General features: G+C 40.2%; 2 protein-coding genes across 2 annotated transcripts in view; both read right to left on the reverse strand.

Annotated features, from left to right (window-relative positions):
• Positions 1–9,605: 9,605 nt before the first annotated feature.
• Positions 9,606–70,164, reverse strand: SLC6A5 (solute carrier family 6 member 5). The gene is made up of 15 exons (XM_032794580.2): positions 69,658–70,164; positions 67,731–67,869; positions 64,919–65,050; positions 64,260–64,433; positions 59,293–59,434; positions 58,728–58,860; positions 48,803–48,937; positions 43,942–44,045; positions 41,007–41,131; positions 30,446–30,558; positions 30,017–30,148; positions 28,756–28,855; positions 16,554–16,654; positions 12,209–12,376; positions 9,606–9,761 (listed from the first exon to the last, which is right to left on the reverse strand). The coding sequence occupies exons 1-15, from the start codon at positions 70,162–70,164 to the stop codon at positions 9,606–9,608; spliced, it is 2,361 nt and encodes a 786-aa protein (XP_032650471.1).
• A 34,303-nt stretch (positions 70,165–104,467) lies between these two features.
• PRMT3 (protein arginine methyltransferase 3) overlaps positions 104,468–144,179 on the reverse strand; it is a 108,732-nt gene continuing 69,020 nt past the window's right edge. Inside the window, exons 13-16 of the mRNA XM_032794571.2 lie at positions 141,645–141,731; positions 121,212–121,262; positions 120,927–121,014; positions 104,468–105,134 (exon numbers count right to left, since the gene is read on the reverse strand). Coding sequence (XP_032650462.1) covers positions 105,025–105,134; positions 120,927–121,014; positions 121,212–121,262; positions 141,645–141,731 — 336 coding nt within the window. The 3' untranslated portion in view covers positions 104,468–105,024. The remainder of the gene's footprint in view (positions 105,135–120,926; positions 121,015–121,211; positions 121,263–141,644; positions 141,732–144,179) is intronic.

Here is a 144,179-nt window from a genome sequence, read left to right on the forward strand (position 1 = left end):
ATTTTTAAATTCCATTCAGCTGTTTTTAAGCTACAAAGACATCAAGAAAAATATACGTGCTGCCTTGTTTAAGGGAATATTTGCATTCATGTACCTTTATTTTGGTGATCAATGGGGTAAGTGAAAAGTCTAACAGGGTTGATTTATTTGTGCAATAAGATCACTGAATATACTTTCAAAAAACAGGTATCCCTGACTCTAGGCAAGGGCTGTAAACTATGGAATCTATGGTGGTTTATCTAAAAGTTTCTCTGTAATTAACCCGTAGTGTACACTAGTGACCTATACACAATTTGGTTTAGAGAAATATTGACTTTTTTCAAGGTTCTGTTTTGCTGGCAACAATCTCATCCCATGTAACTACCAACAACAGCAAGAGAAGTTAATCGTACAGCAGGCAGAAACCCAACCTTCGCTGTGTTCCAGTAAACTCATAAATTTTGAACAGTTTTTACCCTTTGTATTATGGGGCAGTTTCATTCTCTAGTGCATTACCTGAGCCATATTATGACTTGTGCTTTGATCTTGGTAGATCTCAGAAACTAACATCTGGTTTATCTACGCACAAAATTGCACTGGGTTTAACTGAATGTGTGTATTTAAGATGCTTTAGTCTTTATATTATCATATAGTTAAACCAGTGTAAATCCCTGAATTTCTTAAACCACTTTAAACCTGACCTGTCAACAGGTCTTTGGAGAAGAGCCCAGAGCTGGGTGTGGACCAGTAGATTTTTGCCTGGAGCAATTCAAAAATTTGATTGCTCCAAATCCCTGCATATCAATGTCTTAAATTGATTCCTTGCCAGTTTAAGTTAAGGCTTAAAGAGATAAACACAAATGTAAGAGGATGCACATAAAAGTTTCCAGTGGCTTATCTAAATCAGTTTAGAAGCATACTTTATTTATAATTGCACCAGGTTGTTTGCAGAAAAGTTGTAAGCAATGTTGGACTATGTCATTATTGGGATGGGAAACCTCCAAGGAATACCTAGGTACTACAAGAAATGATGCAGATGATTCTGTAGGTGGGATTCGAACCAGGGTGAGTTCTAGGGACATGGGTAACTGTGCAATTACATATATGGAAGCTCTTTAGTAGATAACACACTGGGGCATGAAATAGCAGCATGGAAGCATAATTTGTTAATTTGTATAGGAATGAGATAGAAGAGGTGGAGATAGGGATTAGAGAAAATGGCACCTCCTAGAGATCATTCTCACACTTCCTCTACCATTATATGATTGGCACCAAGTCTTCTCTCTTGAGTAGGTCAGAACTTCATAGTAATCTGGGTGGAAAAACTCAGCTCCGAATCAGGCAGAGCAGGGAATTGAACCTACATCTTCCTCATCCCAGACTACTACTATGACACTCTCTCATATATATAAAAAATAAAAGCCCAGGTTTCAATGCTAGAAGAGACTGACTGAATTCCATTTTTGCAAAAACATTTTAAAGTAACCCCCCCCCCCCCAACAGAGAACAAAAAAAAATTTCAAAACCTCAAAAGTTACTGCAAAACGGGACTGCCATCCTCCAGTCAGCTCTACTTTTCCCTAAGTCAGTTCTAAATTAACACCCCAGAATGGTTACAAGGAGCGATGTAAGTTGCTGAAGGGTGTGGGTGCAGATGAAATTTAGAAATTTAAATCCTAGACAGTTGTAGCAATGAACAATCTGATGACATTTTTTGCAAGTGTAAGATGTTAACTCTGGCAGGCTAGCTAGTTTTCAGTTCACATTAATATTCTATTTACCAATAATTCCCCTGGTACTTCCAACTGGATGCTGTATGCATCTTCACTAAATTGTTATGCGATGGAGCTAACTGTAACTGCTAGTCCTTTCTACCACAGAGTTTGTGGCATTTCAGAAGATGTGTTTCCTTTATACTACCTCAGAGGGCTTAAGGCAATTTGAGTTCCTTGGATGAAAGATGCTTAAACTGCAAAGAATTATCAGTGTAAAAAAAAAAAAAAAAAAAAAGTTCTTTATAATCACTTATCTGAAAAATGTGCCGGTGGCATTGCCAGCTAAACTACATGCATGTAGCATCAAAGATAGAACACAGGCCTTTATCACTTGAGATCATGGCAAATCTGTTAGTTGCAGCAGTATGAGGGTATATATGCTTTGCAAGCTACAGCCACAAAAGTAAATCACCACCACAATATTATGAGCAAATATGACATGGCATCCAGTAGAGGGTACTGGTAAACAAAACACTTTGCTATAATTCATTGGAGGGCAAATATAGCTCATAACATATAGGTCCTGTGGCCTAACAGACATGATGGAGCACAACAGCTTCATTATCACTTCAACAGGTTAAGAGACTCCATACTAAGATTTACATAATAGACTAGGGGTCGGCAACCTTTCAGAAGTGCTGGGCCGAGTCTTCATTTATTCACTCTAATTTAAGGTTTCGCATGCCAGTAATACATTTTAACATTTTTAGAAGGTCTCTTTCTATAGGTCTATAGCATATAACTAAACTATTGTTATATGCAAAGTAAATAATGTTTTTAAAATGTTTAAGAAGCTTCATTTAAAATTAAATTAAGACGCAGAGTCCCCCTGGACCAGGGGGCAGGACCCTGGGAAGTGAGAGTGCTGCTGAAAATCAGCTTGCGTGCCGCCTTTGGCACCCGTGCCATAAGTTGCCTACCTGTGTAATAGATTATAATAGACCAGAAAAAGTCCTTACAATCTAAATTACCAAGTGAACAGTTTACTAAAATACTGTCATATACCAAAATGTTTTCAAAATGCCTAAATACATAGATTATGTTCAAGATACTTGTAGGGCCTAAAATTAGACCTTACAACTTTGTTTTTGTCCATGGGCATATACATGTAGGTGGCACGTGTGTCCCTGTGCATGTGACATTGGCCTAGCCAGTCGTCATCTTCCTCAGGAGCCAGCAAGGCAGAAAGCAGAGGAATTTCACAGACGTGAAAGAGACACCTGTACTCAGCACTCTGAATTTATTGTTGGTGATTCACCTTGCCATTATGTTATACTTTAAACCTTGTTTTCAGGAGCAGATAGATTCCTAGGATCAGAAGGGCTGGTTTTGGCCTAAATTCTGGCCATGGGAACTTTAACAGGGCCCCTGCTTACCACATTGGACTGATTCCCATTTAAATATATGCATCCAATTTCAATACAGGACATTTTATGAAAGTTTCTGTAATATACATAACTTCAAAGATCACTTACATAAGTTCACCTAAAAATCCATATAAACAAAAATCTAAAGTAGGGAACATTATGTCCGCTAAACTCAGAAAAGTTAATGCTGGAAGGGAATGGTTCCTAATGGTGAGGGCAGAAAACTAGCAGTCATCTACTTCCAAAACACCGGTGTTCTATTATTGGGTCTAACATTGACTCAGTGTGTGACCTTGGGGAAAATCACAACTGTGCCTCAGTTTCCCCATCTGTAAAATGGAGATGATACGTGCCAGTCTCTCAGGAGGGTTGCAGTGCTTCATGATAATGCAGAGCTCGGAGATGAAATGCGTGTTATAGAGTATCATTATACTATTTCATCATCCATTCCAATTTTGTCTCTCTCACAACAGTGTAGTTTACAGACAGAACAAAGCCTATAGTTTCTATCTTTTGGGAGCTGGTCCTGGGAATTGCTGAAAAACTCCCAAGCACTCAGTAATTCTCAGGATTGGGCCCTTGACAGGTATCGCATTCACAACCTTAACATAATGCAAATGTATGTTTTGGTTTTATTTCATTAGCATATGTGTCTGTCTCATGCCACAGTATAGTGATTAGATGTCTAATTGCAACTTTATATTTAAGGATGGCTTGTCAAAAGCATCTTTTTCCCCTACTGTTAGTGAAAATGGTTGGATGGGTTTCATTTTAATAGCATAGTGCTGGTAAATGGGAGTCCATTACAGTGTGTTTATTACTATATGTTTCTACCTTTACATTGCAATTACCGGACTGGAAAAGCTCAGGGTTACATTTTAGAAGAAAAGACACAAATGGTGTAAAAAGCCAGCATGGAGCTTCCAATTCTATAACTAAACTCTACTCCCTCTCCTCCTCTCCATCTCTCAGTATCAATCTCTTTCCACCCTCTGTTTTTTGTGGTTCAAAAATCTTTGGCATGATTAATTTGATACAAATAAAAGGATATAAACAAATCCAGTTCATCCTTAGATGAGTAATTATTCAACAAGCTACAGAGTCTTTTAATAGTTAAGAATCTAACCATTTAATTGATATGTTTCTGCAGCTGTGCAATATTTCTCTTTCCCAAGAGAGCTGTTTTCAGTTGCCGCTCAAGGTTTCTAACATTCAAACGGATCAATTCTGCAGATATCTTATGGCAGTGTGTTAAGTAAGAATGATGTCGGTGGTAGAGGGGGTTGTTTTCAGTAGACATAACACTAACAATTTTTTCTTTTAAACACTGGACATTTATTTAGTGTTTTTAGAACCCATACATTATAGGATAAATTCTAATTTATAACATCAGAATATAATAGGCAAATATATAATACAATAAATTGCATTTGTACACATAAATACAAAATCTGAGGTAGGGCCTCAAGAATGACTTCTTAAATGAATAATGTACAGCATATAATATGCGCTATATAAGATATATGATGCACTCTTTGTAACATAATATATTTTCTCCATGTATAGCTAATGAAAAAATACAACAACCTGATTAGGGTACATATCTTTATCCATAGGCAGCAGTACCCCCATAGAATGCCTGTAAGTATATGACATTACGCAAGTAATTAAGAATTAACCTATTCAGTGATAGGTCCACAATAAAGTGCCAAAAAGACACAGGCACAGATCCTCAGCTGGTGTAAACTGTCACAACTCTATTGACTGCAATGGAGCTGTGACAACTTGTACCAGCTAAGGATCTGCCCCACAAAGTACACTACACACTATTGGTTACAGACATAACATATTCTAGTCAACAATAATTATATTTCTAACAATGAAATACACCTATAAGGCAAATGGTTACCTGAAGATGTATTTAAAACATGACGAGCAAATCATAATAATGCAAGCCATGAGGTCCAGCCCAGCTCTCACATTTTAAATTAAACCCATCAAGAAAGCGGTCTCTCTTTAGTTATAGGCTGCCTGATGGTGACAAAGGCAGAAATCGTAAATACCATAAATGGTTTTCTCCCTCTGAGTCTGTGGCAGGAGTCCCCTGGAATACTAAGCTCCAGCCATTTCACAAATACAGTACATTATTTACAGGAAGTTTAAGTACAAGCTCAGAAACAAGCATCTTATAAACCCACTAGACCTACTGGCAGCTTTTAGGAAACCTAGCTAAAACACTTCCTAACCATGAGCATTGCATGCCAAAGCCATGCAGCCTTCAACTGCAAATATCAACAGTCTCTCTTAAATTGAGATTGCAAAATAGAGAAAGATGTAAAATAAAATAAACATCAATGTCTGCATGAAAAAGCAACCATTAAAACACAGCTAGCAAGAGATCATTATAAGCCACATGACTGTGTGTATTCAAATAAAGGGTCAGTGATAAAACAAATGAATTGGAAATGGCAGGAGGAAACCACAATAAATGGGAGGTGATGATCTTCGGCACTGAGGCACATCTATACAATCAATGAAGCAGAACCTAACAAAAGGATAACTTGACCCAAATGAAACATTAGTATAAAGACATTCCAAGTCTTTTTCAATTAAAGGTCATTTTGTTAAACCCTTCTTTTGGAATCAATGTGCTGCTGTGTCTAACTGAAACACAGATTTTGTATATTGCTTGCATTTTAAAAACACTAGGAATACCCCAAAGAATTTGAAAATGGAAATGATTTGCATTAAGTATAATTTTAATGCATATAATAGTGCATCTCAGCTTGTCCAGAAATTCAATCTCATTTGTAAAAAATTGCAATAGAGGCAAACCTTATCAGTTTTTTGAATTTTTTTTCCTTATAAGACTGATAGACCAGCATGTAAATAGGTCACCTTTATGAAAATATGGCTTTTTCCCCTCTCTTTAAATATTTTCTGATATTTAATCAGTTACTGAAATACTTTCATGTTATAAAATGCCTATGTGCAAACTTTACTAGACAATGATAAAGTGCTTTCCCCAACTGTAACATTACTTTTCACTTAAAGGGACACTTCTAATTTAATCTCAGCTTTTAGTTTTGGTAAATAAATTTAAAGCTTTTTAAAAACATAACAGAAGTATTTCCACTTTTTTAGTTAAACTGAAAATAGGTTTTTTTCTTTTAGTTAAAATTTCCCCTGCAGTTTTTGCAAGCCAAACACTGGCACATGAAAACCAGAAAGTGAAACTGACTAGAAACAAAATGAAACTGACTAGTCTATTCAGTGTTTCAACTGAAGGCCTGATTCTGTGCCACTGACTTCAGTGGGAGCAGGACCAAAGCCTAAGTGAAGTGCAAGATAAATAAATAAAATAAATATAAACAGTAAAACACTACAATTACATAAATCTTGAAAAATTATATTTTTCTTATTCTCTCCCTTTTAGTAGCTTAACTAATGACACAGTTAGCAATGTTTTATTTGTATTATTTTATTGTTAACCTAACAGTGTCCCTGCAAATGATTTATCTTTACACTTTTAAAACAGGAAGTAAGCAAGTGATATCCTTACACAGTGGAAGTTACCAGCTGCACTTTACAGAGTTAGTTAATTCCAGTTCAAATAAATGTGTCTTCTGAAAAACAAGCCAGAAAGTGAAAAGGATTCACAACTATTAGGCTAACTCACCATTTCCTAACAAACATGGCAAAATCAATAGTATTTAAAAAAAAAAACAAAAAACAAAGGCAGTAATTAGTATAAATTGGGTTGGGCTCCAAAAAAAGTCAAGCTCAGGTTTTAGCCAGTAAGGATTAAAAAAAAAAGAGGCCAAGTATTGTTCATCCTGGTGAAAACACACCATTCCCAATAGCTGGCGCTGATTTAGGCTTCCTTCTTCACCCTACGTGTTGGGAAGACAGCTGGTAATTCATTAAATGTGAAACAATTTTCTTTTTTACTCCAGCCAGAGAGGCTTGGAGGAGCTAATTTTCATCTTGTATTTATGAAATTTCATTATGCCACAAAAGGGGTAGCTCCTCAAGTATTGCTCACACAGGGAAATAAAACCAAGAACAAGTTAGAATAGCAGCTCTCTGTTGAATCAGCTGGCAAAGCTGAATCAAGTTGGTGCAGCTTTAAGGCAGAGATGCTTGTGGAAGGGTCACGATCTTAATGTTCTGTGCAATACTGACACAAGTAAAGACAACAAACAGAAAAAAGCATAAGACAGATTTAGGGGCCAATGCTTCAAAATCTATTCCCACTTCATTTAACGACAAATATTTGATTGTGCTTCATGTATGCTGCCTGAGGATTGAATATCCCTAGCAGTGTCAATAACTGGCAACACTATTTGCCCCATAAAAAAGAAAGTTCAGCAAAATGATTTTTTAATATCTATATACAAAATAAATTATTTATTTTGTAAATGTTACATTAAGGTCTAGTTTTTGTTTGTTTTTGTTTTCTTAAACAGGATGAAAACATCACATCTACAGACACATTTTAACTGAAGATTTACCTGAGACCCTGTAATGTGAACACGAAAAAAAGAACATGATATAAACAGTCCCCAAAAGGAAATTACATTTAGATTGGCTACTACAATAGTGGGGAAAAAACTCAGGCTACACTACTCTAAACTCACCATATCTCTACACTGGTTGATAAGATATTTATAGGGACATAAAACATCACTAGTACACACTACATGAACACTGATCACTCTTAAAAATCTCATATATATGTATAGAATACACCAGCATAATAAAGGTTGCAGTTTTGCCAATTTAGTGAAGACATATTTTTCTCCCTCTTTATAGTGCACTTTACAATAATTTGGGGTAATTTATATTCAGTTAATTAAAGGTACTCCTAAAATCTCTATTTTTACTCTGCCCATTAGGTAGCAGAAATATTTAAAACTAACACTCAGATTGCCATACATTTACTGGATTTCTAAAATGCAGTGATAGAGGATGTACTACTGCAATGCAATGTTAAAACAACAATCTACTAAAGTATTCATTCTCTTCCTTATAATTTTGTCTATCCAGTCTTATTACTTTATTGTATTTAATTGTTTTTAATGAAAAGGTTGACAGTAAAAAAATTTAAGGAAAGAAACTATGCACAGCTCAGATTGTTATACAAGGATACTGTCTTGAAGAATTTATATATATCTGTATGTATATATATATACACACACACACTATAGAGAGAGACAGAAATAGGGGTTCAGGTATTTCCCCTTTGGCTGAAAGAGACAAATATAGCTACAGGTTACATAAAGAAGTTTATAAGAGAACAAATAGGGGAATCACTAAGTTAAACAGCACACCTACATTCTAATAACTGTTGTCATGTGGAAACTAGAATACATCTACAACTGTAAGAATATAAAATTAGGCACAAATTATATGATGGCTTCTTTACGGGAGATTTTAAACAAAAGTGAAGATAGCAAAGAAAACATGTTCAGAATACTCTGATGAAGTGAATAAAACTGGGTTTGTACTTATGTGTGCAGTTTGCCAATGAAATTTAGATACTCAGTGTAACAGGCATTTTTAATGAAAAAGACATATCAAATTATTAATGGGAATGCATGAAATTAATTAAAATAGTGATGCCCATCTGCCTCATTATGGCACTATTTCAAACCAACTTTCAGACTCAAATACAACATTAGTCCTGATCTCAAATACATTTTGCATGTGCTTCTATTTTTCTCCTCAAAAGTGTTGAATGGCTCGTTAAGCTCTTCCTGTTTTGATGTCATACATCCAATACTGGTGCTTGGTGTTTAAAGGTTAACTCCTTGACTGAGTCAGAAAGCCTTGAAATAAGCTTCGGTATAATCAGTACTTATTTAATAGAAGGATTGTTTGCAGACTCTGCAGGCCACATTCTGCTATCAGGGTAAATGTAGAGTGACTCCATCAGGACCAGTGGTGTCACTCTGGATTACCATCAATATTACAGAGGTCAGAATCTGGCCAAATGGGCCACAATATCCACTCAGTCCCTCACATGCCATCCCAATGGTCAAATTCTCCTTTCAGTTACACTAGTAAGGAATTCTCAGTCCCATGTCAAAGGGAGACTGGAGTCCCATGTCAGAGTAGAATTGGCCCTAAATGGACAGAAACCATTTCCCTATCTAAATGGTTAAACTCAACAATCATTCCTGTTGGGCTGTGCCTGACCCTTTTTTATTTATTTATTTTTTTTAAAAGAGGTTTGACCAGTTGCACGATGTCATGTTACTATTTCACAGTGGAAATAATAGGTCCTGGGCATCACTAAAAAAACAAAACAAAACAAAACAGTACTTAAAGTGGCCGTCTAGTTCTTCACTACAGCATGCAACAATAAGTCCTACTTTCTAAGCAACCACTTTTAGCATCTGTGAAAAACAACAAAGGAGACAAACTAATAAAAGAAAAATTAAAAAGGCTGTACACATTATTGCCACCAATATAGGAATTACTAGCATTGGGTTCCCAATTCTAAATCTTTCACTGGCAGTTTAAGTCCAAGGGAGGAAGTTCCCAGTGGATCAATCATATTCTTGTAACATTCACCACGGTGTTTAGCCAAAAATGGGCCCCAGTCAGGCTGTGGAGAGCAGACCAGCTTGAGTCTCTGTACAGTGTAGGAGAGAAAAAAAAATCCCTTAAAATTATAGAGCAGAATTACAATTCAATGGAGGAAACTAGGTTAGGCTGATCTGAAATTATTGATAATATCCTGCAAGGAGATATTAAAATGCTCTGCTGCTCAGTGTTTGTTTTGCACAAGTTTGCAAGATTAATAGACGATAAAATGCTCAGATTTTAATTATATATTCTCCCCTCATACCATATGAAGGGAACTCATAACCACTGCCACAGATTGCTAAACTCACTCACTAAAGGACGTGCTCAATTACTTAGGCCAATCGGCTAAGCAGTGGGTAGCTGCATCAAAATAATTGGATTTTTGTTTAGCATATTTCCCAAAAGTATACAAATGACCAAAAAGTAATACATTGCTATGAGTGAGCAAAGATTTTAATTAGCTGATGACAAAATATATCATTTCTATCTGTGGCCCAAAAAAAGTAGCAGATTAACCTGGCAAAATTACCAACAATGAATATCTTGTTAATCTTTCCACTGATCTCTTTATTGAAGATATAATGTGGTTGGAGCATTTATATATAAAAAGGAAAGAAAACATATTTCTGATGGTTTAAGAGGGAACAATTATATGTTTATTACCTATTAAAATGAATCAAGTCTCTATATCAGTTATTTTAATCTCTGCTTAATTAGCAGTTTGCAACCTTTACCTCCCAAATCAACCATAATAAATTTATGCAGCAGACTCAATGGTTCAGGAAATACTGCGCTAAAGCTGAAATAACTGCAGCTAAACCCTTCCCTCCTTTCAGTCAGGATATGACTTTTTGCATTTCCTTGAGTGCACTGGTTAAAGGACACTAGGGAGCACACCCTGCTCTCTGAGGCAATAAATAATCCCAGTGCCAAGTGGATAAATTAGGAAACCAGAAGCAGAGTACTATTTCTCAGTGAGGGAAACTGGGTCGTGGCCTTTTAAAAAGGAGCACCAGTTTGTGTATTGCTATTTTCCAACTTAGGCCCACAGCTCTGATACTAGATCAGAGTTGGACAAAGGCAAACAAGAGTAAATTTAACTTCTTGCTTCACTTGTTGTGTGCTATGTTCTTTTTATAGCCTGATGCACTCCAGTGCCCTCTGCAGTCTGACAAACCATAGATACATTCTGTTGCCCAACGGGTTTTCCAGCACTGAACATCAAGCACCTTGGTTCTATACAAAACAGAGGAAGACGTGGTCCTGGCCCTGTGGTGTGGACAGTCTGACACATGGAGGTACCCAGAGGATGTTTCTATTTTTTTCCCCTTTCTACAGCCTTGCTCTCTGTGGGTTTTGCAGAGGTGAGTTGCAAAGAGGGCTTTGGAAGGAAGAAAGAAAGTGGGGGTGCCTGTTGCTTTAGAATAAGAAGGGGGAATATGGGAATAGGGGATAGTATGAAAGAAAGCATGAAGAGGAGAGGGAAAGGCGACATGCAAAGAAGGGAGTAGCATGAAATGAATGCAGGTACATAGGCCAGGGCACAGTGAGTGTAAAGGGTGAGGATGAGAGCACTGAACTGATTCAAATGGTGGGAGAAAGTCAGTGAAGGGGTGATACGGTCCAAGTAGTTAGCATGGGGGATGGTTTTAGCCATATCATTGTGAAAGGATCAGAGGGGAGTAAAATGTGAAATTGGAATGCAAGTGAAGGGGAGGTTGTGGAAGCCAAGATGGGAGGCAGCCAGAGAATGGCCAAGCATATTAACCAGAGGTGCTGTAGGGAATTTTTAAGAGAGAGAGAGAATCAGCAGCACCCTGAATTGTAGGAAGGAGGAATAAAAAAAAACAACAAACAACCCAAAACACAGCAGTCATAAGTCTGTGTGACAGGGAGGGTTAGAGTGTTTTCAACGCAATGAAGAAGCAAAGAGGTTTAAGTGGAAAGATAAAGAGTTCATTTTCACCGTTTGTAGCTTGAGCTGCGAGCAGGACATTCAGGGGGATATGTCCAGATGATACCTAGTGTCTGATGTCTTCTAAGGACTGATGCTTTCTGTTGCATGATTCTCTATAGAGCGATCTAACCTGATACCTTCTAGTGTCTGAAACTTTCTAGGGCCTGAAACGCCTTACGGCTCTCTAGTACCTGCTGCTTTCTAATTCCATTCTGCTTCCACACGAGGCAGATCTGAGTCAAAAAGCAGAAAGACCAGCAAGTAAGTCATCTGCAACTGTCACTGTTTTAGGACCTAATCCTGTGAGGGTCTGAGCTCCTTCAATCTCACAGGATCAAGCCTATAGTGATTTAGGTGCATTTTATTGTGGAAGAGGGGAGCAGTAGGTGTGCATTTCAACCAGCTGCATTTTGTACTGCAATAAAAAAAGTTTTCTAATAAACAGTCAACAATTCCCAACACCTGAATCAGTGTAAATTATAGAAAATAATCCTCTGTGACTATATTTTTAAGAGGGTGTGATGTTCAAGAATTACCTCAATAAATTTGCCAGGGGCTAGGTGCATTTTTATCACAAACATAATAGGGATCCAAATAACAGAGCAGGCCAGCATCAGCCATCCAAGGACCATCGACCAGCCTGGATAATGGTAAGCTCCATAGGTCATTGGTTCCCACTGGTAAAAACTGAAGCAAAGAATAAACTGAAAACAAAGAAAATATATTTTAATAAGCAACACACAGAGTCTGATTTACATGCACACTTTCAGTAAACACAAGTATAATCAGAGATGTTTGCACACACACACACGAGAGAGAGAGAGAGAGAGAGAGAGAAACTATGTGATAATAACGCTTCTGGAAGTTTAGGGTCACATTCTGATCTCAGTTTCACCAGTGTAAAGCCAGCATAATTCCATTGAAATCAATAGATTTATTTTAGGTTTACACCATCGGAATTAAGATTAGAATCTTGTCCCTAGGGTAATAAGCTTTATTACACAGTCTATTGGCAGTGTTTCCTAATATAATTATGTGAAGTTACTCCATTTCACTTACTGTATAAATAGCAATGCATCTGCTTACATTTGTGCATAATTCAGTAACTTTTGTGAACTGCCTATGTGCCCAATAATTGCACACGAGATTTATAGCAATATAGCTATGTGAAGGCACATACAAAAATGGTCAGTTTTATTTCTGGAGACATGAAGTAATTTAAACTCTAATCTTAAGACATGAAAATACACCAAATATTAGTATTACAGAAGACCACAGTAGGAAGAGATACTGCTTTGTTTTCTGTGCTCTTTTCCTATTGCATAATGATTGTATCATGACTGATCAATATAAAATCATTTACTACTACAGATGTTGTATTTTCCAATTCTTGTAATTCAGCTGAAACATATGGGCTTGAGCTGGCCTTATGGTTTGCTTCCAGTGTGTGGTCACAGACCATAGGGGAGACCAAGATTCAATTCCTGGTCCTAGTCCTTGACTGCTATCAGTTCTTATGTCTTGTTTTAGCTCAGCGGTCAACCAGAAGTTTTAGAATCACAGACAGGTTCTCTCATTCCAGTACCAATGTTTATCAGATGTCAAGAAAATACAACATTGTGGCCAAATTCAAAATTCAGATCCCAGGCTACACAAGCCCATGGATCCCCTATTTTGACTCTAGCAAATGGAAAACATTGCTTTACTGATTTTAAAATTCAGAGCCCTTGTGTAATTTTTTAATCAGATGCAGATCTAAAATTATAGCAAAGAATAAAAGGGAATTAGAGATAATATCATCCACATTTTTGGTATGGAGTTATAAAACTACAAAATATATTTTTAATAGGACTATATGAGAAAATTAACACCATACAAGATAATCTTGACAACAGCAGAAAAATTATATGGCTTTTGCCCCCAAAAATATCAACTTAAGTTTCATTAGAGATATCACAACCAAACTACTAGCATACAGTGCCACTTACTGGCACTGTGAAGCATTGCTTTTAATAACTGAGTAGCTAACCTTCTTTTGCTCCAGTGTTAGAAAGAAAAAGAAAAAGTCTATTCTTAGTTTATGGTGCCCTGTATGATGTTTGTGCAATTCAGAAACTGTTCAATAGAACTGAATTTGTTTGGCACAATGACATAGTTTCAGGCAGAACAGAGCATTTGTTATTGGTCCTGCTAAGTGCCAAGTGAAACCAATCCTAACACTAGGTAAGAAATAGTTATGCCCCCACTTTCACTCCTGGAGAAAGGATGTGTGTATTCCCACTACCACCACAGTAGAACTGGATCACACACTGAGGCCTCAATTAAATAATTCACTTAACTAAGTGCTTAATTTTAAGCACATGCTTAAGTCCATCCCTATTCAGCATCGCATTGGGTGGGTGCCTATGGCGGTATTTTAAAAATTGAAATAAAACAAAACACTTAAGCATGTGCTTAACTTTTACACATTTAATATCTATTTATATATAATCACAGAACTGGAAGGGACCTCGAGAGATCATCTAGTCCAGTCCCCTGCACTCAAGGCAGGACTAAGTATTATCTAGAGTCTGACCATCCCTGACAACAGGTGTTTGCCCAACCCACTCTTAAAAATCCCCAATGATAGAGATTCCACAACCTCCCTAGGCAATTTATTCCAGTGCTTAACCACTCTGGCAGTTAAGAAGTTTTTCCTAATGTCCAACCTAAACCACCCTTGCTGCAATTTAAGCCCATTGCTTCTTGTCCTATCCTCAGAGATTAAGAAGAATTTTTCTCCCTCCTCCTTATAACAACCTTTTATGTACTTGAAAACTGTTATATCCCCTCTCAGTCTTCTCTTCTCCAAACTAAACAAACCCAATTTTTTCAATCTTCACTCATAGGTCATGTTTTCTAGACCTTTAATCATTTTTGTTGCTCCTCTCTGGACTTTCTCCAATTTGTCCACATCTTTCCTGAAATGTGGCACCCAGAACTGGACTCAATACTCCAGTTGAGGCTTAATCAGCATGAGTGGAACAGAAGAATTACTTCTCGTGTCTTGCTTACAATACTCCTGCTCATACATCCCAGAATGAGGTTTGCTTTTTTTACAACAGGGTTATACTGTTGACTTGTATTTAGCTTGTGATCCACTATGACCCCAGATCCTTTTCCATCCTAGGCAGTCATTTCCCATTTTGTATGTGTGCAACTGACTGTTCCTTCCTAAGTGGAGTACGTTGCATTTGTCCTCATTGAATTTCATCCTATTTACTTCAAATCATTTCTCCAGTTTGTCTAAATCATTTTAAATTTTAATCCTATCCTCCAAAGCACTTGCAACTTCTTCCAGCTTGATATCATCTGCAAACTTTATAAGTGTACTCTCTACGCCAGTATCTAAATCATAGATGAAGATACTGAACAGAACTAGACCCAGAACCGATCCCTGCGGGACCCCGCTCATTATGCCCTTCCAGCATGACTGTGAACCACTGATAACTACTCTCTGGGAATGATTTTCCAACCAGTTATGCACCCACCTTATAGTAGCTAAATCTAGGTTGTACTTCCCTAGTTTGTTCATGAGAAGGTCATGCAAGACAGTATCAAAAGCCTTACTAAAGTTTATTTCCATGGGTATTACACACGTGCTTAGGTGCTTTGCGGAATCTGGACTTACAGGATCAGCTCAAGTCCTAACACACCCAAAATTCCTCTAGAAGTCAATGGGTGAGAACACTGTAGAATTATATATATATACACACACACACACACACGCATATAGGTATATGTGCGCACATATGTATATATACACACACACACTCACACATATGTATGTGTGTGTACATGTGCACACAATTGATATATATATTGTGACAAAGTTCCTCCTCTACCTTGGTGGGTCCTGCGCTTATTGGCGGATTTGTTCACCTCACTGATCTTCCCTTCTTGTGGAACCCACAGTCTGGGTCAGCTCCTCCTGTGTCTGATCAGGAGATGGGAGGTTTGGGGGGAACCCGGGCCCGCCCTCTACTCTGGGTTCCAGCCCAGGGCCCTGTGGATTGCAGCTGTCTATAGTGCCTCCTGTAACAGCTTCATGACAGCTACAACTCCCTGGGCTACTTCCCTGCCGCCTTCCTCCAACACCTTTCTTTTTATCCTCCCCCCCCACTTCCTCCCCCCCCCCCCCCCCCCCCCCCCCCCCCCCCCCCCCCCCCCACCCCCCCCCCCCCCCCCCCCCCCCACACCCCCCCCCACCCCCCCCCCCCCCCCCCCCCCCCCCCCACCCCCCCCCCCCCCCCTCTTCTCTCCTTCTCTCCTCTCCTCTCTCCTCTCTCTCACTCTCTCTCTCTCTCAGCTTCTCTTGCCTTCTTGCTCCCCAACCTCACACACGCCCTTCCCTCCTGCTCATCCCCTGCCTGACTGGAGTGAGCTTCCTTTTTAAACCCAGGGTGCCCTCTGATTAGCCTGCCTTGATTGGGCTGCAAGGTGTCTAATAAGTACTACTCTACTGGCCTTCCTAGAAAGATCTTAATTTGGCTCCAGTGCCTTGAATTAACCGGAGCAATGCCAGAAGCTGGGGCAGCAACAGATGGCAACACACACAACGCAGCCCGAGTGATAACAACAAGGGAGAGAGCAGAGCACCACACCTGGTAAAAAACAATCTGACAACCACACTCTTGAACAAAACACAGGGTAACTATAGGGATTTGTTTAGCCTGGGGCTAATATACCTGTTTCTCAGTACATTACTGTAGCCATCTGGCCTTGCCCCATCACAATATATATATTTTTGAGCGATAATTGTGTTTGGGAAAGAGCAGGTTTCATAAACAAACAAACAAAATCTGATTGAACAGGAGACATTCAGAAAATTATTTGCCTTACAGTTAGAATAGTTGGGGTCACAAATGCCCAACAGATTCTCCAGAATTTACTTGGCTGGAATCCAATCATCATCTCTATATCTTCACAAAATCTTTGCAAGCCTGTAAATAACAAATGCAAATACAGTTAGGGGTGAGAGACTGGCTGCAGTCTGCAAAACAACTATTGTGATCTCCCTTGTGTCTAATTACGGTAACAAACTCTCTGACTTGTCAATTCAAAATTTCAATAGATGTTCTAACCATACAGTATGGTGGGAGAATACTGTGTAGAACACAATTCTAATAAGTTATTTACTCCCTAAAAATTACAGCAAATTGAAATTGTATATACAGATCAAGTATATAGTATGTTTCAAAAATAATTGTTAATGTAATGACACACAAAATCCCTTTTGTTGGCTAGTTGCAAATCTATAATGTTGTCTGAAATTTCTATATTTATTTGTCCTCCCCCCCGACACACACACCTTTGAGGATAACCTTTGTTAATTGATTCATCCACCACCTGACAACTGTAAAAAAATAAAACTTAATTTACACCATGATCTCAAACACTGCATACAGGGGGCCTGATTCAGATCTCATGTTGTGCTTGTGAGGCAGACAGGCCTGTATATAAAAAGTGAAAGTTAAAATTGTGACTTTTTTGGAGGCAAAGATTTTTGCCATGACCAAGTTCCAGTGTGACCTTTCATCCAAACATTGTGTGTTAAAAAGGCTGTTCAAAGTTGAGCCACTGAGTACCAAAATATAAGAGAACAACAAGGAGTCTGGTGGCACCTTAAAGACTAACAGAAAACAACTTCTTAAAAACAATACTTTAAATTTTAACAGTAGAAACAAATCTATTAATCTTTCAGATGCCACTGGACTCCTTGTTGTTTTTGTGGATATAGACTAACACAGCTACCCCCTGATACTTGACAAAATATAAGAGAGAAATTTATAAGTATCTGTCTGAAAACAGGAACTGTTCCTCTATGTGCATGACTGAGTGAATGCATGATTGATGCTTTCCTTTGATTTCAGTGTCAACTTTTCGCTATTTTTGCATTTAATTATATTTGAGTTGGGACTTTTGTAAGATGGTTGAGATGATGTCAATGGATTGCCCCTTTACCTCAAATGTCTTGAACTATCAACACAGACCCACTAATTATCTGATTAATATGATGATTTAGTATTAACCCACTACATTTTAATTTGATTTGTTTAGACTGGAAACCTGAGTGGTTCAGGTGTTTCTTCTGCAGCAGTCAGAGTTCAGAACTAAGAAGTGCCAGGACAGATAACAAAGACAATTCTGTGATGCCCTTAGCAGTCCACATAACTGGCCATATAGTCCTCTCATAACTGGCACTCAAACAAAGATTCTATTAATTTTTGGAGGCAAACTGGCTAAATATTGATCATTTCTTTCAATAAGCAACATGGGTTCCAGACCGTTTGAGGGATGGATACCAGCTGGTCAAGGGAAAGGTTGACCAAATCTCCTTAAATCTATACTCACACACACGTGTTAATATATTGTCTTCAATGTAATTACTATTGATTTACACTGTGGAAAGTGAGATCAAAATTAGACTGACTACATTAAAACTATAAGGCATATCCTCAGCTAGTGTAAATTGTCATCACTCTATTGATCTGAAGTAAATGACGATCTGCATCCTAAGGCAGCCGGTTCTCCTCATTTGTTACACCAGTTCTTTATATGCAGTAAAGTGCCTTCTGTCTAATTTGTATTGAGCAAGATCATCTACTGTGGTAACTCCCAATTCCTGGTTTCTGCTTAGGGGTGCTAAACTAATTTATACCATCTGAGGATCTGGCACTCATTGACTTGTCACTACAATTTGGCACACCTGTTTACCACCAAGGGTTCCCACATTGGCAGGTAGTAAATCAATCTATCAGGGATCAATTTATCGCATTTTGTCTAGATGCAATAAATCGATCCGTGAATCGATGCCCGTACTCCACCTCGGCAGGAGGAGTAAGCAGCATCGACAGGGGAGCCACGGCAGTCAACTCGCCACCATGAGGACAGCTAGGTAAGTCGAACTAAGATAATTCAACTTCAGCTATGCAAATAGCATAGCTGAAGTTGCATATCTTAGATTGATCCCCTCACCCCCCACCCCCATTGTAGATCAGCCCTACATAGATTGCCTGTGCTCAGTAACAGATATTTTCTAATGGAAACCCATATCTCATTAGAACATTGCCACATCTGTTAATTACTCATCCAAAGGGAGAAAAAAAAAAAACCCACCACAAAACAGAATTAAATGTGCCATTTTTTGTCCTCCTCAGAGTGACAGGAAGTGAGAAATTTTGAGCCCAAGGCAAAATTTTCTGCTATGATGTGTATTTATGTATGATGTATATGATATGCCTCTCTCATTTAAATTATATAAACTTAACATTCCTCCTTACTAGTACTTCTACACCAGTTAATACAATTTGCATGATGTGGAGAGGGGGATCGAGTCTAAAATGGTAGAGGAAAAAGAAAGGAGTAAGATTACAAGAAAAAGCAACATTGCTGGCTGTTCACTCCTGTTGCCCTTATATAACCAGCCATGTGAATGTGTTGAAAGCATGGATAGATGATGCCCATGCTTTAATGGCCTAATCCAATTTCCTTTGAAGTCAATGGAAGATGTTTCTATTGACATCAACTGGAGTTGATTCAAGGTGTCCTGCTCTTAGAAACTTGTGCAGAGGGATAGTCCAGGCCTTAACATTTCCACAGCACGAGAAGTAGTAGTTTGGTGTACAGTATCTTCTGATTCCCCCTGAAAAAAAGGTACCAGTCCAGATAGTGCTAAGAAGTTCCTCACAAAGCAGGGCAGGGGATCATAATCACTGCTTGGATCAGACAGAAGGAGTAGAAATATGAGCAGCATAAGGTGGCTTGCGGGGGTAATACCAGATGAGACCAGGGTTTATGTCATGCCATCATACTCCTGAATGCCTTTCCAATCCTTTTTTTGGGGAGGGGTGCGGGCGGGGGGAAGAGCCAGAATCAGGGGTGGCTCTAGGGTTTTTGCCGCCCCAAGCAGGCTTCCTTTGGCGGTTTGCCTGCAGAGAGTCTGCTGGTCCCGGAGCTACTGCCGAAGCCGCAGGACCAGCGGACCCTCTGCAGGCAAGCCGCCGAGGGCAGCCTGCCTGCCGCCCTCGCGGCGCTGGCAGAGCGCCCCCTGCAGCTTGCCACCCCAAGCACGCACTTGGCGTGCTGGGGCCTGGAGCCGCTCCTGGCCAGAACATCTGGTACTCTCTCTTGGCACTTCTTCTTTTAGGACTAGAGCATTAGATATGAAAAGAGATAAAACCCCCTTCATGGTAACGTATAAGGGGGAGGAATGAAGTAGAAGAGAAAAATGGTATTAAAGAAAAGTTATATTTAGAGAAAAACACAAATTTACGAAGGATGAAAGTATATAAAGTTTGTCTGATTTCCCTTGGACTATGAAAGCAAGAAAAATGAGCTCTCTCCTTTCCCTCACTCCTGATAGTTAATGCCCCCCTCCTCACACGACCAATTCTGTTCTTCGTTTTGTTTCTACGGTTATTAAGAGCAATTTTGGTTCACCATTTTAGTGTGACTTTTCCAGTGCTTCTCTTACAGAACTGCAGAACCACAAAGTAGCTATATAATCTTACTTTCATAGTAGCCACAGGGACTATTCACTTGCTTATATATCTTGCTGAACAGGAGCCTTAAGTGGGAGTTGTACTTATGTAACAGTGTATTTGGCCCTCATTGTTTTATATTGATATCTACTTGCACGTCTAGTAGAGCTGAATAAACAATTTGCAGCAAGCAATTCAGATATTCATTTTAGCCCCTTTCTCTTGTCAAAACTGCCTGTGACCCCAACCCCCACATGTTTGAAGTCCTTCGATAAAACTTACTTCAGCCTCTTGATCGCTCAGAAACATACTGCTGCAAATCTTGCTTCAAGCATTCGATACCAGCAATTCAGAAGTCAAGCACAGTACACTGGACACACAAGTCACATAGTATGTTTCTCTTCCTTGATCGGATGATCATATATATTAGTATCAAGTGTCCCATAAGAAAAGGAAGGATATTCTAAGGAACTGGACACTGGACTGGGACTCAGGAGACAAGGGTTCAATTCCCAGCTCAAACCACACACTTCTTGTGTGACATTGGGCAAGTCACAACCTCCCCTCGTCTCAGTTCCTCATCCCTAAAATGTGGCGATTTCCTTACACTCAGGAGTGTTGTAAGGAAAAAATCCATTGATGAGTATGAGATGCTCAGATACTAGGATGAGGAGGGCCATGTAAATATCTAGATCCAGATAGAAATGTTCAGAATTACAATTCAAAATTTATTTTCTACAAATATCCCGAGGCAGTTGTGTTGATGAACATTTCCGAGATTAAACATCTTTGCCATGCTCTTGCCAAGAAACAAAGACAAAAAGCATCAAAAGAATTCATTTAAAACTTCAAGTGCATAGTTTTCTACAGTATTTCACCCAGCTCTGGCATCTTTGTGTATTCCAAAATACACTGCTTGGGATTAACTATGATTCAATTAACGAGTGAAGCCCTAAACTGCTCCTTACCAATCATGCATCCATAATCTAAACGAGTGGAGAATAAATGTCTGTGCAGGGCATGTGGATTGCAAGGCTTTGATTGGATTATGTAGCACAGGTACTAATGAAAACCAAGTGACTGCAAGGAAATAACCAAGCATGGCTTTCTTTTTTTTAATTTAAAAAACTTGATGAGTTCAGCAAGCAGAACGTGTAACAAGAGCTGAAGACAGATTTATTTCATCAACAAAAGCTCCTGCCTGGTACGATGCCAGACTGCTTGCTATGAAGGGTACAAGTATGTGAAGAAAGGTGTCAAGCAATTGTCTGGAGTTCAAAAAATGCATCATACCAATTTAAAGCGCTCTTAGAATAAATACACAAATGAAGATGTAGTTCCCACCTCTGCCAGTGCAAATTGTGGACACTGCACCCTACTCCTGTGAGCAGTCCTTATAAAACCAGTCTCACTGAAGTCAAGGAGACTAGCTGAGGGAGTAGAAATATAGATATGAGTGAACTATGATTTTAAATTGAGTTGGGATATTAGCATGAGCAATAAGCCCAAAACATATGACCAAAAAGAGTAAAATCACGAGAAAGAAGAACTGTTGTGTTAAACTTGTAAAGACCCTTCAAAATACCAGTGTGACCTCATTTAAGCTTTGAGCTAAAGTAATAGAAATAGAACACAGTTAATTGGGTACCGGTTGCAGTAAACAATTGGCTAGATAAAAAACTCCTTCAATCTGGCCTTAGCTAAGGTCCAATAACTCGCAATGACATCACTTGGTTAAAAAGATATAAAAAAGAAAACTTTTTTAAAGGGCTCCTTGCTAATACCTGCCTGACCATGTTGGAAGTGACCAATCCGGGGCTAAGCGCACCTGGGGTTAACCCATATTTTGACCAAATGCTTATAAATGTTTTGTTACTGTTTAGTAGTAGTAAATTGCTTAATATTTGGGCTTTTTAAGACATGTTTAGCTCAATAGTATAAATATTATTTGGCCTTTGGATTTAATAAAGGAATGTATAGGTAAATTAGTGTCGTGGTAATACCCTACATAAATAACACCAAGAAAATGTAAGATATAAAAGGCCCTTTATTTTTAGTGCTAACGAAAACCAGGGTCTCTAAGCTTTGACACTTGACTAATTTCAGAAGCTAATATTTGCTATATTGTACGTCAGCGTCATTTATTATTATTATTATTATTAACAATAATAATAAATACAAACGTCAATATTGTACTAAGAGGAGGGTCAGGAGAAGTAGATTTGACCTAATAGATCTTTTCGATTTCTAATTATTCTAAACTAAGATGCTGCATAAAACCTAATTCTCCTTTGCATAAGTGCTTATCTATGCTATAAGTATGTTAGTAGAAATGATTCAAAATCATGAGCAAAATGACAATTCTAAATGCTTTTGAATTAGCAGTTTGGAGGCCAGGTGCCAGATTGAGCCAGTGCTCATTGTAGGGTGACCAGATGTCCTGATTTTATAGGGACAGTCCCGATTTTGGGGTCTTTTTCTTATACAGGCTTCTACTACCCCTGACCCCCTGTTCTGATTTTTCACACTTACTGTCTGGTCACCCTAGGTCATTTGTACATGTAACAGGGCGTGCCTCTCCACTTGTCTTCTTTCCTGCAGAAAGTGCACCAACTCCAGCAGGTGTGTACTCAGTGACTTTTTATTTCAACTTTCCTTCATCAGTACTACTGAAGTCCCCATGGAACAGTCTGTTTACAGTAGCTACAGTGCTTTTGGCCCCCTCCTCAGGATCTATAGGGAATAGGGGTTTCCCTTCCATGAGGCCGATGTGTGACTGGGCTCAACTATTTTGTGTTCTCCTACCCTCCCCCACCCCCAGCACTTCCTTTCTGTGTCTCGTTATCAGACTTGTGCTGAATATTTATCCCACTCAGCCCACCAGCCCAATTAGATAATCACACCAATCAGCTTCCTCTAGGGAACTAATTAGCATCTAAGTCATCACAGTGCAGGCTTACCTGTTCACTCCCTGAACTCTGTCACACACCTAGTCCCTCTTGCCTCTCAGCCAGGTTTTGTTTCTCCTGCACCCTCCTTTCTTTAAGGGAGGTGCTGGACTCCTTCTGCTCATGCTTGCCCCCAGGGTGGCTGTCCATCTTTCACACACAGAAGTCACACTTGATGTTGGGGGTCACCTCCATAACTGTTTCTGCACCACTGGCAGCCTGTTTCCTCACTCTCTTTTCCCTTTCTTTTTTTGGTTTGGGGCAGGACCTGTTGCTGTCCCTTCTTTTTCTCCTCCACTAGGGACTCTGATTCCACCAGCCCCAGGAACTGTTCCTGGGATTCCTCTTCCCGCTGTTCTGGCAATGAGGTTCCCTGGAACTATTTCATCTACAAGCTAAGGGTTGTATTTTCCACTATCCCTTGTTCGAGGCTCTCTTTTCCCTTCCTTCATTTCTCCAGGGAAGTCCTGCTTTCCTCCTGTCTTGTGTCCAGGGTTCTCTGATTTTTTTATGTCAAGTCCCTTTGCTCCATTCCTTGTTAGTTTTGTTTCCTCCTGTGAGAGCCTCTGGACACATTTTCCTCTTATAAGGGAAGAGGCTCCAATTTGTCCCTATAGTGACTGGATGAGGCAGCCCATCTTCCACCCTATCCACTTCAACCTCTCCTTAGCCTCTAGGGGGATTTCTGCCATTGGGCAGAGTCTCTTCTTGCTGTGGATATATTCTAGTTTCAGGATCCCACTTGGCAGAATCCAATCCCACCAAATCTCTCCAGATGAGAGAATCCTGAGACAGTGCCCACCAGCCACCCCCTCCCCGATACCTCCTCCCCACTTTTACAGGGATTGCAGGTGTTTTCTTTTTCTGTTCATCTCTAATAGTTTTAGACCATCCACAAAATCTTGAGCACCCACATTCCATAATCAGGTAGCCCCATTTCATATATCCCAGCCACCCACACTGGTAGAAAACCACCCCCCCAGCTACCCACAGGAGTTCCCCTCATCTCCTCCTTTTCCCTTTCATTCATCCTGGGCATGGCCCTCTTCTTTCCGAGTTCAGTTCCTGAAATGTGTGGAATTCTTTCCTGGAAAGTCTGTGTTCACAAGCTCTTCTACAAGCTTACCGCTTCCTCCAGGGTCATCAGCTGGTACTTCCGGACCCAAACACGTGCGCTGTCAGAAAGGTTCTGGAGAATTTGTTCCAATATCTTCATGCCTTATTTCCTCTGCACTTCAGCCCTCAGCTGATACGTTGCCCAGTCTGATAATTTTTGCATGAATGTCTTGGGTCACACACTTCCAGTTCATCTAGTGTCCCAAAATTTCAGAGGTATTTTTCAACCAAGAGGTCAACCCTCTCCACGTTGGCTGCTTTTATCCTATCATAAACTAAGGCCTGTTCCTCACTCAGGGCCATATAGCCTGCCTTCCCTGCACAAATAGGGTGCCACACAGAAGGCCCACAATCCCTTATCCCATCCAGCTCCAATTGCTACCCTCTCAAAAGTTAATAAAAACACATTGAGGTATTCTGCTGGGCCCATCTTACACAGGCTTACCCCACGTCCAACTGTTGTTCCCTGACACTAGCCTCACCAGACCCTATATCAGTTCTGCTGCCCCTGCACCTGTTACTTTATGAACTCTTGCAGACTATTCTGCTGCTCAACCTGCCATGCAAGGAGGGACTGTCATTCCACGTGTAGGGTTTCTGGAACAAATACATAACTTTCTGCATCTTTTTTTTTTTTTTGCTCCACCACCAACCATTGTAAGGTCTGCTCCATTACCAGAATGCTAACTCCTGGCACCAGCTTCACCCATCTGGTCCTCTGTCCCCACCAATGGGAACATCATGATCCCAGACAAGACCCCATGCATAACAGGAAATTCATCTCCTCCTGTCTTCTTCCCTGCAAGAACTCCACTAACTCCATTAGGTGTTTACTCAGTGACCTTTTATTGCAACTTCCCTCCTCTAGTACTACTACAAGCCCAGAGCAACTGACTATTTACAACATCTACAGTGATTTGGCCCTCTCAGGATCTGAGGTCTCTGAGTGAACTGAGCTCAATTAGCCTCGTTCCACTTTTTCTTCCCCCACTGGCACTTCCTTCCTTTTACTATCTCAGGCTTGGACTGATGGGCTAACTGAATCTTTAACCCACCCAGCCTGATTATTTATTCACCCCAATCAGCTTCCTCTGAAGGAATTAATTAGCATCTAAAGTGTTCAGAGTGCCGTCTCACCTGTTCACTCTTTGCACTCTGTCACAGTACCCCACATCTGTTGGCCCATCACTTTCTGCAGACATCCACACGGGCCTTGATCCTGCAACCAACTTCATGCGGGCAGATTTGCTTGTGAAGAGCCCACTTAGAGGTCCGTGAGAGCACACAGAGGCCCCATTGTGGAGCCAGATGACTGAAAGTGAAGAAAATGCTGAGCACCTAAAAACCATGCAAGCCCATCATTTTTTTAATTAGCCTAAAGAGTGCTGTGGATACTGCTCTCAGCAAAGTATTGAGATGTTTAAAACTTTAGGAGCTTAAAGTTGGGCATCCCAAAATTGTAACACCCTAAAATTAAAGGCCTCTATTGAAAATGTGGGCCTAAGTGACTTGCCCATAGTCACAGTGCAGCCTTAAAAAGACACAAGTCTTTTCCTCCCACACACTATTGCTAACACTGGCACAGCAACCACAATAGCACTAGTGTAGACAGTGTCAGCATCCCAAGGGTGCTTTTACCACAGTGCTGTCGCAAACCTGCTATGATCAAATGTACACAATATGGTGCTAAGAACACCAGCTGCCACCTGCAGCCCAAGCTGCACTACCGCTCCCTCTGTTGCTACAACTCTCAGAGCCAGCGCAAGGCATAAGCAGACTAAGCAATTGCTTGGGCCCCGAGCAGCTTCAGGGAGCCCCTTATTTGATTTTTTTAGTATGTATTGTGTGCAGGGGACCCCCAAAAATATTCCTGCTTAAGGCCCCCAGTGGCTAGCACCACCTGTGACAACTGCTGCAGCTATATTGACATTAGTAATGGTGAAAAACTGTACAGAAAAAACAGCCAGCAACAGCCAGGAAGTCTGTAGTAGAGCCAGCAATAAAACCCTGGTCCTGACCCTCAGTTCTGTGCTTTGCCCACACAACCCTCCGATAGCCCATGAGGCTGCTGCTGTACTAGAATTTGTTCTTTTTTCCTGTTAGATTCCTTTTATGTGTTTCCATAAAAATAAAATCCACCACAAAGTGGCAATACAAATCTTATAAACAGGCCTCACTGTTGAGCTTCTCAAGAGAAATCATGTGGGAACTCAATCCATCTTCAAATAAGTCAAACAGGGGAATGTAATGAAAGAGTCCTGTCATTTTAATGCTTTCTTTTGGCACAGAGCAATATGCAATCACTCCATTTCATAAACAACATCTGGCACTGTATTTTGTGCTGTTTTAGCACCTATTGCCAACAGCTCAGCCAAAAAAAAAAAAAAAGGCGGGGTTCAGCTGTTCCCCCACATTACACTGTTTTAACTAGCATGCTGTTGGAGAAGGGCAAAGGTAAAAGCTGCTCACCTCTTCTGCCTCAAATTGTAAACATCTCTTTATAATGCTCACCCTGTTTGACTCTGGGTTATTTAGCAGTCAACTCTTCCCTTGGACTTAGATGGATGCATCAGTAGTTTCCATTGACTTCAACAGGAGCTGACTTCAATGGGAACTATTCATGAGCAGCCAAGGGCAAAAACTTAGCTCTGAAAAATATTTGGCCCCTTTTAAAATTAGGAGTTAATTAAGAGTGGTGAAGAGAGAAGAACTGATGTGTTGTAACATGTCTGGAAAAAGAGTGCAGGGTGCTCTCTATCAATATAAAATGTGAAAATGTATAATAGTTTGCACATATAATGCATTGCTATTTTATCTGAGGATCTGCATGTGCTTTACAAATGTTAGTTGAGTCTCACTGCATCCCAAAGGGGCAGGGAAGTATTACCATTGCCTTCCCACATGTAAACTGAGGCAGCTCGTCTAGGAGCCAGGAGCAGAAGCCAGGCATCCTGCCACCACTGCCCTCACCCCCCTCCCTCCCCCATGACCTGTCCTTTAGATTTCACTTCAGGGAATTTTGCCAAGCTTCAGATCTGAGTACCTTTAGGATAGTTATTTGGATGCCAAACTGGTAACCATTACCAATATTATCTGGTATTTTTGTTCTACCTAAGTGTGTTGATTATTATAATTCTGAATCATCTCTAATTAAAATGCATAAATGTTGTGGGCATGGGAGCAAAGAGCATTTTGATCAAATAAAATCCAACAGCCGGAAGTTCTCCTTTAACATTTCACATTGTATAGCTGGGTAACATTTCCCATTCATTGCACTAACTTCTGCCCTAACTTACCCCTACACAAACCCACTCCACCTGGGTCCATGAACTCAGAGAATTCAGCTCTACACATTTTAATAAGGTAACAAGATTTATATAATCAGAGGCACAGACTGATGGCAAAGGCTAACTTTAATCCCTGCCATGCCCATCCCTCAATGACACTACCACCATTTTAACTAGCATGCTGTTGTAGAAGATAATAAGTAAAGCTGGCTCAATAGCCCCAGTTATACCACTTTTGCCCCAATCTCTCCTTCTTTTCATATCCTTCACATAACTTTCACCCCTCAGCAACAAGTGGGCATTCTACAGTTACTACAAGGTCAATGTGCTTTGAAATGAGCTCAGCTTTGAGCAATTCATTTACAGATGGACCCAAGTGCCTGTGCACATCACATTACAGGAGCAGGGTCTAAAAATGAAACAGTGTGTGTGCCCATGGTTTCTCTTCACTAGAGAATTAGAGGGTTACCTACTACCAACTGATATAACATTAGATAAAATTCATCCCTGTCTGCACTGACTGCAGAACTGTGCTTCTCATCATGACCCCTCAGTGTCATGTTCTCATTTTCTAATGAAGACACGTCACCAAGTGTCTCCAGGAGAATGTTAAGAGTGAAGGCAGGAGTTGTCTTTTGCAAAGGGATAACTTCGCATTTCCTTGTACCGTTGTTGGACAGTGCCTCTTTCCAAGAATGGGTCTCCTGAAAATGTCACTCCTAAACAGTTTCGAGGGCCAGGATCCTCAGCTGGTATAAACTGATGTAGCTTCATTAATATCAAGAGAACTACACTGACTTACACCAGCTGAGGATCTTACCCATTGTTTAATTTATTGCATATTTTAAACAACTTCTCAGTATTCATCCAATACAAGGATTGGATAAATGTATAACAACGATAATCATAATTAACCACTTGCTGAAATGACCAGCCCACTGTTGGTCCTATAGAAATAGTAATCACTTGAATATATAAGTTTAAAGAATTGCTCTGGTAAGGAAGCATCACTGAATCACTCTCATTTAAAATAACATTTCTAAATCTCTTTTTCTTGTTTGCTAATATTGCATTGCACTGCTGAAGAGATTCAAAGCTAAACTTTCATGTGCTGCCACTTCCTTTATTTCTTATTTCATCATGTACCGTAAACATCGCTTTCGCCATATCCACCTCTAAATGCTATCCAACAACAATACTGATTTCTTACCATATATATATGAAATCCCAACAAGCTCAAAGATGGCAATGATGACAAGAGAGTAAGAAGCTGCGTAAGTGTCCACAAGCTGTAACATGTACAGTCCACCCTAAAGTTAAAAAAAGGCAATTACCTATGGCACACACATGCTATATATTGTATCTGTCTTTACTATATACTATTCCCACTTTTTGCATAACAAAGTGTGGACCAATGGAATAAAGAGATTTTCACCTCTAATTTGCTGGTTTGAATCCATCCCAAGGTCAGTAGTGCCAGAAGGAGTTAGCAGCTTTTCAGCAGCTTATGTGAAATGTGTGGTTGGATGTGTTCTCAGTTCAGCTCCCAGTTGATAGGGACTCATATTGCGAAATATCACCACAACTGACACCCTCTTTCTTGGCAATCTCAACAGACAGGGCAAGGAATGTCACTCACTCACATACACACACACGAAGCCCAGCCAGGGCTGAGGTGGGTGGCAGGGCAAGGAAGCTTACAGAACTCTTGTCCATCCTGCATCTGTCCTGTGTCTATTGCTGCCTTACAGCACCTTATATCAGCAGCAAATTCATTTTTAATGTACAATTTTTATTTATATATATTTACACACACACACACACACACACACACCCTATGGCCTGAGGTACTGCAGCAACCCAGCATGTACTGGCTGTATGCTGTATACACTACAGGACTATTTAGATTTCTTTCCAAAATTTTGATTGGAACTATTTTTGTATCCCTCCACCTGTAAGGAAAGGTGCTTTAGGCTATGTCTACACTGCCAGTATAGCTATGTCATTCAGGGGTATAAAAATGTGTTAGGCCTGACTAACATAGCTATGCCAGCACAAGTCCCTAGAGTAGACTCAGCTATACCAGCAAAACCATGTTTTTTACCGGTAAAGCTTGATTCATTTGTGGGGGTGGATTTTACTATACCAGTACAAAACTGTGCTTTGTAGATGTAGCTGTGTCCACATTAGGAGCACTTTGCTGGCATAGTATACTAGTATTCCTATACTGGTAAAGTGCTCCCAGTGTAGACATGGCCTTAGTACCCATGAGTCCCAGTTTACAGGGCATAGAAGGAGACAATCTCTGAAAAGAATCTTAAAACAAAATTAACAGTTCTTAAAATCCAGTATTTCTGGCTATTCCAGAGTCAGAAGGCATGGGCCATTGGGAAACTCGGACATAACCATTATCCCATAGGAGAGAGGAATCGAAGGACAAGTCACAGTGGTGCTCAAAGACAATATTTTACCTGAGTGATCATAGGAAATCCCATGATGAAAAAGGAAATGCAGCAAGCAAGAGTGAACAGTGGTTTGTGGGTACGCAAGTACTTGGGAAACTCATCTGAAACGGAGGTCACAATCGTCTCAATAGTGGCAAACTGGGATCACAGAAAAACAAAACATTAATAATAATCTAGCCTTTATACAAACTATGATATGATCAAGAAAGAGACTACATGATAAATTCATTGTGTACGTGATCGTGTTCAGCACCTATTATTTTAAACATTAACTATGAAAATTCAAAGCTTCCCTATGAATTAAGTATTATTGTCCTCAGTTCATTTCTCTCTTCTCAAAGAGGTTTAGTAACAGGCCACATAGCAAGTAGTATGTAACATGATCCTAAAGACAGAAGTGGTGGAGCAAGAGAAAAGGTGAAAAAAGCAGTTTACCATAGTGTCCAATCCAAGAGTTAGAAGCATCAAAAAGAATATTATAGCCCAGAACGGAGAGAGAGGAAGCCTTGTTAAGGCTTCAGGATAAACCACAAAGGCAATGCCAGGACCTAGAAATGACAAAAAAGGGAAATGATTGTGGTATCTTGAGTGACAACTATTATTTTTAGAAAGGAAAATATCAGGGAGCTAGAAAGAGCTAAGTTTCAGGAAACAATACAATGCTACTTTGTTCTAGTTTACAATTAAGGCCCAGACTCTGCTTCCCTTAGTCCACGGTGTGAAGTCTTACCTATTGCAAAGTAGGTGTAGCCGAATTTGGCCCTGGGTGGCTACTATTCTATTGCTTTCGTGTCCTATTCTTGAATAATGGATTTCAGCATGTTATATATAATATACAGTACATAATTTTCAAGTTGCAGGATGTTTAACCTGGATATTACACACTTCAGACAAATTTAGTTTCAAATCAGACAAAATCAGACCAGGGAAGTTCAGTTGTAACTTTCTTTCATAATCTGGAATTAATTTCCCACCATCAACAATCTCCAGACAAGGGGAGAGTGCATATACCATGGGTCAGATTCTAAGAGAGATTGTCTTATGGTCTATACTACTCACATTTGCCTGGCCTTCTGCAGATGCAGCTGGAAACAAGAAGTGGAAACAGGAAGGAAAACCAACACCATGTGACTAGCCACTTCTTTGAGGGCCATATGAGCATTCTGCAGATAACAGTTTGGGAACCGCTGCACTAGAAGCCGTGCTGTTGGCAGGGAGATGGACTAGTGATCTAACTAATCTTTTCCATCTCTAACACCTATGATTCCATGTCCCTCATGCTGTCACTCCTTTCGCCAAGCTTGCTGCCATATTCCATACTTTCAGTCTGGCAAATGTTTCATCTGTTCCAGTGTAATTTAAACAGCGCATCTTGAAGTTATTTCTGGAGGCTGCAGTATCATTTGTTTGAATCAGGATAGTGCTTAAAATAAAAAGATTGATTAATGGAAGCATTAATCCTAAAAATACTGGCATTTCCAATTATATGTGAGGTTTTAGGAAGACAAAGTAAAATAAGAAAGGGAGGGAGCATGGAATCACCACATGAGAAAGGGTGAGACAGCATGTAAAAGAGAATGTGAGCACTCAGAAGACTGAACACAAGAGAATGAATACGTGAAAGATACAAGATGGAAATATACAACAACACCTCCCCCCCCCGGATTCTTTGGCTACCAATCTGAGAAAAGCCAGCTTGTTAAGTGTTCATGCTTCAGTTAACCAGTCATCTTTGTGCAATCCATTCCAGCATAACTCAGCTGAATCCCTTAAGAGGTAAATGTTCTGTTACTCAAATGCTCTCTCTTGACATAGATAAATGGTTAAGAGAAAAGGTGTCGGTAGATGGTGCTCAGGAATATTTAGCATAGTTTCTGGGTATTGTAGGACCATTAAAATTGTGTGTTGAAATTGGGCCTCCTCTAGCTGCTCATTTCATTCTATGAAACTTGAGTAATTCTGTCAAAATCCCTATTGGTGCCAATTCAGCAGTTTCTTGAAGTACAAAAGGATAATGTACAAATTATTTCAGCTCAAAAATGACAGCTGTAGAAAACATTTTGAGCAGCATGCAGTATTTCATTTTTTCAAGATACTTTGTGAACCAGGTCTTTTCTTTCCCTGACAACTGTAGGGAAGACAAAAACCAATATATTTTCCTTAGTGAGCTAAAATCTCATGCCATTGGTTTATATTGGGCCATCTTGCATTTTTGAGATACTTCAGTGCCACTAAGGATGTGTATGCTGGCTTTATTTGCTCTGTAGTAATGAACCATCTAAGCTGCTCAAAAACAGTATCAGCAACTGTTTAGATGCTCAACTCTATAGCCGAGAGGTACACAACTGGAAATTTAATTTTAACCATTTCATGGGTTACAAGAAAAGAATCTGCCCTAGTATGTTTGATGGGATAATTCTTCACCAAAGTGTTTTCTTTTTTCATAAAGCATGCATCTATGTTTCCTAGTAAAGCTGATGGAAATGATGTTGCCTGTTTTTGGATACTTGGGATGGAGCTACATTCCCATGCATGTGTTTTCAACAGTTCCTCTTAGAGATACTTGTCACCTTCAAACCCAACAAGTACAAAACGGGTTATTTTAATATGCTCTGTTGCTTGGTCGATTTGGAGTTCACTGCTTTTTCAGACTGAGAGGAGCACCTCCTCAGATTATCACTCATATGAGCATAGCCTGTGACAAATCCTATTTCCAATGTTTCTTTACCAGTGGAGAGGGGGAGAGTTGCTTTCAAGCTATCATCATATGATGGTCAGAAGCAGATATACAGTACAGCAGGCATGTAAGTTTATGTATGATAAAACTGCTATTACTGTCCTGTCACAGGAAGACAGGCAAAATGACTTATAGTTTAAACAAATTTCACACACCTTCCACTTGGTTGGCCAGGAGAAGACCATCATTAGCTCATCCAGTAGAGCATCTGTCTATGAAATACAAGGGTCCAAGTTTTTGGATCCCAGATTTGGTAATAATGCAGTCCAGTCATCAGATGGGACTGCACTAAAGGTTGTCTGGTTTAGTAACTGACAAACATAACAGAGGAGACATTGAAGGCTGAATTAATTGAAGTTGACTTCCCAAATAGCATGTCAGTTATTTCTTGCTAGGGAGAAGAGGTATAATTGACCTGCTAACGTGCTGTAAAATTCTCCTCTCACTCACTCGAGTTGTTGTTTCTGTAGTGTAGTAAGCAATTCATTCCATGATTGGTTATTCCAGGCTAGAACCTAAACAGATTCTACATGGTAGAACTATGTCACACAAGCTAGTTTTTCGAGATGCAAGCTAACAAACCCAGGAGCTACCATGTGTATGCAAGCCCAGCATCCTAAAAATAAAGAATTACCTATAGGTTTACTATACCCTAACTGCACCTTTTATGTCTCAGAAGAAACTTTAGAATCCAGCTGATTATGCTTCCAACACTACATTCTACCACTTCTAGTCTATGGAACAACAATTATACAGAATGAACCAATGAGAGCATCTCTTTCATCGCCTTGTTCCTTCCATTACAATTTTTTTTTTTTTTTAACTGTAGCAGCGTTGATAATATAAAACTATCACTGCTCTGGGAAAACATATGCTTCAGTGAAAGACTGGTGAATGGAACAAGAAATGCTTCTATCCATGTCACTGGCAATATTCCCCATAAATTGAATGTTACAGCTAATGCTACCTATGCTCCATTTGAATCCTGCAACTCTACCAAATGATCCAGGGCACTGAATGAAAATTCACACTCATTAACACTTACTCTGGAAAGAGCGCTTAGTAACTGGAAACATTACCAGACTTCTTGATTTCTGTGTTCCATTATCAACTCACTAATACAGCCTTTGAATCAAGATGCTCACCGGTTACCTTAGACTCTGTTCTGAGCTTTTAACTGCTGGATTTATCCACACAATAAAGCTCTTAGAAAAATAGCTTAATGTCTACACATTAATGCAGCCAGTGAAACATCTTCATGCCCAGGAGTCATGAGTATGTGACATTCACTTCTGGAACTCTTCAGTCCTCCTTATGTTAGGAGCCTCTTTGTATTCTGTGCTGTTCTCCCTCATTCTCTTATGAGTCACTGAGGCTCTTCTTCATTTTACTCCTGTTCTTAGAAAGGATTGTATGTGTGCTGAAGGTTAATCTGACAATATTATACACTTTTAGCATTCCCACGTGTACATAAAAAGATCAGTGATGGTTGCATAATTATTTTTAATCTGCGGCTTGTGTGCTCATACACACAAATTGTGGCAAACTCATCTTGTGTCTTTCCATTTGAAATGCTTCAAAGGACTTAATTTTGGCTTAGGAGTCACAGTGCTGTGCCCGATGTTATTTAAGAGCTCTCTTATGCTCTGGACAGCATCTCTTCCCTTTGTCATTTTCATCAAAACTTTACTTGTTGCCAGTAGTCATTAAGTAATACAGCAAATAAGTAAAAAATGCTTCAGTGCAATGTCATACTCAAACCACATCAGCCATATCCAGTCAAATGTAGTAAGCAAATAATAAAAATACCTATTTCAAATGTAACCCAAAGACCAGAGCCTCTGTTGGGAATATGGAAATTAATATTGAAATATGGAAATTAATGAATGTCACAAATAGAAAAGTAACGTTCCCTAACTGGACGTGGATGCAGAGAGGGAAAACAAATCTTTAGTACACCAGTCACAGAATACACAACAGTACCTTCCATTCAAATGAAACTGGAAAGAAACAAAAAAAGACTATTAAGCTTCACTGCATGAGAAGGATGTCACACATACTCCAGCATATATCCAGGAGAAGAACATACCAAAATCGTAGGCCCTTGATGTGAAAGAGAACAGCATTCAAGGCTCATGAGATTATAACCAAGGATGGTCACTAGCTACAATCCCCAGGGTTTCAGCTGCCTTCATTAAACATAATGGCAGCACACCATTACCCAGATGCTACTGTCTGTTATTATTTGTATTGTGGTAGTGCTTACAGGCTCTAATCAGCATCGGGGTCCCATTGTCCTAGGCAAACATATAATGGAAAGATGGACCAGGTAGAAAACCAACAAACTTCTACTCTGCTGATATATATGTTAGTATTTGAATAAAGCTGTAATCCTTGAATTCCAAAGCTAAATATCCCTCAGATTGTGGGACTTGCAACATCTTATCGCAAAAAGGCTTCAGTTCTCTCCTTTTGTAACTTCTGCAATATGCACTGGAGCTCCTCAGGTAAAGCACTTTTTGCTGTCTAGACATAGTACACTGCAAAATGTATCTCATCATGCTGTATGTGGTTACAAAATAGATTAGTGAATTGGGTTGCTTTAGGTAGGAATACTGAATGAGCCTAATGAATAGTTTTACTGAATGTTGCAACCACTGACTTATATACAGTGTTGTAGCCATGTCAGTCCCAGGATATTAAAGAGACAAGCTGGGTGAGGTAATATCTTCTATTGGACCAACTTCTGTTGGTGAGAGTTACACAGCTCTTCCTTGGTTCTGGGAAAGGTACTCAAAGTGGCACAGCTAAATACAAGAGGATCACTTTGAATAGTCCTTCAGATTATCGTAAATAGTTAGCACATATTCTATCTGTTCAACCTTATATTTAGGGCAAGGTAGGAACTGGGAGAGATGATCCCCAGAGGGTGGGGGGGAATAGGTGCAGTATATGATTCAAAAAGGGGAATGGTTTGTGACTCTTGACCAGCGGGTCAAATCAGCCATTTAGAAGAAGTGACCAACTGTCATATAACTGTGGAAGATGGCTCGTTCTTAGGGAATCTAGGGATCTTTCTCAGAAGTTCACTCAGTCTCTGAATTGATAGTGAACTGGGTGAGACCACTGAGCTGCCTGTGACTTGCTGTGTATTCTTCTTGTCACAGGCAAGGTTGCTCAAAGATTCTAAGGAAAGTAGAGGGACACATTCCTGTTATGTAGAATATCCAGTAAAGAATGTTGAGATTTTGGTATCTCCCCTAGTGGAGTCTCTAGAGCCTCTGCAATCCTTTTCATGAGATCCTGAAAGGTCTTGAAATCACCCATGTAGGATGATGGGAGGGAGAGGATAACAGCCTTGTCTAGTGAAGAGGATGATTTGTGAGAAAGTGGAGTCTCCTCCTCTGCACCTAGCTGTTGCTCTTCTGGGAGTCCTTCCAGTGGAAGTGGACCTGTTACTGGTGTTCTTACTTGCCCTCTGCACGAGGCCATGCTGTAGAACTGGTCACCATTTGGGGCCCAACAGTTCCAATGAGCCCACTGTGATGGGACACAAGGAAAAAGGGACAAGATCCCATGTTTGCTCTTGGCAGGGTTGATGGGTCATTTGTTTGCCGGCGGCGGGGAGGGTGGATCTTCCTCAGGAAGCACCTCAGGGAGGGAGGCTGGAAGGGCAAGGTGTTGGAATCCTGTGTTGGAGCAAGAGATGTCAGTACAGGAGGGTTTGTCAATACTGGAGGCCAGCGAGGGACCAGTAAACACATCAGTACCAGCGGTCAAGCCTTTGGAGAAGGATGTGCTAAGACAAGTGGATAAGTCAGTACTTGGAAATCCTTCATAGACTCATAGGTCAGAAGGGACCAATATGATCATCTAGTCTGACCTCCTGCACAAGGCAGGCCACAAAACCCTACCCATACACATTTATAACAACCCCTAACCCATGACTGAGTTATTGAAATCCTCAAAATTGTGATTTGAAGACCTCAAGCTGCAGAGAATCCACCAGCAAGCGACCCATGCCCCACGCTGCAGAGGAAGGCGAAAAACCTCCAGGGCCTCTGCCAATCCGCCCTGGAGGAAAATTCCTTCCCGACCCCAAATATGGCGATCAGCTAAACCCTGAGCATGTGGGCAAGACTCACCAGCCAGCACCCAAGAAAGAATTCTCTGCAGTAACTCAGTTCCCATCCCATCCAACATCCCCTCACAGACCATTGAGCAGACTTATCTGCCGATAATCCAAGATCAATTGCCCAAATTAAACTATCCCATCATAACATCCCCTCCATATACTTATCAAGCTTAGTCTTAAAGCCAGATAAGTCTTTTGCCCCCACTACTTCCCTCGGAAGGCTGTTCCAGAACTTCACTCCCCTAATGGTTAGAAACCTTCGTCTAATTTCAAGTCTAAACTTCCTAATATCCAGTTTGTACCCATTCGTCCTCGTGCCTACATTAGTACTAAACTTAAATAATTCCTCTCCCTCCCTAACGTTAATCCCCCTGATATATTTATATAGAGCAAGCATATCCCCCCGGAGCCTTCTTTTGGCCAGGCTAAACAAGCCAAGCTCTTTGAGTCTCCTTTCATAAGGCAGATTTTCCATTCCTCGGATCATCCTAGTAGCCCGTCTCTGAACCTGTTCCAGTTTGAATTCATCCTTCTTAAACATGGGACTCCAGAACTGCACACAATATTCCAAGTGGGGTCTCACCAGCGCCGTATATAACGGCACTAACACCTCCTTCTCCTTGCTGGAAATACCTCGCCTGATGCATCCTAAAACCGCATTTGCTTTTTTAACAGCCATATCACATTGGCGGCTCATAGTCATCCTGCTATCAACCAATACCCCAAGGTCCTTCTCCTCCTCCGTCGCTTCCAACTGATGCGTCCCCAACGTATATCTAAAATTCTTATTATTAATCCCTAAGTGCATGACCTTGCACTTTTCACTATTATATTTCATCCTATTACTATTACTCCAGTTTACAAGGTGGTCCAGATCTTCCTGAATAGTATCCCGGTCCTTCTCCGTGTTAGCAATACCCCCCAGCTTCGTGTCATCCGCAAACTTTATTAGCACATTCCCGCTCTTTGTGCCAAGGTCAGTAACAAAAAGGTTAAATAAGATCGGTCCCAAAACCGATCCTTGAGTGACTCCGCCAGTAACCTCCTTCCAGCCTGACAGTTCACCCTTCAGTACGACCTGCTGGAGTCTCCCCTTTAACCAGTTCCTTATCCACCTTACAACTTTCATATTCATCCCCATCTTTTCCAATTTAACTAACAGTTCCCCATGCGGAACCGTGTCAAACGCCTTACTGAAATCGAGGTAAATTAGATCTACCGCATTTCCTTTGTCTAAGTAATCTGTCACCTTCTCAAAGAAGGAGATCAGGTTGGTTTGGCACGATCTACCTTTAGTAAATCCATGTTGCAATTCGTCCCAATTACCATTGACCTCAATGTCCTTAACTACTTTCTCCTTTAAAATTTTTTCCAAGACCTTACATACTACAGACGTCAAGCTAACAGGCCTATAGTTACCCGGATCACTTTTTTTCCCTTTCTTAAAAATAGGAACTACGTTAGCAATTCTCCAGTCGTACGGTACAACCCCCGAGTTTACCGATTGCTTAAAAATTCTCGCTAACGGGCTCGCAATTTCACGCGCCAGTTCCTTTAATATCCTCGGATGGAGATTGTCCGGGCCCTCCGATTTTGTCCCATTAAGCTGTTCAAGTTTGGCCTCTACCTCAGATGCGGTAATATCCACCTCCATATCCACATTCCCGTTTATCATCCCTCCATCATCCCTAAACTCCTCACTAGTCTTATTAAAGACTGAGGCAAAGTACTTATTTAGATATTGGGCCATGCCTAGGTTATCCTTAACCTCCGTTCCATCCTCAGTGTATAGCGGCCCCACTTCTTCTCTCTTTGTTTTCTTCTTATTTATGTGTGTCAGATAGGGTTCAGTAGGCCCATGGGGGGGAGGACAGTGACCACATCATACCAGTGGTCAACCCTTCATAGAAGTATGTGGAAGGACTGGAGCCTGTCAGCTTCGAAAAGGGTAAGTCAATACTGGCAGACAATCCCTCTTGGTAGCCCTTAACAGAGGGGATTCTGGGTTTTCCAGGATGAAGAGGTCTTTGTGAGGAAAGATCTTGGACAGTGCTGGTGAATCTGGATGGTATTTCTCAGGAATCAGCACATCAGGCAGTATCATGGATGATTCTGTGCACATTCTACTGTGGCCTGAAGAAGACACCATTGTCAATGGCTTCAAGGCCTTGGTCTTGGAGGAGTCCTTAAGCTTAGAAGTTTCAGATTCTGATACTGATACCAATGCCACTTGAGACTGCTTACTGGAAGGTTTCTTGGTATGCAGCATGCTCCTGTTAGGTGAACCCAAGGTCTCAGTACCAGAGGAGGTAGAAGCCTCAAGGTACCCATACCAGGATGCAAGGTTTCCTTTTTCCCCAGGTTGAGAGGATGACTTCCCTCCTCTCTGTCTTCCTTTTTGGAGAATGGGGTCTCTTCCTTTTGGATAGTCTGGAAAACTCAAAGGGCTCCCAAGATTTGTGTTTAACATAGCTGGAGCAGGGGCAGTCACCGGAGCATTCTGAACAGCTCAGGCAAAAGTTTTGGGGATAAAGGGGTGGCCCTTGAACCATGCAGGCCACAGCTACCAAGGGCCAAGCTGAAACTGAGGCCCCACCCAGGCGAAAAAAGAACGGGGGGAAGAAGTCCCACCAAAAGCACAAAAGTTGTGCTAAATAAGAAAAAGGAAACGAGAACGCTGTATAGCTACCAAGCGGACATTGCAAAACTCCCTCTAAATCCACAGGCAATTGAGAAGAAACTGGAGCAGCGACACATCCCTCCCCTCCCTCCCTATATATCCTTGTTCTCAAGCAAGACAATCCATAAGGTACAAGTGAAGACTCACAGAAACTGCTGACAAAAAAATCTCTGATTAGGAATGTACAGGCACATGCACACCTGACATGGAGAACCCATGGGCACAGTAAGTCAAAGGAGAATAGCAGTTATCCCTCTTTGAGACTATTATAAGATCCTCTCAACTTCTTTTCTCTGTCCTGGCCAATAAAGCTCTTACCCTCCTACCTCCCATCCCATAAACAATCACACACAAAGCACCAATTCACCTGTCAGTTGTACTCACTCCATATTCATACATACATACACACCTCTGTCAATCCAATCCATACCACTCCACTCCATTAGCCAGCCCTGCTCACAAACCTCTCCTTGGTTCCACCTTTCAGAACCTTGTGTTCCCAGCTTCTGAACTGACCCCTAGCTTAAAGCCCCCCTCCCTCACATCTCACCGCCAAATCAGCAACCCCTTTTAACTGTTACTGGATCTGGGCAGTGCCTAACATGCACCACATCAACACAAGTCCCAGACCCTGGAAATAAAATCTCTAAAAAGCAAGCCAGGTGATTGAAGGATGCATATTTGTAATAGCACCTGGAGAAACCCCCCTCTGCTAGGCAGTTTTCTCTACTTTCCTGCCTCCTGGGTTGAAAGCAGCCAATTTGAGCTGCTGCAGGAAGCCAACAGAGCTCTCTTCCATCCCCTTATGACTCCTCTGCCCCCCCCCCCGCCCCACACCAATTGCACAGGAGAGGAGAGAGAAGTAGGGAGCGGAAAGATCCCAACAGCTCTGCTCCTTCCTTCCTCTTCCCTTTCTGTGATCAATGGGATGGCTACTTGGGTCTCCCTCCCTGCAATATTCATCCTGGGAAGGGGGAGAGGGGACCCTGTTGCAGTCCTCCCAAGCATCGAGGGTGAGAAACCCCAGCAACTACAGGAGAAGAAGAGGTGAAACTGCAGGAGAAGGGTGCAGAATTGATGCAGGGAAGAGGCAAATGTGCAAGTGATGCTAGACACCCTGCCCACTCCCCCTCACACATACTTTCTTCAATCTACACTGGGCCTGGGGGAGCAGGAGCAGAAGCAGTGGGGGACAGACTGTAGGCTAATCTGAATCAGTCTTGCCAGGGGCCTGAAACCCACAGTCTTGCTTTGTTCTGCTGCCTATTGCACTGCAAGAGGTCCTGGTATGGCAACTGGACTCCTCCAGCACACACTGCAGCCATACTCCCCTATTCCAACTGATGCACACTTGTAGTGCAATAACAATACAATTAAAGATAGATCATTGAATACACTCGTACACATTTTGGAAGCTAATCTAAGCGGGGGGGAAATACTGTACCTTGGTCTGCCACATCTTCAATATCTACTTTGAGTTCATTTGCCATGAAGCCAATAACTGAAAAGATGACAAAGCCTGCAAATATACTTGTGGCGCTGTTGGTGCATGTGACTATCAATGTGTCCCTGAGGAGAAAAAGACATGTGCCAGCTTGCTTTAATATGTAAAAGAGAGCTTTGTAGACAGTACATGTGCTTCAAGTAACAAATGGGCACAAGCAATAAAAATATTGATAAAGATACTTCCCACCCAACCACACATCAACCCCTTTTTCAAGGGAATGTAGTGCTGGTGAAAGATGTCAGGCTGACCTGGAGACAGAAGTCTTTGGATGAGCAGTTGCCACAAGAAACAGCAGTACAAGATTCCCTGCACTGACTCACCAATGTTCTGCAGAGAGCTTCTCAAGGGCTAAGCTGGACATTCAGCTCTCTTGCCCTTTCAGTCTTTGGCTCCTCTAATGAAACTGCCTAATAAAGCTATGATGAATTGTGATGGTGGGGATTTTATTGTTTGTGATGTGGATACCTGTCCAACAGATTTTGTGTAGGTCGCCAACAGCCATGACTTTCAGTCAGTTTGTCTTTGCAGAATTTAAACCAGACATCTCAATGTGAAGTTTTCCATATCCTGTATCATTTCCCCAGCCTCCCACATCTAATCCCTCTGTCAAGTACTTTCTGATACAGTGTTCATTATCTTTTCAGAGTTGTGAGGAGCAGCCTCAGAAGATGTGTGTGCCCGAGTAGTGGGCTTTATTCTTTAAATATATGTGACTTTATAAAGAAGGAATCCATAATGATCCCTCTCCAGAGTTCTCACATCCTGGCTAAGATGTCTATTCTGCCATTAATACACTTCAAACTCTATGAATACAGAAGCCCCTTGCCAAAAATTCAAACCCCGGAAAAAAAGTTTTTCCAAGTTGGCATTGAATTGCTCACAGTCTCACTGACTTATTAGACCCAAGAAGAAAAGCTATGTAGAAAGCCGTCAAGTTCCACACTGAGCTGACAGCATCCTGGAGTCCCTAATGGAGCATCTGTTAAATGAGATATTACAATATACGATCATTCTTCAGTTCTGTTGAAGGCAGATAACGTTCTGTTTGGAAGGAGATCACTGTGTGCTAATCTTGTTCCAAAGGAAGGGTTTTGGCTGGGACAAGCCTCAAAAGGAGTAAGAGAGAGAAAATAGGAAGCATTATCCATTGTTTCAGTTAAAGGGACATGATCAAAGAGTTTTTGTAACACATACCCTAAATTTTGGGCCTAAGAGGATTTAAGCAAGACAGGCACAGTTCTAAATGGTTTCATGAGTTTAAAAAAGAAAAAATATTTTCACTTACATTTTAAAAATAATTACATTTGCCTTTGTTGTACTAGAATGAACCAATTGGAAAACAAAACTGATTATATAAAGAGAAAAATTAACATGCCTTATTTTACCGTCCAAGCTGTGTGATATGTAAAATTAAACCAATAGGTGAAAAAGCACTAAGCTTCTTAAATTTCTTTCAGTTTTAATACTATGAGATTTATTAATAACCTAAGAATTTTTGAGGTTGTTTTTTTTTAAAAAAACTTGGTAGTGTACCTTTAATTCTGAAGTTCAGCAAACATTTTCCAAATACAGTAAGCCAGTAGCTAATTAATACACTAAGCCACCAGAACAGGAAGATGACATATTGTGTTTTCGCACCTGCATGTTTTCCTCATGCTTTGGAGCATTGTTTTTCCAAGGTTAGAGGAGTCCAGACAGCACTAATAAATCCAAGACATGGGCCCAAGATTTTTGAAAAACAGAACCTAAAATTAGAACTTGGAGAGTGCTGTTGAGCCCTCAGCTCTTTTGAAAAATCAGGCTACATATTTAGGTGCCTAATTAGGAATTTAGGAGGCTAATTTTCAGCTTTATTTTTTCAAAAATCTTGGTCCAGGGACTTAAAAAGATACTCAGAAACATACTTATCAGGTAAGTAGTGCCAAAAACGTGCTAGGTGCTTCACAGATGTTAAGGATAAGATCCTTGCCCTAACAAGCTTACAATCTAATGTCTTGATTCAGAAAAGGACTTGAAGATACGCTTAAGTCCATTCCTATTCAGGACAACACTTAAGTATGTGCTTAAATGCTGTTCTGAATAGGAATTCTTTCCTGAATCAACACCTAATCACTCCTCTGGAAATCAATGGGAGTTTTGCTTCAATGGAAGAAGGACTGCTTCTTAAAAAGGCAGTATCAGTGAAGCAAAGGAGGGGGGGAGGGCAGAGCAATGTAACAGCAAGTGAGTTAATCGTTATTATAGGCATTGCATGTATCTTAATAATTATGCTCTTTTAAATGACCATTTCTTCTATAGAATTTCTGAGGAAAAAATAATCTGAGTGAAGACAACTTTTTCAACCAATGAAATAGAACTTTTTCTTCAAAAATAAAAATAAAAAAAAAAAGTCTCCTAAGTTTGTGACCTGAAAGAAATTTTTTTTAAAAAAAACGTAACATTGGTGTAAATGAAACTACAAGAGTAATAAGCAGCCTTGTTAGAAACAGGAATCACGTAAGTAAAAACTGAGTGTTACTCACTCACGCGTCTCTCAGTACAGCTTGACCCTCACCTAATTGTAATCATGAGTTGCTCTTCAACAGACATTACCAATTGTGCAGGATTTCATGCCACAGCCCAGAGTCCTTGACAGCTTTCGGGATTGCTTTTCATCCTGGGACTGACTGCTTGTAATGAGAACAAATGTCCCACAGGGACTATGATGAGCTCAATGCACATTTTGGGAGTGGTGAATTTTGAAATAAAAACCTACAACAAAAGTAGACCCTTTCCAACCAGATTTCAGCAAATCAGAGGTAGATCACATTTTGGATTTAAACTACTTGATTGTGTGTCTTGAATAATATTGATTGATTTAATCTCTCCATACCTGTAGCAATTATTATGGAATTTGTTATATGAAGAAAGAGTAATTAGACCTCCCCACGCAGCAGATAACGAGAAGAAAATTTGAGTGGCAGCATCTTTCCATACCTAAGAAAGCACAGGAACAAAAACAAACAGTGTCAGCTTCAGTGAAGGGCTTTGGGCAGACTAATGAAATCAATGGTGCCATTAAACATTACAGGTAATGTGTTAACACAAATGGTTTAAATAAACTCAAACACAATTGATGTTAATAAGACAGCAATTTATGGTCAAATTCTGTCCTCAATGTGATAATTGCACATTAGCTTGAACAAGAATGATGCACCTACCTGAGGACAGACTAGAACCTTTGGCAAATATAGAAAACATATTCAGAGAATGAAATTCTGTATAAAACAGAATGGATTTACCTGTGTTCAACAAAGAAAATGCAGATCTAGAGAAAAAAATGTTCAGTCAATACTAATAGGTTATCTATCATATCCCCAAATCCAGTCAAAATGGCATTTTCTCCTCTTGATGCAAGGAAGTAACTCCACTTTGTGTTAGCTTAGTTACACACCATGAGCCAAGTTCAGCTCCAGTTTCAATGGGAGTTGTGGGAACTCACTGCAGAGGTCTGAATTTCATCATATCAGAGGAAAATACACCTGGGATCAAGGCTTTTAAAAATATCAGTGTCATAAACAGATGGTTAAGGGTTAATGTCTCTTTTACCTATAAAGGGTTAAGAAGCTCAGTGAACCTGGCTGACACCTGACCAGAGAACCAATGGGGGGACAAGATACTTTCAAATCTTGGTGGAGGGAAGTCTTGTGTGCGAGTTTTTTGGTTGTTGTTCACTCTTGGGGCTAAGAAGGACCAGACGTGCACCCCAGGTTTCTCCAATCTTTCTGAAACAGTCTCTCATGTTCAAATAGTAAGTACTAGCTAGAAAGGCAGATTAGTCTTATGTTTGTTTGCTTAATTTGCAAATGGTGTATTTTGCTGGAAGGATTTTTACCTCTGTTTGATGTAACTTGAAATATCAGTCTAGGGGGGGAGTCCCTCTAGGCTATATAAATCTGACTCCCTGTAAACATTTTCCATCCTAATTTTACAGAGATAATTTTTACTTTTTTCTTCTTTAAATTAAAAGCTTTTCTTTTTTAAGAATCTGATGATTTTTTCCCCTGTTTAAGACCCAAGAAGATTGGTCTGAACTCACCAGGGATTGGTGGGGGAAAGGTTAATTCCTCTCTGTTTTAAGATCCAAGGAGTTTGGATCAGTGTAGCCTCTCAGGGTAACCCAGGAAGGGAAGTCTGGGAGAGGTAAAGGAGAGGGGAATGGTTTATTTCTCCTTTTTTAAAACCCAAAGGGTTTGGGTCTTGGGTTCCCCAGGGAAGGTTTTGGGGAACAGAAAGTGTGCCAAAACACTATATTTTGGCTGGTGGCGGGACTATCAGATCTAAGCTAGGAATTAAGCTTGGAAGTGTCCATGCCGGTCCCCACTTTTGAACGCTAAAGTTCAAACTGGGGGAAAAAAATACCTTGAAATGGTGGCAAAGGTGGGATTTATAGAACCAAAAGCCAGTAGGATATTTTCTCTCCTTTCTAACTGCTTGGATGCAGCCTAAAAAGATGTAAGATTTAAGAATCAAGTCAGTGAGTTTTTTTTCCTCTCCTTTCTGGCTGCTCGGATAGCAGCCTGAGGGCAGAGCTGTTAAGTTTTAACAAGGGTCTTTGTTAAGAGATGGCTTCAAGATGGGAGCAAACAGACAGCAAAAAGGCATTTGCAAGCTGAATTGCTTTTTTTCCTTTCTACCTCTCTCTGGTAAACTAGTTAAAAAATCTCCGTTAACCAAGCAGCCCTGAGGAAGCAGCCTGAGCTGCAGCATTCCAGTCAGTAAGCTGCAGAGGGGGCAGCCAGCACAAGAAAGCAGGAACAATGAGTTCCAAGGAAGCCATAAACAGAAACGCGCAAGGCTAAAGCCATAAAAAAGACAAACATAGAGATGAATGAAACTATAATGCAAAAATAGCCAAAAAAAAAAGGGCCCCCCAAAAAATAAAGCGGCCCACTAAAAAAACCCAAAAAGCGAAAAAGGCTGCCCACAGAAAAAAATAAATAAATAAAAATAAAAAAGAAAAAAAAAGCATAACTGAAATTAGCAAAGGCTAAGCCAAATGTTCAGCCAACCCTAACAACCCTCCACCAGGTACAGTTTCCCATCCCAGGAAATTTCCCATCTACAAGGCAAGTGATGAGGCCTTCTTAAAAAAATATATCAGACACTGTCCATGCTATAGGTCGTTACAGACTTTTTCTAAGAAACATGAGGGCAAGCCTCATATGCCATTTATGGGCCTGATATTCAAGTGCTTAGCACCTGCATTAGGGGCCAAATTTTCAAGAAGAGATCAGCACCTCATTTGGTACAGCAGGTCAACATTTTTTCAAATGTTTGATCATTTTATTACATCTAAATTTTTAATATTTGATTTTCAACACAAATAACTGAACCAAAACTTGTCCAATGTTGGGTTTGTGTCCTGCAATAAAAATGATTGTCATTTTTATCATGACTGAAAAAATTCATGATTATATTTTCAAAAAATGTCAATCCCAGCAGCTTTCAAACTGTTGACACTTGTGGCCAGATTTTCAGATTTTTGGAAATCTGTCCACTTATTTCTGTATATAAACTGGAGTGTAGAAAAAGATTTACTACGCGCTACAACACAGGGATTAAAACAATCCAATATAAGAAAGTAGCATGAGAAAAACCCACCCATAAAACCTAACAGTTTTCCAAAGCTGTGGTTTCACAATACAACCGTGTCCACAACGTCATGTCAGGAAGATGATTTTAATGTCCTTGGAAAATTGGCATTTTCTGAGATCTCAGCAATTTGAAACCAAATTTCTACAACACCTGAACTGATTTCAATGTTAATTCTGAAAACCTGACTCCAACTCTAAGCTCAGACTTGAATTTGATCACTAAAATCTAACCTAAAACTTAATATGCTCCATGGATGAATGTTCTCCATGGACCCATCTGCAATCAGTATTCAAAGTAAAAACTATACATGTACCATCTTTGAGGTTTTAATTTACTAGCTGCTCTATAAACTACTGTTTTCAAACATCGTTGAAACTGTATGGGAGGAGCCATTTGAAGCTGAAGAAATAACCTTTCTTCCATCCTTTCCCATTCATGTTTCTAGTGTTTAGCAGTACTGTAAGGGACAGGGAAGAGTTTGTTACGGCCTAGCTAGGGCCTGATAATTCTGTCCTTGAGAAGGCAATTAGAGGTTGCTGTCGCTGGTGTAATCTGCTTTTAACGGTTAGAACCGCGTTAGCCTGGGAAGCCCCTGTGTATATGGGAAGTGCTGAAGCCCCTGGCCCTCTGCCCAAAAGGCGCCCCGACTGTTGGAAAGCCCCTAAATGCATAAGCATGAGCTGCTTTACATGCCATTAACATAAAGCTATATTTGCCAGGTATTGTTTTGCTGCTTTGGACTCAGCTCCCCGCTTTGTGATAGCAACGTGTGGAGTCCCCGTTGCGGGTGTGTTACTTTACCTTCATTAAAAGCCATATCACTCACAGTGTCTGTGTGTGCCTTGTCCTTGCAGAGCACTCAGGCACGTAACAAGTACATATAGATATAAAAAATTCTTCAACCCTAACCTTTATATATAGTTAAGGGTTCTAGTTACCTATGATATTGGTTATAACAGATGTTCTATACCTGCACATTTGCATTTTATATAAAGCAAAATTACTGATGGAGTAGAGTTACGTAACCTGATCTGATAGTGATCAAAGTAGGATTCACTTTTCAGAATAATCTTAATTTTTTCCAGTGTGTATTAAATCATCTGCCATGAACCCTAAAGTAATCTACACACAAAAAAACACACAACAAAAAACACCACCACAACCTTTGGTAAATTGTTCCAAGGATTAATTATCCTCACTGTCAAATATATACAATTTATTTCCAGTCTGAATTTGTCTAGTTTCAACTTACAGCCATTGGATCATGTTATACCTTTCTCTGCTAGTTTGAAGAGCCTATTACTAAATAGGTGTTCCCCATGTAGATACTTAAAGGCAGTAATCAGTCACCCCTTAACCTTCTCTTTAAGCTGAATAGATTGAGCTCTTTTCTAATCCTTTAATCATTCTCGTGGCTCTTCTCTGAACCCTCTTAATTTATCAACATCTTTCCTGAACTGTGGGCATCAGAACTGGACATGGTGTTCCAGCAGTGATGGCACCACTGGCAAATACAGAGGTAAAATAACCTCTCTACTCCTACTCCAGATTCCCTTTTATGTATCCTAGGATCAGATGAACTCTTTTGGCCACAGCATCCCATTGGGAGTGCAAGTTCAGCTGACTAGCCACCATGACCCCCCACATCTTTTTCAGAGTCACTGCTTCCCAGATAGATTCCCCCATCCCGTAAGTATGGCTTATCGTCTTTGTTCCCAGAAGCATACATTTACGCTCAGTTGTATTAAAACACATGATTTGCTTGCCTCCAGTTTATCAAGTGATCCAGATCACTCTGTATCAGTGACCTGTCCTCTTCATTATTTAGCACTCCCCCAGTTTGTGTCATCCATCACACTTCTATTCTTAAATACCCTGCTTGGGGAAGTCACCTAAGATACATACCAGTCACAATAACACATCTTAATGTAACACATGAAACATACAATAAATTAGTGATAGGAAAACAAGATTCCACAGATGACATTTTCAAACACCAATACTCCACATCTTAAATATGTTTGTAATAAGCAGTAATAAGTCTGATAGGGAAAATAAACTCATATAAAGTGTTGTAAGTGGAATAATGAGCCCACCATAGCATCAGTTAGTTTCTCCCACTTAGGCGTGATGAAATACCAGATTCCAGCCCCAGCTCCTGGCAAGGTTACTCCTCTGATAAGCAGGATGATGAGCACTACATAAGGGAATGTAGCAGTAAAATACACGACCTAGAAAGATCACAAAATGTTATTGATTTGGATTTGTATGAGGAGACAAAAATAAGAGTAGTCCACCACTATCTAGAAATAGCAATTTCCCAGCCACATACATTGACAAATTAGCCCAGAGGAGGAGAAGAGAGGGAAGACAACAGGTTTATTTCCCAGGGATCCTGACAATGCTGTCATTGTTACACCACTTGTTGCTAGTGGCAATAGCAAAGGCACTAAAGATTAAGTGCAGAGAGCTGGAGTGGTAGATAGTTAAGGGAAGGGCTGTGGAGCAGAGCCCAGAGCTGGAGCATGGAGCTGCTCCAAAGCAGTGGAGCTGCAGGTTTTTGCCTGGAGCTGGAGCAGAGCCGGAGTACAGCTCCCAAGCCCTGGTTAAGGGAGAAAGGGGAAGAGATAAAAGTTGGAGTTTACAACCAAATTCAAACATCCTCAGCTGGTGTAAATCAACATCGCTCTGTGAGAATAAAGTGAGCTAGGCCAATTTACACTGGTGAAGGATCTAGCCTCTCTCATTTTCCAATATCGGCTAAATCTGCAGTGTTTTTATTTGCACTTCTTAATTAATGTTTTAATTCTTTATAAGTTTTATGGGCCTGATCCAAAGCTCATTGAAGTCAGTGGAAATAATCCCATTAATTTTGGATTAGGTCCTAAGTATCTAATGGCCTGAACACATTTGATCTATCATTTAAATTATGAATTATTCAGTACACTGATATGTAGAGTTGTTCCAGTTGGTCATATAAAAAAAGCTGAGTGAGTCAAGATCTGCTACAGGCTATGGTGTAGGGTCTAAAACCTGAAATCTTTTATATCCTGCAGCTCCTGAAACTCTTATTGGGACTGAGATCTTTCACCGCAACCCCCTTAATTGAGATGACTTTTGAACATACCTTCGTAGTTTCCATCTCACTTGAACCCATTGGTAGCCTACTCCTCTCTGTCTCCTAAGCTTTTGTACAAGGAACCCCTGCTGGAGAGTTTCATTGGAATACATGGAGCATCCAGAGGCCATAAATTTGGTATTTTTTGTCTCATTGCAGTGTTAATACAAAATTATGATTGTGCCAAAGCATAATCATTTATACAGTTCAGAACCATGTGTCATAAATAGATAGCTAAGGGTTAATGTTTCTTTTACCTGTAAAGGGTTAACAAAGGGAACCAAACACCTGACCAGAGGACCAATCAGAAAACTGGATTTTTTAAAAGCTTAAGGGAGGGAATTGTGTGGGTCTTCTTTGTCTTGGGTCTGTGTCTTTTTTTCTGTGTCTCAGCTATCTATTTATAGCCAAGATACCTAGAAATTTTGGATGGGGCACGACGATAAAGATCCAAGCTGGTAAATGAAGCCTTGAACGTCATGCAAAGGACATACTCCTAGATTTTGGGACGCTAAAGATACACAGAATTTGGAGAAAGGGCTATATATAGACAACGGGACGCGCAATGTCGGATGAGACAGGAGAAAGATAGAACACTGAAACGCCAGATATCGAGTATATAAATAATTTTTCATGCTATTCCGCTAGTGATTAGAAGAGCGAGCAGAAGAGAGGTTTGGTGTAAGAAAGGAGCAAGAGAAACTTAGCTATTTCTAGTTCATTCATATCTGCCAACTGGGTCTTACACATTATAGGCACTTAACGCGAACTTATGAAGATACGATCGAAAATAAAAGATTCACTTGAAGCAATAGAATTAATTCAATTGCGATCAGTACACATCAGGCAAGAATAACACACAGGATACTAAATATAAAGTGCTTATCGTTATGTAATTACAATTCAAGAGTAACAATAACGAAAACACTACAGTCTAAGGACTTAGAGATAACAGCCAGGAAGAAACAGAGAGAGCCAGCTAATTAGCATAGATCACGACACAGAGGACACCTATAACCACACTGACAAAAACCCGAAGCAATGAGCTCCAAGAAAACAACAACAAAATCCTGACTCAGAGCGAGAGAGCTATGCGAAAGAGACTAACTCAGGAAATAAACAAAAGAGAAGAGCTGAATGAAAAAAGAAACAAACATCACAACTGCGCGAATCACAAAAGATGAGAACGAGGAGAGCAAGCACAATGGAATGCACCACCATACGAAACAAACAATGAGAATGACTTCAGCCCCATCAAATCACAGATTAGAATACCAGAGGGAGACACTACATCGGACAAGTCGAGACCCGAGATATACGAACCAGCAAGCATACAGCAACACACATACAACAACTCCGTCACAAAGAATACTTCCTGCGCACACACATGCACAGAAATTATCCGCAAAGTAAAAGCAGGAGAGAACGGAACCTCTTAGAAAGGAAAGCTAGATGTCAATTGAGAGGTACAAGACACTCTAGAAGACAGATCATGTAGAGCTGAGGTACACAACCTCAGTGGACCATATACAAAAAGAGCTGGCAAGCTAGCCCACAGGAAAATGAACGAATAATAACTGTTTAAAAGCAGATACAAGGACACTCACCAGACCGATACAAGTCCTGAGTTGCAGAGTCCAGGACCCACAAAGTGGAAACGATGAGATGGTCATTCCAACACGCCGACGGACGTTGGAAGCATTATGAGGCATGATACAGAGAAACCAAGCTTCACATCCATGACGAACTGCTGCAACCTACCTCATAAAAAATGGAGCAGTTCTGGATGGGTTGTTCCTGAGGAACCATAAGCACGGTAAACACTCCTAGATGGAAAAACCCAAAACTCACCGAAGAGAGAGAGATGCTGCGGGGAGATTGAGCCAAGGATGTGAAGTCGAGCAGAATAGCAAGAAAAGCCTCTGTAAAGGGGAATGAAAACCCCAGGGGGCACATCCGACATAAACCCTACAACCGAGGGCAAGCCGCAAAAACCTCACTACAACCCAAATGGAAGCCACGAGAGCAACCTAGTCTCTTCCACCCGTTCACGCAGTCTCGCCAATAAGATTACCTCAACCCAGTGAACCCGTTAGCTGGATAGATCTATAAGTGTAATGTAAATCTGGACCATATAAAGCCAACGCCCAAGCGAACCCCACCTGGTGGCAAGTCATAAACAACCTACCATCACAACTAAAGATCCAGGCCAAGATACCTCTCAAAATCCCTGGAAAGCAAAGAGAACATTTGAGAGTGGGGAAGAAGGTTACCAGCCATCAGTGGCAAAGACACGGGGCATCAATGTCAGCTATCCACCAAGTCCTTCGCGGATCCCAAACTCACAACCCAAAGCCAAAGTGACCAAATTTACCCCTTCAGTGTCAACAAACTGTAAGGACTTGCCTACAGCTGAACTGCCTGTTCCAGTACAAAGCTGGTCAAGAATGTTGGACTTTTGCAGTCTATGGACAAATTATTCCCATCCCCAATGCTAACTGGGGAAGACTTGCCAAGCGCCAGAGAAGTGGGCCCAGAGAGAGTGGGAATAGGTTACACCAGCAAACCAGGCAGAGATCCAAGACTGCATCCCTAGTTCCTGAGTCCGCCACAGGGAACCCATCTGTGTTAACCAGAGACCCAGACAGAAGTAATAGGACCCGGAATCCCATGCCAAACGGCTGAACCAATACACACACCGTCCAGTCCAGCCCGGAAACTGAACAGCAACCAGCACCAGCATCGCAACCACATCTCAACTGCCAACTACCAGAAGGGGACCAGTCGACCTGAAACTGGCAGAAGCAAGCAGACAACCAACTGGAAAGGAGAGCGCAGCCAGAGCCCCTGAAATACCCACCAGTGCACCAGCGGATCGGTGGTACACCATCAGCAAACGAAATACCCCACCACATACATCACTGTCCAGAGGAACCAGCCAGTCCACAGTCTGAGAAGAAACTGTGTCCCCGAGCCTCAAGGAACAGTTCCAGAACTGACACAGGAAGCCAGATGAAGCCTTCAGAAAGCTTGGGTGGCAGCACGGAACAACCCACCGCCTAGCAGCTCTCTAACGATCACCGGTTTGTTATAGACCAAGACTTTTGATAACAAGAAATCCTTCTGTGGAGACACCAGGAAGAAGCAAGCAGAACAAAGGACGGTGGTGTATGCCAAACGAAGGACCAGGGGAGCTATTAAGCTTAGCCATGATCATACCCAGTGGCCAATGCTGGGGAACAGACAAAGACAGGTGGGAAGTCTTCCACTGGAGGAGGGATGGGCAAGGAATTTGCACAGTATGTCTGTCTTCGTGAGGTTGCCAAAGAGTGGGAAAGTCCCAAATCTGGTCAAGACCCCCTCCAGCCACTCCCCAATAATGAGGTCCCATTTCAGCGAGTGCTTGAATATTCTGGATCCTTTCCCAAGAGAAGAAGCCCAAGAAACAGTAACGACTGACTTCGGAACTTTGCTACAACCCAATGCCGAAGCAGTAAGCTCTAAGCAACACTAGGCTATAGAGCGAGGCCAGGCCCGTAACAGACATTTTCGCTAACAGTTTGGCCATACCGATATCCTTACAGATTAGGATCTAATTACCTGGCGGCACAAATGAAAAAATTGTGGAGACTCATGGGATGAACACTTGCGTGCTCACCCGGTACGCAACCATCAAACCAATGCCGTGGAAAGGTTTAAATGGAACTTTGGGGCCATGAATCTGTAAATTCATGAATGTAAATACCCAATGACTGGGAACCTAGTGTTGTAGCAGATATGCTCATTGCTTATACTGTACCACATCCAGTTTAGGGTTTTCAACGCATTGAACTTGTGTATGGCACGAAGTTAAGGGGCCATTACAGTTTGGAAAGCAACAAAGGAGGAGGTTTACACCCTCTCCAGGAAGGAACATAATAGACTTTAGTAAGCAAAACCTACAAAGCACCCTTCCGAACCATTCTTTAAGCGCCTTGCAGATGAAAAACCTAAAGGACACTCAGGAAAGAGCAAAAGCTGGTAGATAAAACAACCAAGAGGACCGTTCCATTCAAGAGAGGAGACCAGAGTTAGGTCCTTGAAGGCGCAACAGGTCCAAAAGCAGGAAGCATCAATGGCAGGGCCCATTCACGTCCAAGGAGCCGCCTGGGAGCTGTTAACTACCATTGCATTTCCCAAACCAACCCAAGTGTACTGAGATTAATATCTCTCAAGCTCTTACTTTTATTCCAGAGACTTACAGGTTTGTCAGTTTACAGTCCAGGGAGGAGATGACGCTGAGTGGCCTGACGGTGTCTACTACGACGGGAAAAAAGACGGTGGCGTGCCATGCCAAAAGACAATGCTATAAAATCATTTAGTTACCCGATAAACTCTAGTGCTGGGCAAATAAATTAATGAAATAGTTTACTCAATAAATTTCATCTCTTTTTTTCAGCCTACAAACAGATCACAATTTTCTGTATTTACTGATTCCAAATTCTACGTGAATTTCAATAGCAAATAATTCTTGTGCCTGGTCATTTGGTTGTAAATATTTAAAATTTGTGCTGTAATCACTATGTCACATGACTTTTAATGAGACATATGCTTAAGTCATTTTTAAAAGGAATTTAAGCTCCTTAATCACTTAGTTATGAAAATATGTATAATCATCGAATATTTGTGATCATGGCATGTGTGGAAGAAACATCTTAACAAAAGCACAGTCTCAAAATCTGTATTGACTTTAATGATACTAGAAGCATTTTTCATGGAACTTCAGTCAATAAACACTCAGCACATTATTAACACAGTTATAGATAATATTAATTATGATGCATTCATGCTGATATAAATGCATAGCAAATGAATAAGCCATGACTAACTGTGTGTTTTGAAGCGTTTTTGGTTAGGAATCTTGATATTTATCTCTTCCAAAAAAAATAAAATTTGAAAACGCCTAGATTTTGAGTTGGCAGTAGACATTGCACCACTGAGTTATTCCCAAAATAGATACACACCTGACTGGAAAGTCCAAACAGTAATACAGTTTTCACTGAATAATAATTACTCATCAAAAAGGAACATGCAGTTGCAAAGCTTATGATGGTGGCCAGTGGAAAATTGCAGTTAAAAGAAAAATAAGATGCTGCAGTTTTCAGATACCTGAAATATGCCATTTTTCTAATTAATTAAGGTGAAAAATAAGATTGCCACTGTATGGCTTCCTAATTCAGTGTACTGCTTCCCATATGATGTTAGACAGTCTTTGTGACAAATATTTCCAATTAAAAAATAAAGTAGGAAAGGGGATAATTCTACATCCCTTTCTTTTATTTCATTCAAATTGCTTTTAAGATCTGAATTTGGCTTGTACTATTTGAAAGGTAGCATCATTAAAGAGTGCATTCTACCAAATGAATGCCCAACCCCAACTGGACACAAAGGACTATTATGAAAACCCTAGGCACCATTCATCCCTAATATAACTCCTTTATTGTCAGAGGAGTAACACTAGACATGAATGTGGCCCAGTAACTAGAAAAACTGGATGGCTCAGCCTTTCATCTCTAAGGACTTGTCTACATGAGAAAGTTGCACTGCTTTAAAGGTGTCATTTTTAAACCTATTTAGGTAAATTGGTACAGAAGTTTGAATGGGCACTCATTTCAGTTTAAACCAGGCTCATTTCAGTTTAGCTGCAGCTTTGAGCCAGGTCACTATAGGCCTCTCCTTCCAAGGTATCACAAGTCTTTCAAGAGGTGAACTCTACAGGACAGGCTTGTGGCAGACTGGTAGGGCCCTGGATCTTCATTCCTTCTGGCCAGACTAAACCTGTTCTGTGGCTACATGGAGAATTTCAATCTTCAATGCTGACAAGCCAGAGTTTTTCCATGAACTCTAGGTTCATTAAAAGAACCAGTTTTACTACTATATGCAAGTCTCAGTTTATTCATTTCTGGATCTTTGTTCCCACACCCTTCACAAAGCAACTTTTCCCATCATACCTGGAGTGCCAAGCCCTGCTCCCACCCCTGCAAATTCCAGCATTGCCAACTTCAAGAGATAAAATCATGAGTCAGACTCCCAAAAATCATGAGATTTGCCTTAAAATCAGGACATCTTAAAAAAAAAGATTATATTGTATTTTTTAGGTCAGTCTCTTGATTTTTGAACTTTCCCGTGGTGTGTACATGTGACAATTAACATTGCCCACTCCCCCACGTGTACTGGTGATTTTAGGCCTCTGATGCAGGAGCTCTCACTCCCCACATCTGCCCATCTCCTGTCCAGCAATTAATCCTGTCTCCCAATTGGGTGGCTCCAGGCCCCAGCATGCCAAGCGCGGGCTTGGGACAGCATGCCACGGGGGGCGCTCTGCTGGCCACCGAGAGGGCAGGCGTACCCACGGAGAGTCCACTGGTCCCGCGGCTTCGGTGGAGCTGCAGGACCAATGGACCCTCCGCAGGCATGCCTGCGGGAGGTCCACCAGAGCCACAGGACCAGCAGACCGCAGGACCAGCGGACCCTCCCCAAGCACGCCTGTGGGAGGTCCACTGGAGCCATGGGACCGGTGACCGGCAGAGTGCCCCTCGCAGCAGGCCACCATGCTTGGAGCGGCGAAATGTCTAGAGCCACCCCTGCTCCCAATCCCATCAGTTTTCTCCCTACCCAACCTCCCCTCAGTTCATCCCCACCACCTCAGTTCATCCCCACTACTGCATCAACCCTTACCATCCTCATTTCATCCTTCCAGCACTCACTCCATTTGCTCAGAATCCATCATCAGTCCAGCCCCCTCCACCCCATCAGCCCTCATCCTCTTCATTTCAGCCCGTCCCCTGTAGCCTCCAGCCTCACCTCTGCTCCTTAGGGTTCTTCACCCTCTCCGGTCCTGAGAGTGCTGAAGTGGGGATCCCTCTCCCACGTCCCAGGCTGGCAGGGGAGCAGCCACTCAGGGCCGTCAGCTGGAGCCCTGGCTGCACATATCATTTCTAAGTAAAATTACGCCTCACTTTTAGAGCTCTACATGTCAGGCTTTTATTCCAGTTGATGCTTATTTGAGGTTGGCCCTACTCTGCTTCTATCTTTCTCAGATGACATTTCTCTTCCCTACTGGGGTGTAGCCAGCTGTCTCTTGTTAGCTTGCTAGCTTTGTTTATCTGATATGTAAATGAATTATTTTCTTTCAAAGTACTTTGGAATTAACTGCCCGGTGGAGAAACCACATTTCTTTCTTTAGGATGGGGTAACTAATGTTTGATTGGAAACATTTGTGGAGTGGCTGAAAAAAATACCCTGACAGAAAGTTATCTTGTGAGACACGAATGAGGCTTAATTTTAGTTAGAAATTGTACCTTCTGTACTCAATTTGAAAGAGTTGTCATGTCTGAAATTCCACAGTTACAATGTAATAACTATTTCTTGAGAAACCAGGGGTGTCTGGACTCAGATTTGAACTTGACTACCCCAGTTTATGAAGTGAAGTTGCTTAATTTCCATGACTGCAGAAATGATTGTTACTGCATAGACATTTCCCATAATTGCAGAATGTCACTGTAATTGTTAATGGGGCTTTCATTATGAACACTAAACAGAAATATGAAAGGTTGTCCAAGTCTCCTGGAAACATAATTGCCAAATACATGAAAAAGAAGTGGATTAGTGTTCAAGCCTCTGCAGATCTGGGAGTGAACATCCCACCAAAAATATCTGCCAATTTCCACTGGCTTTCTAGTTAATCAGGAATGTAGGAGCAAATACTAAGAATATTTCACTAAAATTTAGTTATTGGGGTTCTCAAATTCATTGCACCACGACCCCCTTCTGACAACAAAAATTACTTCACAACTCCAGGGTGGGGGACCAAAGCATGAGCCCACCTGAGCCCAGCCGTCCTGGGCAGGGAGGAGGGTGGGCCAAACCCAAGGGCTTCAGCCCCACGTGGGGGGGGTGTCTATAACCTGAGCCCTACCACCCAGGGCTGAAGACCTTGAGCTTTGGCCCCAGGTGTTGGGGCTTGCACTTTGGCTTGTGCCTCAGATGGTCGTGCTTGGGCTTGAGTTTCGGCCCAGTCCCCAGCAAATCTAACATCAGCCATGGCAACCCAATTAAAACAGGTTTGTGACCCATTCTGGGGTCCTGACCCACAGTTTGAGAACCACTGAGTTCTGGGATGCAATCCTGCACCTAGAATTCCCCCTGAAGTGAACAGAAATCTTGTGTAGAGCTGGGCACATAACAGATGTTTTGGTTCATTGGCAATTCCAAAAAAAACCAAACACACCCATTTGGGGTTGCACCAAAGATGGCACTTTTCAAAATTGTTGGCAAATCAAAAAGAAAGCAAATAGTTTCTGCTCAAACAAAATGTTTTATTTTGTTTTTAAGAATTAATATTTTTTAAAATTTTCTTAAAGGAGATTTTGAAATGAAAAATCATTTTGAATCAAAAATCAAAATGTTTTATTTTTTAAATTGCAAAATGAAATATTTCAATTTTTTCATAATTTTGACCAAAAGAATTCAGTGAAATCAACGCAAATTTTCAAAATGTTTTGGTGTCACCAAATCTGCATTTTTGCTCAAAGAAGGTTTTTGTTAAAACATTTTCCCAGCTCCCACCTTGAGTGACAAGGAAAATAGGCCTGGATTCAAAATGAGATCACTTCACAAACTTCCCATAAAATGGGATCATCCCCTTTCAAAATGTTCCATAAAGTAACACCAGCATCTCTTCCTGCCATTTTCCACTGGCCCTGCTGATGGTACTTAGTAAGTCCAACTTCCAGTCAAGTCCCATAAAAACTTTTGCTTTTAGCAACTTTCAACTGATTCACTGTCTTAAACTATAAGCGCTACGGATTTAAAGCAACATAGTGTACTGTTACTGGTTTACTGTGGTAAAGTAATATTCTCACTTTTCCCGATGTCTTGATTCCTTTAGCCAGAGATGCGTACACAATCGCCCAAGCCAGAAAGAGAGCAAGTGCCAAGGGCCACCTGATTTCACCAGGATATTCAATCCCTGCAGAAATCTTCAATACAAAGTACCTGAGAGTCAAAAAGTTAGTGACAATGATTGCAAGCTGCATTCTCCCAGTGTAAGGATCTACATTAGACATTGCTTATAGTGCTGAGAAGTTTCTTTGAGCTACCCCAAAGGCTTCAGTAAAATTCACCATGTATTGTTATACCTTTTATTAATAATTATTGTTTATTATTATTTATGTGCATTGTGGCAGTGCCTAACAGAGACAGTCATGCACCTGGACTGCATTGTGCTAGGTACTGTACAAAACAAAACAAAAAGATGGTCCTTTTAATCTTGAAACTTAGCTCTTATCTTTCATGCCTGAAGGACAGTTCTCACATGCTGTAGTTCGTGTCTTCTGGAACCAATCATAAGTGATGCACTCAATTTAACCCCCAGACTTCATTAGCAGAAAAGTAACCTGACATTTTCTAATCAAATAGGGGTCTTACTTGAAGTACTCTTCACTTCCACTGACAAAAGTCTTGTTTCCTTGGCTGGTGAAGTTAACCATAGTCAAGTTTGGATAGGCACTCATACAGAAAGTAGAGTTCTTGATCTGTATATTTGGGTGGTCATCAATGATGCACGAATCTGTTAAGAAAAGGTACAAATAAGGTACTGGACTAAACATTTTTGGGACTGATGGGGACAACTCTGAACAGACACGTATAATATAGATCTATTTAATGGTGATATGTTACGTTTCTATAGCACCTTGGAACCAAGGATCTCAATTCATTTTATAAATATAATTTTTATTAAGTCTCAATACCCATCTCAGATAGTTGGCACTGTTATCCTTTTTTTCACCAATGGGTAATCTAAGGCACAGAGAGGTTTAGGGACTTGAGTGAATGGGAGATATGGGTGAGCAAATAATGTAGAATTTACCCCCAGTTCACTTACCCAAGGACAATATTAAACTGAGGCAACACTGAAAACAGAACCCAGGAGTCTCATCCACTAAACAGATGTAAATACAGAGACAGAGATTCAACAAAAATTTCACCTATGAAAAACAATTGTACTCCAAAACACACCACTGTAAATGTTAAATAAGGTAATATGGTTGAATCTTAGCCACATATGGGTCCAAACCAAACCCTAAGATCTATTTTGGGAGAGTTTGGATTCAGATATAAGTGTTACGTTGATACTTATCCTTACAACATTCCAATAAATTCCAGATCTGAAAATCCCCAGACTTTAAAGGTCTTCAAAACAGATGTGAATCCATGTGTGATCTGGGTCTACTTTAGCCTGAACAGAAGCCCTCTGCGATTACAGAAATGATGGTCTTTGCCCAAGTTCTCAAAGATCACCAACAAGCATAAAACAAACAAGTTTGTTAATTCAAGATATTTCATTTGAGTAGGAACTATAAATTTTCTAAGCTGCATTGCCAACAGATGGCTAGCGTAGTCTCCCTCTCTCTTGATATTTATCTATATCTTCTGAAGCTCAAAAACTTCCTAACTCAGAACTTACATAATTCTAAACCACTATGTTCAGTTACACTAAACAGAATGATTCTGTTCAGGGTAACTCCTTCCTGAAGATATCATTACTGGCAATTTTAATAATTATTTGAGACCATACAAAAGAAACATGAAATACAAAAATATTTCGTAGGTGTTTAAGCATTGCCAGCAAGGCATCACTTCCCATTTGTATTGCCTGACACAGCCAAGCTAAGCTCTCTGATAAGAGGAAAGCCCAGACTTCTCTGAAATGGATATTGTCACATTGCAAAGCAATAAGCAAAAAAGGATGTGTTGAGCTGTCATCTCCTTTCCCCCCAGACTCTAATGATATCACCAAGTCTATGATTCCCCTGAGCTCTACCTGCAGGCATATATGGAGACCAGCAAAAGTGACCTTAGGTGTCACCCTATGAAACCTACTACGAGCTTGTTGCAGTTAGATGTATAATTTGATATTTTCTGTTTCTAGCACCAATTTCAAAGCTACTTACTTGTTTGTGATCATAGTTCTATAGCTCTCTAAGGCTTATTCTCAAAGGCAATGAGAAGAGACAAGTCTAATACTTCTGTAAAATATATTCCCTGAGAGTGTGTGCGCCTGCATCCACAAGCGAGAGCAAGGGGTATATGTACAGGTGCACACGGTTTTAGATTGGATTGGAAGGTTTTCCTTAAATAGAATATTAATTATAGTGTCTGTCTATGCATGCAAAGTGCACAAATATACAGGACACACTATAATAATATATCTACTTAAAGAAAACCTTCCAATCCAATGTAAACCCATGTGTACCTGTGCACATACACCTTGCTGTCATGCACACAGAATAAATTATACAGATGTATTAGAAACATCTCTCCCCATTTCCAATGAGACTAAGCCTTAGAGATCCATAGCACAATGAACAATAAGAGGCTTTGAAATCTCTGCTACAAACAGAAACTATTAATCTACACTTCTAACTGCAACCAGCTGATAAGTGGTTTCATAGGGTGACACCTAAGGTCACTTTTGCTGCACTGCAGCAACTCTGCACGGCATTAACATTTGGTAGCTTAGTTCTGTAAAGCTTTCGGTTTCCTTGCACTATCCTCTTAAAACCAGCAGAGGGCACAATTGTACTTTCAAGTATAAGCCCCTGCAATCATGTATAAATAAGTCTTCTCATGCAGTGCTATTGATCAAAACTGAACGTACAACAGAAACAAGGATTACATTACCTTGGAAGATGTTAACATGAAATTACATTTACATGGACAAACATTCATAATTAAAACCATACTTTTTTGAAATCAGGAAAGATAAGAGCAATTTAATTAAGTCCAGTGGTAACCGTGCTTGCTTTTCTGTAGAAGAAAGCTGAGACCAATCTCTGGCCTTTCAAGACCTGACACTAATTTTTGAAGATAGACAAAACTTTTCAGTTGCTGAGCAAGTTGAAGGATAAACGTGTTAGAGAAACTGACCACATTAAACCGACAAGAAAACCTGCAGATGGCACTCCCCAACTTTACAGATAGAAATAGAGGATCCTTAAAATGAGATCTGATCATCCCTGTGCTATATCTTTATAAGACAAAGCCCTTATATTCAACAACCCGTTTAGAACCATGCTTAACTTTAAGCACTCGAGGAGTCACACTGTCTTCCATGGGGCATTTCATACCTAAGGATAAGCACATTGCTCAAGCGCTTTGCTGAATCGGATCCATAACACTGCATTCAGATTATACTCTCTCAGGCTTCTTTGACACTGAAGGGATAAAATATTTTAAGGGAGTTTAATGGTTTACATTTTCACCTTTAAAAGAGGCCAATGTTTACAAATTTTCAAGCAAATATATGAAAATCATTCATTGGCTTTATGAATTAGCACACAGTTCAACAGCTGTCTTTGCTAGGTGCCTGAAAAGAAAAGGGGGGCTGGGCTGCTTATCTGGAGGTCCCAGGCAGATGTGAAAGACAGACTTCAGAACATTAGAAGCGTGAGTCAGATTGTACTATGGATCAAATGCAACCCTAGCGTAATCACTCAACTCCATCGAAACAATTGGGATTGTAGCAGGGCTGAATTTGTCCCTATGCTCCCATTTGAAATTGGTCCCCAAGGACCCTTTTCTACTGACATCAACAGTATAGGATCAAATCCTAAAAGTTCAGACCTCCGGTGAATGATCAGTAATTATTAACATTTCCCTAACTTGATGTTTTAGTAGTTATAAATTATTTGTGTTACCCCAGTGCCTAAGAGCCCTATATCTGTACAACATGGGGTTTAAACCTCAGAAGCAATGTCTTTGTTTCTTATTATGTTTCCATTGTGTCCTGTAAAGCTGAGCTAATAAATCATAAGGTGTAACATATTCCATTAATTTTTCTCCCTATCCAGTTTGTGCATCATTCACTAACAGGTCACAGATTTCTTGAATGTATTAGTTATTTGAAATTAGATAATAAATAATTTCTGTAAATAATTCTGAATCTGTAGCTTGTGCATGCACAATGCATTGTGAGCTCTCAAGACTGGCAATGCAAGCAGTTTAGATTGGATACACAAACCGCTTAATAGGTTTCCTTTCCCTGTCCAAATGAAACTCTTGGAATCAGGTGCTCTGGCGGAACACTACAGTTATAAATTGGAAACTGGCTTTCCTTAAACAGCCACTTAAAATCCACTATTGAGTAATAAGCAAGTGACCATTCTTGCTAGCACACTCCTTTGCTGGAATATTTTCAGGACTCAAACACAATAGAGATGCAAATACAGTTAAAGTAAGTTTGATTAAAAAGATTAATCAATATAAAAATTGAATGTATCAGTTTTATAAAAGCCAGATCTGAAACCATTGAAGTCAATGGGAGCCTTTCCATTTACTCACATGAAATCTGGACAGGGCCCTAAATCTGCCACAGCAGAGTTTTAGTGGATTGTACAATGGTCATAGTCATAAAATGAAACGTGATTCTGGCCTGCTTTGCTCCAGCAGATCAGGAGGGAAACTTGGGAAAGATTTATTCTTGACGAGTTAGAAATTAAAGCAAAGGGACTACTTTGTGGATGAAATGGATTCAACTGAGCTGGTCAGCACTGAATCACAGTACACAAACGACATTTGTCTTCTATCCCCCACCCTCCCAAAACATATTTTAAAAATTATTTGTTGTTAAAGATATTTTATAAGCAGCACTTAATAAATAATACCTAATCATAAATGATTCATCGAAATGCTCCATGGCACAAGCAGGTGACTGCCATAGCACTTCGTCTCAGTGCACTAAAATTCATCTCACATTGGAAGCACAGACGGAAGGAACCTAAAAGGAACTTGCAAGTACCATATTACTGTCAAAAAGAGCTGATAAAAAAAAATGCCATTTATTTTTGTGGGAAGTGTAAAACTCCCTCCCCCCACACACACACACTAATTTTCAGTTTTTAGATTTTGTTTGTTTCTGTTTTCTAAACCTGTTTTCAGTAAAATTCTTTGGCTTTCAGTAAAAATTGTAAGTTTTCATAAAAAGTCAAAAACTTTTACTGAAAATCAAAACTTTTCACCAATAATATTTTGGTTTCCAGCTTCCAATTTTTCATGGAAGAACTGAAAAAAAAATTGACAAAAATCCATTTTGGCCAAAAGGTCATTTTGGACCTTCTTTATTATGGGTTTCTTTCCAAAATAAAAAACAAACAAACAAAATCCAACCAATGGATATAAGAGAAGAGTGCATGATTATACAGATCACTTCAAACCAACTGCATCAAATGACGCTGCCAATGACATTCAGGATCTGACTTAAGTGGGATTGTTGTCGAAATAAGGACTGCAGTGTGAGTTCCTAATAAAGAGTCATAGGTACAATATCTCCTCTGACCCAACTTGTAAGGAACGTCCTTTAAAATAAAATTTTTAAAAAGTGTGTCACAACTTACCTAATAAAAGTTTTCTTTTATCTTTGCAGTCTGGTGTATTCCAAGGATTGGTGCAGGAAGCCCAGGGTAATACACGGACAAAGGATGCAAAAAGGTAGAAAAGTGTGTAGCACATAATAATATTATAGTATATGGCTATTAGAACAGAGATGATCAGCATAGCAATGCCACAGCCTGAAAAAGAAAGGAGACGAAAGGTTAATACAATCGCACATATTCCTGATTACAAACCTATACTATCAATGGATTGTAAAATATCCAAACCTGACCATATCATTGGCAGAAAGACATTTTTCAGCTGTTGCACATACAAAATCCATTTCCCTGAAGGCCCAGCAACAATACCCCAGCATAGGCTATGCAAGTCACTTATTGAATACAGATCAGTATATATTTTTTTAAAGTTCTGTTATATAAAATAATGATATCATTGTGAAATTAACACAAAATATTATTTGGATTTCCTAAGAAAAGAGGACAAGTTAAATTAACATTCCCTTTTGCAATAACATTCCAAGGTCAAATGAAGACTGCAATGCATGGTTCAAGTGACGATGCCATGACAAATAAAATCCTTTACAAATATCTGTTAAAGCTTGAGGCAACTCACACTGCTCTACAAACATTCACTTAAACATGAAGGGGAGGCTGATGCTCACCTTGTAAGGCTGGGATGGCTTTCCAGACAGACACAGGTCCCTGACTAGCAAACTGCCCCAGTGAAACTTCCAGGAAGAAAATGGGTATTCCAGCTAGTGCCAGCATCATCAAGTAAGGGATGAGAAATGCACCTTGGGGAAAAAGAAGAAAGATCTGAACTGCAGTGGGAAAATGCTCAAGCTGCGTAATTCTCAGCATCAAACACCAATCAAGTTAACAAAGATTCCTGGTATTTAGGAACCTTAAAAGAACATGCTCCACTAGCGTATTAGCGGATGAAAAAGGCTGCTGCAGTGGGAACACCGCACACTCTAATCTGTTTAGAAGGGACACTGTAGGGCGTTTTGTTTCAGTAAATTAATCTTAAACATACTGCTCACTGCCATGCATTTGACTAACTCATTAAGAAGGGCTAGTACTGTGTCTTGAGAAAAGTCCTGTTCTAATTACATGAATCAGTCCTTATTCATTCTCCGGGAGATTTTATTTCTTTACTTTCCACATTCCAGGGGTTCTTATTTTGTCTGGAAATGAATACTAGTCTCGCTGCAGGTGGTAACCCTGATTTAATTAATTAGCGTCAATTCCCCTCATCATCAACTGCAACTTGCTTTCTTGTCTGTGTTTGAAGGTAACCAGTCTCCGGTGAGCTTGAGGGCCAAGGGCGGCTCCAGACCCCAGCACGCCAAGCGCGTGCTTGGGGGCCGCAGGCGGTTCCGGTGGACCTCCCGCAGGCACCCGCCGTTGTGCTTGGGGCGATATAATGGCTAGAGCCGCCCCTGGTGAGGGCAAGAGTCATTGGTGCAACCAGCTGGAGTGATCAATGTGGGGAAAAAGACAACTTTACACTCATCATGCCGAGATTCTGGTATATTAGAACAACAGTAGGGATCTAAATCCAGGCTGAGATGAGCAAGCATGCTCTTCTGTAACAAGCAACCAAAAGTCCAGGGTACCTTATAGACTAGCCAGATGTATTGGAGCATAAGCTTTCCTGGGTGAATACCTACGTCCTGAGACGCATGTAACAGCTTGCCCAGAAGGGTTAACAATGAGAGTGCCAGTCACTGTCCCCCTCCAATGTTGTCTGTATTTTTTTCTTTTAATCTTTCTATAACACAATTGTATTCAACAGGAAATTGGTTAACGCCAGTAAACCCTAGAAAGGCTTAGGAAGAGTCATCATATGTAGTACATACAAGACTTCCCAACAGAACCTCTGTAGCCAGTTATTAATTACTGCGAGGGCAGGTGAGCCAGATTTCGAGGCAATAAATGTGCTTCTTTGGAAAAGTCACTTAATTAATCTTGGCTACCACTTTGGTGATCATAAAAGTTTGTTTAAATATATATTCGTTGCATTCCTGGAGTTTATTTCCAAATCAAGGATTTAAACTATTGGGATCTCTTTCAGAGAGTTTAGTCTTACTACTGCCGAAAAACTGCTCTTAAAGCGGAAGAATCACTTTGATACACGCAGAGAATATGTGCGCAGGCACATACACATTCCGTTGCAAAATGCTGTATCGGCTTGAGCGCAAAAAATGAAGACCTAGATTCTGAGTGTCATAAGCTACGCGTGTTTGCATCCAAATTCAGTACAATCCTTGATTTTTCATATTTACAGTAAGCTACAATGTGTGTGGAAAATGTGATATTTTTAAAAGGGTGGGGGCGGAATAAAACCTATCTTATATTTTATATACGCTTATTTGTGCCAAAGAATGACCTACTGAGCTCCGATGTATAAAGGATTTAAGTGAAAGTTCTACATTTCCTTTTATAAAATGAATAAAGGAATTTCGCTGCAAAAGCTCTTATATAACGGAGTTCAGTAAGTCATTGTTTGGCAAAAATACGTGAATGAGCCACTTCTTACAAACTGAAGGATTTTTAGTCTATCTGGTATTTTAAACAATTACAGGCGTGTTTACTATATTTTAGCATATGACAGTGGTAAGAGTTGCTTGATTACCGCAACCGTTTCACAAAAAAAAAAAAAAAAAAAAAAAGCCCGCTCGTTGTCTGTAAGACTTTGTTGGACTCAACAGAAAAGGCTATTTAAATCTGATTAGAAGTTTTCAAGTCAAACTGCGTTTTCTATAATAAAACGGTTTAAGCAGCACAACTGCACACTGCTTTTTCAGCACATTTATTATATGTATACGTTACTTTGTTTAACATTATTCAGACTTTTTAAAATGTACTGTTTCTGAGATAGTGAAATGGGGTTTAAAATAAATGAGCAGTTCGACCTAAAATATTATTGAGGATTGATTTTGATTCAGATTTTGCAGAGATTTCCCCTTATTTTGGGTTCTCCTATTTTTCCTTCGCTTTCCAAAGCCAAGTATTTGGATTAGAACCGCTTCTGTGCGATTGAATTTAAATTCACGCTTTTATTTTAATTTATACTTTGGCTGGAACGTTCTTAATCAAGTGAAAACCAGTGCTCAAAGTTTATCAGTGTGTTTGTTCATTTCCTCTCTCTCTCTCTCTGGCCAGTATTAAGCAGGAAAGGATCTCCCTTAAAAAAAAAAAAAAAAGCTCAGAACATGCTATTTTCTAAGGACCATTGATGTCAATGTGAATTTTAGCTTTTAAAAAATGATGGTTTGATCTAGCCCTAAATCTTTGATTGACACAGGATATTCGTTGATATGTTTTGAAGAGCGGGTGTTGGGGGGAGGTCTTTTCCCAGGCACTTTCCTCTCTCCCCAGTCCCCTTCCCTCCCCCTCCCCTACAAGTTATTTGCTGGCTCAGTATTGCTTGAAGAGCAGCAGGGTGTATAAAGACAGGAAAAGCCATACCTCCCCCATTCTTAAAGGCCAGGTACGGGAACCTCCAGACATTGCCCAGCCCCACTGCATAACCCACCATGGAGAGAATGAAGTCCATCTTGCTAGACCAGTTCCCTCGGGCTTTATTTTCATCCCCTTTATCGTCCTCCTGAAGGGTGGAGGGGAAAAACACATTGTCAACGTGGCTGTTTTCAGATCAAACAAAACTCTCAGTTCTGCAATTACCTGGCGCCGCAAGAAGACGTTATTACAGACCAGCTGCTCCGGGGAGGTGAGAGGGAGAATATATCCAATACAAAGAGATATTACTATATATAACAAGCAGACTCCCCGTCTTCACCCTCCTACCTCCCCATGCAATCTACACCAATAGTTCTGTGCGCTCTCGGTTTCACTGGATACAATCACTTAGCTCTGAATCTGGCTCCTGCTGAGGATTTTTGTCATTGACTTCAGTGGAAGCGACAGAGGACCTCAGTTTAGGCATTGTTTCAAATTGGAGAGGGGTTACTGATAGCGAGAACTATTCGGCCCAGTGCTTCTTAATCCTTCCATGTGAGTTCAATGAACAGCCATGAATTTTCTCCTGGTGTATCTGATATTTAAATTCCAGGGCTCTGAATTTTTATTCCAGCTCCTGACCGATGGGCAGAGAACTGGTTTCTGTTGCGATTCTTTCTGGGGGAAAAAATCTAACCCAGGTGAGATATATTTGGCGTATACCTGAGCTGCTTTGCTCTTCTGCGGATCGTGCTGCTCTGAGGAGAACGATCCCCCCAGTGAGACAGAACTGATTGGTCCTCAGGAGCCAGATCCTGAGCACCAGTAGAGTCAGTAGAACTCCTCCACAGTTTGGCATCATGGAAACATCCTTTAGTCTGGTATAAAGCTAGACCATCTCGCTCTCTCCCGCTCCACCCCACCCCAGCAAAGATCTTTGTTGAATGATCCCGGGTCGCCTCTTTCTCTTGAATACGAATGTCCCCAGTCCATGTGGAAGAGAAAGCGCAGCGCCGTTCCCATCGCATTGGTAATAGCAAAGAGCTCTGCAGCCCAGAGTAAGGCTGTCTCCCGGATTATATTCCACTGGGAGAAGCCCCTGCTAGGGGAGAGTGTGAGGTGAGCGTTAGCCACATTTTCACATCGTTCAGCAATGCCTAGGAGCAGCTCACTGACCCTAAATAACAAGCGAGCTGTCTGAGAGGGAGTGATTGATCACCAATCCCAGCCCGGTCGCTGGTCAGGGACAGGGTTTGGTAGGGTTTGTGCAATGGCTGGCTGATTTTGTTCTTGTTTTTGGTTACAGTTTCCAATGCGTTACAGGCAGTAACATCCGCAGAGGTGTTAGCGCAATGCAAAGCCTTTATAAACGGGGCCAGTGAACGGCAGGGCAATCTCTTGGTATTTGATACCAGAAAGGGAGCGTTGACCTGAAAAAAACTAAGTAAACAAACTTTTCTTCCTATCATGAAGGAGACCATGTGCAACTGAATTCAACCACAAGTATTCTGAGCTCCCTTATTTCGTTCTGGGCAAATTCTGATGGTTTTTATCGCCTATTTTAAGAGAACTACCCCATTGCAGCTGAGCTTTAGGGGCAGGCACCACTCAGTACGCGCCTTTGAATTCGCTTGGAACTATAGATCATCCATTTTCCTATTGTTAACAAATTATTATTAATCAGCAGCAAAGAAACTCCCGTTGCATAATTTCAGTCACACCATTTTCTTTCTATAAGAGGGTCCTTTTGAGAGGGAGAGATTATCAGTAATTGCCCCCCTTGGACTGTGCCCAAATCACCTTTTTTGTGTTAGGCATTTAGAACTTGGAATCCAAATACATATGTACTTTAACGAGCTTTGCTCAATGGTGTCAAAACACATGTGATCTACCCGGTTCACTTAGAGGAGAGGAAAGCGACAGAGAAATAACTTACCCCGTTAACACTGCCAGGCAGAACAGAAGTGTTCCCATCTGTGCCCAAAACCACGGTGCTCTGGCTCATGGTCACCCAACCGCTGTTGGCATTGTTTTGCTCCAATGTGCTCTTACCAAGACTTTGATTAGCTTCACCGTCTGTGCTTTGCAAAGCGGGGATTTTGCAGTGGAGAATACTGACTTGCTCTTGGTTTCCTGCGCTGGGGATGTTCTTTAGCGGAAAGGTTTCTACAGAATCTTTTCGGGTAGTGGAGTTGGCTTGGACTGGGGTGCTGCTGAGCTTGCAGATCCCAGTTTTGGTCCTCTCCAAATCGTTCGGTTTGGCTTCTTCAGATAGAGAGATTTTGTTGTCGCTGGAGAGAGATCTGGAGACTTTCGCCAACTGGGACGGGGCTTTTGAAGGTAGGTTCTGCTGTTCATTTTCAGGGCTGGTTCCTATAACTCCCGTACCTTCAATTTGTCCACGGGCAACTGTTTCAGGGCTGTTGACAACCTTCTTGTTCATATCCGTTTGACTGGTGTAATCCTAAAATGACATCACATACTTTACACCGAAAAAAGCGTTAAGATTTTGTTTTTCGATAGTTCACAAATAAGCACTGTGCATAAAACTGCGATGCAATTTTGCTGCTAACCGTGGTTAGGAAGGTTTTGCAGTATTCTCAGTCTACATGGCTCTCTTCGGTAGCCTTATCACATTACACGCTAATATTCTGAGAAGCTAACCGGGAGACTGCAAACCTATAATTCTAGACAATGTTTCTACAGCCCTGCACCTCCAAACCTTGTTGGATTTCACATCACGACTGTAGAATGCTCCCTTTCCCTATCACCGTTGCAGAAAGCTTCTTTAATTTTACGCCCCATTTCCTTTCTGTCATTCAACAATGCACACTGGCTTTTTATAGGCAATAAACAAGCTGCCCTGTAGGCAGCTAGAGATGCTGCAACCAAACGAAATAGCTGGTATAATGTTGGTTAGCATTCCCGATATTCCCAATGAAGTTACGAGATTCATTCTAAATATGGAAAAGACAACACGATGAAGGGATATTCTACACCAAAACAAATGCTGGATTATTATTCTAAAATAAGCTTTCGAAATCACGGCTCGTTTTAAAGATCTAAAATTTTCGAAAACAGCAGATAGCCTGATTAGTTAAATATTATTAGTTACAAACAAACAGGCTGCTAAATCTCACTATTTAACAATTTCTTGTTAAAAATGTGTGCCCTTCTTTGTTTTACACTGTCACGTCTCAAAGGAAGAAAATTGCCCAATGCAGTTTTCTTCGCATATATCCTTCTTATCTTTAACAATCTCCAAACCCACCCAGTGTCAGCTAATGAAACGTCTGCATAGAACTCGATAGCGATGTTCTGAGGTCCGAAGTACATACGTTTCTGAATACGTTCTCTTTCTTCTCTTATGATGGCTATTATTATAGGTTGAGAAAGGTTTTTTCCACAGTGGAAAGTAGCCTTTCAGCACCCTGGACAGTTCCTATTTGAAACCAGCTCCTTCACCCCACAACCTAGAATACGTCTGTTAAGGAGCCACAGGACACTCTGTCGCTTTTTACAGATCCAGACTAACAGGGCTACCTCTGTGATACTTTGCATGACTGTTACTCTCTACATGAAGTAATACGTGAAATTAACAAATAGAAACTACATAGAGTATAGCCAAAGTAAATTCTAAAGAAAAACTCTCCCTCCACCTTAACCACATCTCAAAGACGGGAAAACAAGCACTTACCGTGTCTTAAATAGCAATAGATTGAACGGGTGAAGGTAAAAACAGCAGTACAGGCGATTGATAAACTGAATTTTGCTCAGCCAAGAGCAAAGCTTTCTATAGCTCCTTGGGAAAGATTGGGTTTGCGTCAGTGCAGAACAAGCTGCCCTTCGTTTGACATTTTCTTGATAATAAGAGTCTGATAAATCATTACCCTTGGATTCAGATTTTAAAGGGACAAGAAGAAGCCAGAGCGCCGGCTAGCTGTCAGTCAGGTAGGAGTGGGATTGCGTGTTCAGTGTGATTCATATGGGACTGACTACTAAACCAAACCCCGCAAGAGCACTGGCAAAAGCAGAACTTTCTTGCTGGTAATCAGGAGGAACATGTGAGAAACACGTCCTATTGCACCCAAAGGAGAAGAGCCAAGAGGAGAAGACTTTCATCTCTCTCTCTCTCTCCCTTGTTATTGTTTTTGATTCAACATTCGATATTGCTTGTCCTTGGATCTCTGCATCTGACAATGATTCCAACGATAAAACCTTGTTAATCTTATAATATTTAGAGTGGCTTCTTCCTCCACCTAATTCTACACCGTTAGACAATAATATTTTAACGTGTTTATTATTACTGCACCTCCAGGGGGGAAGCCCTGCCTAAACAATCGAAGCGGAATCACCCCACAAAGTTTATCATCTCAGTAAAGAAATATTTCTTTTCATCAAGACCCTCTTCACTGCAGTTGGGCGGGGGAGGGAATACAACGTTCAGTGCAGTTTTAGATGTTATCCTTTACAAGCAAGACGAAAACTCTTTAGAAGTCAAGATATTAAGTTGGCGATAGAATTGATTTTCCAGTGAAGGAATCCATCGATGCATTTAGTAATCACTCGTAAATGGGTGCTATGGAAGCCTGCTTAATGCAGTTGAACACAAGGTGTCATTGCTTTGAAAGTAAAGAATCATAACATCTTCTTTTGACAAATCTCGATGTGCCTTAAACAACACTCTCTCTGTCTTTGCATTTGAAAGTATATGCCCTCTGTTTCTTCACAACCCCTCCACACATTATGTTATATCCATGTGTGGTCAATCCGAAATGTACGGCTGTTATTAATCGGGAGCAAATATAACTTTAAATTAAAATATTTTTTTAAATCTACTGCTATACCCCTTCTCTTATAGAAGACTAACCCGGATTTCAATAGAAAAACTAATCCTTAACACACATTATTTCCAAACTACCTACTGTCTTGTGCCTAATTAGTCTTAGTTCCTAGCCGGGTGATTTAAGAGCTCTGCTCCCCTGCCCAGGAGTCTCAGGCAGCAGCCCAGCACTACACATGTAGCTGCAAGGACTGCCCATCACAATCATAACTCAACACGGGTCTTTGAATTACACCTTCTCACTGCAGCCATAGGCAGAAATTCATCTGCAGGACTAATATATAAAAAGCACCACAAGGTGAGGGAGGTTGGGGCTAGCAACTAAGAACAGAAAATGTCATTTTTCTTGGAAATTTGTATCACATTCCAAAACTTTCAGATTAAACACTCAGAATTGTAAAGCGGAGGCTTAGTCTTCCTTCTGCTCTTATTTAAAACATATTGAAACTCAAAATACATACTTAATTTTTAAATATCCTTACTTAACATCGCCCCAGTTATATTTATTCGAAAATAGTGGGAAGTGTGGGTAGAACCTACTTTTATTTTATTTTTAGCAGTACATCAGCAGCTTTCTGTGATATTTTCAGTATTTCTTTACCAGCATATATATTTAACTGCAGAACAGCCTGTTCAGGGGCGGGGAACTAATGATGGTCGTCAGTTCAGTTACCTTTCCCCTCAGATTATAGTAATACCTTTACATTCAAAGACTAAATTAAAAGCGACAAGCCAGCTATCCAAGGAGTATTTTTGGTGAGAGAAAATTGAGTGCCCTTTCCAGATACCCATGGATTTCCAGGAACAGGCTTGATTTAGTTTGCTTTTTAAAAGGGCAGGATTTGAATGGTGAATTCCAATTTCTGAAATATTCTTAATCTTGTCTATTTCATCAGCTGTGAAGTGCTAACTAAACGTTTGACATCTCGGACGGTTACACGAAAACAAGACGCAGGAAGAAAACTAGTTCCATTCAGAAAGTTGTTAGGAAAAAAAGAGTATTTTGCAGACATTATAGAGAACAAGGAATTTCCACAGCCAGGAAGGTTCTAATACACTATTAATTACTTACTTCTATCTGTGTGATAGTTACAAAATGAAAAATAAGGGGGGAATACCCGAAAAGAAATACCCCTTTGAGTTCTTCATACAACTTTTCCTTTTCCTCAAAATATCAGTTACTGACTTTCCTCGCAAACCCAATTAGAGCCCCTAAAAATAAAACGCGCTCAGAATCCTAATTAATTGGAATTTTCTTTCCCTGCACACAGATCCAAAAGGCTGACTCGAAGTGGGCTTTAGTTTAAGCTAAAAGACGCACTCTAATTTCTGTGCTGCGGCTTTCAGTAAACTCAATGAATGCAAAACACTGCCTATAATAAAGACAAATCAGTAGAGCCTGGGTCCTGGGCATAAGTCTATGCTTGTTTAGTTGAGTTTGTGTCATGTGCCTGTTTTTTCTTCTATGTCAACTTCCACAACCCACCATGAACATGAATTTCCTACTAGTTTCTGGGACAGGAAGAGTTAAGGTTGGGTAGAAAGTCTCTAGCGCAGAATTTTACAAATGTTGCTGAGCTGGGCGAGTGCGCGACTACCGGGTCATCTTGACACGAGTGGGCACCAAGGATCAGCATTTACGTATTAGTCTCGTTTGGGTTAAAAATAGCTAGAACTCGTGAGCACTAAAGCTCCCCTCGCCACGTCCATTCCCCTCCTCATCAGTTACCCTTTAACAACATCCTCGGCTTTTTTCGGGGAGCAGGAAGGGTAAGTGCATGGCCCGTTTCCTTGGGTTACCCCCCCGCCCAAGTCTCCTCTGTACAGGCTGGTGAGAGCTGTTATAACACCAGATCGGACGTGCAGCGATTCCGCCTTACTGTGCAGTGTCCCCCTAAGGACCGCAGCCTGACATGGAGGCCGAGTGGGGAGATTTAGGGACTAGCGCACCCATGACTCAGAATAATGCGGTTCAAGTTGGGCCGTTTAAAGTTTTAAGCGCAGAGTGTGTTTCCTCCCTCTCTTAAGCATTGCACCGAATCCATCAAACACACGCCAAAGGAGTAAGGTAGCCCCACCCCTCCGCCATCCTGCTGAACACCGGGTGCCCAGAAACAGGAGAGCGGAGCTGGGAAACCCTGCATGTCAACCAATTTCTGCCCTACGCGCTGAGCTATGAACTCCCTGGCCACATAAGGGGTGAATGGATCCGTTTCCCTGTGGTCCTCTGGGTGCTTTAAACTCCCTCTGCTTTGTGGGTGTTGGAGGGGGACGTATGCGGCTGGTGCACAGATCGGCATGTGCTGCATAGCTCGCCGTGTGCATAGACCTGTGTGTACTGGCCCCTCACTCGCTCGCTGTGCCACTCAGCACCCACAGTCTTTTTAAAAAAGAAAACACGTCCTCCTGGAGCTATTCCCCGTTCAGGCCGCCTGCTTGGAGTGATAATCGCCTCCCTACACTGAAGCAGAACTGCCTGTAAATCCGCATCCATCACTGCAGCAGACATTCAGATTGAATTAACAAGTCACTACAGTCTTAATTACTTTGTCAAAGATGAAAAATAGTAATTGATCTTGTCCTCGATCGCTTCGCTTCCCTCTGCTCCCTCCTCATAGATAAGCAAATAAATACAAAAAGCAGGGATCCTTTGGAAATGTAAGCTTACCCTTTCAGATAATGAAACCGCATGAGGAGGTTCTCTCACTCTCTCTCTCTCACACACACACACACCTCTGCAGAGAAGCTGTCCACGTCCTTGCGATAGTTTGGCTAGGAGAAGGGAGAAAACAAAGAGGAAAGATTATGAATATGTGTAAATGTGTATATGACAATTATATACATATATATATATATTAATTAAAAACATCACTAGATAACCTCCCCACCCCCAGAACAGATATATGTGAGTTTATATGGATATTGGCATGCCTCATCTGCACAAGAAGAAAGCTGATATTTCATTTTAAAATATATGTACCTACATCTAAATCTGTCCACCACTACTCAAACACACCTAAAAACACACAGATATTTATAATAAAGTGAATTGTGGTTTCCAAGCCAAACATCTCTGTCTCACTTCCCCTAACTTCCTGATTCTGGTTGAACTTTTCCATTATTGATCTTAGCTTAAAAGTTGTGGTGTTGTTTGTGGTGTGGATGGGTGCTTGGAAAGCTTGAGTAAAATTGGTTGGGCTTGTTGAGTGGTATGTGAGCAGGAAAACACATCACACCAGATACATAATTCCCTGCCACCATCCCATTTACCCACTTTTCATGCAACTGCCAGCTGACATTTTGCAACCCACATAAAACACAAGATTGACTAATGTTAGAAACTTAAATCTTGGCTTTGTTTTATAGTTCTCACTGAAAAAGAAAAACTGTTGAAGTCTCAAAAAAATCAAATGGGTTTCTGTTTTTTTTCTCCTCTACTCTTTTTTGGCACCTCTGCAGAACAGAGCTATTCAGCAGGTTCAGAGAAAGCAGCCTGAGTTAATGAATCTACACTCATTTATGTTTTCTCTTTTTTCTACTTTTCAGCTAAAGGCCAAAAGTTGTCTTCAATGCAATGTTTGGGATGAGAAATCATTTCAAACACCACAGTAAATTCTGACAGTGTAGGGTTTTTAAGTTAGAATCATGTGCATATTTTGCCATTTCCTTAGTTAAAATTAGAGTTAATATAATTTGTTATTAACTTTATGTAACGATATATAAAAGATGTTCAACCTGACTAGGTTAACACTACACTTTAGAATTTGTTATCTTGTAGGTGCTTGGTTGCTCAATCTTCATATTGCATTTAAGGGGAGTTTTCTAGGGATGACTTACAGGAATATTTTTAAAAATTTTTAGTTTTATAAGAATATTTACTTCCACATGGTGGAAGGCACAAGATTACATGTGCATATGTACATTTGCTTCATTAGAGTAAACATGTATACGCATACACAGTCATAGATATATATACGGGTAGGTAGTAGTGTGAGATCTTATTGCGGCTATATTATTCACATTACTTGAGTGAGTTATGTGGGCAACTCAAATGAGCATCAGCAGCAAACCTGGGACATTCCTCTCTCCAATTTTAAAAAGTTCCTATTTCTAGCTCTGCAAGGTTGCAAGATGTCAGACCTTAAACGTACCATTGGTCTGAAAAAAAATTCTGCCCATCCTGGGCTGTGGGACAACAACATTTTGTTATTCCACATTTGGAGAAAATGCAAGTGAACATACAGGCTAATTTTTATATAAAAGAGAATGAATACAGGTGAGAACTTGCATTTAAACCCAAAAATAGAAGACCAGCAGCAACGTGTTTATTATCTTCCATCACCAACTGACAATTCTAATAGCAAGACTATAGATTTACATATTTCTGGATTCAGCAAGGTTTAAAAATCTGTTATGGGATAGATCCAGCAAGTTGCTCAGCACATCCTGTCCTTCATAGTCCAGTCCCACTGCTCCTCTCCTCTCAAGATCCAGACCTACATGAATCCTAAGTTATCTGAACAGTTGTCCACAAAAAGTCCGGGCCCTTTTAAAGTGGAAGCCTCACTTTAACAGGCTCTGTGATATTGTACTTCTCTCACTCCAGATAATTACACTCTGATAATGAAGAGTCTGGTAAATCGTTAAAGCATTAATTACATGGACTTTTTCTTCTGTGAAATGCCTCATGCTTATCATGCTTTTTACTAATCAGACTGGACACTTTTTGAATTACCTGTCTTCATTTACTTTAACCTGAGTAACTCAGTGGCAGGTGCTTGCACGTTCAGAGAACTGGCAAATTCAGGAGTCCTCACTGTAAAAAGACCCAGTGCCAGGGAAATTTAATTCCTTCAGGGGAAGCCACAAGAAATAATGAAATTCGGGAGATGGGGGATCAGGTGCAAGCATCTGAAAGATTTCTGGACCATTGGTCAGGCACTCATGCTCTTAACAGCTATTTAACCCATAGTTACATGTTTCTTCATTTGGCCAGACATTTCCCCTGCCCACAGATGAATTTCCATATCTGGTATAACAGAAAAATTGGATCGGAGTATCTGGCTTGCTATGGGAAAATGTTGCAAAGTAAGAAATCAGACAGACAGGACATATTTAGTGAGAGAGATACCATTTAATTATAAATAGAGCATATCCAGTGATTCAGGTCCATTCCATTGTTATTAGGAGCCCAGTCCACATTCACTGAAGTCAATAAAAGTTTTTCCATTAATTTCAGTGGGCACCAGATCCAGCCTTAGCACTATTCCAATCACCATAATAAAACCTTTCCCTCCATTCCACAACCATGAAAAGTCCAGTGGTCAGGAGTTTAGAGAAAAGGCAATAGAGGTATCTGCATCTGAAGCTGCAAGGAAGTGAGTTTTCCAGGTCAGATGGGTTGTGGGCATGTGTACATTCTGGAAACACTGCATCATCACTTAGGCAGGTTTCAATGAATAACCAGTGTATTTGAATACCTTTACAGGGTGTCAGTCATTTTTGATAGCGTAGACTTCATCTGTAGCAATGTAAAATGGTTGCATACGGATCCATCAGGGCACTATGAGGCTTATCCAGCTTCTTCTGAAGATAATGGCAATCGTTCCCTATTTTTAATTCCAACAAGACCAGAATCAGGCCATATAAACATAACTATTTATGTGTTTCTTAATGCACCTCCCTGAAAGTATTTTGGGTCTTTAAAAGTCAGTTGTACACAAAAAAAGCTTCTTTTTCTTCCTTATGTCATCTCCTCTGACCAAAGTATAAGTTTATTTTAAATCAAAGAGGGTTTCACTCTTAGGCTTTACCAGTTTGTCATTTCCAAGGTATATTAGCATATTGGACCAGCACTATAGCACCTAGTGATGGTGACTAACTGTCTAATACTAGTTTATGAATACATGAGCAGAGAATAGCTAAAGTATAGAAGCATTCCCGCCTCACGTACTTTACTGGGGGCAATGGGCATAGGTGGTAGAGTTCACCTACAACAGCTGCAGACTATCCCACGTGGGGGGAATCTTAGATGCTTTAGGGATTCATTGCACTGTCACAATATTCAAAGGGGGTGGATCACAGCAGAGACTCTGGCCCATAACTTCCACACATGCAGAGCTGTAGCACCAAATGGGCAAAACATACCAGCAAAAGTTCACATTGATCAATATATGCAGAAGCTGAAAAACTGAAGCCAGACTACTTGTATCAGGAACGTTCTCAGACTGGGTTTCTTTCTTTGTGCGCCAGTGATTTCTTGATCCGTTTAAGGCTTGAATGGCAGTAATACTGAGAGGGGAAGAACGTGGATGGAGATCACCAAAGCTCATACTTCAACAGACTCTCCAAAATAAATTTGAATTTGATCTTTAACTCTGGACTAATAAAACATCAATAATATTGCATAGAATTTACAGAGCGCCTTTAATCCCAGATTTCCTGCATGACCTTGGGCAAGTCTCTGTGTTTTTGTTCCCCATATGTAAAATGGGACTAATTTTAATCTCTGTGTTTATAATTGTGAATTTAAGGGAATAAGCTATACAGGTGTAAAGGCATCCTCTTACTGGCATCCATATTAAGACCTAGACCATTTTAATTTCTCTATTCAAAAAATAAAAATCACACTGCTATCTGAAGTAGTTAAATCAGTACAAAAACTGAATGTGGACCAGGACTTACCGTGCATTTTCACAGTCCCTAGTACAATGGAATCCTAATCTCTGTTGTGACCTTGAGGCACAGCACTACTTGCCCAAGGTACTGAGAGAGATTTACTGTCCACGGAGAAGGTAATAAACTCAAGGGACTTGTCTACACAGGAAAGTTATACAGGTATAAGCTAAGGTATAAATTTAAACTGATATAGGTTATTAGCATAACCCCAATGACCTGACTAAATTCATAATAGGGCTAAAACAGAGCTCTGAAGTCTCATCCAGACTCCCATCATCTCATGTTTAAATTACTGCAATGTCCTTTTCTCCAATCTCAACAGATACAATCTTTTCCCGTGGATATCTGTTTAGAATGGTGCTACAAAGATCATTTTCCTAGCCCCTTGCTTTGATCACATCACACTTCTCTTTGAAGCCCTTCACTGGCTTGCACTTTTCTAGTATACCAAACTTGCCTTCAATGTCAAGACCCTTCACAGCCTATTCCCACCCTACCTATCATCTCTCATTCAGTATTGAAAACTTGACCCTGGCCTCCAATCAGCCCACAATGTTAGCCTCTGTTTCTCACTTGTTAAATTTTCAAACAAGCATCTTTGTGCCTTCCGTAACACTCCCCTCGTGTTTGGAAGGAGCTTTGCATAAACATTCCCAAAGCCACTTCATCCCTCTCCTTCAAATCCATCTTCACTACTTACAAAAAAAATGTGACAATGGCTGCTGGTGTGCATTTTATACTGATCAGCGTTGTCTGTTTCACTGTACTCCCCCATCTGTTTGTATCCATCTCTTGTCTTATGCTTAGGGCTAGTCTACACTGGCAACGCTAAAGTGTTGCAGTGGCAGTGCTTTAACGTGCCTTGTGTGGTTGCGGCACAGCACTGGGAGAGAGCTCTCCCAGAGCTCTAAAAAAAACCCACCTCAATGAGGGGTGTAGCTCCCTGTGCTGGAAGCTCCCAGCACTTGGGGACTGTTTACAGGGTCGCTCTTAGTAATGTATCACTGTAATAAGCCTCTGTCCCAAATCTGGACCTTAGCGTCCAAAATCTGTGTGCTTAGCATGAACCTCCAAGCTTAATTACCAGCTTGGATCTTATCTCGCTGCCACCAATCAGGATTCTGAGTACCTGATAAACTCTCTGGTCTCCCCAAACCTTTCCCTGGGGGACCCCCAAGACTCAGATGCCCTGAGCCTCCAACAAAGGGAAATAACCCACTTCCCTTCCTGCTCTTTACTTCCTCCCAGATTTTCCCGCCCTGGGGATACTAGGAGATTTCCCTGCTTCAATCCCTTGAAACACAAAACAGAGAGGACGATTTACCTTCCCCCCTCCTTCTTCTCCCCCCTCCCAGTCTTTCCCTGAGAGAGACAGTACTCCTGGCACAGAGATTCCTATCCCCTTGCCTTAACTAGGAAAAGAAAATCCAACAAGTTTTAAAAAGAAAGCATTATATAAAAAAGAAAGAAAAAACACATGACATGATCACTGCATCAAGATGACATAACACAGGGCTATTGCTTAAAAGAAAATATGAATAATCAGCCTTATTCAAAAAGATATCCAATTTAAACATTCCAGCAACTCCACACATGTAAATACAAAATACAATATAAACCTATTGCTTTTCCTTTTGTACTCACAATTTGGGAACAGAACGGTAGAAAGAAACTTGGAGATAGAAAAAAAAAAAAAGCTCTTCCCTCATAGCCAAGAGAAACAAACAGCCAGAACAAAGACAAAACACACCCAGAAGTTCCTTCCCTCACTTTGAAAAATCTGGTTTCCTGATTGGTTCTCTGGTCAGGTGTTTGGTTCCTTTGTTAACCCTTTACAGGTAAAAGAAACCTTAGCTATCTGTTTATGACAATCACTGCCTTTCATGTTGTGGTTCCAATTTCATCACGTTATGTATTGTTTCATTGCTTCATATATTATACAGGGTCCTTAATGCTTCAAAGACCCATGGCCCTCCAGGTGCAAAAGCTCACAGCTAATTATGCATGATCACAGATCAAGCTTCTACAGGTGGAAGTTCAAAGAAGTTGACACATTTTGCCTCTGTATCCCATCTCCACCCCCAAATTATTCCACATGTACCTACCATAAAGATTAAGGGGTGTGTGTCAGCAACTGGTCCAATTCAATCCAAATTATTTTTGACTAACCACTGATCAGACTTTGTGAACAATGCTAGTAAGGAAAAAGAGGGCTATAACACTGCTTTTCTCAAGCCTATCTGCAGTATCTTTTCTTCCTCTATCTACAGAACATGAAAGACTATCCTATAGCACCAATGCTAAATCAGAGGATTATAAGTCATCCTGATTTACTTTGAAGCTGGTGTCTTTTCTGTAGCAAGTTATTCTCCATGTCAGCCTGGCAAAATCTAGCAGCATACACCATTTGAGGGGTTGGGAGGAGGAGAAACAACACATTTTTTCCAGATATTCACTCTTCCTGTGTCTGAAAAGTAACTCAAACACACAGTTTCCTACTAGGACTAGATGGCTCAGGAGATGGTAACAAACAATAGTGAAAGACCAACGAACCTTTCACATCTAAACCACTAGTTCAAATAATGGCCAATATTGGTAGAGACAAAAGTTACATGCCATTTGATTGTTGTCTAGTAGAGCTGGTTGAAAAATGACCAAGAGTTTTGTGAAAGAATAGGAATTATTTTTGTTACATGAGTTTTTGAAAAAGAATGATTTTTCATCTCTTTGAAATTTTGTCAAACATTTTTATTGAAAATTTTGGGGTTGAAATGTTGAGATTTTGGTTCCTCCTCTGTCTTCCCCCTACTTACCTTTTTCCATTTTGCTACTGAATGGGAAGTGGAGAATGAAAGCTAAACCAAAAAAGAAAAAAAAACACATTTTTCTAGTTTTGTGGGGGACAAAAATGAAAAAATGCAATGTTTTAAAAATTTCCATATAAAAGACCATCTCTTAATGAAAAAGATTTTCATTTAAAATAGTCTAACAACTCTAATGCCCATGACTTTTATGAAATTATTTGATGATCTAAATCGAATTCCCTATTGAAAAAATATATATTTCAAAATCTCCAGTCAAAACTGATTTCCTTGTCTCTCTAAATTGAGAGCACAAGGATTGGGGAGACTGAAGAACTCAGGCCCCAAAAATTGTTGCATCAGGTCAGGAATATGGCACATTAGCCAGGCAGCAAGCCAAAAGATTGAATTAAACCAGTTCTTTGGATAACTTGAGAACTTCCACCAGCAAGGCTAAGTCAAGTCACCCTTCACAAAGCGCTAAGTTTGCAACAGCTTCCAAGAACATAGAAACTGAAGAACAGTATTAGCAAGGCCATTTTATTGCCTACACATTATGGCAATGTTATCTGTTACTTTGACTATGATCTTCCAGATAATCTTCCAGCCCAGACCAATGCCTCTGCTCCCTCTTGCTTCTGCATGTGATGCAGAGGAGTACGCTCGGGAACTCTGCAATGGAAAACAGAGCAGAATTTAGTGTTATGGCAAAGTTTATAGGTAAAGTATCTCAAAACACTTTACAACAAGAACAGAAACAGCAGCTGACTGAGAGTAGTGCTTCAGTGAAGATAAACAGATGGTCAGATCAGCATAACACCTTTGTTACACTACATTGCAGGTGACTACGTAATATTGCAGGAGACTACACAATGCAAGAAACTACAATGCCAGCATTAAAACCAACACACTCACATGTACATCTGCATATGTAAAATAAAATATATAATATTTAATATTTAAAACATTGTGGATGGGATTTTCAGGAGTACACAAGGGTTTTCAAGTGTGTAAGGTGACAAATCTCCTTAGCAATTTAGAAAATCCCACTTTACATTATATACATATGCCAAATTTCAAGTCCTGCTCCAAAACATGGAGGCAATAGAGCTTCTCAAATAAATAGTTGTAAGAATTTAATAAGGACAAAATAAAATTTTCTTCTCATTCTCAAAAATAGCTAAACCCTTTTTGCTGAAACTTCCATACAATAAAAATCAGCCTTAGTCAGACACCCAACATGGAAAATTTCAGCCTGAACAGTTTGGCAAAATTATAAGCAATTGAAAACATGGTCTTATAATGAAAGGTTCTAGTCGATCCTTAACTTTAGGCATTGCTGCCGGTTCTCATATTTATTTATAAAATACAAAAAGGCAGCTCATCCAGTGCATTGGGACCCCTTTGCATAATTCTGTTTTCATAACAATATCAATTTATACATGATGCTTTGAAAGTGTTACTCTTAGGCCTACCTCAGTTATTCTGCTTTTCATTTCTACTATAGTCAGACTCCAAGGTAGCTTGACCTAAGCATATTGATTTTGTAGGCAGAAAAAATTTAAGCAAGACTGGTGTCATTGTGCTGATATATAGTACAGTGACTGATTACATAGAATAATAGATTATTAGGGTTGGAAGGGGCCTCAGAAGTCCAACATGACAACATGACTATTTTCCTCAAAAAGCTGGTAAAAGAGAATAACAAAACACGTTACCTATGTGTGATTATAATCCATGTTTTTGAACAGACACTTTTACATACATGCAGCTTTTCAAGGCAGACTAAGGATTTAGATTCATATTTCCATTTAATTTTAACAGGAGATATGCTTAAATCCCTTAGACTGCTTTGAAAATGTTAACCAAAGAGCTCATTGCAATAGCATCTGCATCTGGTGATCAGGGCTGTGGCTGTGCTGCGTTTGTTACCATTATTGTCAAGGATCCTTTGAATTCCTTAAGAAAGCAAGAATATTATTGTTAAATTCTGTTTTATTGTGGGCTAAGCATCCTAATATCTACTGAATCTTATTTGACCATGTAGTAAAGGTATCTGAACACAAGACTGTAGCTGACTGACTTATACCTTTTAAACATCACGGTGGTCAAAAAGGTAACATTATATATAGTGTTTTTCCCTATTGCTGGTGATCTTTGATACTGAATTTTTTCACTTAAAACTCTTCGTTTTGCTATATCCATCTCCTTTGTTTTTTAAGTTGTTCAAAATATCAGAAAAAAACGCCAACATCTCACATCGGTGTCTGTATCCTGTATCAACAATTCCATAGTAAAACATAGAATAAGAATAAATTGTTTCAACTGTAGGTAGCAGACAGACCCATGTTGACCCAAACTACAGGTAATGAGGCTTTATATCTCCACCTCTGCCATACTTACTTGGTAGAGGCTTATAAAGTGAGAGGGCAGATATTTTCTTCTTCAGGTCAGAGGGTGCCAATTTCCATGAGCAGTAATCTATATCAAGATAGCTTATAGGAGGTGTTAGAAGACAATAAATTATGATTATTTCCTGATGACTCATCAAAAGGACAGTTCTTACCTCTCCAAGCCCAACTTTTGCATCCTTAAAATGTGAAATTAAATGTCCAAATTGTTACTAAATTTCTACAATGAAACTTAGAAAAATGGTACTTTTCACTTCTCTTTTGCATTTATTTCCCCCATACTCTTGTGAGGGAAATATGTATTTACTGACGGGAAGACTGGGGTACCAAGGATTGATGCAGGAAGTCTGTAAGAGAGCCAGGCACAGAACCAGCCTCTCATGACTCCCACTTTTGACCATTTTAACCACAAGACCACGTGGGATAGCTGAAAAAAAAGGACACTGCATACATTGCAGTGTTATGCAGATATACAACTTTGATGCATTTATTTCAGATTGATGGAAAAGTCTAGAGCCAAAAAATGAAAACATCCAAAAAGAGAAAGGAATTCCTGAGTCCAGACATAGTCCTCAAAATTTTCCATGGAAGGGATCTGGCGCCCAACAACTCATGTTTGAAAAATAACACTGGCCAAAGCAACTGGCAAGATCCAAAGATCCCTGAATCAGTGCACCTTCTTCTAACTCTAATTTGATGTATATCATCATGCTTCTCCATTATCAGACCAGAGTCAGAAAGACAATAGGCAAGAAGACTTAACAAATAGCGTCCACCCAGATGGTGTCAGAAAAGAGGGAGAGAGGTGGACATGTGAATGTCCAGTATTCATGTTTTGCACAAATATAGTTGTAGACAGAGCCTGACAGATTTCTATCTACAGCCAAATTGTTATTACCATCTATAGCAAGTTTTCGTATCTGTTTGAAATTTCACACAACTGCAGAGAGCCAAGACAATGCAAACAGCCACCCAGAGGACCAGGGCACACCACGGAAAGATAAAGTGGCATCTGCAAATTCTGCAGCTGGCCTTTCAAGAGATCCATGTGTAACATCCTGGCAAAAATCCCTCAGGTACTGCCTCATGCTCCAGCTTCTGTTTCCATGCTGCTGTTCATGGAAAAAAGCTTCTCAATGTTAGATACCCAGGGTCTGGAGGAGGAAGGGGAAGAAATTAGACTTGCAAAGACTTGTGCAAAATATGGACGAAACTAACAGGAATCCAATATATTTTTCTGACTCACAGTGTAGCTATAGATTTACATAAAGCTGCACATAAAGCAATATAGTAATCATTATGCTCTATTCACCGAATTCTCTTTACTGCATAGACTCTTTTACCCCACCTAACCGTAGCAACCCATTGATGTAATTTGATCTTAGCCCTGTAGCCAAGTGAAGTACACTGCTGACTACTTTATTTTTCTTGGAGAAGAAGAGGGTGAGGAGGAAGTGAGAGGGAAGAGATGTTTTAGATACAAGACATTTTATACACAAGAATATGTATATGCTTTTGCTTACATGTACGTATATACACATCAACCACATGCACCTGCACATAGCTTTCTCACAAGCTCTACTCCATGCAATGCACAAGTCCTGTCTCTGCTCCAGCGTACAGATAGTCGTCTTATTGCCCTCACTATACAACTAACCTGCTGTGATGTTATGAGTATAATATAATATCTCATTGAAAGGTGACAGGACCAGAAAGAGTTAATTAACTCACCTCACTGACTGACCTGACCCATTGGTGAACCTTAAGAACTGGTTAGCAAGATATGTAAATGAATAGAGCTTTGAAATGCAAGTCTGCATTGTTAGAGGTAGAAGGGGAGTGTTGCAGGTTTATGATGTAAGCAAACAAGTCTTGTCTATTGCTATAGTGTAAATTCAAAGATCAAAAAAGGAATATTAGCATTTAAGATGATACTTGAGTGAAATAGTATTATTCTATGTGTCTCTTTGAAGGGTAGTAACCTGTATCTGAACTGTTAATGGATAAATTACTCTGTGCTAATGCCAGGCTGTTTGGGAGAGAGTTAAGCCTATTGTTTTCTCAGGCTGAAAGGCTGTGGAAATGTATAAGAAGCCTGGGACATGATCCTTCTCATTCAGATCTGCTTTGGGTTTCAAGAGGGGAACCTTAAGCACAAGGATTGAGATCCCCACAGTCATTGATGGAGCCCCCTGAATATGGACATTGAACTATAACCTATGGACTATTTCTAAAAGGACTTTTGCTACTACAAGCTCACCTCTACTATGTATCTGAACCTTAAGAACTGAATTCAAGTCTATATGTATATTGATCTTTAACCAACACTCTGTCTCTCTTTCTTTTCTAATAAATTTAGCTTAGTTAATAAGAATTGGCTGTAGTGGTGTATTGTGGGTAAGATCTAAGTTATATATTGAACCTGGGTATGTGGCTGATCCTTTGGGATTGGAAGAACCTTTCTTTTATATGATGAAGTACTAGATTTTCAGGAATCATCATCATATCTGACAGGTGAGTCTGGATGAAGGCCTGAGGCTGGGCACTTTAAGGGAACTGCATGTTTTAAACTTCTAAGTAACCAGTGAGGTACTATAGAAGCTGTTTTGTGCTGGTTTGGTAAATCTAAGTAGTGGAATAACCACCAGCATTTGGGATTTGTCTGCCCTGTTTTGTTTGCAGTTCACCCTGATTGAGTGACCTCAGTTGGCTCCCACGAGCAGCACTGTCACACCTGCCAAGTAAAGTTGATGGGGGTGACCCCTTTTTATCCTCCATTCCATCCCTCCCCCCTCATTTAACAATCCCCATCTGACCAAATATACCTTATGGGCCTTTGAGAGGATTGAGAAAGATCAACAGGATCCCAACAGCAAACTATCCAGATGTGAAGGAAAGATAGGAAGAATAAGAGGCCAATATGGCTGCATCAGAAGCTCCTTAATGGCCTGAAAATCAAAAAGGTGGAAATTTTACAGAAGATAGAAGCACGGACAAATTACTAAGGATGAGTACAAAGGACTAGTACAAGTGTGTAGGGACAAAATTAGCAAGGTTAAGGCACAAAATGAGTTACACTTAGCAGAGGACGTAAAAGATACTAAGAAAAGGTTCTATAAGTACATTCAGACTAAGAGAAAGACTAACAAAAGACTATACTTGGCAAGAAGGAGAGTTAACAGAGGACTCCAAGAAGGCTGAAGTGTTTAATGACTGTTTTGCTTCAGTCTTCACTAAAAAGGTTAATTGTTACCAGATGCTTAGCACGATTAATAAGGGGGGAAAGAACACAAGCCAGAATGGAGGGGGAAAAGTTTAAAGAATATTTAAATAAGTTAGATGTATTCAGATTGGCAGGACCTGATAAAATTCACCCTAGAGTACTTAAGGAACTAGCTGAAGCAATCTCAGAACTATAGTAATTATTTCTGAGAACACATGAAGGAAGGTTGAGGTCCCAGAGAACTGGAGAGGGTCAAACATAAGAGTAGCCATACTGGTCAGACCAAAGGTCCATCTAGCCCACTATCCTGTCTTCCGACAGTGGCCAATGCCAGGTGCCCAAGAGATAATGAACAGAACAGGCAATCGTCAAGTGATCCATCCTCTGTCACTCATTCCCAGTTTCTGGTAAACAGAGGCTAGGGACGCCATCCCTGCCCCTAACATAGTACCTTTCTTTAAATAGGGGAACAAGGACAACCTGGGGAATTACAGCTCAGACAGCCTAACTTCAATATCTGGAAAAATACTGGAACAAATGATTAAATAATCAATTTTCAAGCACCTAGAGGATAATAGGGTGAGAAATAATAGCCAACATTGACTTTTCAAGAACACACCTGCCAGACTTACTGGATCTTCTTCTTTGAGAGGATTGCTAGCCTAGTGGATAGGGGAAAGCAATAGACATGATTTATCTTTATTTTAATAATGCTTTTGACAGAGTTCAACATAACATTCTCATAAGCAAACCAGGGAAATGTGATCTAGATGAAATTACTATAAAGTGGTTGAAAGACTGTAGTCAAAAGTAGTTATCAATGGGTGGCTGTCATACTGGAAGAACAATCCAGTGGGGTCCCACACATATCTGTCATGGGTCCATTACTATTCAACATCTTCATAAATGACTTGGATAATGGTGTGGAGGATATGCTTATAACATTCGTAAATTACACCAAACTGGGAGGGGATGTCAGCATTTTGGAGAACAGGATTAGAATTCAAAATGGAACAACAAACTGAAGAATGGGTCTGAAATCAACAGGATGAAAACCAGTACTTCACTTAGGAAGGAACAAATCAAATGCACAACTACAAAATGGAGAATAACTAGCTACTCAGCAATTCTGTAGAAAAGGATCTGAAGTTATAGTGGTTCACACACTGAATATGAGCCAACACTGATGCAGCTGTAAAAATGATCATCATTTTGGGGTGTTTTAACAGCAGTATTGCATGTAAGACATGGGAGGTAATCGTTCCACAGTACTTGGCACTGGTGAGGCCTCAGCTGGAGTAGTGTGTCCAATTTTGGGTGCAGCACTTTAGGAAAAATATGGACAAATTAGAGCTAGTCCAGAAGAAAGCAACAAAAATGATAAAAGGTTTAGAAAAACCTGACCTATCAAGAAAAGTTAAAAAAACTGGGCATGTTTAGTCTTGAGGAAAGAAGACAGAGATGTTATAAAGAGGGTGGTGCTAGATTGTTCTCTATGTCCCATGAAGGTAGAACAAGAAGTAATGGGCTTAATCTGCAGCAAGGGAGATTTAGGTTAGATATGAGAAGAAAAAAAAAAGCTTACCAACTATGAGGTTCATTAAGCTCCCTTGGAATAGGGTTCCAAGGGAGACTGTGGACTCCCCATGATTGGAGGTTCTTAAGAATAGGTTAAACAAACACCTTTCATGGCTTTGCCTCTCAGTGGGGGAAGAGACTAGATGACTTCTCGAGGTCCCTTTGATTCCTACATTTCATTGAAAGAGAGTCAAGTCCTAAGCAATATGATTGTGCTGGACTAGGAGGCTGTGACCATTACTTTATAGGAACCTTGCCACAATCCTTCACGCTTTTGTGCATCCAGATAGATTACTGTGATGGGCTACATACAGATATTTACTTAAGCATCAGCTATTGCACAATCTGGGTCAGGCATGCTTCACATAGGGAGATTATTACACCTGTGTTACAGAGACTGCTCTGGTTTTCACTTCATTTCTGGGTATAATTCAAAGTTTGGGTCCTTTTACACTCATAACAACATTTGGGAGAATATGAGATTCATAGGCACCAACTTCCCTTCTGCCCCTAGGATGGGGGGTTGACCCCCTCCCCCCCACCCTCCAGCACCCATGGAGTTGGCACTTATGATGAGCTGGTCAAGACAACAGAATTCCTAGATTTGTGAGTCTTAGTGTTCAGCAAAGGACAAGAAGGATGGCCTTGTTATTAAGGAACTGGACTGGGATTAAGGAGCTTTTATTCACCACTATGGACGCTTTGGATGATCTTGAGCAACTCACTTATTCTCTTAGGCCCCATCTGCAAAATTTTAGAGAATGAGCCTCATCCTCCCCCTTTTGTCTTGTCTATTTAGATCAGGGGTTTAAAACTGCTGGCCCACAGAGTTCCAGTAATTTTGGGGGCGGGTCTCTCCCTTGGCCCCACCTGCAGCCACTGGGTGCTCCCCCCTCAGGGGCCCCAGCAGCACAGGGGAGCTGAACAGCGTCTGCCTGCTCGCTCTAATGGCTGCCAGCTTCTGCACGCTGCCCCTGCCCCAAGCACCCCTGCGACCAGTGGGATGCTGCGGGGGCATTGCCAGGGGCAAAAGTGTGCAGAGGCCCCCTGCCGCCCTGCCTTGTAGCCTCAGGTAAGCACTGCACCCCTGACCCCCTCCCAGAGCCTGCACCCCCAGTCCCTCCCCACATACCCCCTCCTACCCCCAAACTCCCTCCCACAGTCTGCACCCCAATCTCTTACCCCAGACCTTCTCTCCCACCCAAACTCTGTCCCAAAGCCTTAGGCAGGTGGGGGTGGAGTTTTTGGGGGGCAGAGTTTTTAGGGGGTGGGTTCTGGGTGGTATGAGTGACATTGGCCCACTGGGAGAATTTGAGGACTGGCACTGGCCCTAAGGTAAATTGAGTTTGAAACCCCTAATTTAGACTGTAAGATATTCAGGGCACTGTCTCTTACTTTGTGTGTCTACATTACCTATTTGATGGGTTCAGTCACAGAGATCCCCTTGGGACCTGATGTACTGAAATTATCTCTGAGCCTGTTTTTCATGCCAGTTTGGGACTTCCAGAATCCTTCCTCGTTGAGCCAGACATGCTAGCCTGCTTCAACACAGATTCAGGCTCTGGGCCACACCCCCAAAGCTGCAGACTTTAACCCAAAAACAGCTCAGCAAGTTACCTCCAGCAACCAGACACTTGGCTCCCAATGGGATCCAAACCCCAAATAAATCCATTTTACTCTGTATAAGGCTATACAGGGTAAACTCAAATTGTCCGCCCTCTGTAACACTGACAGAGATATGCATGGCTGTTTAATACCTGGGGGAGCAATCACTTACTCTGGGATCATTAATAAACAAAAATGATTTTATTTAAGTATAAAAAGTAGGATTTAAGTGGTTTCAAGTAATAACTGACAGAACAAAGTCAGTCACCAAGCAAAATAAAGCAAAAACATGCAAGTCTAAGTCTAATACATTAAGAAACTGAGTACTAGAAATCTCTCACCCTCAGATGTTCCAATAAGCTTCTTTCACAGACTAGACTCCTTCCTAGTCTGGGCCCAGTCCTTTCCTCTGGTACAGTTCTCGTTAGTTCCAGCAGACATCTGAGGTGTTAAGCAGGGGCTGTCTCATGACTGGCCGCCCTTTGTCCCGTTCCACCCCCGTTTCTAGCTTTGGCACAAGGCAGAAATCTTGCATCTCTCTAGTGTCCCCACCCCAGTATCCTGTGAAATGGTCACATGTCCTGTGAGACCCCAGCCTCCATTCCTCCTGGGCTGACCCACATGTACACAGGAAGGCTTGCAAGTAAATAGAGCCATTTACAGTTTATTGAGTCTGAAGCACCCTTAATGGCTTCCACTTAATATGTTTACATCAGCAATACAAGTTTATAGCTTATTCTCCTAACTTCAGACATAGAAATATTACATGCAAACAAATAGGATGAACACACTCAGTAGATTACAAGCTTTGTAATGACACCTTACAAGAGATCTTTTGCATAAAGCATATTTCAGTTACATCATATTCACATTAATAAACATATTTTCATAAAGCAGATGGAGTGCAACATCACAACCTAGCACAATGAGACCCTAATCTCAGCTGGGGACTCTAGTGTTAATATAATAAATAAACCAAACAAAAACAACAAAGGCCTTTTAACTGAAATTCATTCCTACCACCCTTGAGGTCTGATGGAGTCCAGATTTGCTGGCCTGGAGGGCACATTGAAAAGCCTATTCTTGCAGGATTTTTCAGACGGATGTGCTGAGTGAGTTTATTTTTGAATTCTATTGTGGATTTGTATTGTGTTTTAAAACTATTGATACTATGCCCAGAGTTTAATGGGTGTATTGGATATTCAGCTGAAAGGGATGGGGTACTAGTCTGAGCAGAGTACTCAGACTAAACTGCCATGTTAAAATACTGGCACTGACTCCCGCTATGCCCTTGGACAAAATCACTTTACCTCTTTTACCTAGTTTCCCAATAACTTCCTCCTTCCTTCCTCGCCCTGCGATGTTGTGAAGATTCACTGTTAGTACTTTTCACCTGTAATGCATTTTTACTAACTGTTGCAATGATTTCTGAGTTCAAAGAAACTAATGTGAGCTGACTTGGAAAGAGCTACTTATAGCCCATAGAACTAGCTTGCCTTTATTATATTGAGCTGTAATGCAAGAAATCTACAGGCCAGTATCCTGTAAGATATTACAGGAAATTTAAATTAGCATAAGTGTGGTTAATCCTTAGCATAGATCAATGGTTACCTTTAGATTTTAGGAACTAAGAAGAACTTGCTCAATGGTAGGCGATAGAATGTTCCAGTAAATGCTCTGCAAGGAATATGGAAGTAATAACAGCAAATCAGCTTAAGCAAGGGATGACAGGTATGATCCTGAGCTCAAATGGTAGTTACACATATTAATATACTAACCTATAGGAAGACACCTCAATGTTCGTAGATTGAAGAAATACAAATAAAGAAAAGGGAAAAAAACCCTACTGAATATGCATTAGATAGAGTAGCATCAATGTAACATATTATAAAAGTTGCATCCCAGCCTGTGGGTAGTAGGAGAGAGAGCTGTAGCCCTTGGCAGGTGCCAGAATGATGGCCACTGGTGATAATGAGGAAGGTGATGGTAATGAGAAAGACAACAGCTAATTTTTCAGTTTCTTCTGTAAGGGATGATGTGAGTATATGGATGTTCAGGTGTACATTCTGTAGTGTCCCTATTTACCTTACCAAGTTAAAGTGTTTGTGACTTTGCTAAATACACTAATAAACTATATGCAAATATAAAAGTTCCTATAGCATGAGCGTTGCACCTGTGCACATCTGGATTCCCAACTATAGAGTAATTTTAATAATACTGGGCCTGATCTTGGGACAAGAACCTATCAACCCTCACAGTGATAATGGGAATTCTTAAGTAATCAATATAATTAATATATAAATCAACAGATCAGGCTACGTAATGGAGATGAAGCCAGAACTTCAAAATGGATCAGTTTAAATCCAAACCAAAAGCCTTACCAAGAACCATGTAGTTTTGTGCCAAATAAAATTTCATAATACTGAGGCAGACCAAATTTTAAAAAGTGTATGCATCCTCTTTTGATAGATTTCTAAACTTGAGTGATTTAAAAACATGGCAGCAATTGCTGTGACACTGACTGACTGACTAGCCTATGGCCTGCTGAAAAACAAGGCCTACAATAATGACAATACATTAATTGGACAGAATGACCAATGGGCGCTGTTTAAGCCTCTCTAATAAAATGTAAAAAATAGCTGATGGAGCTGTCTGTAGAATTCAAGCACTGAAAAATCCCCAGAGCTGCAGTAGTAGAATTAAAGGAAACTGCCACGCTCCAGCAGAGCTCTGAAAACATATTTTATCAAAACCCCATTATGCTCCCTGTATGTTTGCTAAATTTCCTTCCCATCACTGGTGATGATCAAGGCACATTTTCTTGGGGAGTAAATCCAAGAGCACACAAAGGAACATGTGCAATGCTATTCTATTGATAAAACTGTAGCTGTCCACTCTATGCTCACAATAGCATATGCACTGCTGACTGTCATGAATCCCGTTTATCCACTTTCTTCAGTGGCATTATAATTGCTTTAAAACTGTAATGACTTGTGACATAGATGAACCAATCACATTGATTAGAATATACAGCCCAGTTATCCAGAGAGATGTCTGAACCAAAATGCTGCTCCATGCTGTAATCAGAATCCAGACGTTGTAGATGGCCTCTATCATTAAAATCAGCAGCGGCTCCAGGCACCAGCGCTTCAAGTGCGTGACCGGAGCAGGGAGCACCCTGCCAGTCCCTGCGAGGGCAGCAGGCAGCCTTTGGCAGTGCACCTGTGGGAGGTCTGCCGGTCCCGCGGATTCGGTGGCAATTTGGTGGTGGGTACGCCGAAGCCGTGGCACTGGTGGACCTCCCGCAGGCATGCCGCCGAAGGTAGCCTGCCTGCCATGCTTGGGATGGCGAAAAAGCTAGAGCCACTCCTGCTTAAAATGGAGCAGGAAAAAAGCCCAGTTCAAAACACCTTCAGACACTTTGGAGAAGTTCAGATTCAGATCTGATCTTTTCATCACTACTGTGTGGCAATAATTAGCCATGAGTGGAGGGAGAATAGAAAAAGCAAAAGATTATTTTAAGAATTAAAACAAAATTCCTTCCTACAGAAATTTCAGGGGAAAAAGCTACATAAATACTATTTTGTTTTATATGCTGATAGCTCACTTTAATGTTTGAAGAAATATTGCATCTTACTCCTAAAGAGGTCCTCCTACCTGAAGCTATAACTATCAGTTTATAGCTTCATAATCCACAGCAAAGAGAGTGGTCATAGGCAGAAGTCATAGACAGTGGGAGTAGCCAAAAATCAAAAGATTCATGGCCTGAATTTTCAAGTGATCATTGAGTTTTGGGGTCTCTCACTTGACTTCATAAAGAGGCCTGATTTTCAGCACTCTCTGAAAATTAGGCCCGGCTTTAAAAGTATCAGTTTGGGCACCCAAAAGCATCCGTAATCTCTAGTTACTCCAATCCATGGGACTAAATTGCCAGAAGGGATTGGTAGTTGGGTAAGCAAATGTCTCACATATACCTACCGTTGTTCATTCTTTAAAAATAAATAAAAAAGCAGTTTCTACAGAAGTTTCTCCCAGCCCTGCCTGTGGTGGCAGACACCACAGAGGAAGGCATACAGGGTCTTGAGGGTTCTCTCACTGGGTTTTTTTGGTTTGTTTTTTTGTGGCAGTCCAGAAGAGGGGTGAGACACTGCAGATGTCAGATTTCAAGCAGGAAAAGTCCATTAATTTCCAATAGTGTGTAAGCTGTAATGGCAGTGTTGTCCTTGCTGTGAAAGTGACCCAAACATCAACCTCCCCTTTTTAAAAAAATATTAAAATTATTATTATTTAATTTCTCTCTCTCTCTAGGGACACTGCATGACATTTACCTTTCCTTAGACAAGATTTGTTTTGCAGCCTTTTAACCCTGCTGAGAAATCTAGAGTTGTGAAAGACCTAGAAAAACACAGGTTATAAGAGAATTGGTGATGCACATGCCAACATGGGAAGGAAGGAAGGAAAAATCTATTGGCTTTTTCTGACACTTTCTCTTCTCAACTTAAAGCTGTGTCAATTTACTCATTTAGGCAAGTGTAGCCCAGCTGTAGCAAGTGAGTTACAGTGAAGTCCTGCTCCAAGCCCACACCCCATCCAATTTTCCAGCTGAATGGATTTTGCTTGCCGGATGTCCAGCATTGTGACAGAGGTCAATGGTATTAGAAGATTCCATCCTTACTCACTCTCCTTTGCATAAGTCATTAAATAGCTTAATCAAAATTCAATTCTATTTACAGGTCAAGCTTGATTACTCTGTTTTGGATAACTGAGGTTCAGGTAGTGTCCCCCAGTAGCATTTATTTCTATCTAGAATACTTATATGATCAAGTCCTAAGTCTCAGGCTAGCAATCTCACCACCAGACCATCCTTCCTCTGTCTAGTGGAAATTCCAGTTATCAGTGGAAATTTCTTCTATCACCCAAAGTTGGGCACATTGTTTGATGCTAAATTCTAATAGTGATTGTAAGTTGTTGGCGGAAATTTACTGTAATGAACCCCTCTGTCAACAGTACAAGCAATGGCATACTAGCTAACGAAGTGTGTGTATATTTATGTTGAGAATAGAGAGTATTTTTCAAACCTGGGATAGGCACTCCATTTTAGAACTCTAAAGAAATAATAAAATAGAACACTTGTTACTGTGTCATACAAGTACTGCACATATGGTTAGATAAAGCACCTATCTACATCAGGGGAATTTGCAGCATAAAATCCTAATAATTGTAGATGTATGGCACAGTATAAAGAGGGGCATGCACCAGTATAGCTTTCCTGGTAATGTCACTTTGCAGCAAGTTTACATTAGGAATTTGCAGCAATACAGATTTCCTTAATATAGAACAGCCCTAAGGGCTTGATCCCTTATTACCTTACCTTGTATGGTCCTTTTCATACCCACTTTGTACAGGTGTAATCCATATCAACACATTTCATTGTGTGAACACTTGACAGTCATTTTGTACAGGTGAACACCACCACCAGAAGGTGCAAGGCAGTAGAGAAACAAGCCTATGAATCTAGGCAGGTATTTTGGTCACCAAACTCCCTTAGACTGCTTTGAAAATCACAAAAGATCCCTAGACCTCCACGTGCAATGTGGGCATTTTAATAGCAACTCTGAGGAAAGCAATTTTTTTGGAGGGGTTGGGGGCAGAGGAGGATTATAGGTTTCATTGTGAGGATGCAAAATATATTCTTTCAATAGAGCACGTTTGCTACCACGCCACACACACTTTTCCACAGTAACTTAGAAACAGTACCCAAGTGGAAAATAGAATTAACTTGTTGAGTAAGTTTTATTCGCCTTTAATTTGCTATCGCTCTCATTACGAGGCTTTTGTTTTGCTTTGGTTAATCTTTGCAAGAGCAGAATGAAGTGTTGTAAAGCTGTACTTGATTGTTCCATGGTACTATTGTTTGGCTGGGTAAGACTGAAGCCCACTTTTTATTTGCCATGGCCGGCTTCAGAGCTGTATGGAACGCTGAAAGTGTTAGCAAGAATCCAAAGCAACTAAGTAAAACTCTCACTTCACAGAAAGAGCTAATTTCTGTTCTGAAATGTGAGGGAACAGCTGAGTAGATCAGAGTGTAGTACCTGTGAAACTGCAGCCCTCTATTCGCAGAGTAGTAGATGGACAATATATGCAGGCTTTCGAATATCCTATTAACATGCAGGGCTGGTGCAAACATTTAGGTGGACTAGGCGGTTGCCTAGGGTGCCGAGATTTGGGGAGCACCAAAAAGTGCCCCCAAATCTTTTTTTAAATGGTTGAGCAGCCCTGCTATTAGGACAGAGAGGGAGTCTGGGCTGCCTGCAGCAGCCAGCAGCCCAGGGTGTCCCCTGGGTCAGGGCGCCGCCGCGGCAGCCGGCAGCCCAAGGGGTCCCCTGGCGCAGGGAAACCCCGGGCTACTGGCTGCCGCGGAGGCACTCTGACCCTGGGTCAGGGCGCCACCGGAGGGGGCGGCAGGCAGCACCCGTGGAGCTGCCGCAGTGGTGCCTGCGGGCGGTCCGCTGGTCCGCGGCTCGGATGGAGCTACCGCAGTCATGCCTGTGGACAGTCAGCTGCTCGCGCGGCTCCTGTAAACCACCCACAGGCACCGGAGCCGCAGGACCAGCGCGCAGGGCGGCGAAATTGCCGTCCACCTAGGGCGCTCAAAACCCTAGCACTGGTCCTGTTAACATGCCTCGCCCCAGATCCAGGTGGACCATCATAAGCAGTAAAATGACAGATCAGATTTCCCTGCATTGCTGATGCTGTCAATGTGTAAAGTTGACTGAATACCTACTGAGTTCACATTAGGCCAGTTATCAGGTGGTTACAATTTTAGGTCACTTGGACTTGTACTGAACTAGCTGGTGGTGAGGTAAAAGGCTCCAGTCTCCTGAGAAATCCAAACCCTCTAACCTTTTATCATGTATTTTACATACTTTAGCTCCTTTATGCTGAGGCTTCCTCACATTGCCCACTACACATTCCTCACAACAAAGATAAAATTCATTTTCTACATGTTTAATCTCTCAAGCCTCTCAGTGTAATTCTCTACTGTTGTCATAAACAGATAGCTAAGGGTTAATGTCTCTTTCACCTGGAAAGGGTTAACAAACAACACCTGACCAGAAGACCAATCAGGAAACAAGATACTTTCAAATCTCAAGGGAGGGAGGTTTTGGGGTGTGGGTCCTTTGTTCTGGGTCAGTGTGCTCTCTAGGCTCTGAGGGTGATCACACTATCTCCAGGCTCTCTAATCTTCTGTTTCCAATTTGTAAGTACAGGTAGAAAGACAATATAGGCTTTTTCATTGTTTTTCGGTATTTGCAAGTGTGTAGTTTGCTGGAAATGTTTAAATTGTATTTTTTCTGAATAAGGCTGTTTATTCATTTTTTATAAGTTAACAGACCCTGTAAATTTTCATCTTGATTACAGAGACGATTTTTATGTCTTTTCTTTTTTTTATTAAAAGCTTTCTTTCAAGACCTGTTTAATTTTCTTTTCTAGTTGAGGCTCAAGGGGATAGGAATCTCTGTGCCAGGATTACTGTCTCTCTCGGGGAAAGACTGGGAGGGGGAAAAGAAGGAGGGGGGAAGGTGAAGTGTTCTCTCTGTTTTGTAATTCAAGGAGTTTAAGTACAGTAATCTCCAGGGTAACGCAGGGAGGGGAAGCCTGGGAGGAGGTAAAGAGGGGGAAGGGAAAGGGTTATTTCCCTTTGTTGTGAGACTCAAGGCATCTGAGTCTTGGGGTCCCCAGGGAAGGTTTTGGGGGGGACCAGAGTGTACCAGGCACTGGAATTCCTGGTTGGTGGCAGCAGTACAGGATCTAAGCTGGTAATTAAGCTTAGAGGATTCATGCAGGTACCCAAATTTTGGACGCTAAGGTTCAGATTTGGGAATTATACCTTATGACAACTGTGCTCATGACATTTGTTTTAGCTGCCTTCTATACTTTATCTCATCCACTATACATTATGTTTGGTGTAACTGGATGCCATTTTTTTAAGCCAGTGTCAGCATTTGCTATTATGTACTGTTTGGTGCTCTGTAATTTATATAATATAAGCAGTCTTCAATCTATCTTTCAAGGTTCTTACATGGTCCACGAACCCTCACCATAAGATGGCAGCCACACAAATTTTAAATGCAGTTACCCTGAATGCTCCAGTGAGAGAGGGAAGTATTATTCCCATTGTACAGATTGGGAACTGAGGCAGAGCAAAAGATATTGATGCAGGCTTTGATCTGGCAAATGCACATGTGCTCAGCTTTAAGCACATGCACAAATCTTTTGATGCAGTTTCCATGCACACGTTTCCAGGATTGCAACCAGTCACACCGGTAGTCTTTGGCAAAGCCAGGACTTGAACTCTGATGTCCTGCATACCAGTCCAGTGATTTAACTGCAGTGAACTACTCATGGTGAAGTTATGGGGGTTTTGTGGATCCCAGTGAGGCCTGATTCTGGGATTTAGATGCCTAAAACCAATTATTAATCTAATCCTTCACTATCTAGGTTGCATGTTCAATAGTTAAGAAGTGTATCATGCTACAAATGGATTTTATTTTAAAAGGATCTAAATATATTGGTAACCTTATTAAAAATTATACAAGCTATTTCTTGTACAAAACAGAACTTGGGTTGGTTTTTTTTTTTTGTTTTTTTTTAATATACTGTATACTATAGATGAGTGTGGTGGCTGGGACTTACTGTAGGGCACAAATGCTGCACAGCCTGAGCCTCTAATTTGCAAATATATATGCATGTTCATATGCCAATATATGAACATGTGGTAAATATTCTAAATATACCAAGAATAGCAGAATAAGAGATTTCAATTAGCTGTCAACGATTCTGAAGTTCATATATAGCTAAAAGCTGTTTATATAGCATTGTAAATTTACATGGCCCTCTACAACAGGCAAACCAGACCTAAACATAACATTCACATTTATGGCATGACATTAGTAATAAATAGCAACAACGGTCTCACAACCTTACGAAGCTTACAGTGCAAAAGCACCAGTGGATACATGACAACAGGATAATATGGTGTTATATATCACTCCCAGTTTTATTAGTTGATATATACTCTAATTTTGAAGGTAAAAGGGCCAGATGAGATAGTGTAAACTGGTGTTGCTCTATTGTAGTCAATGGAGTTATGCCACTTTACACCAGATGAGGATCTGGCCCAAGTATTTTCATCTGAAGTGTAAACAGTTTTAAACGTTTATGTAAACTTTCAGAGCCCAAGCCAGTAACAGAATAAAGGAACATCATTCCCCAGTGGTATCAAATCATTTGTGCACATGCTACCACTCCTGCATGTACTGTCAACCACTAACATCTGTGCACAAAGGCGTGACAGGATTTGCACATGTACATTCTATCGTGTGCACACAGGAGTTTGAATCTGACCCCTGGACACGTGTTTGCCTGTGTGCAAACAGAGGTCACTGAATATTTGACCCTACATGTACAAATACATGAAAGTATCAGAAAACAAAATACAGCTATACTTACATGCTAAGTCCTAAGCACAAAAGTCACGCTTGCCCTGAGGCAGCTAATGACCTTGAACTGTTTTAAGTGAATGTAATGTCAAAGCTTTTCCACAGAAGTTAGATCTTGACTGGTAATTGGAGAAGTGACTTTTCAAATAGTTCCATTCATTGTTTCTACTGCAAGTGTGCAGTAATCTGCAAAGAATTTTAATTTTTTTTATAAACAAAATCGTTCATTGGAATAATTCCATCCAGTTTGCTAAGAAATCTAGTTAAAACCCCTGAGACAGCACTTTTACAGAGAATTTTTCCTACTATACTGGTGCTGTTTGAAGAGAAATTCTGGGATAGAGTATTTTGATCAATGACCATGAACTTAGTTACATCGTGTTACTGATGTTATCAAAGTTAACAGGCTCCTGAAATTTATCTCTAGAAATCAAATATCGCCAGTAGAAAGGGTTTTCCAATGGGCAATCAGGAAAATGGCCTCAGCACATGGTTACATTGGCTATTCCTTTCCCAAAGCTTTGGCTTTCACTCCTTGTGGTTGAGATGGTTGCCCCGTTCAGCCTTGCTTGGCCCTGGTGCTTCTGCTCTGCCCTTTATTCTCCTGCTTACAGGCTCTTTTACAGACACTGCACACACTTCTTATCCAATCAACACCCTTATAGGAGTCTGGATTTATTCAGACAATAACTCAGAAGTAAAACTCAGAGTACCAAGTACCTGGCCCAAGGCATGACTCTTACCTCAGAGTCTGCGTGACTGAAAGGATTCTTTCATCTAGTCTCCTTTTCTTTTTTTAAATGCGTTCTTAGGGGTGGCCTGCCTGAGGTTCAGCCTGCAGTTGTCCATTTCAGAGTGGACTCAGCTGTAGACTCTCAGCGTAAGCTCCCCAACTGTGTTGGCTCTCTTATACGGAACCAGCTGCTTGCATTTCCCTCCCCACAAGCAAGGTGTTTCTGGTTAGCTCCTTTAGCAAGCTTGCTCCAGGCTTAATGTCTCCTGCAGGAGACATTATCACTCCCTCTGCTCTCTCTCACTCTTCCTTTCCATGTTTGACTTATGACATTAATAGTCAGGGCTTTCAGCTCTTTCTACATCCTCCAACACAGAGGAAGTCATTAACAGGTGGTAGTGAAACTGTTGTGGCACATTACCAAAAATCCTGGTGAACAGATAATCTTTTCTCACGGGGAATTTAACCAGAGACATAAAACGTTGTTAGTGTGTTAAGAATCATAACTATAGGGAACTTCAGAAACTATCAAATAGGTATGTTTGCACATGACAACTGCTAGACAATCTGTACACTTTAAAATTCAACTGACAAACAAAAAAAAGTGGCTTGCAATCTTGCTAGCAGCCTACATGTGTTCAGAAAAGTGGTGGATATATTTACTAATTCCCCTTAAACTTTGTCCATCTGAAGATCAAAAGCCTTCTTCTGTATCACAGGAGCTGTGTGTTATTAAAGCAAACACCATGCAATAGAATAAAGAGCAGGGGCAAACTATGAAATCCTATTAAGGCCCCCAGCAGGAGACTCATTCAAGAGACACTGGCTAATAAGGAACTGGAGCTGCATCCATGTTAATGCCTGGCTTCCCCTCTCCCTCATGGGTAAACTAGGAGATCACTTTTGCAGCTTGGCCGACAAGTGTTCAAAGCCATTCAGGAGAAGTTTATAAACTGGAGATCAAAAACTTTACCTTACCAGAAAAACAAAGGAAAGGTCAATTGGAAAATTGAGTTTCCTGTAGTCCAGCATCCAAATACAATTTGGTAGTAGCAGGTGCCCAGCATCCTTGCAGATGAGGCCATTTGTACTGAAAGGTGCATGAATATGGTTTTAGGCACATGGATATGTTTTGAAAGTACAATGTCCTTATGCTCATCTGAAGAGAGATTTGCTACAGTTTTCATTAACCATTAAACAAGTATATACATAATACCTGTGGGAAAACTGATGACTGATGTAACTAACTCATCATTACTGGAAGCAGGCTCTGTTTTTACACTAGTTATCCCTCAATAAAGTGAAACATTCTTTCACTCTGAAAGCTCTGCATGGTTACAGCATCTATAAACATCTGCATCAAGCATCTATAAACACAGCAAATGGTACATATTTGCAGAGAATGTTAATGACTAATGAATGATTTTTCAAACTATTTCCCATTGAAAGAGGGGGTGGAAACCAAAAATAATTACAGGTTACTAGAAGAGATAATTGAATACAGTAGCTTTCTCCTCAAATTCTGCAGTTACTGCAGCTAATGAGCAATCTGTTAGCTTTAATAGCCTGCAATCTCTGAGCCATTAACTAGCAAACTAATCATTAACCAACATTAATGATCAAGTTCTTGGGAATCTTCCTTTAAGTATTGAGCTGTTCTCACAAAATAGTATGAAAACTGATTATTAATTTTAAGGACTGAAGAAAATGTCTCTTCTCCCTTCCCCCATGGCAGATATCACTCCAAATTTAAATGTCTGAAGTTTTTGGTTGGAAAAGTTAACTGGATCCCTCTTCACGATCTCCACTCCCTTTTCTATATGTTGCTTCAACATGGAAAGTTAAATAACCCACAGGATATTTTAGAGAAAAGTTTTTTTTGAAGAGTGAAAAAAATTTAGTGCTAAAAACTGTTATTTTTATAGTTAAAAAGATTTTAAGTTAATTTGCAGTCTGATACACCCATGTTCTTTATACTTCTACATTGAACTGATGGTGTGCATGTATCAACCTACAAGAGCTTTCCATTAGAATTACACTGGGCTACAATGAATATTATCGAAATAATCATTTTTAGAACCTTTGCTTGTAGTAGCATAGGAAACTGTAGAAACTGAAAATTGAAGTTAACTATTCAGTCATTTATGCTATTCACTCATGGTACTTCATTCAGACTGAGCAATTAAAATAAATGAGTTAATGTCAATGAACTTTATGGAATTTTGTTGCGTGGAATCACAATGCTACTAAGGAACATTTATAGATTTTATTCATTAGAGATGGGCTCAAACGAAAACACTAAATACAGCACCCTCTCTCTTCCCCAATGAACTGGGAAAGTCGGATTCAAACTTTGCAACTGGGCATTCATCACCACAAGGTACACAACACAGCTGTGCTAGAGTTACTGCAGGAATCTCGAGGGTTTTTTCAAAAAGACCTCACCTCCCTATTAGGCCCCTATGTGAAGTAGCCAGACTCGCAGAAGGGCTCAGCCTCCAGCTGTTCCCATTTAGCTGCCTAAATGGGAGCAGAGCTCTTGAAAATTTGGCTCATGGACTTTTGAATCTCTTGTTTTGTATTTTAGAGAGAGTGTCCAGTATTAAACATTAAAGCAATGTCCATTCTTACTCTTAACATAGGGTAAAATTCCTGTCATGTGCACAAAGTCCAGGCCAAATTTTTTTCACTGTGGACAAATCAAGCCCCACAATTCCAGCTCAAAAAGGCAAGAAATGGGTAGGTGGGAAATGGGACAATATGCTCGCAAGGCTGCTCTACTTGCAGTTCAGCCCAAAGACTGGTAGCAGTTTTGGTCCCGCAATCAATGGTGCATTGTGACCAGCAAATTGGTAAATGTCAGAGATGCACCTGCATCCCTTCAGTTTTCCTAAGGTCAGGAATGCCAGACTTTCTGCCTTCTGCTTTTTGATAAATGGAGCTTCATTGCTAGTTCTATGGAATTTGGTTTTGTTGAAATGTAGAAAATGGACATATGATGACAACTGACTGCATTTTTGTGTCACTATGCTCTGAAGAAGTCAAGAGCGGATGAAGGATATTGGAACTACCCAGATACATGTGCAACTTTGCAAAAGCCAGTCCAATAGATCAGGACAGGAAAAGCTTCAGTAATTACTAGGAGAGCCACTGTAGATATTATGCATCAGAGGGGTAGCCGTGTTAGTCTGAATCTGTAAAAGCAGCGAAGAGTCCTGTGGCACCTTATAGACTAACAGACATTTTGGAGCATGAGCGTTCGTGGATGAATACCCACTTCATCAGATGCATGTAGTGGAAATTTCCAGGGGCAGGTATGTAGATATTGACGTTCTTAATCTTCCAATAAATAAGACAACTGAATAACAAAATGTACTTTGATAGTTTATTTTGACAAGTGCAATTTACATCATACAGTAATAGAAAGTTTATAAAAACAAACGTAGTTTTCATCACTAGAGCATGATGGGCCAAATCCTGAAGCACTTACTTCTACTGAATTGTTCCAAATAAAAATGAGGTCTGCACAGGGGTTGGCCCTCTTTTGATCTTAGCTAAGAAACTATGCAAGATTGCCTTTTTTGGTGAGAATAATCAGGTTTGCCAGTGAGCATAGTAAGAATAAGCTATGCTCTGCTGAGTTAAAATTTTACAGACAGCATGTTATCGTTACAGTAAATGGCAGAGTCTTATCTGACTTTTCTAGCAGATTCACCAAAATTAAAATCATTTTCATTCCTTCTCTCCACATTACAGGAAATGTTCAGATTTGGTTTCATCATCATCTCATCTATCACCTTTGCAAGACCACACAATGCTAATCAGTTCCAACTCTTGCTGTATTCTTGAGCCAAACACCATTTTTGTTTAGAAAAATTGACATCAGATACATATAAAATTTGCATTTCTTGAATTCTGTTTAGTATTTTCACTGCAGGCTGTATGTCTGTTTTGTATTGTTCACTGAAAGAGTTATAATGAGGGACCGTGGATCTCTCCTATTCTTGAGGACAGTTATCTTTCCTCTCAAGGTCTCACCTACAAGAGCAAAACACAAACAATGATTGCATTTACACTAAGTTGGATACACTGAATGGCTTGATTAAAACAGCAGTGTTACATTTATCCCCTTTTATTGGTTTGCATGAGGAGCCTGTTTTAGAGGACAAGAGATGAATAAAAGGCACAAAATATTACGACAGCTACAGCTACGTGCTAAAACCATCTCCCTATTCTATCAATTAGTAATGTCATTGACTACAAATCTGGCCAAACTGATTGACTTACCATGACATAGGTTAGGTTTCATCATACCTGTTAACTTCTCACTTAACCCATCCAGTGAGCTATTAATTCCAATCAAGATTGCTATAATCATATTGTATAGTAAAGGACTCAATATGTCCTGTGTACACAGAGTTCTCCTTCCCCAAGACTCTCAAAAATTGTCTCCAGTTAAGAGGATTTGCACAGCAACTGCTTAGCAGGCCATTTGCAATAGCTTCTGGAAGCATTTCTCAATACATCATTAATATAGCAGATATAAAAAGTCATTTTGGTATCACTTCTGCCCTTGAGTTTAAGGAGCAGTTCTCATTCCCTAGGGAAAAGTTAAAATTTTAAATTCTTTAATAACATATTACAAATTTTCTTCATGAAGTAAACATTTGTGTTAGCCATAGCACACTATTAAAGGGAAAGTATTACTCCCTGAAGTGGACATCTCTTCATTCCTTCCTTGTGTTACTACAACCATGTCAGAGGAGTTAAAACTGAGTCAATAGTATAAGTCTAGTTCACTTTTCACCATGTATGCTGAGTGTTTCTATTTGTATTACAATAATGTTGGCCTTGGTTTTTAAGATGGTTTTGTTTTGAGTCAGGTCCTGCAGGGGAATGTTTAAATAAAAACTTCATTAAATTAAAAACTGCACAAACGTAATTGTCACAATTCAAGGCAATTACACCTATATTTTCCCTTAGTTGTCCATCCAGGACACCCACCCTCAGGTTTCTGGCTCCATCCCAGAGAGGCAATAGCTGGCAGAGACATGCATTCCTCTCCCTCCTGACTATGGGTAGTTCCAGGCTCAACAGTTCCCTGCCTTCATTATGTCATTTCAGAAAAAGACAGTCTATCTAAAGCAGGCCTGCTTTGCTTCTCTCCTCCAATGGTACATAGTGTAATTGACACATCTGTAAGTTCCGAACGAGTTTTCTAAGCAAGTACCAATTTATTTTTAAGGTAAAGCAACACAGAGAAAACATACTAAAAGCAATACAGAACCTACACACATGCTAATAAGCTTACCAGAGATCACCTCAACTGCAACAAGGGCTCTATCAGGAGAGGCCTTCAAACCCCACCCAAGGAATTTCCTGTAGTTTCAAATTCATTACATCCTTTGCTCTGAACAAGAGTTATGAGCAAGGGAGTCACCAATTTATCCAGCCTGACTCTTTGAAGAGTTCATGACTAGATAATCAGCCAGACAGTGGGTCTTTGCTCAAACTGCAGCTTCAAAAGGATGGATTTGAGGTGGGTCATTTGCACTCTCTCACCCGTAAGTATTTCCTAGGAAATCCACTTCACACTTATTGACCCAGAAAGTCCTTTGAAGCTCTTAATATCTCCCAGAGACTGCATTAATCCTGCCTTCCTCCTAAAGAAGTTCTATACAATCCCAAAATAATATACAAATATGTGCATTTTCAATACAATGGACTCCATAGGTATTAAACTGAATTCTATGAGGTTTAATTCCATAAGGTTTGTCTGGGATATGACAAATCACTGTCAGATCAGTCACAATTAGCATTAAATTTTGTTAAACCCCAAACAAAAATTGTCATTCAGCAACAGTTTTTGGGGGGCTAAGACATCAAGCTGACACCTTGACAGAGGCCCCACAGCCCTTTTCAGAAGGGTAAGGAGGAAGGAGGTTACCTTTGGTTTCCTGGCTATATCCCAACTGAGGTAATTGCACTTATCCACCTAAATTCCACCCCTTAATGTTTCAATTTAATGTTCTGTTCATCTTAATATTTTGTGACACGCTGAATTTGCTATTAAACAGGTGCTATTAGACAGCTGCTGTGTTTTATCCCAGAGACTTTTGTGCTTCAGTAGTGGACAAAAACTTCCCTATATATTCTTTATCATTTTAGAGGTTTCTGAAGCTCATTGATTGTGAAGCACTTTTAGGTCCTATAATGAAAAGTGGTATTATAAGGGCAAATTAATACTATTAATTTGTACCTGTGTATGCATAGTTATATTTTTAAGATTAGTGTGTTGTAGCAGACTGTATAAGATTTGTAGAGACATATGCCTGTAGGCAGGATCCAGCCCTTAATTTTCCAGAGTTACATAAAAATATCTTCCCAGGTAAGGCTTAAAGTGTGTATCCAAAGGGTACACATTTCTGCAAGTTTTTACTATTGATGTAGGACATGGACAATAGCTGTTTCTGTAGAGCTACAATGCTAGTTCTAGAAAAATTTACTTTTCTTGATGAAAGATTCTTGGACCAAGAGGACAGTAGTGAGTTTACAATTATGAAGATTACCAACAGCTAATCCATGCTTCATGGATTGGAACAAACAAAGGATAGAGATCTATAAATAAATGTATATACTTTCATAGAATAAAGAGGTACATATAAATGCTGAAGTATTTTTAATAATTGCAACTAGTCACAGTTGCTTACTTTTCAAATTTATTATGTACTCAGATTGAAATGTTATTAAAAAACAAAAAAGGAAATAATGCAGTAAATCTTCATTTTTGGTTCTTTGATCAAGGACTTGCAAATGACTCAAAACAGCACTTGCTACTGACCAAAACACATCAAACCCCCCCCCCCCAATTTCAGATAAGTTATTAATGAGCACATTTGAAAGGCCAGAGCAGACACCGGAATTAGGACCCAAGTGGACCGTTCAATGTCCTCTGTACTGGAACACCCTACAGGAAATCCACTTGTGTTCACTACATGTAAACAAACAGGACTGTGGGTATAAAGTATGTCACTTTTACACATGCACAACTGAACACAAAGTTGTGTGCACGAATATTTTGAAAATCTAGATGCACAAGGTTAACATATTTTTAAGTTAACCAATTCAGAAGCATTCCTGCAAATTTCATCTAGTTAGCAGTTCATCTTGTATTATGTTAACTACATATTTGATTATAAAAAAGAAACCAATACTAGGTCTTTGAAAGTACTGTAACAGTTAAAAGTGAAGTGCTGCTATACAAAAATGCCATTTGTCAAAGTACAGGGCTGGGACTCTTTTCATACTTGTCATTTAGTGCCTACTTCAAAGTTTGCTTTAATTTTCATTACAACTTTTTGAATACATGTATGAATGCGGCACAAATTGTGTTTCTTGGTCCATTAGTTGAGAGCTCACTTCAAACCTATGTATAATAAAATGGATCATTTATCAAATACAGAAACACCTATTTCATGAAGAACTGATGATCCACTAGACAAAGGCTGATGCTAGATAAATTCAGACTAAAAATTAGGCACATATTTTAATCAGAAATTATGAGTCTGATACTGGAATCAGTGGGTGAATTTCTATGGCCTGTCTTATGCAGCTGTCAGACTAGGGTTATGTTTACAGTGTGCACCTTACAACAGCATGACTGCGCTGCTACAGCCACGCCGTTGTAATGCACACCCGATAGGCACTCTGTCACCAGAGGAAAGCTCTCCTGATGACAAAATAAAACCATCCCCTATTAGGTGCAGTAGCTTCAGCGATGGGTGACACTCTCCCCCCAACAAAAGTGCAGTGTAGACACAGCCTAGATCTTTATAATGGTTAATGGACATTAGAGAAGCAAAAAAAAAAAAAAAAAAAATCTATAAATTCATTACCATGGGCAAGGCTTTTTAATACTATCAGTACTTTTATGCCGGATTGCACTAAAAACAGAAGTTTAATTCACATGATCCAAACTTTTCATACGCGAATGTCTAAAATTAAGCATCCATATAACAGCAGCCTGATTTTTGGAGGCACTAAGCACCAGCATTTCCTAAAGTTAACAGAAGTTGTGGAGATGCAACACCTTTGGAAGTTAAATACAAATTAATATGGCATCCAAAAATTCAGTCATGACTCATAAAAAAGAGACTGCAAATGTCAATGCATTATATTTAGATGCACTGTAACGGTTTAGCTTTGGTTTATTGGCATATACACATCACACCTTCCATTCTGATGCTCACAAGAATTAAGAGTAAGTCATCATGCTACATATGAATACCTTGCAAACTCTTCAGAAGCAATCATCATCCGATATGGATATTTTTCCACATTGTGGGGAAATTTGACCTCTGGGCTTACAACAGTATTATCTAGCAGAAAGATCTTAATGTTGTTGCTACCTTTATTTTGAGAAAAAAAATGGAGACCAGATGTGCAACAGAATTATCCCTAGGGTTTTGGAGTTTTTTGGAAGATAAATATGAACAGTTAATAGATTAAATTAGCAGCTCTCTCCTTTAACATTTTCCAAAATATTTAGAAAAAAGATAACTGAAAAAGCTTTACAAAGGAAGTATTTTTCTTTCAGTCTTAAGAGAGTTTCAAAATGGAATTGTGCTTTTTATTTGTAAATAGTTACTATTTGGAAAATCCATATACTAAACCATGTACTATCAATTTAAGCAGGAAAAAACCAGAAGTTCTGCTTAAAAATGTATGGTACTGAACTGTGCATTAATAAAGTAGAAGGCTATCCATATAAAGCACTAATTACTCTGCTGCTCCCACAGCAGGCCTTGCTCCTTAACTGAACTTTGACCCCTCCTACCCTGAATCCCAGCCTCTGCTACCTTCTTACGCCTCCTCTGTCTCTTTGGCATCCCAGTCTCCTCTCCTATCCTCCTTAGTCTCACAGCAGCTAGAGATATTTGTTGTTTAGTAGGATTTCTAAAGAGATTGTCAACGTCTGCAACATTTTTTGTTGCTGAAAAAGCTGAAATTTATAGTGCTGTCTTTGGATAAATAAAAGTTATGAGCCAACAAAAGGCAGCAATCTGCACAGTTTAAAATCAAGTGGGACTGCCGGTTTCAAATTTAAATGGATTAAAAAAAAATCTATTCTTGCAGCTGTCAGATATCATATTAAACATAAATCCGACACCAGATCCACATTTAAAATGATTGAATGGCAGGAGTTCGTCACAGGATGCAGAATACTTTCACAGTCAAGAATGATTTTCAAGAAAAGAGTTAAAACATGGCAGAGTGATACCCTCCTAAGGACAATAAAAACAAATCTTGTTCTCAAATTCTAGAATTATTTAGCTATTTCCCTGAAATTCCAGCTGAGCTTTTTATTAAATGTCCACTTTGCTCAACAAGACTGCTCCACTGTGGTAATTGTTATTCTATACACAAATACACTGTTAAAATGGAATGACTAGTTATTTAAATGCAACAATCCTGTCAAGCAAAAGAAGATTTGATACCAGTTAACTACTTCATTACCAGCAAATGGAAGACATTCAGCCTCAAGGCAAGCTCTGAGGAAGAACATCTCTTAACAGCTTACTGATGATTTCATGAAAGAGCGCCCTCAGTTATTTATAAAAAGTTAATTGCATTAAACGACCCAGAGAATCAATATGTAATTCATTGTCAAGAGGCAAGCTATGCCTTCCCCACGTTAAATCTGCCTTTCTGAATAGCCTTTTCTGTAGCTGAACCGAGCAATGGCTGTGTGACCATGTAACAGGGAGGCAGAGCAGAACAATTAATCTATGTCATGGAGATATAAAATGACTGATGCTTTTTAAGAGCTCTACTGTCTTATAGGCTGCAGAGGAAGCTCTCTCTGGGACTGAGCTGCATCACCTTACTCTTATTATGCTCAGTAGGATGTAAATAAACCATACTGTAGTGCTGCAGTTCGATTAGGACAAAACTGTATTCATTATAATCCTGTTGCAGCATTTTTATTCATCCCCTGGAAAACCTTAAATTTTGTCTCCCAATAAGAAAAGAAAAATACTGCAGTAAATGCTTGCAGCAAGGAACTTGCTATCGCAGCAGATTAAAAAAAGTGCCTCTATTTCCATAACAAAATAATCTAAGAAGATAAATTACATATTGCAATTGCCCTACATATGGTAGCATGCTATGGACATGACGCCGATAATACCTCTGATGTATTATTGTGACTCTGCTCTGTATTATCAAAGAGTATGAAAGGTCCTCAAGACAGGGACCATAACTTCCATATATATTCGTACAGTGCCAATACTGGAAGTTTCATACTGGGTCAGGGCAGTGATCCACATACTCCAGTATCACATCTCTGAAAGGAGTAAGGGCCAGCTACTTTAAAGAAAGAAATAGTGCAATAATCTGCACACATGGTAAATTTCTTTCTACCCCCCGTGACTTAAATTTAAGCCCTGAAGCATAGGATTTTAGATACCTTCCAAAGATGATTTTTTAAAAGTCTTTACTACTATAACTCAGGATTCAAAAGAGACTGGATGTTTAAGAATAACAAGAAAATCCATTAAACTCTAAGCCTCAATCATGTCTTGTGGCAATGAGTTCCGCAAATTAGTCACACTTGGGTGAAAAGGTATTTCTTTGCATCAGTTTTAAATTTTCTGCCTTTCCGTTTAATTGAATCTCCCCTTGCTCTTGCATTATGAGAAAGGGGGAAATAGAAATGTGTATAGCATTCGTTACTGTATACTTTTATATATGGAAAAAAGACACACACATCCCACTTTACTAACAAAAACCACTTGGCTCTTCAATATCTGGAAAAAGTGTTTATAGACCCTTTTGGTTTTAGGAAGTAACCTGAGCAAAGCCTTCTCTTATTCCATTCTTTTGATTTTATGGTTTACAGACTTGAAGGTGGAAATTCAAAGAGCAGGCTACTCTCCCATCCCACCTCAAGGCAAACTGCACCCCTTTCTCCAATCCTCATGACCCAACAGCAAGTGATTAATGACTTATGAAAAGGCAGTGAATGTAATCTGCTTCAACAGGAAAATCATCTGGGACAGAGACAGACAATAGCTGCATAATTTAGATTTTATCAAGATCCAAACCAGAATTTATTTTTTGTAGACTAGGCTTCATATCCAAAGTCTTATATCATAATTAACTGGGTATAAACCTCAAATGAGCACTATTGCTTAGAAAAGTTGGCTTGAAAATTGGTTCCTTAAACCAGTGGTTCTCAACCTTTTTGAGCTCAGGACCCATTTGTAAATGTTTATGGCCCGCTGAAACTCAATAAATAGTCTAGGGGTAGAGGCCTTGGGGTGGTTTCTGTTGGATCCCATCTCCTGCAACTCCTGTGCTGCAGAGCTGGCTGGGCTTGGCTCTCTGCGCTGGGCATTGTAACCTCCAGCATTGTAGTGCAGCTCAGGTTTGGCTCTGCGTCCCTGACCACAGCAAATCTGAGAGTGGAATTGTGACCTGGCTCATGGGGTTGCAGTGCCACTCACTCAAATTTGGCTTACCCGGACTCTCGTCTGTCATCATGATGGCTGGACTAAACCTGAGTAGCACTGGAACCCCAGAGGTTGCAGAGCTGGGAGCAGAGAGCCAAGCCCAGCCAGCCCCGTGGGACAGGGGCCACAGGAGCCGTCACATGACCCTTTGAAACATTCTGGCAACCCCAATTTTGGGTCCTGACCCATGGGTTGAAAAACCCTGTCTTAAACCTCTGTCTCATCTGATGAGCAAAAAAACTCAATCAACTAAACAAACAAAAAAGCCACCCATGGAAGGGTAAGAAATCCTCCACAGGATTGTTTGCCTTAAACCGTAGTAACTTCTACTTATTCCTTCCATATGGCTAAGCCTCTCATTTATCTTCTCTTAGATCCTAGACACTAGCAGCCACAGCCACCCACCCCACTGTCTCTTCCTGGTTTGTAACTTCTGCTGCTGTCATCACCAGCTTATGAACGCCGAAGAGCAGCCCCACTTCAGTGATCCCTACTGCTAACATAAAACTGAACTCATGAGACCACGTTTCAAGAGACTTGATAAGTGTTCTAGAACTCTGCTTTCATGTCCGGAGGCTCATGACCACGTCCTCATGAAGATTTTGCAGGCGGAGATATTACGGCTTTCCACATACTGCTGTACCTCTGCATCAAAAGCATTTTGCAATTGCATTGTGGGGATGGAAAACAATGATCAGTTACTGGGATGTTTTATGCCCAGACAGCATGGTGGTGTAGACTAAATACTTACAGTGAGATTTTGTAAACAGACAGGCCAGGGAAGGGATAAGAGGATAAACTGGTTTTATGACAACTTTATGCCCTGCCATTTCTGAGTGGCTGCAGGGGTCACTGCAGCCCAGTTGGCCCTGGACTGCTGCCTAAATTACAATACCCTGTCCCCACTTGCATACATTCAGCACTGCTGCTTGGAATACCCCTGCAGCGCTATGTGCCTCTCCTACTCCAATATGCCCTCTACGTTGGAGTTTTGGACAGAGGTGCATAAACAGTTTAACACAAAGCCAGGGTGAATTCTCCACTAGCCAGATCTGGGGCTCGAACATCCCTTTTTCATTGCAGCATCATAAGAGAGGCAATAGAAAGGAGAAAACCTCTTCCTTAGTGCTTGAAGTAGTAGGTTACAGAGGTTCCTGAAAAATCTTGAGAGCAGTTTTTAATGTCAGGTCCTGAAAGACATGTTGTAACATAATATGCAAGATATTGACAATCTTCCTCAATGCAGATAACTTTATATTTTAATCTTAAAGAAATGAAAACCAATATAAAAAAGGCTAGGTATCAGCCGTTTCATTGGCCTGGTCCCCTTTGACCTTAAAGTTCAGGCTGCAAGGAAAACTAGATTTAAAAAGGGTGAGATATCATCACTTCATTTATCAGTGAACAACTGCAATGGTGATAGGGTTACAACAGAGAATTTAATTGCAGTGGTAGATAGGCAGAATAGGAAGTAGAATCTCATTTAAGAACTTAAATGCTCCAATAACTGAATGTGGAATGTAGAAATATTTCAGTTTAAAATCAAAGCATGAAGATATATTAATTGTGCCAAAGCCGATTTCCTACTATTTAACAAACTCAAGGAAAGAAAATTAACATTTTAAAGTTTGTTAGCTTAGAAATGGCAACCTAATTATGGTGAAAACTGAGGAGAAGTAAAAAGATAATCAAGAATTTTACAGGGTTTAGTTGCACGAGTCCTATTTCAGTTTTGCTGTGCTCAATCTTTTTGGTATTGTGGAAAACCAATAACATCAAGGTTTTATTTCCACCGCAAGGCAATATCAAGAACATAAAATAATGGGGATGTGCTGTTTTATTGCTAATGGAGTTTGTTTGCACACAGATTTTCTGTTTCAACTTAATGCATTGTTATAAGGGAAGAGGGAAAATTCAACAGAGAGAGACTCTTAAGGTTATTTTTGGAAGCTTTAAATTTATTTACCATATCAAACTCATGAACCCATGATCATCTCTTTATATTCTTCTGTTTGGAGAAATTTAGCAAAAATGTTTAACAGGATGGAAAGCCACAGATGGAAAAATCAAGACACAAATGCAGTTTTTGCTCCCTAACAATCCAAATAGATACAAAGTATCGCTCTTGCTTTTTAAAAGGAATTGTCAAGCTTTCTAAGGGTGGCTATCTGCAGAGAGTTCACACAGCAATATCCTTCAAAATGGAAAAAAAAAATGTGTGTCTTGCCAATAAAATGTCAGTTGGCTTCTCCCTCTAGTTTCTTTCATTTTGCTGCATTGTTAATTATTAAAAACAAATCCACCATGCTCACAGCACTTTTACTTCATTGTTCATCACCTTCAAGACTCAGGGAAAAAAAAATACAAAAGTTACTTTTCAGATTTAATCAACAGCAGGAGCTTTTTTCTACAGGCTTAAAACATCCCATATCTTGGTTTACTACACAGTTCTGGCTTAAGCTGATGGTTACAAACAACTCTTCACATGATTATCATTATGACTAATTTCCATTAACTTGGTCTCAAGGACTTCTGACCCACACTGAATCTTTTCCCTCTCTCATTTTTCCACAAACATAATTCTTTCCAGCCTCTCCCAACCAGGTGTGGGTTGTTTTATTAAAGCAGTCTCATTGTATTTGGTATTATTAGCACTAACATCAACAAGAATACATATACATTTGTTAGCTTTAAAAGAAAAATACATAGATGTATAATTTGAGAACACAAACTGGCATGATACCAAAGGAAGAACTGAACTACCTCATGCTGCAGAACTGAATAGTCATGCTTTGGCATAATGCAGCCCTCTTCCTGTTAAAGTAATATGCAATAGACTCAATCAGCCAAAAGCATTGCAGACAGCAAATCTAATAATATAACAAATGCTTTACAATCACTTCAGGCAACTCAAGTAAAACAAAAAGGCGCTTTTGTGTATTTGATAATTGGAGAATAAGGATTTAATTTTTGATGCCAATTTTAACAATGTTTTACTTAGACTAGAAAAGGTGGACAAAAATAACCTGCGTTTTGGCAAACTGGTTATATAAACCTGCTTTCAGAGTCACTATAAAGTAGACATCTCCAGCAGTGGGGCATGCTCCACTGGGGGGGCGCAGAGTAAAGTTTGGGCCAGCCCCCACAGGGCTGCGCTCCTGTCTCCACCCCTGCCCCCAGCTGTGGCCCCAACCTCGGCCCTTTTACTCCTGTCTCCATCTCCTTTTCTCCCCAGGAGCCACAGCCCCACTCTGGGCCTTGGGGGATGAGAGTGGGGGAGGACTGAAAAATTTGGGGACCACTGCTATAAAGAACAACATTATGACAGTTACAGAAAAAAGTAAATAATATCTTCTCAAGCATCCATACCAAATAAAATATGGAAAGCAAGTGTCACCAAGGATACATAATTTATAATTTTGAACAAATAGGTAATAAGTACGTCTATCTTCCCACTGGCTGCAGAATTTTGAACCACTCACTGAACCAAAAGGAAGAAACAGAACTCAACGCTAATATTAAGTCTTTAACCATCTTCCTAGAGCAGGGGCAGGCAATCTTTCTGGCCTGACGGCCACATCGAGTTTCCAAAATTGTATGGAGGGCAGTTAGGGGAGGCTGTGCCTCCCCAAACAGCCAGGCGTGGCCCATTCGACCTCCCCTGCTTCTCACCCCCAACAGCACCCCCTAAGACTCCTGCCTCATCCAACCCCCCCGTTCCCTGTCCCTTGATGCCCCCCCCGGATCCCTGCTCCATCCATCCCTTCCTCCCTGTCCCCTTGCCAGGGCCGGCGCTTCCATTAGGCGACCCTAGGCAGTCGCCTAGGGCGCCAGGATTCAGGGGGCGGCATTTTGTGCGCTCCCCACGGGGTGCACGGGAGCTTCCAGTTGTGCTCCCGTTGCACCGCCGAAGAAGGACCTTCTGCCGACGTGCTGCGGAAAACAACGGCAGGCAATTGAGCAGCTCAGTGACTGCTGCTGTCGCCTGCAGCATTTCGGCAGAGGGTCCTTCTTCGGCGGTGCGATGGGAGCAGAACTGGAAGCTCCCACGCACCCCGTAGGGAGGGCACAAAATGCCACCCTCTGAATTCTGCCTAGGGCGCCAGAAATTCTGGCACCGCTCCTGCCCCTGACTGTCCCCTGCTGCCCCATCCAACCCCTCCTCTCATTCGTGACTGTCCTTCTCACCCCGCTGCAACCCCTGCCCCATCCAACCACTCTTTCTCCCTGACTACCCCTGGAACCCCTGCCACTGACTGCTCCCCCATTGCCCCATCCAACCCCCCATCTACTTCTTGACTGCCCCCTCAGACACCTGCTCCCATTCAACCCTCATTCCCCCCCTCTGACCACCCTGCCCCTTATCCACACCACCACCCCCTGACCACCACCCCAAACTCCCCTGCCCTCTATCCAACCTCCCCTGCTCCCTGCCCCTTACCGTGCTGCCTAGAGCACTAGTGGCTGGCAGCATTATAGCCGCGCTGCCCAGAGCGCCAGGACAGGCAGCCGCACCGCTCAGCTGGAGCCAGCCACACCACTGCGCAGCACAGATCACCGGCTCGGACAGCACAGCTGCAGAGCCGTAGCCTGGCAAGAGCTCGCAGCCATGCTGCCCAGAGTACTGTACCGGTGGCACAGTGAGCTGAGGCTGCAGGGGAGGGACTGGGCATTAGCCTCCTGTGAGCTCAGGTGCCAGACAGGAGGGTCCTACAGGCTGGATGTGGCCCACGGGCCGTAGTTTACCCACCTCTGTCCTAGAGTCCTAGAAGTCAAGCATCTCTCTGAAGTCCTCTGAAAGGTCACATCTGGAACCAGGAAGATGCCATCTCTCGTATGGAACTGGCAGGATATGGGCAGCTGCCTTTGAAGAGCCTCCCAACTGCTGCATGCTTTTCAATCTATTCAATGCTGACATTACCTTTTTCCCTTTCCCCAGTTTTTTAATTGTTTAATGCTTGTATTTGGCCACCATTAAGACTCATACCTATTCACTAGATATTTCCAAAGCCTCCTAGGAGCACTGATAACTTCACCATTACCAATATTTTTGCTGATCACTGGAATGTCTGAAGGGATACAATTCTTGCCCAAGGAATTTAGATATCTGTTAGATAAATACAGTTAAAAACCCACTGGATGGCCAGGAGAGGATAAAGTCTTCAAATAAACCACATTTGCACTATCTGCTCTTTTATACTTATTTCTGCAGTGTATTAGCATTGAGAGGATCCATTTGAAAAAAAATTTTTTGATCTAAATGCTGGGGGGGGAGGGGTGTCACCTATCACAGCAGGTGAAAAGTATGTATGGAAAATGGCACCGACGTGGTGCTAGAGCTATTGGTCTGTGAGGAGCATAAGCACTGGGAGAGGAAGTAGACAGAAACGAGAGAGAAGAAATAGGCAGGAGTGGAGCTGTACAGAGACAAGCATGAGAAACTGGAGTCTGACAAAGGGAGAGCAAAAGCCAGTGAAGGGAATCAAAGAGGGGAGTAACCTAATCAAAGTGGCAAGAGGAGGAATTAAGCAGCAGCATTGTGGAAGGACTGAAAGAACAGAGGTGAAAAGGAAGTTATAGTAGGTTAGCTGAGAGGTTACTGAACCCTAGGATTCTGGAGATAGGTATGGAGCAGAACAGATTTTTGGAGATTTATGGAGGAACCCAAGTAGTTACAATGGTAAGAATATGCAAACGAGAATGAGGAGAACTAGGAACATTAGATCCCAACTGCTGCAGCATCAACATGCTCTCAGGTAACCTGCAAACATACTGGGCACCTGCATCGTGATTTTTGCCTTTAAAACACTGCACACACACAAAGCAACTAAGTAGTAGAATGAGCCCTTGTGCCTGAACAATAGTATTAAGTAGGATTGCTGAGTACTGCAAAGCACATGTTTACCTGAAGCAGGTACTACTGCACTGAGGGGGGAAAATGGCGCCCAACTAGGGAAATCCTCCCACCTGTGGAGACCTTCCTCTGGGGCACTAGGACCTGTGTGGCCTTTGGGAAAGAAACTGGAGGGAGGAGCTAGACAGAGACTGAAGCAAGCAGGAGCAGATGCAGAAGCAGTTTAAGCAGGCAACGGACACTAATGCCTGGAATTGATTGTCTGTTTGCTCCAATCCCTTGTTGGCCTCTGTCATAAATGGATAGCTAAGGGTTAATGTTTCTTTTACCTGTAAATGGTTAACAAAGGGAACCAAACACCTGACCAGAGGACCAATCAGGAAACCGGATTTTTCAAAGCTCAGGGAGGGAGTTTTGGGGTGTGTGTCTTTTGTCTGTGTCTCTGCTCTAGTGCTCTCTCGGCTCTGAGAGAGGATCTCTCTATCTTCAGGTTTTCTAATCTTCTGTTTCCAAGTGTAAGTACAAAGGTAGAAGACTATAGGTTTTTATATTGTTTTTGTATTTACATGTGTGTAGTTTGCTGGAATGTTTTAAATTGTATTTCTTTTTGGATAAGGCTGTTTATTCATTTTTTCTTTTAGGCCAATAACCCTGTATATTGTCATCTTGATACAGAGACCATTTTTATGTCTTTTTCTTTCTTTTTATATAAAGCTTTCTTTTTAAAACTTGTTGGATTTTTTCCTAGTGGGGGCTCAGGGGGATTGAGCCTGCAGCTCACCAGGAAATTGGTGGGAGGGAAAAGAAGGAGTGGGGAAGGTGAATTGTCTTCTCTGTTTTGTAATTCAAGGAGTTTAAGTACAGTAATCTTCCAGGGGAAGCCTGGGAGGAGGTAAAGAGGGGGGAGGGAAGTGGGGTATTTCCCTTTGTTCTGAGACTCACGGCATCTGAGTCTTGGGGTCCCCCAGGGAAGGTTTTGGGGAGACCAGAGTGAGCCAAACACTGGAATTTTTGGCTGGTGGCAGATCTATAAAATCCAAGCTGGTAATTAAGCTTGGAGGTTTCATGCTAGCAACTTATTTTCTGAACTCTAAGGTTCAGATCTGAGTAGGAAAGCTATGTCAGCCTCCTCCCTCAAACTCTTCACTTCAGCCTCATCTCACACCTGCTGTCATGCCCTATGCTGCTTTCTTGCCATGTTCTTCTTTCTGGACTGGCCCTTCCCTTGTCTTTCTGTTTAGGCAATTACCTGACTAAACATAATTCCCAAAGTCATAGAACAAAACGGTTGCAGCCATCGCATATTCACTCTTCTTGTAGTGTTATATTCCATTTTTCCCCACCCTGTATCTGTCTGGTGCGGAGCAGGGAACACCTATTACTCTGCTTCTTTAGTGACTAGCACATTCTTGATCCCATTCTTGGTTGATCCCTAGGCATACAAATAGTCTTCATAATGACTGAATGTGAGGGGATAAGCATTCTTAATTTACAAGATGATAATGACAACTTCAGTTACAAACATGGCTCAGTAAAAATTATTTTTGTCTACTTTGGCTGTAAAGCTCTAAAAAAAAGACTGATACTACCCAAAACAAGAGGGAGAAATTTGTCCCAGTGGACTGGGCATCAGAAGAGAAGCCAGGAGTTCCTGAATCCTAATCCTAGATCTGCCACAAATTAATATTGTGCCTTTAGGGTGCCTCAGTGCCCCCCTCCGTAAAATGGGGGGTAACATTAAACTACTTAGCCACAGACGTTGATGTTTTCAAGCTTAATATCTGTACAATGCTTTAAGATATAGCGAAATACTACTTTAATATTTTCATTAGCACTATTTAATTTCAATGTTCTCAGATGAAATCTTATATTAGAGTTTTGTTTCATCCCGATGGATAGCAAGAGATGCTGGGCTATATCGACAAAAGGACTTAGCCATTGCGACACTCATCATTTCAACTTCACAGTATTAATTTAAGAGCAAGAGCAACAACAAAACATGTAGTCATTGATCTGATATATTAATTTAAGCATATTTCTGCACTGCCATTCAATAAAACTATACATAATTTGACAAATAGGGAACAAACAAATGGGTACAACTGTCACATTTTAAAAAACATTTGTAAGATTGATAAATACTCAACAAAAAATACTGCAATAAGCTAGTTTTATATTACTCAGCTACAGAAAAGAAAAACAAACAATCTGTTGTAATATGGGCAATTTTTTCAAAAACAAAGCCAGACTATAGTTATGGAAACAAGATAAAAACATAAATAGATGCATTTTCTAGTTCCCTGCTTATTGTAAAAAGGAACTTCCAAATGATCATGGTCAAAAACGTACCACCATTAAAAACATTTTAAGGCATAATTTAATTTAACAGTGACTTGTAACTTATAGCACTGTCACATCAAAAACTATATTACATTGAAAATAAAAGAAAATAAAAAAGCATACCTGTTTTTACAGAAATAGGGTTCTCCAGAAGAAACACTGTTTGTTTCCAGTGTGTTTTGGTACACTTGGGACCCGTCGAGAACATGACCTGAATTGACAGAGTTCAAAAATCTGATGAAGTACAACATTTTTAATATCACGCTACATTAATCTATCACACAAAACACACTTCAAATGCTTGCAACAGCAAAATAGGCTTGCTCTCAAACACCTTGAGGCGACAAACTGAAAAAGTACAATACATTTGACATAATTAATTTTGAACATACAATCACCAGTACTCACACTGTTGTGGCAGTTCTTCTCAAAAAATATATCGAAGTAGCCAGCAACTGCCTATAATAAAAGGAAAAAAACAAAATATGAACAGGAAATATTAATTAATTTCCAGTAGGAAGGATACCATGAAACTCCCTTCTTCCCTCTCAAGGCTCCAAAGAGCCCCATTGCCTCCCTGGGGCATAGCTCAGACCTTGGATTTATAACTGTGACAGGATATACCACACCCTCTGATGCCCTTTGCTGGAGGCCTCATGGCCCTGCTACTCCCCCCGCACCAAAAAAGGGCAGTGGAGAGGATCCTCGAAGCTGCCCAGAGCGGCTGCATGGGACACAGCCAATCAGGGCCCAGCAGCCTAGTATAAGAAGAGCTGCTGGGCCAGAAGGAGTTCAGTTCCTTGCTAAGTGTGGATGGTGTGGGGCTGCCTGACAGAGTTACAGAACCCCAGACAGGGCAGCACTGACATAAGCTGGGGAGAGCGAGAAGGAGCCTGAGCTGGTTGCTGGGACTCCATTAGGACAAGGCCCTGAGGTAAGGGTGAAGATGGAATGGGGTTGTGGGGAAGTGGCCCAGGGAATTAGAGAAGTCATGTGACATAGTTAAAGGGATACAGCAGACGGCTGCTATCTGCAGGGTCTCTGGGACAGGGTCCCTCTCAGCCCCCACTAGGGGGAAGTGGCCTGGACATTGAGGCACCCCAGGGGAGGAACTGAACTATAGTGGCCTCGCTGGAGACATGTAGCTAGGAAGCTCAAGAGAGTGAAGATATTTTCTCCAGGAAGGGAGCAATGGGGCATTGCTCTATCTCAGAGGAGGGACAATCAGAGAGAGAGGGCAAGCATATGCACTCAGCCAACGGTGGGGTCATGAGAGGCGAGTGCACCCCGTTACAATACCCAATTTAAAAAACTACATAAAGATTTGACCTTAAAAGGAGGACTTTCCACAGGAAAAGAATAAAGAATATTTACACTGAAATGAGCTTAATATACCAGTATTTTTTTTCTTTAAAAAATTAAGCGTCCTGCTTTCACAGAAGAAAAAAGGAGCTCTTCAGACGCCTCAGTAATCCAAAGAGAAAAGTAATGAAAAAAACAATCTCAAAGAGGAGGCTGCTAAAAAATGATGAACAATGCAATGCACCTCCCACCCCCTCCTCCCAGCCTTGTTTCCCATCATCTTCATTAAGAAAGTAATGTAAAAATGCTTGACAAATAGAACATAAGAACGGCCGCACCGGGTCAGACCAAAGGTCCATCTAGCTCAGTATCTGTCTACCGACAGTGGCCAATGCCAGGTGCCCCAGAGGGAGTGAAGCTAACAGGCAATGATCAAGTGATCTCTCTCCTGCCATCCATCTCCATCCTCTAATGAAGCAGAAGGCTAGGACACCATTCTTTACCCCTTCTGCTAGTAGCCATTTATGGACTTAACCACCATGAATTTATCCAGTTCCCTTTTAAACATTGTTATAGTCCCAGCCTTCACAACCTCCTCAGGTAAGGAGTTCCACAAGTTGACTGTGCGCTGTGTGAAGAGAACTCTTTTATTGTTTAAATCCTGCTACCTTTAATTTCAATTGATGACCCCTAGTCTTGTATTGTGGAAATAGTAAATAACTTTTCCTTATCCACTTTCTCCACATCATTCATGATTTATATACCTCTATCATATCCCCCCTTAGTCTCCTCTTCAGCTAAGAGGCCTTTCCTCATATGGGACTCTCACCCCTTAAATCATTTAGTGCCCTTTTCTGAACCTTTTCTAAGTGCATATATCTTTTTGAGGTGAAGGAGACCACATCTGTACACAGTATTCGAGATGTGGGCTACATGGAATTTATATAAGGGCAATAAGATATTCCAACCTTATTCTCATCCCTTTTTTAAATGATCTAACATCCTGTTTGCTTTTTTGACGCCTCTGCGCATGCGTGGTACACTCGAAGAACTATCCACATGATGCCAAGACTTTTCCTGATCTGTTGTGGCTAATTAGCTCCCATCATTGTATGTATAGTTGGGGTTATTTTTTCCAATGTGCATTACTTTACATTTATCCACATTAAATTCATTTGCCTTGTTGCCCAATACTTGTTTTGTGAATCTTTGAAGTTCTCACAATCTGCTTTGTCTTAACTATCTTGAGTAGTTTAGTATCATCTGTAAACTTTGCCACCTCACTGTTTACCCTCTTCTCACGATATTATGAATAATTGAATAGAATTGGTCTAGGATGACCCTTGGGGAACACCACTAGTTACCCCTCTCCATTCTGGAATTTACCATAATTCCTACCCTTTGTTACTTATTTTAACAGTCTCAATCCATGAGAGGACCTTCCTTTTATCCATGACAGCTTAATTACACAAGAGCCTTTGGTAAGGACCTGTCAAGCGCTTTCTGGAATCTAAGTACACTATGTCCACTGGAATCCCCCTGTCCACATGTTGTGACTCCTTCGAAGAACTCTAAATAGATTAGTAAGAATGTACAGAACCATGCCTGACTATGCTCAACAGTTTAGTTTTTCTATGTGTCTGACATTTATTCTTAACTAATTGTTTCGACTAATTTGCCCAGTACTGACGAGACTTACCGGTCTTAATTGCGGATAACCTTCTAGAGCCCTTTTTAATATTGCGTTACATTAGCTAACTTCAGTCACTGGTACCGAGCCAATTTAAGGACAGTTACACCTGTTAATAGTTCCGCAACTACATTTAGAGTTCTCAGAATCTTGGGTGAATGCCATCTGGTCCGCGGTGACTTGTTAATGTTTGAGTTTTATCAATTAATTTCAAAAACTCCTCTAGTGACGCTTCAATCTGTGAACAGTTCCTCAGATTTGTCACCTACAAAGCTGGCCCAGGTTGGGAATCTCCCTAACATCCTCAGCCGTGAAGACTGAAGCAAAGATCCATTTAGTTTCTCTGCAATGACTTATCGTCTTAAGCGCTCCTTTTGTATCTCGATCGTCAGGCCCACCCGGTTTTAGCAGTTCCTGCTTCTGATGTACTTAAAAACATTTGTTATTACCCTTCGATCTTGCTAGCCGTTCTTCAAACTCCTCTTTGCTTAATTAGCTTGTGCACTAAGCTGGCAGTGTTTGTGTCCTTTCTATTTGCTCACTAGGATTGACTTCCACTTTTTAAAGGAAGTCTTTATCTCTCCACTGCTTCTTTACATGTTGTTAAGCCACAAGGCTCTTTTTTAGTCCTTTCTGTGTTTCTTAATTTTGGGTATACATGAAGTTGGGCCCTCTATTATGGTGTCTTTATAAAGGGCCATGCAACTTGCAGGGATTTCACTTAGTCACTGTACCTTTTAACTTTTTAATAATCCCTCATTTTTGTATAGTCTTCTTTTGAATAAATGCCCAGTGTTGGCGTTGAGGTTTCTTCCCCAAACACGATGTTTGGTATGCATGTCATTATGGTCACTATTCCACACTCATGCCTATAGTTAGCTCTTTGACCGCTCTGCGCTCCACTCAGGATTAAATCTAGGTTGCCTCTCTCCTTGTGGTTCCTGTACCAGCTGCTCCATTGAAGCAGTTTTAATATCGAGAATTTTTATCTCTGCATTTGTCTGAAGTTGAATGTTCGCAGTTAATATGGGGCATAATTGAATGCCCCCTCTTATTGGGTTCGTAATTTTGAGTAGTTCTCTACACTTTCCCATTTCATCATCATATTACTTGTCCGTGGTCAGGTTGGTCGATATAGTCCTATGTTTTTTTTTTACGAGCATGAAATTTATCTCATTATTCTTAGGAACTGTGGATCGCTTAAATTTTTAACTTCATTTGCTCATTCTGTCAATATTTCTTCGCATGTGTCCTCTCCTCCCTGCTATGACCTGTTCTGTCCTTCCATATATTTTAACCCCGGATATGTATGTGCCACGTTCGTGTACGTCCACCAGGTTTCTGTGATGCCTTTATATCGATTCTCCTTTTCACAAGGGGGGGGGAACACTTTCTGAGTTCACCATCTTATTATCTTAGATTTTCCTAGCATTGTGTACAGCACTTGTCCCTATTATTTGTTGCCTTTCTGATGTGCCAGATTTATTTTTATGTGACTGTTTATCATCTGATCTGGCCCTTACATTATCCTCTCCGTCCTCTGTTCCTAACTATACTGGATTCCCACATCACCTCCTAGAGAAGTCTGTGTCGATCCACATGCTCCTCTGCAGCGTCAGCTTTCCCCATCTCTAGTTTAAAACCATTTTTCTAACATTTTTAATGTTATGCAGACGGGGGTCACTTTGTTTTGGACTGATTCTGGTGTGGGCTCACCTTTCCACATCACTCTACTAACCCTCTCACCAGTCTCCCCACGGGTTGTAGCCCTACGGCACTGCGGGGCTGGACTTGGGGGAGAATGCTGTGTTATTTCATAGCAGCAATTTGGCACAGCCTCCTACCCTCCCTTACTGAGGATCTTCGCACAAGGCTCCTCCCCGTGTGTCTATGCCACGGTCAGCCTCGCCGCGCGTCACCTACGGGTTCTTCCGGTCATCACAAACTCAGCTATCTATGTTTCTAATGATCAAATTTCCCATTACTAACACCTGCCTTTTCCTAGCACCTGGAGTTCCCTCCCCCATTCTTTGAAGTGGGCTATGGATATGCAGTCCAAAAGTCAGCCTCAGAAACAAGATACTGAGACCTGTAAAGAGTCCATGCTCTATTGTTTAAGATTGTCAGGTTGGCAGCTGGGGAATCTCCACCCACTAGGATATCAAATAGGGATTTCCCTCAAGTCTCTTCTGGTACATTTAATCAGGACTCCACATGACAGCTAGTTCATTGTTTCAAATCACATTCCTCCCTAGTGCAATTGACTTGCTTTTGTTATAAATATTTGTGTCTGAAAGAAGTTTCCTACTCACAGGTCAACATTTTACCTTTTACTTAATGTCTAGTTAGAATACCAATCTCTTGCTATGAAAGTGATTATGCAAGTCATAAATTAAGCATTATGCTTTCAGTACTGACTCAAAGAAATGGGCTGTGTGAAAGAAAAGACTTAAGTATCTTCCAGAAGACAAAACATGTGATTGGTAAATGGGTATCAACGATGTGAAATATTTCATCACTGTACAATCTCATGTTTCCCCTCTCCAGCTTTAAACCTGAATAGACCAGGTACTAAATGGAGAATATGGCATCTCTTAAGATGGATCCATCTACATATAGCCATCTTGTTTAATTTTTAACTAATGGCAGTTTGAAAATTCTTGGAGAGCTTTAAGCTCCAATTTGGAGCAATATTCCTCTTGGTAGAGAAACCATACTAAGGAGACACACTGTCAATGACTCTATTCAGAAGGTATAAATGCCAGCCTCTCAAAGCAATGATTGTTCAGTTCCTTGAGGGCCATCAGTTCATGCTGAGAATCCCAGCTAAATAATATACTGGTTTCTAATTTATTTTTTCCTTGGAAGATCCACAATGTTTTGTCAAGGCCTGGAGTCCTCAGATTATCTTGCCCTCTGTCAAACTGCTCTTGTTAATCCACAATTTCTTGAGAATGGACAAAGGTCTACTGAATCATGCAAATTCTTTCTGGCTACTAGACTGATACTTCTGATGATGAGGTATTGTTGACATGCCTGCAGAAAGGGACAGGGATATAGCACTATCATTTTCTCTGAGGTGTTATTCATTTCTCCTGAAGCCTCACAATGCAGAGCATAAGAGGTGCCTATTATTAATCTTGTTCAGTGTCCCTTTGCTACCTTTAAGTGTGCATAAACTTATATTAACATAACCAAACTGACACAGGGAAAACACTAGAAAAAAATCCAAGTTGAGACGCCAACATTCTGCCATATATTTCACTTTACAGCAGTCTCGGATGATGACCCAGCATGATGTTCACTTTAAGAACACGCTGCAGATTTGAAAAGAAAAAAAAAAAAATGCAAAGAAGGTACCAATGTGAGATTTCTAAAGACAGCTACAACATTCGACCCAACATTTAAGAATCTAAAGTGCCTTCCAAAATCTGAGAGCGACGGGGTGTGGAGCAGGCTTTCAGCAGTCTTAAAAGAGCAACACTCCAATGAGGAAGCTACAGAATCTGAACCACCAAAAAAGAAAAATCTGCTGGTGACATCTGACTCAGATGATGAAAATGAACATGTGTCAGTCTGTACTGCTTTGGATCGTTATCGAACAGAATCCATCATCAGCATGGACGCATGTCCTCTGGAATGGTGGCTGAAGCATGAAGGGACATATGAATCTTTAATGCATCTGGCACAAAAATATCTTGTTGTAATTGAAATCAATATACATGAAAATGTAAAAAAATCCAAAAATATTTAAATAGTATTCTATTATTGTTTAACAATGTGATTAATCGCAATTAATTTTTTTTAATCGCTTGACAACCCTAATTTCTGTCAATCCCAGGTTTAATAACGGCTTGTTTTTAGAAAAATACTGTCAACTGGCCAAATTAGCCGGTGACTATGAGACTCACGTACCTATGATGTTTGTTTTCTCAAAGTAGGACACATCTTTTTCCTTTTAGGAAGTCTTCATTGAATAGAATTTTAATACATTTTAAAAGATTGATAAATCAAAACATATTAGCATATTAACACGTTAAATATGCCAAGAGAAACAGTATGAATTGTGAAGCGAGTTTTCATAATAACCTTCTGTTGAGACTACAGAATCATTGATTTAGGAAGCATATGTTGACTGTCATGAAGCAAGACTCAACATGACTGGCAGTATAATTGATTTTTGACACTCAAACAGAAGTCACCCAGGTAGGATTGGGGAGAGACTACAGTTGCTTAGTTGAGTCCATAAATGAAGATCAATAACACAGTGGTTAGATAGTCTTTACACTCCAACACTTAGCTATGTCTTCCCACTGTTGATCTCCTGTTTTCATGCTTTCCTTCACCAGTGAGCCATATACACAGTAACATTCAGAACTATGTTTGCCTCTTTTTAATACTTATGCAATAAAATCACTGACTCACTAAACTCAGTTAATATAACTAATTCCTTTTAATTCTGAAAGCTACATTACTGAAATCATGCCAAGACTACAAAATCATTCAATGGAGTAGACTCCCAACTAGAATGTAAGTCTTAGTTACTGAAAACACTATTTAACATTTTAACACTGATCTAAATGAACACTGAACAAGACTCCCTGTACTTATAACATGTTCTCAGATTGATATTTAACCTTTTCTCTACAGGCCATAAAACAAAAGGTATTTACTAAGATATTCATTAAAGGCTCAGAACACAAAGCCTACTCTTTAAAATCTATTTACTTGATAGAATATTCGTTGCTAAATGTTTAAATATTTTAGGCAACCCTTCAAAACAATTAAGTACAAACTTGCAAAGATCAAAATCCTCCTTATGAATGGTGATGGAACAATTAAAATTAAGTTTTAAAACCAAAAAGCATTGTTCCAACCTTAGTAGCATATATGCCAAATTTTCTTGTTTATAAAAAATAAAACATAATACTCATTTTCTCAGGCTCTTTCCAGAATGATTTTCCCTCCCACAATAAATTTCTAAGAACTTTAAAAAAAAAAAGTGTGTGTCCACACGTTTTCCTCAGATTTCCCCACATACAGCTTTTTAAGAGGTACAGGGAAGGTTGAGATTTTGAAAAAGACCTCTCTCCCTCAAAACATACAACTTTCTGTGCTGTAACAAATACTGAAGGCCTGTTGTGTTTTGCTGAGAATTACCGTCACAAATAAATCAGTGTAATTATCTAAGTTTCCCAAAGCATTTCCCCATCTTATTAGCAGGTAAAAGAATGACTTCATTCAACATACACCAAATCAGAATTAGGCATTGTCCCCAAAACAGCTATGAGAAACAAACCAACATTATCCTAATTTTATGTATATAATTTTCATCTAGAAGTTATCAGTCACTAGAAGGAGTTGACAGATTCTGTAACCCACAGCAGCAATGTTATTTAACCTTATGTGCCAGATATCTGAAAAACACAAGAGGATTAGAGACGTAGGTTAGGATTCTCATCTGCAGTATTTGTATCAATAAAGTGTGGTTACATACAGGAGATTGGACATGTAAAACTGGCACTTTCGAATTCAACTCTCTCTTTACAGTCTATTTCCAAATCAAACCTGCTCCATTTTCCTGACAGAGGGCCAAGTTGTGTGCAGTTCCTACTGACTTTGATGGAAAGCTACCTGGATGACAGAAATAAGTCTCTGATCCCATGTTGAGTCTCTAGTGTTGGTAGATAGGGGGCGCACTTGTCACTAAGCAGATTTTACATGAAAACTATTAATGCCCCAATTCTCTGCTCAGTGCCAACATGAAGTAGCTAAGCATTGGGCAGATGTGCAGAAAGGATAAGTGTAATGGACACATCATCTTGGCAAGCTGGCAGAGCTACTTCAGAGGCTCAGTCCAATAACTAAAACAGCAACTGCTGGACACCGGAGAACCAGCAGATCTTCTGACTGTCCTTCCCACTCATACTCAATCCCCCCATTCAGGTTGCCACAGGGTCAGTCTTCAACAGAGCTGCTGCCAGGGGAGGGGAGCCTTTATGGCAGCAGAAGCAGAATTTGTGCCAAAGATGATAAATATAGTAATCCACAAATCATTGTTTACTATTCATTTTCTAGCTCTTTGTTTTAAAAACAAACAGTGTTCACCTGTTTACAGTTAGTCTCTGAATTGACTGACTATCTAACAAGGTTGGGAAAAAGCTGAGGTAATCAAACAGTAACAGTTCTCCACACTTTTGTCCAGTATTTCTAGCTAATTTCTTCTGCTGCAATTTCACTACCTCATTACTTCATCTTTGACAGCCCATTTATAGTTCCCTTGAGGACTAATCACCATGAATCTTAACATTTCTCTGGAAGAGGCATTCAAGTATTAGTCTCTGAACAACACGCTCTAGGAAACTGAAAACAATGACTTCTAGATTGGTAATAAACTGTAGCCTGCCATGAGCTTTGGAAGGATTCTATAGGTTAAGAAACACAGCAGCAAGATTGTTCTTCTTCTTGTTCTCTATAAATATCTTGTCAGGAGAAACAAATGCTACAAAAAAGATTAAAGCCATCTCAAAGCTAAAGCAGATAGGTTAATTAAGAAGCAAAGTAATATTCATAACTGACTTCTATTACTTAGACTGCCAAAACAGCATTCCACAGCAGTCAGCATCATTTCAACCAGCTATAGGAAAGTAAAAGTGAAACCTCCTCAAATGGTAAATGTGATAGCCGATCTATAAACAAAATAGCTAATTTATGCACAGAATACGATCACTGCAACGCAACATAGCCAGGATAGTTCTAAATATGTAAATAGCCTGTATTTATAAAAACAGGTATTAGCATCCTAAACACGGCTCAATTTGGAGATGCACCTTCAGAAAGAGATCATAATCTATACCCTTCCAGCACAAATTACAAGAACAAATATTTGTCACAAACTACAGATATTTTAATGAATTGCCATAGGGAGAGTAGGCAATTTTCACTCAAATAATGCATGTAAAATGTAAAGTCACCAAAAATATTAAGATACAAAAAAGCTAACACATGGCATATGTTGCAGCAATTAAATACCCAATGCATAGTTCTTACATTTACACTTAGTCTTATTTTATGACTAATGAGCTGAAATGAAAACAATTAGATTTTGATTCAAAATTATTCTGAAAAGTCTTCCTGTAAAGGAAATTGCTTTGTAAACATACAGAATCTAATCTGATCTAAACAAATAAGACTGCTTGAGACCCCCTTGAGAAGTGGTAAAGACAACCTTACCAATTCAGTTAAGGAACAAGGAAATTAAAAATTATCATCATCACTATCACCTGCAGGGAGTAATTTATCATTTTGCTCATCGCTGGTATCATGTTCCAACAGCGTGTGGCTATAGCAGATACAATTAGGCAGCTGGCCACAGAAGTAGGGGGATAATGTGCTTTTGATGGAGTTTATCCAAGCATGGAGATGGAATGCTTGTAATCCATGCAGCAGAGAAAGTTACTACACATCCGTGTCTCAGAAATACAACAGCTATTTTAAAAACTATTTCTGTAAAAAAGAATACAGAACCTTGAGATTCCCTATTGCATAGTCTTCTTGGCACAAATTGATTATGAATATAAGTCATTTTTAATAGCATGCTATAGCAATGCATAAGTTACTAAATTTAAAACAAAGAAAGTGTATTCTAGAATGTGTTTGATACACACTACAGAAGGCTTTGGTTTCCAACCTGAGTCTGAAAATATTCAATACTATGATTATGGTTCAAATACCTCTTATTGTAACTGGCAAATGAGTTCTCAAGTGCCGAAACTGACATTGCTCAAAATTCTAAATTTTTTATAAATACAACTATCCTTCAATTAAAATTACTTTAATCAAAATTAACTGAATTTGTATTTTATTTACTGAGATTTTAGTATATCAATAATATCATCTTATTCATTTTACCGTTGTCCATCCCCTTTCAACAAAAATGCATATCCTGCTCTTTGACAACTTCTCCTGGGAGAAATGAACAGACACTGCCATTTTTCTCCCAGGGGATATTACCATTCAGCTAGGAAAAAAACAAAACAACCTTGATAGGATCACGGGAGGAACCATTCAGACAAAAGAGGAAGTTCATCAATTGATCTTTGAGAGTAATAAACCACTGTATTTTAATCTCAAAACTAGTATACAATTAATAGCAAACACTGAACTTTCAAATACAATTAATGGCATATTTTCCTAACAGAATCTATTGACTGATTTCAGCCAGATGTTTCATTGAAATCTGCAATGACAAACTTAGTTCTCTAACAGGAAAGATGTGCTTTTAAAGATAATTCGGGTTTTTTTTAAGCAGATTAATTTTGTGAGGTTGAAAATATGTCAATTTGCTCTTAGAACTGATTCATTATGATCAGTTTGACACTCTTTCGTGCTCTCAAAGAATTTTCTGAGGTTCTGAGCAGAATTTAAAATCAAGGTGATGCCAAGAAAGGAGAAGCTTAATCCTATAAGAGATTTAACTGCAGGAAATGATGGAAAGAGAAAACTGTGCCACAGCAGAGGCTTGAAAATTTATGCTTTCAAAGAGCTTTGAAGATGAAGATCTAGATATATCTAATATTAAATAATAAGCTTATAGTCAATTTTAAACACTTAATTACACTTAACCTTCACGTATTTCAAAAGTCAAATGAAAACATTCCCAAAAAAACTCTGCAAAATTGTGTTTAATTGTTCAAACAATTGAAGAATTATATTAAGAAACATGACTATTTAAAGAAACCAAGTCAGTTCTTTTTCATGGATATTATAGGATAAATATATATAAAAAAGTCACAGGATCAGTTGGAGAAGTGCTGATTCATAAACACTGCAGAGGCACATTAAACAGGGTGACAGTAAGGGTATGTCTACACTGCATTGTAAGCCCAGAGTTCAAACTCAAGCTCAAACCTACCTTCGCTTCCATCTCCACATAAATCATGCTAACCCAAGGCTCAGACTCAGAGTCCCAGGACCCCGTGAGGATGGACGGTCCAAGCCTGAGTCAAAGTTGGAACCTAGCATTCAAGACCTATTGCAGGGGTAGGCAACCTATGGCATGCGTGCCAAAGGCAGCACGTGAGCTGATTTTCAGTGGCACTCACACTGCTGGGGTCCTGGCCACCGGTCCGGGGGACTCTGCATTTTAATTTAATTTTAAATGAAGCTTCTTAAACATTTTAAAAACCTTATTTACTTTAATACAACAATAGTTTATAGAAAGAGACCTTCTAAAAATGTTAAAATATATTACTGGCATGAGAAACCTTAAATTAGAGTGAATAAATGAAGGCTCGGCACACCACGTCTGAAAAGCTGCCGACCCCTGCCCTATTGCTTTGCAGTGTAGATGCAGCCCCACTGAACGCATGCTCTGGGAGTCTGTCAAAAGTATTCCACAGTCTTGTGGGCTGACTTTCTTTGTACTCTGGACTGTCAAGTTTTCCCACACCGCACCACGAACAAAAAGCTAAAGTGGCCACATTTTGAGAGGACGCTAGGAAGCCTGGGATATGGATGGTTGGATTCAGACCTACATAACTCAGTGTTGATGCTGTAGCCCCAGGTTGGGACTCTGGGTTCAACAATTCCTAACATGTGGTTACAAATGAATGTAGACGCTCAAGCCCTAGATTAACAAATCCAGGGTTTGCTAACTTGAGTTCTACTAACCCTAGCTTTAGACGGGGAGGATCCCCAACCCCAGGCTCTAACCTAAGCCTCGACAGCTACATTGCAGTTTTATAGCTCTGCAGCTTGAGTCCCAGGAGCTCAAGTCAGCTAACACAGGTATTTAATTGCAGTTGACACATTCCCTAAATCTCTTCATTAATCTGCATTACTTAACGATGTGAAATCTCTTAGTAACTTTTTATTTCCACCTTATAATTTTAATGTTATTGAAATCTTCTCCACCTATGTAATAGTTTAAGTGCCCTCCCCCTATCCGCCAAATAAATGAAGTTAATCATAGTTTCAGCAATGTTGCATTTAATACTGTGTTACTTTTCCAGCATCTATTTCAGTTTTGTGTTCACAGCTCACTGTCCCCACTGCCCATCTTCAGTGTTTCTCTCATGGCTCTGTCAGCTCCATTACATTTAATACAAAATATCCACATGTACTGCATTTAGTTGCTTTTATAAAATACTCATAAAATAAACACTCATGTGCCAGTTTTGCTGATAAAAATTAATGAAGTGCTGGGCTCTTGGGAGCAAGGGACTGTCAGTAAAATGGTAACTTCTAGAAGGAAGGATGGATCCTCTAGAATACACCTGAAATCAGACTTCAGTAACACTTGCAGTGGAGGAAGTGCAAGACTGATGATATTTCGATTGACATACCAATCAACTAAAGGCAACGTAGACTGATTTAAAAATCATCAAGTGGAAAGCTGTGATTTAAATCAGCAATTTTAATCAACTTATCTATTTGTACTTCCAGTTAATTTTCTCAAGAAAGGCACATTCTCATTGGCTGATATATCACTAAAATATGTTGATTTACAACTAAATAGAGTCTTTACAATAGATTTGGTATATTTTGTGCTACCTAGGAAGCCAGATTTATTTAAGCAACTATATAGCTTAATATTTTCAGATTCTTATAAAAACTGTACATTTTTAGTATGTTAGAGAATGGTGAATGATACATTGATATATTTACTAGATAATTAACTTCTTGCTCATGATTTGTGTCAAGCTGCATTAGGATGGTAAGTGGAATTTAATTAAACACAAAACAGCCTATAAAATTTGTTTTAAATTAAACAAAACAACTTAAAATGTTTTGGATAAACTTCTCTTATAACATGTTTCCCATTTATAACTAAATGATTTATTATAACAGACGGATTAACTGCAGTCAGCAAATTAAACTGATATTTAAGGTCAGCCTGAGAAAAATTTTCAAATATGCCTAATTTAAAAGACACTGGATCTTAAATTCCTAGTCTACACTTCAAAATAACTTCGGTATAACTATGTCACTCAGGGGTGTGAATAATCCACTCATCTGGGCAATGGAGCTATACTGACTTAAGTGCCACTGTAGACAGAACTATGTTGGTGGGAGAGCTTCTCCTGTCAACATAGCTACAGCCGTTCACGAAGGTGGAGTTAAGCCAATGGGAGAGCTTTCTCTCATTGCTTTAGAACATCTTCACCAGACGCGCTACAGCATGCAGCTACACCACTGAAAATTTCAAGTCTAGATCTGCCCCATGTCTCTTAGGATACTTAGGCTGGCCTATTGTGCTATACTGATAAAGCGTGACCTCAAAAGTTAGATTCCCCACCCCGTAATTCTCTTTATATAGAAACTCAGCCTTTGATGCCAAGTTTACGATAGAGGCTTCAGCATGAATTTATCATATTTATTTAATTAATAAATAAACTGGGGAATGGGCCACCAAAATACCCAAAGAGAACCTGCTTCAATACAGAAATAAAACCCCCTCCAACTGCACACTCCCAGTTGTCACCTACCACCGCATACTGGAACCAATACAGAGTATCAAACACCTACAATCATATGCAATGGGGACCCCATCCAGGAAAGATTTCTATCAGAACTGCCACTTCTGGACTACAAACTATATCCTAATATCTCCAAGATCAGCAGCAAGCCCCTCACAGACTAGGACACAGTACCTCAAAGTAACACAGAAACCTATGAGGATAACAGATGCAAAATCAGCAGACATCTCCTCTGCCACAATGATCAATCCCCCCCCCCACACACATTTTTCAAGATCCATGGTCCAACACATGCCTATATCAGCATGTGGTAGTCCACAGAGTGAGGTACAAGTGCCCCAATAGCAGCTGTGTGTGAGAAACCAGACAATCACTATGCTCGTGAATGAACACACACAGGAAAATGAAAAAAAAGACAACCACCTCCTCATCTGTGGGAGAACACTCTTCACAAAGCGATCTCTCTGTATCTGGGCTATCAGTCCTCATCCCCAAAGGAAACCTGCAGAACACTTTCAAAAAATAAGCCATTGTGATAGACTGTACCCCTGTATTCAACCTTTGCACACTATTGTAATAATCTTTGTACAAAATATGCCTTTTGAGGGATCATTTGAGAACTCAATTTGCTGGTCTTTATTGTTCTGGTAAAATATGTGTAGCAACATTGTATGTACATGTGACATTATTGACATGAACTGTGACAATACAGATCATTGATTCAACCAAGGTCCAACAGTTGCACCAAATCTTGTACAAAAGAGGTTAAGGAAGGTGTCTATGGAAAGGTTGTAATTTGCTGGTTATGATTATGCTGTCTGTATGTGTGTATCATTTTTGTATTTTAAGTTATGAATATTGGCTATGTACTTGTATCTCAATGTGTTTGGTTTTAAGTAGCATCAGTGAAACATTTGGTCACCTTCTTGAGAAAGGACTATTTTGAGTAAATGCCCAATCAAGAAATATTTAACTGGCAATGGACTTTGGGAGATGCCAATCCACATCTGAGCTTTTCTGGGAATGTTCAAACTAACATGTAAACAATGGCATCGACCTGCAAAAAGCTTAATCATTCATAGACATGTGACTTGATCAGGTGACTACAAAATCCCATCTTGTTGCTGTGATTTTGCATAGAAGAACAAAGGGATTTCTGCCCACAAAAGAGAATATAAAAGTCCCTAGAAGCCTCTCCATTTTGTCTTCAGCTGGCTCAAGAGATGGCCTCTCCATCCTAAAGAGATGCCTGAAAGAAACTGGTACAGGAGTGTGAGCGATTGCTGGACCCGGACCATAAACCACAACGTTGGTCTGAAAAGGACTGGGCTCAGACTAGGAAGGAGTCTAGTCTGTGAAAGAAGGTTATTGGGACATCTCTGAGGGTGAGATTTACCTGTATTCAGTTTCCTGTATTAGCCTTAGACTTGCGTGTTTTGTTTTATTTTGCTTGGTAACTTACTTTGTTGTATCTGTTATTTCTTGGAACCACTTAAATCCTACTTTTTATACTTAATAAAAATCACTTTTGCTTATTAATTAACCCAGAGTAAGTAATTAATACCTGGAGGAGCAAACAGCTATGCATCTCTCTCTCTGTGTTATGGAGAGTGGACAATTTATGAGTTTACCGAGTATACGCTATACAGAATAAAACAGATTCATTTGAGGTTTAGGCTCCCAGAAAGATTGAATACTGGGTTATGGGAAAGTCTCTGTTAACTGAGAAGCCCCTGGGGTAAGTGAATCTTAGTTTCTGTAAACTGTAGCGGGTTTTGGCCCAACCTCTTGGTCTGTGCTGTAGCCAACTGGTGTGTCCAGCTCAGCAAGATGGGAGTGGAGGAAAGCCTTCTCTGGCAGGGTGGTTCGTCCTCAGTGGCATCCCAACACATCTAGTGACAGTCTTGAGGGAGTCTCTGTGACCAAACCCGGCACAGTAAAGTTACAAGATTCCACTGTACGATGTTACTAAAACATGTGTTTTGGGGACCCCTTGAATGTAATTCAGGCTAGTGAGAGCTTAGGTGTGACTGGCAGGCTATAAGTGCACTTGGACACAGCTGGGAGTAATTTACATGTAGGCTTTTTATGAACAGTCCTGACGGGAGGCTACAAGAGCAAAACAGTGGAAAGGGCACTCCAGGCTAAAAGGCAGAGGTGGCACAGCTACTCACTAATCTAGATTGTACCATGGCACAGTCATAACTTTGCCAGACACTAAAAATCATGGTCTGAATAGACCCACTGGATTTATGGCTTATTACAATAATCTACAACCCATTAACACTCCACCCACAACTACTTCCCCTTCCCCTCCTTTTCACCCTATAACAGGAGACCTGTTAACAGGCCACCTCACCTTGCATAGTCCTTTGAAATATGTGTTATCTACTTATGCTAAACAATTTCTTCCATCTAGTATTTAGCTGTGACACTGAGAATTCTTCAGGTCTGGGAAGCTGAGTTCTGTGTAAGTTCAAAAGCTTGTCTCTCTCACCAACAGAAGTTGATCCAATAAAAGATATTACCTCACCCACCTTGTTTCCCTAATATCCTTGGACCGACACAGTTATAACACCACTGCATACAACAAAGTACAGTGTCATTTTTATGTTAAAAACAAGGAAGTCAGAGCAGATACATACATCATTTTCTTTCATCAGAACTTTTGTCAGGTACAAAAAAAGCTTTTAGATATTCTTCCTAGAGTGTAAAATATAAAACAGCATATTAAAAAAGTAGAAGCTGATGCATTCAAGGCAAGCCTTGTAATGCTGTTTTCAAAGCACAAAACTGTACCTCAAAAATTCTCAATACAAATAATGGACTTTTATTGTTCATTTACTGCAAGGTTAGGCAGCCTGATATGACAGATGGACTAGTCAGCCTCTAACTAAACCTCCACACTCCATCATAAAAGGAGTGGAAATTCTACTCATAAAATGTCAATAATCCGACATGATTAAGTGCAAAATACTTGAGAGAATTCTACTTGTTTTTTTTAAGACCTATGTTAATCAGAAAATTCCAGAAACAAACCACTAGCGCTCACAAAGCTTCCAAACTTAAAACAACATCTAATCGACATTACCTTAAAAGAGTTGCACAACAATAGAAGGCGATTTGGTAAAGGTCCAGTATTAGAGGAAAGTGATACTTTAACCAATATCCTGTTTTGCTCTATTAAACAATACAGGATGACTAGGACCATGTGGAGTTCTCTAACTGATCATAATTATTCCAAGAAGGCCAAAGAAATCAGTGTCACCCTACACTAGCATTTTTTTAGGTCACAAGGTCAAGAATTCATTTTGTCACAGTTAAAAAATAAAATGTCTTCTATTTTTTTTATTAGGCAATATTTAACATTTTATTATGAAATGTTTATGCATATAACAGAATTGCACTGAGAATTTGCACATTTCACTTTGCTTGACACACATTCAATGAACAAGAGAACACAATGTTAAAACCACAACATTTCAATTTACAAAAAACATGGAGAAACACCCAACAATGCATATTTTTACCCCTCTTGACACACAGAGCCAATAGCATTATTGGGAGATACAAGAAGTGCTAGGAAGTGGCTAGATTTTAAGATTTCCTGACTAGTGTAGCTAAATTTCTCGATTTTACCATTACATTAACATGAGTTTTTTAATTCTGTATTTATTATATGGCTATACGTATCCTTTTGTGACTGCATATGTCAGACGAAATGCATATTATTTTCTTGAATCAATATAAAAAAGCAATGGAATTTAACATGTACACTAGGCTGCTGTCCCTTCATATTACTGTTTATGCACTAATTTTTGCCTCTCTCTGTCCTCTATTCTGTGATGTACTGAGCACTTGCTGCAAGATAGCAGGCATCTACAACTCCCACCAAAATCAATTTGAGTTTAAGACGCACAGCACGCTCCAGGACTGTGCTTTCAGCACCTATTACAACAGTCCATTAATAAAGATCACCCTTTTGTTAGGCAAATCCTCTCTAATTTCAAACTTCTCAATCAAATTTGATATGGACATTCATAAAGTGATACAAAAGAATGCTTTATAATATATATTAATTGGAAAAAAAGCACAAAAATGCAATTTTAATTGAGAAATCAGATACACAGAAGACAGGAAATTCAAAATGTAACATCACTGCAGCAATTCACTTTCTTACTTATTTTTAATGGTATACATTTAACAAACAGTTGCACACAATTTTTGTAAAGTTTTCTTAATGTGTATCTGCTTTCCCAGGGTAATTTCAAGTAAAATTTCACTAGATATTTTCCCCTCACTACTGTCTCCATTACGGTAATAGGTAGTCTGGTAGATTTTGTGCTTGAATTTGAACCTTTTGATGATTATTTTGCAAGGCTGCATTTGAAATACACATTTAAATAAGAAAAGTAGGCATTAAAAACAATTCCACTCACATGCACAGAGCATGTGACAGATGGCTATGCCTGTATACTTGAGCTATAGTTTTGCATTGTACTTCTGAACATGTTTTAAAGAGGGCTTGTCTACACAGCAAGTTTAGTGTGTAGCAAGCCACCAAGTGAATCTACAGCTCATTAGCTTGCCATGCACTAACTCGTCATGTGGCCCATGCTATGGCCGAGTAGAAGCTCCATAGTGTGCTTTGACGTACATCATCCCAACAGTATGGCAAAGTGCTCTACGGCAGTTACGGAACTGTTAGTGCGCCACAGCAGGTCCACATGGCAAGATACTGTGCTGTAGATTCACATGCTGGCTTGCAGCTCACTTAACTTGCTGTGAACACAAACCCACAGATATGTTTCTACTGAAAGTACCTAGCACAAGGGCAATGGCCCTCACTAATGCCTTTGGGTGCTACCATAGCAAATGATTAAATAAACTATAAGAAAACATTACGGTTGACGTGATAAGCTTCAAGAGATTGGAAATTCAATTTTAACAACCTTAATTCTGCACATGGAGTGTATATATTAAATAGCCTGATTACATGTTTTCTACAGCCTTGTAAGGTGCCTCTTAAGATGCACAATAAATGAATTAGGTATATCTCTTGACTCAGAATGACAGACAAAAGTAGTACAAACAGTGCCTGAGTGCAATCAGCAATTGTTTAAAGTTAAATGCAGACAAAACAGGCACAATGCTGGTGAAAAGTAATAAAGCTTTCAGTGAAGAAGCCAATGCTTTACCTCCCTCTGACCCATCATCTTATGAAAACTGTATGCATGGAATCTTGGTAGCCCTTTCAGACTCCACTAATAATGGATACCCAAATAGCAACAGCTAAAAAATGCCCCCTTCCCTCTACAGATATAGCAATTTAGCCATATATTTTTGACTGACAGACAGTCTCAACTATTCCCATATATAATATCCAAAAATGAACAGATAACGAAAAAGATCAAGCTGATTTAACATGCAGCAGTAATACACGCTGCTAATCAACACAGGTTCCCAATTAATGACTCGATTGAATTCAAGGTCTTCACCTTGATTTTTTGAACTACCGACAGTTAAAAATTATTTATTTTAAGAGCCCGCTTCTCCCTCCAGAGGAAGATCCACATTGTTGGCCGTGCTCTTCAAGAAAAATGGGACCAGGACTAGACAGAGTTGGGAAACAGAGCCTTATTGGTTCATGGCTGTAAACACTCTTAAAACCCAATAACCAACCTTCAGAACAAAATACAGGACTCAAACCATTGCCAAAGTTTCCCTACATAAAAGTTTAATGGTAAAAATAATACCTCAATGCCATGCCAAGTCCCTATTGCATTAATCAGGTTCAAGTGCCCATTACAAATTAATTTAATATTTATACTGACCTGATTCAGAGCAGAGACTTGAACCTGACTATCCCACATCCGAAGGGAGTGTCCTAACAACCAGGACATTTGTTATGATAGGGTGGGTCTCCTATTTTCTGGGGGATGGGAGTAAGGGAAGTGATTTGTCCCAATGTGGAATAGGAAAATTTTGCAATCTTGAAAATATTACAGGATGGGACAAATGTTTCCCACTCAGCTCTATGCTAGTGAAATATAAGTTATAGTAACAGGAAATTCTTCTGACTAAGCTGGAAGAGAAGAGAGTCACAGTTCGAAGCAATGGAAAAAAGATACAAAATAAAAAATAGCTTTCAATGACCATGCCCACTTTTACTTGCCCCACTGAACCAGACTATTATTGGGGGTTCTGCATTAAATTTATCTGAAGCACCAGTTTCACACCTCTGTAAATGCACAGATGAACTGTCAGTGGCAATACTTACATTCATTTATCATCAGCACTTCAATGAATGCACTGGCCTGCCAATCAAGGATAATGTTAGTCAAATGCAGAAAGAATAAGTTGGCTTACCGTACACATGGTATTCTCAGTAATAATTAGGGTGAAATCCGATGAAAACTCAAGATCCGGAATGGATGTTGTGTGACAGTCTATACGCTATCAAAAAAGTGAAACATCAATTTTGACATTAAATAGTTTAATCAGAATTAAAAAATACATCTCAGATGAACTTAACTACACCCCCCTTAAAAAAAATAAAATAAAATAAAGACCACTTATAGTACACTACTGATTCAACTCATCAGTTAGAAAGAGTAAAACAATGCTACGTATTAGAATTTTCAAAAAAATGCAGAACTTTTATAATATATTAAGCAATATTTGTGCAATCCACAAAGATTTGTCTATAACAATGGTTCCCAAACATTTAAACTTAACATAAAGAAAGAAACTAAATAAAAGTTGTAATACGGAGCCTTTCACCATTGGCTGAAGTCTTGTTAAGGCTGGTAGTGATGTAGCCTATACCCATTTGGATGTCTTGGCCAACAGTAGCCTAAGCTGAATGAGTTGCTGGTTTCAGTCTCTCTCTCCATGGACATTTGCCCATATCTCAAAGAACTTATTAATTAGCACCCATGTTGGCAGGTTCAGTAGAAAAAGAATGGTTAACCATGGAGACTTCTACTCTCCAAACCTTGAAAAGACAGTCCTCCAGGTTACAGTTGAGGAATAGTGACTTGGCCTAATGGGGAACCTGTGTTGTAGCTACCCGCTATGCTGTATGCATACTGTGAATTAAAAATTTGAAAAATAGTAAGAAAACTCAGTACCATTATTAACAGAGCCTCATTACATATTCAATCTTGTCATAGCTCGGAAAATACCTCACTATTTTTGCATTGCACGGATTCTTTTGTTTTGCTTGCTTACAGCAAATTCAAAATTTGTGCAGCACGGCCAGCACATTTTAGCTAAGAATGAAGGATAACTGAACATTTTACTGGAGTTTAAAAAGAGTACACTTCTAATGCCTATACTCTTCCATAGTTTAGCTGATCATGTAATACTCAAATATTTCTCAATGCTGTACACCCTTTATACTTTTTCTGAACCCAATTCTAACAGGCAATACTCAAAATTAATGAACAGCTAATCTGAGGAAAGTGTACTAAACTATTTCCTCATTAATAATCTTATGATGAATAGGAACATTTTTATAATTTCCTAGTTATTTTAAATCCATTTATTATGTGAAACAGTTACTGATTAAAATTGTTTATCTGTAATGTCATTCTTGCTTCCCTCATTAATTATACTACAGCTTGTGAAAAGAACACTAAGAAACAAAGGAGCTCAAGATTAATGGATTTATTTTAAAAAGATATTGTTACTAAAAATTATGTAACAAGAATAAATTTAAACTGTAAAAAAAAGTTTTCATATTATATTGAAGCTGTATGATGACAGGCCTATTTTATGAATGGATACCCTGGCTGACTTATACAGCTCAGACAATGATTGTCCCTAAAGGTACATATTAAAGAGAGCTTACTGCACTATTTGATACAGTAAATACATATTTAACTTTAAGACTAGTGTGTTCAATAATATTACAGAAATAGTGTTAGTGCTATATTATAGGTAGAGTAAGGAATAACACTTACAGTTAAGACACTACCTATTAAAAGACCCTGTTTTCAGTTATGACTTATCCTAAAAGACTGCTCACGCTGAAGTTTTCCATAACAGGTGTCTGATTTGTCCACCTTAAACGTTGCTTCAATGGTTTCAATAAAAAGCACCAGTACCTCCATCTTTTGGAGCAGGAAGGGTGGCCTTTGTATCAAGGATATGCCTTCTGTTAACCATGTAAAAATTCACCCAAATATGCCAAAATTATAAACTTTGGAATAAATCTCACATAAAGACTTGCTAGAGTTCGGTAGCTAAATTCTCCAAAGAGTCTGTCTGCACTGAGCATGCTGTATCCCCACAGATTCCTAACACTGACCAAACTGCACCATCCTCACAGAGCAAGCTCCACCCTAGGTTGCAGGGGTAAAGTTGGCCTTTTTGACACAGCTCCTCATGCGAGATGCTGCCAGGCACAAGAACTGAGAGTGAGGGGATAGTCTCTCCTGTGCTATCAATGCCCCCCTCTTCCCTCCTCCTCCTCCTTCCCAGCACCAGCTGAGGAGGAGGAGAAGGAGCAAACAACCACATTGCAATGCAGAAGGGTGAGGACAGGAACAGGAGTTGGGGTGACATAAGCAAGATCAGAGAAGGTCTAAAAACAGTAAAAAGGGGAAGGTCAGGAACAGGAAGGACGACAAGAGCAGGGTCTAAAACCACTAGAGAACACTCCCCTAGAAAACCTAAAATTGAACCCAATACTCCTCAAGCCTCAATATTCCTCTACTGTCTAACAAATAACTGTGAAACTCACTGGCAAAATGTGTCTCCATCCCCCTTTTGTGGCAGGTTTAGAAAAGAGAACAGCCTTCTATTGCTACCAGCTATTCCATTAGCTCAAGTGACAGATGAGCCATGCTGCAGATCTAAAGATCCCAACCCTGCTAATGACCCATGTGTGGGTCAGAA

Source organism: Chelonoidis abingdonii, chromosome 4 (genome assembly GCF_003597395.2).
Source record: "Chelonoidis abingdonii isolate Lonesome George chromosome 4, CheloAbing_2.0, whole genome shotgun sequence".
Taxonomy (NCBI): domain Eukaryota; kingdom Metazoa; phylum Chordata; order Testudines; family Testudinidae; genus Chelonoidis; species Chelonoidis abingdonii.

Bases quoted from the DNA above. Each gene is read 5' to 3' on its own strand.
- SLC6A5 (XM_032794580.2), bottom strand. From the start codon at position 70,164: ATGAACAAGAAGGTTGTCAACAGCCCTGAAACAGTTGCCCGTGGACAA. The intron at 58,861-59,292 runs GTAAGACCCCTA...TTTGACTCTCAG, and splicing joins GGAAGTGAAGAGTACTTCAA to GTACTTTGTATTGAAGATTT. The intron at 30,559-41,006 runs GTACAGTATTTC...TGTCATTTCTAG, and splicing joins TGAAGATGTGGCAGACCAAG to GTCCTGGCATTGCCTTTGTG.